Here is a 144,179-nt window from a genome sequence, read left to right on the forward strand (position 1 = left end):
CATATGTATTATACTAGCAGATGTACCCGGTGTTGCCCGGTATCAAACGTAATGTTAAATTTCTTTAAAAAAAATAAAGTAAAAGACAGAAAATACGTGCATGCGAGTATTATGTTTTTTGTAAAGAGTTCACTTCTTGTAAGTAAAAAAGAAAAAAAAATACTCGAGATGAGATCAAAACCAAAACCTAAGGACAGTGAGTTAAGTACGATAACCATTAGGCCAGCTTTACACGCTCTTTAAAAAGTGTTTTGAAACCTACTTATTCTTAACATAATGTGAATGATTCACGCATGTGAAACAGTTTAAAAACAGATTAAATAAAAATGTCATAAACCCCACATAGCAATTTTTCAATTTTGACCCATTAGCAACCTTTTTTCCGGATGTAAACAGATGAAAAAGTTACCGCATGTCTGAATACCCTATATATGAAATCTCAAGTCTGTAGATCAAAATTCCGTTGAGAAGTGTCCTCAAACACATTCTGGCTTTTATAGATGTGTAGATTGCATAATTAATCAAACTTGGATAATTTGGGAATAGAAGAAACTTAACGAGCAGTTAAACTATGCATGCTTGCCCTGTTTTTCATATGTTAAGAATGGTTTTCTAAATAGCAGCAACATTATTCAGAAACTCGTCCTTAAAATGAAAAGGAGGCTTTGTAAACTATTCTGTCCCCACGCCATTTTTTTAATTTTTTTTGTTTTTATCATTCATCAAATAATTTCAAATTATATTTCCTTAACAGACGGCTCTGTTATGAAAAGACAGTACTCTTTAGTTGTTTCTCTATTTTCACCAATTACAAGGAAAACATTTAATAAAAATTAGGGATGAGGCGATTTCAGTATTTTTACCGATTTTGTATTAAATTCCCGACTCCGTATTAAATTCCCGATTCCGATACAATTACCGATTCCGATTCTGATTCTTTCAAAATCTCTACATATTTGACTATAAAGTTGTTATTTTTCACGATTACCGTAAAAACACGTGTTAAATGTGCAGATATTTTCATAAAGTTTAAGGATACACTTGTGATGGATGATCTATCGATTTTAGTTTTACTAATAGATTAAATTCAACAGATATTAACTATTATAGTTTTACTATCAGCGGTAGAATATTTTCCTTTGAAGAAAATCAAATTAAAAAAAAAAAACAATTAAAAGAATCGTTGTTGGCATCGGAAAATACGCACACATTTTTCCGATACCCCCAAAATTTCCGATTTTTGGATTTCCGATTTTTGGATTTCCGATTCTAATTCTGATTTCGATTAATCGATCCAACACTAATAAAAATACAGGGTATGATTTTTGATATGAGATTTATCGTATAAAAATACATTAGAATAGCACTCTGTTATTGTTTTTTGTTTTCGTGTAATAAAAATAAATTAACTTGTTTGTATCGGATACTTATTGAAGCCACTGTATTTTGAATAATCTACTTATGTAATATACGCCCCCCCCATACGTGAATTATTTATGTTTGCGAAAACGTATGTAAACATTACACGAAGGTTTTACAATAACTCGAAAATTAAAAATAAATAAAAATAAAATAATTTTCTATTTAGAAAATTAAAAAAAAAAAAAAAAAAAAGAGAATCGGAATCGGTAATTGTATCGGAATCGGGAATTTAGAAAATAATCCGTAATTTTATCGGAATCGGGCAAAATTCTGTAATTGTCCATCACTAATATACGGGTTGGCCAATAGTATGTGGAAAATGTTGTAAACCTTCCTACCTGTGGAAGTAACACTCTTGTCATGAGAGAGGCCAACAGGGGGTCAGTTATCCGGCCTCAATAAACATGGTCCTGGCAACCTATCTCCATCGTATTCAGCAACTAAAACAAATATAATTTAACTTGATCTGTTTTTGTTTTAAGAGTATACAGATTTGTATTCGAATCTTTGGGATCTTTAATGATGATGTTTCTTCCGCAAGAGTGCCACTTCCACGGGTTTGCAACGGATTACAACATTGGCTAACCCTGTATATATAGTCTTATAAAGACAGTTTCGCTGTATCAAAACACTTCAGATGAGCACCCATACGAGGTCAAGAGTTGAACCTTCAACCATCTAGTTGATAGTCGGCAGTTCAATCGGGATCAGGGCTCGTAAATCCTCTTTCCAATGACTTTATATATAAACATTAACCGCCATAATAAAGAATTGTTAAGATATCAGGCCGTCATCGAGGTTGTTATCATATTAAAGTAAACTCTGATTAATATAATCGATTGTATTATGCTATCCCATATTCGAACGCAGGTATGCCTGCTAAAGGGAGTTTATCTATCGAGTTGATAAGAAGGTTCTGGTGGTTTTAAACTTTTAAATTCAGATGAACATATCTCGGCTCAAACAAATATTTATTGATCGAAATAAACGCCATCAGAATCAACACATTTATGCCAACGCAAAACAAGTGTATTTATGCTAATAACATAAAAATCTTGTGTTCTGGTGGCGATGAAGTCGCTGAAGGCGTTTTTGATATCGCTTAGTGTTTTGAAGCACTTCTTACGCAGAAAGTTATCGAGATGCTTGAAAAAGTGGTAATCGGTAGGTGAGAGGTCTGGAGAGTATGGTGGATGAGGCAGAGTTTCGTAACCCAATTTGTTCAACTTCTGCAGAGTAGTTTTAGCAACGATCGGTCGGGTATTGTCGTGAAGGTGAATTAGGCCTTTTCTCTTGACTAATGCTGGATGTTGTTGTCGAAGTTTCTGATGCAGTTCATCCATTTATTGACAGTATTTCTTCGTCGTAATGATTTCGCCTGTATTCAAAAAACTATAATGGATGAGACCGGTCGCAGACAATAAAACGATCGGCATGACTTTCTTTTAGTGCAACTCTGATAAGTGTCGTGGAGCTTCGTCGATGTCTAACCACTGAGCTAAGCGTCGCCGGTTATCGTAAAGAACCCATTTTTCATTACAAGTTCCAACCCGGTCGAGAAATAGGTCATTCTCGCTGCGTAAAAGAAGGGAAAGTGTTACTTCATAACGGCGTTTCTTTTCGTTGTCGTTCAATTCGTTAGACACCGATTTATCAAAATGTTGTCTTTCCATTCTCTCTTAAGTGGTTGGAAATCGTCGTATACGTTACGTCTAGTTTAGAAGCAAGTTCTCGAACAGTTGTGCGTTGATTGGCTTCGACTAAGGCTCTTAATTGATCACTGTCAACATCCGATTCCGACCATTCTTCTCGCCGCTATGAAATTTCTTAAACCATCGTTGTACTGTGCGTTCAGTGGCGGTTCCTGGACCAAACGCTTCGTTGATATCGCGAGTTGTTTCAGCAGCTTTTCAACCTAGCTTGAATTGAAATAATAAAATGTGAAAATTTGCTTTTTCCAATGTTCTAAAAAGAAAACATGATTGTTTTAAAACGATTGTAATTTAAATGATTAGAAAGAACGAAAAACATTTTAAAATGCTTAATAAAGTAAAGGTATTATAACGAAAACAATCTGAAAATACATCATCTTCTATAATATAAATCTCACCTGTCTGTTTAAATGTATGTATGTATGTATGTATGTATGTATGTATGCCTAAAACTTTCGACAGAAGCGACGGATTTTCATGAGATCGATATCATTTTGAAGCTCGACTGTTTGGACGACAAATATCGAAAAATGGCTCAAAACATTAATTCCTTCGCCGTCAACATAGCACTTTTCTACAAGGAGATGTTGCTTTGTTCGCCGATATTTTCGAAAGGCATCCCCTCTTTTCGATGGACTAACCTTAATTTGAACCTCCGCCACTTCCGGTTTTGCGATGGACGCAACAGCAAAGACGTCACGTTTTTTTGTTTTTTTTACGTTTTTTTCCTCCTTCGCAGTACAAGTTCGACCTGCCTGCCTACTACCACTTTTTTTTTCTTCTTAACAGACACAGGCTAGTTTAAAATCAAAAGTAAAAATTTCAAAAGAACTCTCTCTTCAACCTAATATATATATATATATATATATATATATATATATATATATATATATTGGGGTGTGGTACCTGTGAATGACTGTGTACGTTCTAAAGTATATATGTGTGTGTGCATATACACACGCGCACACACACATGCATACACGCACACATATATTTATACGTATGCGTGTGTCTGTGAATATATACGTGTGTGTGTTTGCGTGCGTATGTGTATATAAATGTATACACCCAAAAATATATATGTAGAAAGAGACAAACAGACCGACAGACAGACAGCGCACTATATATACATATCACTTGAAAATTTATTTTTTTAATTAATTTCTCAAAATCGGAATATAGCCCAATCTAGTTCATAAAATTGACAAACAAAAATAAATATGACCCGTTCCCAACCACACTGCAGCTTCATGGTTCATCTGATTTTTTAAATACACCATTGCTAGATATTGAAATACTTTAGTTAAAAAAAGAAATATCAGCGAAATTTTCCTTTGATCTGGACATCCCAAAATCATGCTTATGTGCCTGCGCCTGCCATGTTTTTGCTTTTAGGAATCTTTGACAAATGTATAATGTTATTTTCATGAAGCAAGGGAAGTAACCCCTATATAATAATATGAAGATTACTTCCCTTCGTAAGATATCAGATCTTAATCGATTTCCTACTTGCTGACAACCCTTGCATTTGGTTCGGAGTATAGTGTAGTATCTGTTCAGATGCTACACTACATCTGTTCTGTCATCATTGGGTTGAGGAGGATTTTTTCTAGACTGGAACAAATTTTCTTTTTGCCTAAATCCAGAATTCTTATTCCGTATCTTTGTATAGAGGTTCGTTTTTTAATTTAAAAAAAAAAAAAGAGTCAGAAATATAGTATAAATTAAGCATTAGAAGTTCCCACACAAATAACTGCCAGTGACCGCTCTTTGGTAAAATCACAAGTGGTGTTCCCTGGAGTCCGGGAGACACCAATTCTATTCCTCTCCGTTTCATTCGATCACTTGGTGTTTCAATCACCTCTACAAATCACATTGCGTTATTGTACCAGCCGTTTACCGTTGAGTTCTCTCTGATAACGACTTTGTCTTTCTTAGTAATTTAAGTGATAAAATAGTTTCCTCGAAATTCTAGTATTCTCACTTTCCTTCTAGTCGAGGTCTGGATGGTACTCTTCGATCTTTCCATCAATGTCTATAGGTGCCATCGCGTTTTCTTTTTCGTTTTCTTTTGTTTTTCTTTTTGTATTCTTTTTTCTTTGTTTTTAGAGTGATAATATATATATATATATATATATTAGCAAGGGACACCCAATCTGTCCAGTCGTAAAACACGCTTAAATATATTTTAATTCATGCAAATTTCGATTTTATTATTACAGAGCCAATTCTCTATCGAATATTATATATACATATATATATATATGTGTGTGTGTGTGTGTGTGTGTGTGTGTGTTTAACCCTTGTTAAAGTGTTTTTTAACATCAAAAAAAAGTTTTAACAAATGAATTGAGTGATATAAGCTAGAATCGAAACCAAAACAATTGGCGTTCCAGTCACGGTCCCTACCCTTTGAGCTAACCCGACAGATATATAAGAATGTGTTTAAATAAAACGACTTCTAGCTATGATTGAATTTGCGCATGCGTAAAACTAATAAAAAAAATGTGCTGGCAAGTTGAAACGATAGTGATAAGCAAGATTTGGTCCGTTCTGACTAACAATTACTTTCCTCTCAGATTACGTGAAAGCCCTCTCTTTTCCCCCATTTTGCATTTCAACTTATGTGTGTGTGTGTGTGTGTGTGTGTGTGTGTGTGTGTGCGTGTGTGTGTGTGTGTGTGTGTGTGTGATCTGAGGTTATTGTTTTCCAGAGGTTAAGCAACCAATGAAGCTTAACAAGGTTAATACAAGTGTTCAATACCAAAGTAGAGCAGAGTATACTATTTATTTGTTTTTACATACGCCTTAATATGCTGCCACACAATTATGAGCATGTTTCGGTCAGCTAGTTACCAGTAACTAGATAGATAAACATGCAGTATTCAAGTTTTTTAGACTACTGTCCTTATTTTAGGTGCTATTCTCGTAACATTCTGACCGCGGTAGCTTCCTCCTTTAAGTGTATCTTGACAATGGCTCTTATTGGTGAATTGTGGAAAGAATGCTTTTTGTCCTTTATTCCGACACACCATAGCCATTAAAATTCAAAATATGCGATGCGATACTGGCACAGAAAGAGCGTCGTGTCGTTTCCATTTTTGTATTAATTCGGAGTCATACTGATTTAATGCAATGTTTTCGATTTTTTTTTTTTTGGTTTGGGGGGGGGTATTACAGTAGTCCGAACAATTCAAATAACACATACAAGAGTCGTTCCAAACGTAAGGCTTCCTATTTTTTTAAAACACAAAACCTAATACTTCGAAGAGGTACTAAGACGGGAGTGGTACCATTACAACGTGCAGTCTTTTATGCTCTAAAATGTATTTTTCTACATAGTCACCACTATTCTCAATGCACTTTTGCCAGCATCTTTTCATTCCTCGGTTGTAAAAGTCCGGAGAGTGCTTTGTCACTTATGTCTTTGTCGCCATCTTGAAATCGATGAACTCATCTCCTAACTGTGCTGACATCAACTGCATCAACAGGTACTAGTGAATATTGGTCGGTTCAATTTTTTCTACATAAATGAATTCAATGACGCATTTCTGCTTCTGAGGCACGTCCATGATGGGGGTTGCTTTCTTAGAGTCTCGAACCGTCAATATCTTCAACAGAGAGATAAAACTTCCATGTCATTACTTGTGCGTTATTCTCACGATGTTTTTGCCGATATAATCTCCGACCTTCTTCAGGTGTACCATAACAATGTCTATTATTGGTGAATGCTGGAAAAAATCTCTCTTGTTCTTTCTTCCGACACACCATAGCCATTAAAATTCAAAATATGCGATGCGATCATGACACAGAAAGAGGATCGAGTCGTTTCTATTTTAGTATCAATTCGGGTTCATACCGATTTAACATCATGTTTCTGAGTTTTTCGAGATGATCATCGATAATATATATTATTTGGATTGTACAGGACGCTGCTAGTTTGTACTTAACGCCTTTATCCGCTGTACCATACGTAAATAAAAATTATGTTATATTATGTTTCGCTATGTCTAGTTAGACCTCATTGCGCACTGATATGACAGTTTTCCGAGCCTTACAACTTCCATGCTGGCTTATGACAAATTGGAAGGCGGTGTTTTGTTAGTGACAAAATTGCCATGCAAGGCCACCAGGTGCCCCTTATCCGGTTATGTTTTTCAACAGAGCCCTCGTCACACTACCTTTACTATATAAACCACCTCCACCCTTGCTGAGGTCCTTCATCTATCCTTTGTATGATAACCCTCCAGGATATCCGATCATAATATAATACTTCCAGCTGACAACAATTTGGTCGTCTTCAAGTCCAACGTAAACAAATTCTTAAATAATCCAATTTACTACATTTTCACTACTAACGAGTACTACGATATTGCCCCATTGACTACTGTACGCTAATTAACACTTATCCTCGAGTAGCCTCTGGCCCTTGATAAGTGGTGACCCCTAAGGACGCTAACATATGGCCAATAGTGACCTGGAACTGTGCAAGACAATAGGGCGTTCATCTTCTTAAAGTATAATATATTCCCGATTAACTGAATACATACATCGCCTGGTGCTTGTTAAGATAGATCGAGTTTTTTTTTTTTAATATATTGTTTTAAGCAAAAACAACAGCACTTACTTAATTGTCATATCGAAAATAGTAATGTATGCAAAAATTATGAAAATTCATCGTGTAGAACAATTGCTAGTCTGTTTTTAGTAAAAAAAAAAAAAAAAAAAAAAAAAAAGTCTATCGCTATGGTCTTAAAAAATGCCCGCTATTAAAGTGTCTATATCCCCTGTATTTGCAATCTTCAAAGTGTTTACATCTAGGGAAAATGTAATTTCTCCCAATTTTCCGTAAAAATTACTTTTAACTATAAATAATTTTCTACTCGATGAATTTTCATAATTTTTGGAGATATTACTATTTTCGACATGACTATTGAATAAGTACTGCTGCTTTTGCTTAAAACGATATATTACAAAAACTCGATCTGTCGACCTAACGTTAACAAGCACCCAGTGCCGAGTATTCTCAAATGGTTATTTATTTTTGAACTTCGATTAATTTCAGTGATCAACGAGAATTGATATGTTAACGTGATTATGCCAGACGATTCATATCACTGACCAAAAATAAGCGCACGAAAAACACATGGGCCTGGCTATGAAAAGGTCACCTAAACAGAGAAACTAAACACCTGCACAAAACAACGGGCGACTAAAAGCCAAGTTGGTCATTTTTATTCTTATTTAGTTTTGCGTGTAATGTAGCAGAAACAAATAGAACTTTTTTTCTTTTAACGAATCAATGCCTCTCCCTTGTGTTATTTGGCCACATACTGACCAATCAGGGCTACGGCACATTGATCCTTCCTATCCCCTAAGGAATTCGGCCAGTATCCGGTTTGAGGAATAAGAACTCGTCCTTACGAAGAGAGACACCAAACGGAACGGACCTCTTTTCTTCTCTCTCTCCACCCCAGTGTTATTTCTAACGGTATCAACGATTCCACTGGAATAACTACCGCGATAGCACCAGGTGGCCGGAGTCCAGCTTTTTACAAGGAACATATCACATTCTCCTTAATAAACCTTTTCTTTGTTACCTTTTATGAAGTTGTTGCGTTCGTCATTTCAGAAGTTTATATTGAATTATTTATTTTATTAGGTTGTGTCCAAAAAGCATTCTAAACCTTAAAGTAGTAAGTATTGAATTTCTATCAGAAGAACACTGTCACTTTATTACTTACTTAGCATCATTATTCCTTGCACCAGATGTCCATACAAAAAAATATACTTTTATCCGGTCATGTCTGACCGAACAAGAATAATTTACCCCTGTGGATTAAATGTAATGTTTAGTTCCAATTTCTGTATAGATTCCCGTGTACAATATGAAAATTTCTAAGTTTGGCGAGATGCACATAAAAAGGATTGGAGATTACATCGGCTATAACGTTGTGAGAATACAAATTATAGTTATGTTAGTCCTCAGGTGTTTTTTTTTTTGTTGTTTTTTCTTCAAATTTACATCTAATAGCCAAGTTCTTCAGGTACACCTGAAGAAGGTCGGAGTTGTTCCCGCTTTCAGAGTTCTCTCCCTTGTTCAAGCTACTGTTATGATAATTGTTGTCGTTTAAATTACTTCCCTTTGTAAGCCAGATTACATATCTGAATTATCTTCTCTATAGCGCTAAACCTACATTAACTTTAATTTGCATACAGTTATCTTTTTGTATTTTTAGATTTCCCCCACTCTCCCTTTTTTATTTTGGCTCTCGACAACTAAACTTTGATCCTTCTATCGACAGTCTGCCCTCTTCAGCTCCGCCTATTTTTAATTAAACAAAATTTTTTTAACCTTCATATGCTTTTCCGACAAAGGGCATTCGTTTTAGTTCTAGATCGCCTGTTCATTTAACTTCCGGTTTCTGCTTCGCAGACGAGATAAACGGTGATAAGAAAGATATGGTCCTTTCTGACTAAGCATTATCTTTCTCTCAGATAATGTCATACCCTCCTTTTCCTATGTTAATAATGGCTTTCTTGTTCGCTTAACCACGTCTAATTATTCAGCCAATTGGACAGCAAAACCGAAAGTTCAAAAAAAAACGGCAATCTTGGCTATAATTTTAAATAGTAAGTAATTACTTGTGAAAGCCAAAATCTGAACAAGGATAAGGATTCTTATTTTGGTGATTATTTATGTCGAGCATCAAGTGAAAGATGACCATTCAAAATAAAATAACACGGAAACTTTTGAAGGTGGTTGCATATCAGTGGAAAATATGTGTATACACAAAAATTGCGGAAAATTATCGAGCAGAAGATTAATAGAAAAAAATAAAATCGATCTAGTATTCGGAGTCCATGAACTCCAAACGACAAGACAGTGTGGCCTTTATATCAGAAGAAGGGAAATAATCGTCTGTGCGACGTTGGCTTGACGCAAATATATAAATTAAACCTGCCATTTAGTCTGGTAACGTCTCCCGTACTCTCTCTCTCTCTCTCTCTCTCTCTCTCTCTCTCTCTCTCTCTCTCTCTCTCTGGCATTTGCAGGAATTGGATCGGTGGTAGAGTTTCAGACTCTGGAGTCCAGCTACATTGACATGTCATAAACGATGAAACACGTATCTATATAAACACACACACACACACACACAAACACACACACACACACACACACAAATATATATTAATTAATCCAACTGTTAAATAAAAAGTAGAACTCTAACTCTCATAGTCTGTTCGAATATTGATATATATATATATATATATATATATATATATATATATATATATATATATATATATATATATATACATATATTAAAACTAGCAGGCAGCTGGGCATTGCCCAGTCGTAAAATACGCTTGAATATGATATTTTGATGGATGCAGATTTCGTATTTACTGGACCCAATAATATTAATATTGGATCCAATATATATAAAAGTTTTTTTTTAAGTAAATATATATATATATATATATATATATATATATATATATATATATATATATATATATATTGGCAGCAAGTCGTTATTTTGACACGTTTGATTCAACGCGACAGAGTTATTCCTTTTTCGATCTTGTTTGATATCTTTTCTATTTGCCGAGCGGTCTTTTCAATTTCGGCAGGCATATTATATAGATTGGCGCTCCAAAGTTGTTGGTCGGCCATATTTTTCTCAAGCGCTCTCTATCGGGCATTCGATTGTCGTCAAGAGCGATTGTTGTTGTTTTCTTGTCCTTTTCTTTTCCTTTGAGACTTGGTGCATTTATAATCTGTGCTTGTTTTACAACTATTTTAATGGAATGTGCTCTGATGAACTAAAACTCTAGTACTCCCACAGCATAGATGCCACCTAACAAACCTGACGAGCAGCAAACTCCCACTGGTACACTGTAGAGATTCTTAGATTGTCGGTAAGCCTTCTACTTAAATAGCTTCTTCCCTTGAACTGTTAGACTTTGGAATTCCCTCCCAGGGCCCTGTTTCCCTGATTGTACTGAGACACAGAAGTCCAAGCGTAATGTAAACAACATTTTTGCGATCGACTCGTACGGCCTGCCAGCTTCACCTGATTATCTCTTTCTCTCGTGACAACGAAAACAAGAGAGAACAAGAGAAAGAGGGTGGAAGGAGCTGGGGGACAGATAAAAGAGGCAATAACAGTTGGCCTTTTATCAAGATCAAAGTGTAGTATCTGTTCTTCAGATGCTGCACTTCCATTTCTTGTTCTCTTTCAGTGAATGAGCAGTCCTTCATGACTGAGACAATTTTTTTTATTTTTGTGCCTTTTCTCCACGTTAAAAAACGACCCTGGTATCTAACTCTGTCCCGTGGGGAGGCATTGTAAATAGCTACTGCAAGAATTTAGATACCAGGGTCAGAAAGTGGGATTGAGAAGTACGCGCCCGCGAGGAGGGACACTCTGACCTGCAAAAGTGCCTGAGCAGCCCTGTCGACATTACCCTATGTTATGTAATTGAGAACACAATAAATTAATTGTTATTTATCTATCTGTCGATCTATCTATATATCTATGTGTATTTATCGATATATCTATCGATCTAATTATCTATCTATCTATCTATTTATCTATCGATCTATCTGACTGGCGTGGTGAACGGGGAGGGGTGAGCTGTATTTTGATATTAATATTTAAAACATGTCAATCACATCAAACTTGTTGACCGATCAATTGCACCGGAAGAATGTCTGACAGCTAACCCGGAAGTACCTCATGTGATCACGTGTTCTAGTTAGCTGAGAAAATAGTCGGAGTTGGATTTAGGACGTCAACAGAAGGTAATCTGAAAAGGGTCTGCTCTCAAAGAGGGGGGGGGCGTCTCAAACGTGGGACGTGTAAGAACTAGCCACCCAAGTAAAGATCGTCGATCGTTCCTTTGCTAGAAGTCGTGTCTGGGAATGAACAAAAAAATACACCGCGTCTTGGTATCTCTGTTGGAATGTCTTCATTTACACAGAATCCTTCTCCCCAAGAATTGCTGAAAATCTTCCAGAGGCTGACAGCGAGCCAGGTATGTCTTTGAATAAATGTGTCTATGTTATATGTTGACACACGCACACACACACACACACACACACACACACACACACACACTAAAAGAGTTAATTACACACTAAGAAAATTTTAAGAACACACACCTCGACGATCACGGAACATAAATAGGCTGCAACAAAATAACTTGGGTATCAGATAGCGAAGAACCTCCATAGACATTTAGTGCCACATACACACATTCAGATGAACCCTTCGTCACATACATACGCAGTATGCCCATGCAGTGTATATACAACATATGCCATGTTATTACCCGATTATATAATACCGGTAAGGTCGCCTCAGGCAATTAGCAATAATCTAACCCTTTTTACAATTTGGATATCTTCAAGTCCAAGATAAACAAATTCCTGATAAACTGCCCCCTTAATAATCCATTTATCAAATCTCCGTCACTAACGATTACTACGATATTATCCCATTGATTACTGTACATGCAATAACACTTATCCTCGAGTGACCTCCGGACCTTGACAAGTGGTGACTCCCATGTAAAAAAAAAAACATATATATATATATATATATATATATATATATATATATATATGTATGTATATATATATATATGTGTGTGTGTGTGTGTGTGTGTGTGTGTGTGTGTGTGCGTGTGTGTGTGTAAGGTCGCCTCAGGCAATTAGCAATTATCTAACCCATTCTCAAAGAGAGGAGGCAAAGCCTGGGAGTGTAGACATCCTAGAACTACACAAAACTAAACTCCCATTACAAGATCAACAGGGACCGGATCATTACAGGAATGATTTAATCTCTGTTGATTTGGGGAGGGGACAAGATAAAAATAACCTGCTGGAAGGGAGAGACGCAGAAAAAGGCGCGCATATATGTGGCTGAGAAACAATGATATATTTGTTATTAAATCCCAACAGAATTTTCTAAAGGTTTAGCGAAGCCGATGTCAGTCGAATTGACCTGACCTTTTCACCTCTCAACCTCGACTGCATAAACGACGTGGTTCGCTGGTGTGTGTGTTGACATTTTGAGACAATAATGCCACTGGCTTTATTTTACTTGCATTCTATCGAGGACAAGGAAATACGGGTAGGATTTAAATGTGGAGACCTCAAGTGCTACCGCAGAATGTGCTTTATCATTCTGCTATAGTTCTATCCTTCGTCACATGAAGCGAGAACCTCCGTTGTGGCGTTCAGTAATGGTCGCACACTACATTAAGCTGGACCTTGCGTCAGGTGCAGACAAACGTACATCAGTAAGGTGCAGGTAAACAAATGCAAGTATACAGTGAGAAAGTAATGTAACATGGCCGTTACCTTTTTAATCTTGTCATTACAGTTCCAACCTCTCGGATTCACACACTGTCCGGCATGCTTTTTAACAGGCATGAGGAGAAAACGAATGAACACATATCCAAGGCAATGGCGGAACCCATAGAGGAAGACTCCAGTGGATCAAAAATGGATGGTAACGTTCAATGCTGCTAAGACTAAGCTCGTTTCCTTTAATAATTACAAGAAACCTCCTCAGCCAAGAATATCTATAGCTAAAGATACATTATCCGAGATACTTCGTTCAAACTCCTCGGCTTAAGAAATACATCGAGAGCATTGCCAAGGCTGCTGCGAGGAAAGTGTACTTCCGTACTAGAAAGTTACTTACGCCCGAAAATATCCTGTACCTCTAAAAGACCACCATTCGCCCATGCATGGAGTATTGTTCTCACATTTTGGCTGGTGTATCTGCTGCTAATCTCTCACTCCTGGACAGGATTCAAAAGAGAGTCGCCAACTGGATAGGTCCTGAACTGTCATCTAAGCTTCAGCCTCTGTCCCATCGACGAACTGTTGCATCCCTCTGCCTGTTTTACAAGTATTTTAATGGTAGATTCTCTGACGAACTACAGGTCATTGTACCCCCCTCGACGTAGATACTCCCGACAAACCCAATAAGCAGCAAAATCCCACCCCTACACAGTAGAGATCTCTAGATGTAAGAAGGCCTTCTACTCTAATAGTTTCTTTCCTAGAACTGCTAGACTTTGGAATTCCCTTCCGGGTTCCTGCTTCTCCAACTATATTGACATGCAGAAGTTCAAGTGTTATGTGAACAGACATATTGCTGCTCAACTCCCTATATAGTACCCCTGCAACTTATGTCCCTGATAGTAGCCCTCTACATCAAAGTGGCACTGTGTCTTGTTTGGAAAAAAAAAAGTGACAAACAAATAATAATAAAAAGTCTGACTCTGCTTTTTTTTCTGTTCTAACACCGTTACTTTCTAAACAATGCCTGCTCCTTGTTTTTTACTGTTCATTTTGTTCGCCGTGAGATTAACAAAACCCTGCCATCTCGACACCAGCTTAAAAGTCTCGCCGCCACCATCATCTTCCCAGTGCTTACTTTGTTTTCTCTCGACCTGGGGTATTTTTCTCTCCATTTCGTGTGAGCCAAGCTCGCGCACACTTGCTAATTAGCATTCGGGATTTAACGACTGCTTCTGCTAATACTTTCGCTAGTCAGCTATCCTTCGGCTGCTGCTGCTGCTGATCTTCTCACAAGCGCCCTGTTACAGAAGTATATGGGGATCAAATGGAGTCGGAACTAACCAGCAGCTGGTATCGTCAATAATCTGTAAACGGTTCGGTCATGGCCTAGAGTGCCAAGCAAGTGCTTCGATGGATCCCTAATTATAAAAAAACAAGGAGAGGAAGACCAAACATGAAGTGGGAGCAAGTACAGAAGCTGAAGGGATCCTGCACGCCGGAGTTCTTGAGTCTAATTAGGAGAAAGAAGGTTTATCCGAAAGGTCGAATGTCAATTCAGATAACTGAAAAAGGCAAAGAAGAGGGCGTGGCATCACGCCTTTATGAAATGACGAAAAATAAGGCCTGTAATCTGGTGTCGCTAGTCGGCGAATGCCAGTGCAGCGATATATTTATCAGTATAGAGAGGTAGATAGGTCGAGCTGTCTTACCAAGCTGTGGGTGTACGTGAGTGGAGTGGGCAGATATCTCAGCAGATGCTTGTCATGCTGAAGCGGGAGGCGGAGATTTCGGCCAGACAGCTGCAACCAATCAAAATTGTCAACAGCAATAAAAATATATAACTCACACACACACACACACTCTCTCTCTCTCTCTCTCTCTCTCTCTCTCTCTCTCTCTCTCTCTCTCTCTCTCGATAAGTCTAAAATGTTTCCAACCTCTTCTCCCTTTCTCTCAAGCATATTATGAAAATCGATGTACATTTAAAGCTGGGCGTCTGTTTATCGTAAAGAGATCTAGACACTAACAATTAAAACATTTAAATATGTCAACAAGAGTTAAATTCGCAGAATCTTCGATTATATCATGCGTCGATGGGTCAATTATCGTTTTAATCGATAAAATAACTGAAATATAAAAGAACGTAAAGAAAATAACTTCATTTTTCTCGGATATTTTCTGGCGTAGTAAACATTTAAAAAAAAAGGCGGGGAGGGGGGGCACAAAATAAATATGCAACAACTGCCCGCCTTGGAACACTGCTCAGCTGACGTTGCTTCCCGGTCTGCTACAGTATGGCAGCCTTCAAGTCCGATGTAAACAAGTTGAACCGTCCCCTTAAGCAATCAAATTCTGCCCAACTTACACCATTAACAACTACTACACTACCGTGTTACATTCATTAACCCTTATCCTTCAGTGGCCTTCGAGCCTTGATAGTTACTCCTTGTAAAATAAAGGCCAAGATAGTTACACTCTCTCTACTTAGATAAGTTTTGTGCGTGTGTGTATGTTTTAATTTATTTTAAAGCGTTTTTAATTCAATAAAAAAAACTGATGTCGAAGACTTCCTGTTAGAATGAAAAAAGATAATGACAGGCGAACATGGGATTCTTCCAGAATCGCCGAAAAATCAAAAATTAAGCAGAAACGCCGCGTATAAAATACGGTTGAATATAGAATTTTCGTCCGATTAGTGACAGTTATTTAAAACTTATGCAGGTAGGTAAAAAAAAAAAAAAAAAAAAGGAATAGATGTATTTTGGTGCTAATGCAGAGAGTGATCCGCGCTATTTTTTTAAATCGTATTTCCACGTTTAATTAAAGTTTTATGATGTTTTTTTTTTTTATTCAATTGTAAGGTTACAGAATAGGTACAAAACACCCTCCCCTCCCCTCCCCTCCCCGTGTTAAGAATGGCTTTTTAAATAATAACGTTATTATTTCAGCACTGATCACTCTCTGCATGAGTACCTGTATTTTATAAGCTGTATTGCCGATATTTTATTCCGCACAGTCTGAATAAAGAAAAAAAGGAAGGGTTTTCCCATAATGCAACAGTTTATATCTAGCCGCGAATTCCAACAATATTTCTGTTTAATTTCCCGTGTTTTAGCGCTTTTCGAGGTTTCATTGGGTCACATGTCGCTATCTTTTTTTTTTTTTTTTTATTCTAATACTGTCTGTGACACCACTTTAATTATTGAATAAAAAATGCTTTTAAATAAGTTAACACACAAAAGAAACGTATCCAGTAAGGTATAAAGATAAAATACCTTTGGTAAAAATTATTTCTTCCATCTTTGTTGTTTTTTTTTTATTTATTATTATTTTGTTGTTGTTGTTGTTGTTGTTTTTATTTTTTTTTTTTCGCCCTTCTCTTCTTGCTCTGTTAACTACACCACAAAATACCCCAAGTTAAAAAACGACCCTGGTGTCTAACTCTGCCCCGTGGGGAGGCATAGTAAATAGGTACACCACAAAATACCCCATTTTTTTTTTTTTTTTTTTCAATATGAATTAAAACTTTTCACAGAATTTAAAGACACCGTTGAAATTTTCCTTTGATTGTATCTGGAGTCACTAGGAGCAATTCTCTTTTAGGTTCATAAAATAACTGAAATATACTAAAACGTAAAGAAACGAAATTCATTGAAAATAGAGATTTGGTGTATATGTGTCGGAAATAGGAAACCACACAATTACTTCTATTAATAATAGAGATTTAATAAATATGTGTCTGAAACCGGAAGTATACTATTGCTATTAATAATGGAGATTTGGTGTGGGTGAAATAAGAAACTCAACAATTACTTCTATTAGCTTGGTGCAAAAATAATGCCGTTTTGGGGCTTTCAATTTCAAAAGATCATCGCTCTTTTCATAAAAAGTGTGTCTGTAACCGGAACCGGAATTACTTTTCTTAATAATATAGATTTGGTATACGTGTCTTTTACATAAACAAAACTACACTAATACTTTTTTTTAATAATGGAGATTTGATATATGTGCGTCTGAAATAAGAAACTACACAATTGGTTCTACTAATATATATTATTTTAATTGGAATTCATTATTGAGACGAGTATGATTTATATTAATTTATTGCAGACTATTATTCTCATCTTTATTAATTGTTGTTTCACGACGTTTCGGGCAACTATTCCTCTGGCCTTTATCAGGTGGTAACCGCGATGGATAGGAATTTTGAATCTCTTAACTGCATTCTCAGCAATCACTGCCATCCGTAGTTGTTGTCGTCTCACCACGTTTTGGCCAAGCAAGCCTCTGGCCGGCTTTGGGTAGGATTGAAACCGCTATCTTCAGACAATGCTCATCTGGAACCATAGAGATTCAACGTCTCTATCAACTGCGCCACGAGATTTGGTATATGTATGTGTGAACCGGAACTATAATATTACTTTTATTATTAATGGAGTGTTAGTATATGTGTGTTTGAAACCAGAACTATAATATTACTTTGTTTAATAATAGAGATTTGGTATATGAGTGTCTGAAACCAGAATTATAATATCAGTTACTAATAGTAATATAGTACATTTGTTTGAAACCAGAACTATAATATTACTTTTATTAAAAGTGACGATTTGGTATATGCATGTCTAAAAAAAGTAACTACACAATTATTTGTTATTATTATCTGAAACCGAAATTATACAATTACTTTTATTAATAACTAGCAGGAGTACCTAGCATTGCCTGAATGTGTGTGGGTGGTGTAGCAGGGAATCTAAAAAAAAAAATGTGGTAATAGCGGAGAGGGGGGGGGTCAAAACAACAGTAGGTAGTTTGGGTTGAGAGAGAGGTGTTAAAAAAAAAGTGGTAGTAGGCAGGCAGGCTAGAATCCATAATGCGGAGGAAAAAAAGAAGGTTCAAATGAAATATAACGTCTTAGACAATGCCTCTATGGCAACACCGGAAATCGGGGATACTGAAATTAAGGCTAGCTAATTGAAAGGAAACGATGAACTGCGAAAACATTGGCGAAAAAAAGCGACTGCACCTTGTGGAAAATTGCCCAGTTGAAGGTGAAGCAATTCATGTTTTTGGCTAATTTTTTTATACTAGTCGTCTGAAAGATTGAAATTGAAAACTATCTTAGTTTTGTTACATTTCGATGCATATGTTGGAGGCCTTTGCGAGACATACAAACACACACACATTTATATATAGATGGAGATTTAGTATGTGTGTGTCTACCACCAAAACTATACAATTACTTCTATTAATAATAGAGATTATGTATATGTTTGTCTTAAACCAGAACTATATTTTTACTTATTAATAACTAGCGGGGGGTACCCGGCGTTGCTCGGGTGTTTGGAGGTAAATCAAAACTCCGGGGGGAGTGGGGGGGTAAAATATAAAAAAAGTTTTGGTAGGTGAGTATGAGGATCGAACCCGAACCCTTGAGACGAAGTTGGAAATTAAAGTGTGAAAAAAAGAAAAAAATGTGTGACGTTAACCATTGGGCCACCATGAGATACTAACGGAAACACGTCTGAACTTATTTAATTACTTACATTTGTCAGGTGCACGTTTTAATGACTTAATGAGGTCAACTTTGACTGCGGGGTATTTCATTTACTGTGAGAACGCTTTTTTTTATTTTTCCAAATTGTTGGGGGGGGGAGACCAGCTCCCCTTGTCCAAATTGAATAGCAATTGTCTGATGTAAGGAAAATATTTCCACATTGATCAAAGCTGATTGCTTTCGGACATTTCCGGCGATAGCCGGAAAATACCGCTAGAATGAGTGACGCTTTTATTATACAGCAAAGCCTAATCCACATGCGGCGAGCAACAAATGTTGAATATTTATCTTCCCGAAGTTGAGCAAATTAAATAGACAGGCGAGCTCCGTTGTTAACTCTTAAGTTTTAAGAAGTTGCGAGCGGACCGAGCGCTTCTCTGAAAAAAGCCTTTCTTGGACATACACAAAAAGCGAACATACATACACACATTTTGGCTTTTATATATATATATATATATATATATATATATGAAAATTAAATCTATATGGTGTCTGAAACTGGAACTGTACAATTACTTCTATTAAGAATGGAGATTTGGTATATGTGTGTTTGAAACAGGAACCATAAAATTACTTCTATTAATAATGTGGATTTGGTGTATGTGTGTCTGAAACGGGAACTATACTATTACTAACTTGTAATGGTTTGTTAATTGACTAATCCTATTTTATACTAATGCAGCATCATCAATGCTTAATTCCTGAAAGTGCAGCATAGTGTAGTATATGTTCTGTTGTCATGATAGCATTTTCCTAGGCATTACTTCCTTTTTTATTTTAGGAGGAGGGAATATTTTGATATGTTCTGTTGTCATTAAAATTTTTATTAAGCATTTAACTTTTTTTTATTTATAACATTGTAGTATGAACTGTTGTTGTGTAGTAATCTCCCCAGGCATCACATTTTTTTAAAAGGAGGCAGTGTAGTATCTGTTTTAGAGAAATAAAAGACAAACAAAGTTTAAGAAATAAAAAAAAAAATGTCATGTTGTATTTATTTTGGAATATTTACATTAATGCATTAAATTTGAGTAAATTGGTAAAATCCGACGGAGACACTTTCTCGCCGTGCATTCTTTTTTGGTTTGACCTATACTGCATTTCAAGATCGTCCACCCAGTCGTTATCTTCATCTTGTCTCCGAAGGAGAGACTTGCGTTTTTTTAGCGTATCGTCCTGAATAATTCCACAAGCCAGCTCCAAACAGCTCAGTGCGTCGTCATTATTCACAGATGGTTTATTGATGCTGTTGTCTTCCTTGCTATGATGCGCCGGAGGTGATACTCGAACATTAATGGGGCTATTTTTCATAGGTAATTTTCTAACAGGGGTGGAAGGCGTGGAGTTGGGAGAGTATTGTTTAAGTACAGTGTTATGATTGACTTTCATTATCATGTATTTTTTATTAGAATGGGGAGATGATTTTATCATAACTGGAGTTGTATACGACACACGCACTCTGTGAATACAGTCATCTTCGCATGCCAAAGACTTTATGGTTTCAGCAGGCAATCTTGATATCTTAACTGATTTCATTCTTGCCGGTATATACAACTGAGGCAGCATGACACGCGGCTGGAGAAATGCATATTTTTTTTGTTTCACTCTACTAACGTGGACCCGTCCTTTTATCTTGTATGCCTGTGGTTTTTTGGCTTCTTTTATGACCGAAACCCACCTCCCCATTTTAAAAGGACGGCAAATCTCCACGATCTGTTTCCGCTGCGCTGTCGGAAAATGGTTACTTAAGTCATGTGTCCTATAAGATTTCTTCTGAGACGGGGAAGAGTTCATGTGCGTCTTCGGCTTGTTTAGCCGGGCATAAACAATTGGCTTCGACTGCGGTGAGATTACCGGTTTTGTATTGACTGTTTCCGTTTCAATTGCAACGTCCTTATTTGAAACCACTTTGTGCTGAACTGGCGTGCTTACGTCTTTCTCGCATTTGCAAGACGACTTTGGTGTCGTCAAGTTTGCTATATTGCTGCCCCTTGTCTCAGCCTGATCGTCTTTGCCTGATTTGTCCTTGTGTGGGCTTCCCCAATAATCTAAAGCCTGGGTTTTGTCGTCCTTCAAGGAGAATATAGAGTCAATTTTTAATGTCATAGGCAAATCTTCATCTACATTAATTTCGTTTTTTTGCAATGGCAATGCACTACTTGAGGAAATTTTCTGTTCTTTCTGTTTTGCTAGCAATAAGCTATGCATTGGTAAATTACTGACTGATGTCGTAGTTGTGGTGCTAGTTTGCGTCGAGTTACACAATGGCGTCTTAGCATTTACAACTGTGCGTGATTCTCCTGACTGGAGTTTCCGCAACAGTTCTGCCTTTATAATGGGAAGAACACCTTTGCCGTTGGACATATTTGTTGATGTTTGTCCGTTACTGTTCGGGGGCACTGACTTGCAAATTATTTTAGTAGGCTGGCCGAGCTGCGTACTTGCTGAGTTATTGATCGGCATCAATTTAAAATACGGCGCTGTACTACTGTTGACCAGGTTTAGCTTCACAAACTGTGTACCCGACAAATTCTGTCCTTCTCCTTTAGTTCCAGAATTGTTTGAGTTTGGTACTTTTATAAGATGTGTCCCACTTATCGCTGGGTTCGACAACTTGACTAGCTGAGCACTTGGCAAATTTGATAGCTTGACAAATTGTGAATTTGTCGCTCCCTGATTCACCAAAGTAGCAATTCCTGTAGTTTCTGTAGCTTGGTTAGTCAAAGAGACAATTGGTGAAGAGTTTTGGGTAGTTAATGGTACTAATTGTGGCCTGGTTGTAGCTTGATTAGGCAAAGGAACAATATGTGTACCTGGAGATACTTGACTACCAGACGTTACAACTTTCGCATTAATTAGTGCCTGGCTAGTGAAAGTCAGATTTTGTGAACATTTTTGAGCCGGGCTTGTGACTGTGATAAACTGAGTACCTGATAATGGTGTGCCTGAACTCAGTTTAATGAATTGAGTTCCTTTTGGAATTTGTGCAGCCAGTGAGGATAACTGTGTGCCAGGTGGGAACGGAGTAGTCAACTTGAACAGTTGTGAACCTTTCGGAATTTGAGTGGATAGTGTAGTTAGTTGGGTGTCAAATGATGGCGAACTTGTCAATTTGACAACGTTCGTAGTTGTTGACGTCGTACTCAGGAGCGACACAAGTTGTGGGACACTCTGCATTTTACTGGCTAATGTGACATGTTGAGTAGTTGTTAGTGTTTGATTCGATACTGTGACAAGTTGTGTGACATTCTGAGTGTTTCTGGCTACTGAAATAAGTGGAGCGACTGCTGGTGTTTGACTTACTAGTGTGATAACATTCTGAGTTTTATTGGCTAGTGTAACGAGTTTCGTAGTTGTTGGTAACTGACTATCAGGAACTTGAGTTGTTGACTTACTTGTCGGCGACACCAGCTGCATATTAGAGGAAGATACTACATTAGATAAAGCAATACCTGGAACACTAGATGAAGCCGGTGTCTGTGACGGTAAGGTGATAACATGTCTGCCATTAATTAACGACACTGGTACCTTAATTAGATTGGTATTTTTGATTGCGGCGTTTAAGTTCAAAACTGCAGACGTTGGATTAACCTTAGCAGCATCAGCCGTGTTGTTAGCGTCATTAAATTCTTGTTTCACTTTATGGACATTCGAGATGAGATTCAGTTTAACTGCGTCGGAATTAATATCCTTCATCAAATTGATTGGTAGCTTCAGAAGAGAAGAATTATCGGTTGTGTCTGAATCGTTCTCTTTCCCTTCTCCCAGACCATTAACTAATTTGGAGTCATTATTTGCTGCATCCATTTTCGCACTATTGGACTCGTTATTAGCCAAACTGCCCAACTTTAGAAATTGTACAGTGTCATCGACTTTCACAAAGTTGGTTTTCTCTTGACTTTTCTGGGGAGACTTCAGATCTACACCAGCAGAGGTGGTTGTCAGTGGGCTGGCAGTGTCAGAAGTCGATGAAACGATTCCAGAATCTTCTTGTGTATCATTGTTGTCTGATATTTTTGTCACCGGGTCATCTTTCTGGAGATTGGCATTCATGGCTTCGTTTGCAGAGTTCATACTTGAAATTGTTGTTATTGAATGAGACGAGGTTACGGTAGGTGAAAAATGACTGCATGCTCCTGACGGCATCATGAGTTGTATTGTTTTTATATTGTTAACAGGAGGAGATTTATTTATTGAGAAGTCTGTTTTCGATTCCTGAAGATCATTTGTGGAAACTCTTGCAGCAGATGGTGAAATGTTCATTGGTATGTTATGATAAACCTGATTTGGATTTAATTTCTTTGCAGTGTCTGCCGACAGAGTAGCATGTTGATCTGAATTCCCTGCCAACAACGACGAGCAAACAGTGGAGTTCATCGTCCCAGCCACTGAACTAATGCCAGCCGACAGGGTAAAAGTATTTTCTGAAGTAGCTGAAGAGGTTGATATTGGTATAATCTTAACCAATAATGAACCTGGCATATTCGGATCAGGGATGGAGACAAAAGTACATGGAGAAGGCGATGAGTCTGAAATGGATGTGGATGTTAAAGAAAAAGGAGTTCCGCTAGTGTTTGAATCTGTTTTCTTTATATAGACTAACGGACTATCTATTGATGACGTGAGAGTTGGTGTTGGCTGCCAAATTTTATGAACAGCAGCAGTATTGTTTGAGGGAGTGAAAACTGGGGTCGACGTAGGCCTCGTTAAAGCTGATGTAGAAGAGGTCACATTACTCATTAAGGACATCTGATCTGTTTCCTTTTTGATACCAGATACTGGGTTTTGTGGCAGTAAACCGGTATGTATAATCGGAACCTTTGTCGTAGAAAGAGTAGTGGAAGAGGTGCCGGTTTCAGTCGTGGAGAACAGTACACAAGGGGCCATTTGCGGAGAATTAGAGTTGTTAGCCAAACCAATGTTCACGAGCTGACTGATATGACCGCTGGAAAGCACGTTAGACTGGACATTTGCAGTTAATCCTTGTGATGTATCTGATGTGATTACTGGACCAAGCAAATTGGGGTTTGAAATTTGGACCTTGGGAATGGACTGGCCTGTATCAAGCACTGGTTTTATCACATTGGTGGAAGCCGGAAGGAAAGACTGAACTGATGGAGCAGCAACATCTTGGACCAGTTTTGTGTCCAAGTAAGTAGATGGAGTGATCACAGTGCTGTTCGTATTTAATGATGTTGAAGGCTTCTGAACCAAAATTCTATCTGACAATGAAGAGTTGTGGCTTTTATTCACACATGAAATGGGAGACGTAATGGAGTTCGTCGTAGCTGTGAGTGGCTTCTGACAGGCCAGATTAATTGATGGAGTTGATAAAGAAAGTACTGGAGTTGTATGATGAGAAGAAAAAGGAGGATAAACTGTTGTGATGGTTTGTGAAGGGGTCACTGTGACAGCTCCCGGAAGATTGAAAGGTTTCCCAGTTGGGTTATTGGAGACCAAACCTGAAAGAGAACCCGAATGGATCAGAGATTTCAAATTCAACGATGACAGAGGCAAGGATGTCCTTATTATATACGTGTTACGGGGAGCTGAAGGGAAAGGGTTTTCCTTGTAACTTGTCACAGGTAACCACTTCAAACCCTCCGGAGGTTTTGGCATACTGGGCACAGCAATTGAAGAAATTTTCCCCAAGTTGCCTGACACAACTTCGGATTTGATAATTCGTTTCTTCCACAATGCGTCAAACGATCCTTTGGAGCAAGGTTGGTGACCTTTTACGAATATCTCTTTGACTTCTCGACCATTTTCATCAAGCAGACCAAGTGTGAGATTTTCATTCGGATCGAACGGTTCGCAATCAATTTCTATATCACTCTCAGGTTCAGTGTCCGTAGAGCTATCGTCCGATTTGGCAGATTCCACTCCTGGAGCGAGATCCAAGAACATCTGACCATGGACATTCTTGGTGTATAATTTAGAGTGATCTCCCTTTGCTAAGGCAGCTGCTTTTAAGGAGTCAGCCTTGGAACTCATTTTCACGGATTCAGTTTTTCTGAAAAGAGAAAAGAAAGAAAAAAAATGTTTATTAATATTTTAGATGACAATTAATTATCATATTATTTGGATTCTTCAATGTGACTTCCACATTCTTCAAAAAACACCTGAAGAACGTTTTCGATTTTTTGAGATGAAGATTGATTATTCAGAATCTTCAGATTGCTGCCCTTATTTTGAGTGTCGTTTGCACATTTCCATCTATGTAACCTTCTTTAGGTATATTTTGTCGAACTCGGGAATTTTGATGGACCCATGGTTAGAGTATTTGGAAAAAGTCAATCGTAAAATGTTTGGAACAACTGTTCCCTTTATTTTATGAAGAAAAGGTCTGGCATAATTTACTTTATACTAGAGAAGAACATTGTTAATAGCATTACAAGTTGATTTTTTCTTTTTAGATAATTGTTATTTTATCAACTTTCATGAAAAGAGCTATGTAAAAGATACTTAAAACCGTTTGAATTATGCGAATACCATCAATAGTTTAAAAGTTATGAGAATTTTAAGTGCCAAAATTTATGCTTTTCTGTGGACATTTTTCTGTAGAAAAAGTGGGCTAAATTACGGACCTCAACATTTCAAGAAATTCGGTAATTTCGCCATCATTTATTTATTTTTCAAGCTATTCTCATGAAATTTGGCAGTCTTATGTAAAATTGTGTGCTCTTTCTGATTATGCAGTCAAATCCAATGTATCTCTTTACCATAAGCCATGAATTATAAACTCAGATGTACAAATTTCAAATTTTTTTTTAAACTGGTGCATGGTATCATACAGTGGGTGTCTATTTATGAACAAAACTAAGTATTATAGTGGTATTTAAATATAGCTTTATTGTGAATAAGCATTTTCCTGCCTCCTCACCACAGGAGAGCTTAATCTGGGGTGTAGCCATTGAATGCCTAAAGAGCATTCATGGCCGGTATTTACTACTCCCCTCAAAGAAAAAAATGGAGTAGATATGAATTAATCTCAGAAATAAATCAAAGAAAATTTTCATATAGATTTTGGATTTCTGTAAAAAATGGAAATTCCCATAGTCGACCAGAATTTATGCATTTCGGGACCAGTTCAATTGTTAATTTTGTTAATCCTCTCTATCTGGCACAAAATATACCCCTATTTTCTGCGATGAAACCCTAAATCATACTTTACATAAATCCTCGATGTAACTTTGACAGTGCCAGGAATCCTGATAAGCAACAACTATATATTCACCAGTTGATGGTAATTTTTGTCATTTCTATTCTGTTTTACTGAAAATTCAATTATGTAAACAAAGAAATAAAACGGTAATTTTTTTACCTTGTTTCTACCTTAACATTTAAAATTACTTCTATAGGTTTTAAGGTATGCTGAAAACGAATATCGCATTTAAATTTCTGCAAATAAATAAGGATATTAAGCAATGTCATTTCTTATGTTATCGCTGGTGGTCATCTTGATACACGCAGGCGCAACCCCGAGAAACTATGCACAAACGCGCATACCAAGATGGCCACCAGCAACAACGTAAGAAATGACATTGCTTAATATCCGGAAAGCTACTTATTTGCGGAAAATTTAAATGTGATATTCGTTTTCAGTATACTCGAAAACCTGTAAAGGTAGTCATTTTAAAGAAAACTGTTAAGGTGGAAACAAGATAAAAATTTACAAAATGCATCACAATGAAATTCTTTATCGAACCGCCTAATTATTCGTGTTATTATTATTATTTAGATATCCTCAGTTAAAAAAAAAAACGGGTTTGTTTTACAGATTCGAAAAAATAGTCTTGACAATGAATTAAAAATAAATTCAAGTTTCACAATATCTTTTTTTATTTAATTGTTAAGTAAAAGTACAGAATAGTTAACAAAAAATACCCTTCCTTCCCCATGTTAAGAATGGGTTTCTAAATAATAACGTTATTATTTCAGCATGGTAGTATAAGTGCACAAGTACCTTTTATTTGTTATGCTTTTTTGTTTTTTTGACCGCTAAAAAACACAATTCTACCTTAAGTACAAATAAGTAGTTAAACGCATGTACTTAGTACATTTTGTTGTTTTTAACGCTTTTAGTGCACGTGTACTGAAAGCGTTAAAAACAACAAAATAGTATTGTTTGGAAATCAAATTTGAAAAACCTGAAAATAATTTTTTTAAATTGATGAACTCAGAATAAAAAATGACTAGTCTAGTAAGACGAAAGCAGAAACGGTTTTCTATTTTTAAGAGAATGCTTTAGTCAGCTCAGTGCATGACGCGCTTAGCGATCGTTTTTCCGTAAACGAATTTGATTTCTATAAAAGATAACATTTGAAATAAAATTCTGCGCAATTAATAATTATCAAATATTTACATATTATACATGAAAATAATTCTGAAACTATTATTTATATGAAAATGGATGATATATGCAGATTTATCTCATCAATTTTGAAATATTCTTCGTCAACTTTGCTTGGTCGTAACTTTGCTTCCTATCGTCGTAAAAATAAAAATCAAACACCAGTAGAGATAGACTTCTTTGTTTATATAGCCTGTAAAATTTCAGTCATATCCAATCAAATTTAACCCTGCGCATGTGTCCCCAAACGTAACGTATAAAATGAAAACATTGAAAAAAGTGTTTCCGTTTTTGTCGTCATTTTTTTACCAATTTTTCATTTTTAACCAGTAGCATAAAAACATTGAATGCATAAAAGAAAAATAAATTAACATCATTGGAATGCTTATTTTATTCTCTTTCCATCAATATAATTCTTTTAATATCTGACCAACAAATAAAAAAGATATGACTTATTGAAGCACATTAGGTATGTAATATTGCCGATGTCCACGAAAATACAGCATATGCTTGTAATGCTATTGTTAAATCCAATTATTTTTCATATTATTTGGATTTTTCGAACTATTGTTCTAATCTTGAACGTTATTTTCACAATGTTTTGATTAATTTAACTTCCCACCTTCTCCAGGTGTACTGTGTCAAACTCGAGATCTTTCTGCCTAATTCGAGGGAATCTGCATGAAATTTCGCAAGAACCCATGACAAAGTGAATTAAATACTTGGTAAAATTCAGTTGCTAGTTACATTCTTCTGGAGGCTGAACGTTCAACCCTCAGTGCGGGCGACACTAAAAAATACAATTGTGAATTACTTAGGACTTCTACCCATTCATGGCTGATGGAACAAGAGCATGCTACCCTTGTGGATTAAAATAAAAGGCACCGCTTGTAATTCCGTGCAGATTCCCCACGTTTAACAAGATCTGCGTTTACGATTATGCGTGTGCCTGCATGATCTCTATTAACACATCATGATGATTATGATCACAGTCGAAACTATATATTTATTACCTTAAGTAATATGCGTATATCAAAAATATATGCAAATAAGCCATTTTATGTCTTGATAGACCATAGATATAATTGGTAATGGTGTCTGTGTAATGATTCTATAATTACTCTATCCTAATTAAAGCACTGTTCGACAGAAAGTCCTCTCACCATCCCTGGTCAAGACCAGGAAGATATATACACATTATAACTATATTGCTCTGACTCTCTTCTTAAGTGGGCCATACACTCATAGGCATACAATTACCTTTCCACTTCCCAATTCAAAAAATAATTTCTCCCTACAAATATCCCAGTTATTCTCATTGGCTGAAAACAATTATTTCAGAATAAACACCTTCTTACAAAAAAACGAACATGTCAGACCTTTACAAATATGGCTGCTCTCTATACATGAAACAATAGTGTGCAGTGGCAAGTAAGAGCCAAAGGAAACCTAGTAACTTGGAAAAAAATAAATTGTTAATTTAAAAAACCTTTTAGATTTATTTACATATATATATATATATATATATATATATATATATATATATATATATATATATATATATATATATATGCATTGTACTAATATGAATGAAAAGCCTCTATAACGTTTCTGAATTCTTTAAATGGATATTATTTGGAATCTTAGAATTACAGTTCTCATCTTGAGCGTCTATTTTCACAATGTTTTGGTCAATGTGAGCTATGACCTTCTTCAGGTGTATCTTGTCAAACTCGGGAATATTTCGGTTAAACTTAGAAATCTGAGTGGACCCATAGCACAGTGGTTTAAGTAGATAGAAAAAATCAATTGAAAAATGATATTCTTCTGAAGGTTTAAGGTTCAATTTTAAGTGTGAAAAGATGGAGATCTTAAGATTCCAGTTTCTTTTCATATCGTACATAAGGCCTTTGTATTTTGTTATCTTTTCCCCCAAAGCTCTGTTAAACCAGCATTGTTAGGGACATTTACTTCAACTAGGGTTGCTACTTTCTCTTTTCTGTCCCATATTACTAAATCAGATTTAACAGCTCTGTTTTCTAGATACGTAGCTGTAGGAATTTCATAGTCATAATGGTTGGTGTATGACTTATTTCCAACTGTTCTTCCTGGTAAACATGTTTCCACAACTTGCTGCTACACTGGATAATCTCTCCATATGGAAACCGAAATGCAAAAGAAGACAAAACCATCTTCGTTTCAGCCTAACACGAACGATTACAGGGAAAATCGAATTTCGCAAAGTGTCGTTCTGGTATTTTATAAATTGCTTTCTAGTTCCCGTTAATTAAAAGTTGTTTGATTCATTCTGGTGTCAAAATAAACATAAAATCATTATCTTCTCTCTCTCTCTCTCCCTCTCTCTCTCTTTCTCTCTCTCTCCTCCTCTCTTTACCTATCTTTCTATCTCTTTATCTATCTTATTCTCTCTCCAGCTATCTACCTCTTATTCTGTCTCTCACGCGCAATGCCAGATGTTCATCCACTATTTCACTCACTCCAACCGAGAGATCTTTTTTAAAATTTTAACTGTTTCTTTGAGAGCAATTGTTTGTATTTCTCTAGCACTAGTTTCACAGGGTATATTCGACACATAGTTTTTGAAACTCTTTTTCATATCCAGTTGCTCCTATAATCATTGAAATGATGGAGACCTTTTTAAGATTCCAGTTTCTTTTCATATCGTTTAACAGCTCCGTTTCCTAGGTACGTAGCTGTAGGAATTTCATAGTCATAATGGATAGTGTATGATTTATTTACGGTAAATTAAAAGTTGTTCGATTCATTCTGTGGTCAAAATAAACATAAAATCATTATCTTCTCTCTCTCTCTCTCTATCTCTTATTTTCTCTCTATTTATCTATCTATCTCTTATTCTCTCTCTATTTATCTCTTATTCTCTCTCTTGCGTGTGCTGGCTCTCTCTTCCTCTGACTCACATATTTGCTTTCTTTGCTTTCAACAGGTAGTTTTTAAAATTCTTTTTCATAAATCCAGTTGCTCCTATAATTATTGGAAAGATGGAGATCTTCTTCAGATTCCAGTTTCTTTTCATATCGTACATTAGGCACAGAGATGTAACATTGCGGTGATGGGACAGAGGTTAGAGCTTAGTTGACAATGTGGGACCTATTAGATTGAAACGATGGAGATACTTTTCATATCATGCATAATACCTTGGTATTTCGTTATCTTTTTGCCTCTTAGCTCCGTTAAAGCCAGCATCGTTAGGCACATTTACTTCAACTAGGGTTGCTACTTTCTCCCTCTTGTTCCATATAACTATATCAGGCTTAACAGTTCTGTTTTCTAGGCATATAGTTATAGGAATTTCATAGTCATAATGGTTGCTGTATGACTTATTTCCAACTGTTCTTCCTGGTAAACATGTTCCCACAACTTGTTGTTACACTGGATATCCAGTTCTTTACATATTTTCCAGTGGAGAAATTTGCACAATCCATTGTGTTGCATAGTATAATAGCCATCCCCCAATAGAACCTTATTACTGGATATCAAGTGGCTCACACTTAGAACCTGCACTTGCTGTCACTGAGACCACCCATCTTTTCAAAAGTATTAGTCATCAAACCTTGATCTTTGGCAGCCATTATCATTCTCTCCTGATTATAATGGAGCGATCCTCTTTTTAGCGAGTCTACAGAGCCTTCTTTATATATTCCTGAGATAATTCATCCAGGAAATACTTGACATGCTGTTGGTTGGCCCGTTTTTCCAGTTATCTGTAGTGGAAGGTCTTCATGTATTTTTGTCGACTCTCCTGGTCTATTTTCGTTGCAGGCTTGTTTTCTTTTTCTGACTCATTAGTAAGTCCAAAATGTTCAACCAGTTTTATGATGGAGGTAGTTCTACTGGCCCTTGTATCTTGGTGTTTATACACCATTTTAACCCAACCAGACTGAGTTACCGATATACCGGAAGTTTCTGAAAATGCTATATACCGAGTTACCACTAAACCGGTATTTTTCCGACCACATGTTTTTGTGTTGTCAGGGAGCTAAAAATAGCTACCCAATCGCTGTTTAGCCTCGATTTACTGCAAGCCTTACGTTCTGCAAGAGTTGTGAATTGTTTTGTAGACTAAAGTAGCCATGAAGCGAGCTCGTTCGACAGGTAAAAGAGTGAGACCACAAGTGTTGGATAAAATGACAAATTCTGATTCAGACGAAAATGAAATTGATCAGGAGTATGTTTCGGAATCAAGTAACGCTAGTGATAATGAATATATCAATGAATGAGAAAGTGAGGATAATTCTGATGGTAAAAGTGGGTTGGTTCAGTAGCTCAAGTCTGATAGGGTTATGGTTTGGATTATGGGAGCTCATCATGTAATGTGCGGTGCTCACAATAGTACATTATACAATTTTACTAAGATATTATATGATCTGATCACCAAAATAAATTTTTAGTGAATTTTTGAATAGGAAAAACTTCATCTTATTTTAAAATTTAATTGCTTACAATTATTTTAAATATAATTGTATTTTTGCATACAATTGATTACAATTTGTCAGATTTTTTATTGAAATATTTTAGAAATATAAATATTTTAATTTCAAATTTTATCCTTGGATGTGACATTTTAAGAAGTTTCTTAATTTTTTTAACATTACCAAAAGTAATATTTTATCCTATAATTTAGCATATATAATAATTTATCCTATAATTTGGCATGTATAATAATTTATCCTATAATTTGGCATGTATAATAATTTATCCTATAATTTGGCATGTATAATAATTTATCCTATAATTTGGCATGTATAATATTTTATCCTATAATTTTGCATGTATAATAATTTATCCTATAATGTTGCATATATAATAATTTATCCTATAATTTTGCATGTATAATAATTTGTCCTATAATTTTGCATGTATAATAATTTATCCTATAATTTTGCATGTATAATATTTTATCCTATAATTTTGCATGTATAATAATTTATCCTATAATTTTGCATAATAATTTATCCTATAATTTTGCATATATAATATTTTATCCTATAATTTTGCATATATAATAATTTATCCTATAATTTGGCATGTATAATAATTTATCCTATAATTTTGCATGTATAATAATTTATTCTATAATTTTGCTAGTCTGTCTTTTCATGTTTATTCTATTATTTGTCATGCTTGCATTTTTCAATATAATCCATGATTTTTCCAGGCATGGCTGTTAAGCTAATTAATGATTAATTAATTAATTAATCTATAACCATTTTTGACGAGTTCATAGTTTTGGAAGGATTTTTAATTTTTTTTTTTCAACATGAAATTTCTAATTCATAATTGACCAAAATATGTTTGTTTACTCATTTATAAATTCTAAATAATTTATGTGATCAAAAAATAAAACACTCCAAAATTTCCTAGGGATAATAACTATACAGTATCATAATTAAATTTAACTTAAAAATTTCCTGGGGATAATAACTATACAGTATCATAATTAAATTTAACTTAAAAATCTTATTAAAAATAAATCAATAATCCTAAAAAGAAAAAAACAATTTGATAAAAGACTAAATTTGTACATGTACCACGTACACCACATGCTAATCTCCTCTCTCAAAAAACTTAGATTCTACTTTTTATAAGTGATTACTAGAGCTATGACAACAGTATACTCTTTTCCTTGTTTTGATTCTCAGGTATATATCTATTGAAATCTTATGTGTTTTTATGTAGAGTTATGCGATCCTCAGTTGATTAACTGTGTCGGGTATACACTCGAGAGCCAAAACAATGAAAAGAATATGCTGTTGTCATAGCCCTAGCGATTACATATAAAAAAAAACATCCTGAAAATTTGGTACTAAAAAAAAAATCTATTATTTTAGAATATATGGTGAGGATTAGTTTTGCCTATAAATTTAACAGAAAATTTCATGACCAGATGTTTCTGATTGGATAATATTTAAAATCATATATGACCAAACTTTTTTTTATGAGGGAGTCACCACTTATCAAGGCCCAAAGGCCACTTGAGCAGAAGGACTAATGAGTGTATGGTAGTCACTGAGAAAATAGCGTAATGATTGTTAGTGGGTGAAATTAGATAAAATTTTATTATTTAAGGGGCCATCTCAACAAGAACTTGTTTATATTAAACTTGAAGATGGCCATGTTGTACATGAGAAAGCATCTCCTGAATATAAGTGTTCTATAAGTCGTTGGTTTTAGGAAAGCTTTGTTCATGAAATTTGGCTCTATAATAATAAATACGAAATCTGTATAAATTAAAATATATTTAAGCGTATTTCATGACTGGGCAAAGCCGAGAGAAGTGCTAGTTTTTTCTTCTATTTTTAGTTTTCAATTATATTCTATCCTTTGTAATATAAATTGCATTTTTAATTATAAATTTAATAGTTAAAAAGTCGATTTAAAATATTTACGTGCGGTTTAGGAGCATCAGTTTGTTGGGTTGCTTCATCTTTCTTTTTGTTAATCAAGGAATGTTTAATTGAAGGGAAAATATGAGATACCTTCAATAAGTCTCCAGACTTTTTCGTATGGGCACTTTTATTGATAGTACACATACAAAACTCTAGTCCCCTTTGAAGTAATCTCCTCCGGCTGCAATGCACTTGTACCGTTCTAACAATTTCTGAAAGGCCCCTTGTGTGAGCGTCTCAATGACCCTCGTCACAGCCTCTTTCATCGCCTCAATTATTTCATAATGACAGCCTCTAAAGTTTTCCTCTAGCTTAAGGAATATCCAAAAGTCACAGGGAGCAAGGTTTGGACTATAGGGAGGGTGCGGAACTGTCTTGATGCCTATTTTGATCAAATATGGATGGAGTTGTGGATTGCACCCTAGGGATAAACATTGTGCAAATCTTCCGCATTTTCAGTTCCTCGCAAATATTTGTGTCTACAATTCCAACTGACATAAAACTGTGCACTTATCGTCTCTATAGATACACAACATGCTGTACCCATGATTTTTTTTTATTTGACTAATCAACTCTGGCATTCTAACTTCCTCACTCCTGCCACACCTCTCATCATCCCTCACAGACTCCCTGCCTTCCTTGAATCTCTTATGCCACTTAAAAATTAATGCTCGATTCATACAAGATGGTCCAAAAGCAGTCTGAAGCATTCCATACATTTCTGTGGCATTTTTTATCACATTTAAAACAGAATTTTATTGCATATTGTTTTTCTAAAGTGTCCTCACGTCCAGATTGCATTTTTGAAATTCAATAACTGCGACAATCAGGCCTTAGTAGCGTGTATTCTAATTTCTGCTCTAGCTGTTCACTTGAACTTGAAATCATAAAAATTGGTCAGTCATCTCATAATATGTATAGCAATAATATACTGAATTTTCAAGCGTCTACAACAATTTTGAATGCGTGTACAATAAAGTCTGGAAACTTATTGACGGTACCTCATATCTGTTTAATCCTAATTTGTCTGAATGTCTATCAATTGACCATAACCATGTGCATTGAAGAAATTTGCGTGTTTATATTTTAGCGTTAAACATTGATAAGAACAAATACTAAAATTTGTAGCGACAGATAATAAACATTTTATTATTTGTTTGGATTTAAAGGCATTTTTCTTTCTTCTAATTTTTTTAGGGATTTTTATCTTCAGCCCCAAAAATCAACAGGTCCTGGATATAACCTAAAACTATATCCGATGGTGAGGCCTTGCAGGCCTTGAGGAGTGTGGAGCCACCCTTTAATTGCCATTGCTCCCAGGTTCACTCTGACCTGGAGTGGTAGTACCTGTTAGGGTCCCAACTATGGGTTAAATAGAATCCAACTTAAAAAACAAATATACTCTATTAAAAATCATTCCTCAAAATAACTAGATTCGGCATTAAATAACCTGAAAAATGTTGATATGCCGTAAAACAAAAACAACCAACCAATCAAAAATCAACAGAAATTAGCACATTCCTGTAATGATCTGGTCCCTATTGATTGCAGTAGGATGTTAGTTCTGTGCAGTTCTAGGAGGTCCACCCTCCCAGTTTTTGCCTTCTCTCTTTAAAAGGAAGTTAGTTTATTGCTCATCGCTCGACTCGCCCTTACCAGGGAATGCTGATGGGTTTACTCGTGCACTTTTTGCAGATCAGAGTGCCCTTCCTTGGGGGTGCTAACTTTTCAATCCTCCTTTTGACCTAATGTCACAGTTCCGGGAGATAGAGAGAACTAAGTACCCTTAAGTTTAACTCATCATTTTACATTTTTCCTTTTTAAATACAATATATGATTGTCATTTCAAAAGAAAAGCCTCCTATTTGGTTTTAACTCAAAAAGATTGAAGAGCTACAAAGACAGTAGTGGTACCATTAAAACAGGTGACCTTTTGTGCTCCATAATTTATTTTTCTACATTCTGCAAGGAATTCAATGAGGTATCTTTGCTTTTGATGCACATCCATAACAGGGGTTAAGTTTTTTAGAGTCTTATACCATCAGTATCATGTGTCTAAGACCCACCCAACCGCTGACATAACATAAATCTGATTATTTGTTTATTCACCAAAATCAGAAAATGCTTATTTTTCTAATCATAATAATCGATCCAGCGACCCGCCATCGCTCGAATCAATTTATAATTATAATAATGTTTTGACCCTTGGCCCTGCCTGCCATAGTTAATACAGATACTACGCTATGATCACAGACAAAGGGTCACAACATTACATATATAGAACATTGTCTAAGCCAAAAAATTGATTTATTCACTTTATACCATACTAGCATGGTGCCCGGCGCTGCCCAGTGGTGACATTTAATTTATACGGTTTCTGAATTTTTGAGATGAGGATTGGTTATTCGTATTATTTGGATTCATCGGACTACTGTTCTCATCTTGAGTGTCATTTTCAAAACGTTTCAGCTGATGTAACCTTCGATCTTATTCAAGTGTATCTTGTTGATCTCGGAAATGATTGTCGAACTTGGGAATTTGGATCGAATTTCAAGCGGAACCCTTTATTTACTTTACGGGGGTGACATGCCCTTGTTCCGTCAGCCATGACTGGATATCCTCAGAGTGGGCGACCGAAAAATATAATTGCGAATTACTTAGGACCTCTATCGTGGCTGACAGAACAAGAGCACGTCATCCCCGTGAAGTAAATAAAGGGTTCCGCTCGAAATTCCGTCCAAATTCCCCGAGTTTAACAGAAACATTCCCGAGTTCGACAAGATACACCTGAAGAAGGTCGGAGGTTACATTGACTGACACGTCGTAAAAATCACGCTCAAGATGAGAACAGTAGTCCGACGAATCTAAATAATATGAATCATTTATGCGGCTTTGTATTTATCATTATGGAGTCAAATTGTTTTTTTATTATTATACTGTAGCCAATATATAGTAGTGAGTTCAAAAATTTTTTTAAAAAATCAAAAATATAACTTCAGTGCCATCAACTATAATCAAACCCAAAACATTTAACACTCCAGCCGTAGTCATTACCATTTGAGCTTTCATAAAACGGATAAGAAATAATTAAAGATGAACCGACCTTAATGTATAAATGTATATTTGCACTTGCACACAAGAGCACTTTTAGTCAACTTATGCTTGCCAAGTTCCAATTTTTTTTTCAATTTTGACCTCTTAGCAGCTATTTTTACCGGCTTTTATATTTATAAAACAATGGTCCACAAAAATGAAATCATCTGACCTGCCTTGTACTACTTGCATCTCAGAGGAGATGTACTTTGAAAAAAAATGGAGACAGACACACAGATATAGCGAGTTTTATATATATACAGATTTCTGTTAGTGTTCTGGGTCGAAAGAAAGAGGCTAATTATTGTGTGGGGGTTAATCCCTCCTAAATCCATGCTCCGATTAATAAGCAAAGAGAAAATGGTAGACGGAATGAAATATAAAAACCATTAAATTCAAATGAAACAAATCTTTAATTTCTGAAACCATGCATCAGTAATCAAACGTAAGTATAGACAAAGTAGACCATTGTGTTTACCAGTTAGAGAAATATGAAGGAAAATCCGCTTTACTTTATGCAACAGTTGTTCCAAAAGAAAAACCTCCTATTTTTCAACACACAAAACCAAAACATTGAAGAGCTATAAAGATGGGAGTGGGACCATTAAAACGAGCAACCTTCTGCGCTCCAGAATTTATTTTTCTACATAATCAATACCATTCCTAATGCATTTTTACCAGCCTCTTTTGATGCCTCTGTTGTAAAAGCCTGGAGCGTGCTTTGTCACTCAAATCTTTGCGCCACTTTGAAATCAACGAACCCATCTTCTAGCTGTGCTGACATCAACTGCATCGGCTTCGATGAATGTTGATCGGTTAAATTTTTTCTGTATGGATGAATCTAATGCCGCATCTCTGCTTCTGACAAACGTCAATGAGAAGGGTTGCTTTCTTAGAGTCTCACACTATCAGTATCTGCAACAGAGAGAGGAAACTTTCAGGTTATGAATGCAAAAGTTCAGTCATCATAACAATGCAATTTTCAATCCCATTCGGGCAGAATAAAAAATAGAAGGTATTATTTTTGGAATGTCCCTCATATATAAGACTAGCCTGGGTGCCTGGCATTGCTCGGGTGTTTGAAGGTGTGCGTTGAGAAAAAAAAAAAGTGGTAGTAGGTCAGCAGGTTCGAACCTGTACCACGAAGGAGGAAAAGAACATGAAAAAGAACGTGACATCTTTGCCGTTGCGTCCATCGCCAAACCAGAAGTGATGAAGGTTTAAATTAAGGCTAGTCAATCAAAAAGAGGACATGACTTTCAAAAATATCGTCGAAAAAAAAGACCCCTCCCTGTATAAAAGTGCCCAGCTGAGGGTGAAGGAATTAATGTCTTTAGTGAATTTTTCGATATTTGTTGTCCAAAGGCTCGAGCTTTAAAACGATACCGATCTCGTGAAAAACCCATCACCTCTGTTGAAACTCTTAGACAGATATACAAACATACATCCATACATTTAAGCAGACAGGTGAGATTTATACAGGGTGTCCCAAAAGAAGCTGACGCATTTTAAATTTGATTACCTTCCTCAATATTTAAGTTATGCTTACCAATTTTCATACGTAGGTAGATGAGCTATCATAGCCTAGTTATTCTAATTTTATTTACACAACTTAATCTAGGGTATGTTTTTCACAAGGTCTAATTTTAGTTCTGAAAAATGATGTCACTCAAGTGTCCACCATTTTAATATTCACACTCTTGTGCTCTCTGCAGGGCATTGTCCAGCACATCACTTAATGTTTCAGAGCTTATGGACCTAATTTCCTTCTCTATATTGTTTTTAAGGGCATTTATTGTGGTTTGTTTGCGTATAGCCGCTCTTTGAGGTAACCTCAAAGGAAGAAATCTGCACATGTGAGATCTGGCGAGCGGGGTGGCCAATTTATCTCACAGCCACAAGAAATTTGCCAAATATGTCCTGAAGCAGATTTAATGTTTCTCATGCCATATGCGCCGTTGCACCATCCATCTGGAACCACATTGATCAAGAGATCCCAATTTGACTTGATCTCCTTCTTACTGATCCTCGGCCACACTCTCTGCTAATCTCTGACTATTCTCATCACTTCTTACCGTACGGGGTCTACCAGATTTAGGGAGGTCACATACAGATCCTTGCTCATGAAATCGAGCCACCATAGCTTTTACTGCACTAGGAGTAGGGGAATTTCTTGTGTTGAAGTTTCGTTAAAATTCTTTCTGAGTTTCTGATATTGACTCATTCAACCTAAAATACAACTCTACGATAAATATCCGCTCTTCGGTCGTGTAACGACTCATGATGACCTTGAAAGGGTTACTCTAGATGATCTGAAAAAATAAAAGAAAAAGAGAAATTAAGAAAGTTATGAATTTTTTTTTAACCATCAGCTTCTTTTGGGACACCGTGTATAATAGATTATATATAGAGATATATAGTTAGTTGTATACTAATACTAGAAGCTGCCTGATGTTGCCCAATCGTAAGATACACTTAAATATGGTATTTTAATTCATGCAGATTACCTATTTATTATTATAGAGACAATTCTCTATCGCTTATTATATAGAACCTAATACATAGTAGTGAGATCAAATAAAACAATATATATATATATATATATATATATATATATATATATATATCTCCACTGCTAGCAATCCTAATGACCTTCGCTCAAACACCAACTACTATATAAACCTACCATCAATTCCCCGCACAGCCTAACACGAACTTTCCTGACAATGCCTAGATTCCCACATGAAAAGTAAAACTGCAGACACTTTAAAAATGCTTGGACTAGACATCCATACCTTCGATGTATATACAAAAAAGATAATACGAAAAAGTGAAAAAATAAAAAAAGTTATTACTAAACAGAAGCTTTTTTGTTTTTAACAATGTCTATATATATATATTAGATTCAGATAGCTAGATTAGCCACTCTGATGAGTTGTAGACAATGAAACACGTGTCAGTGGATAATTTTATTTTTAAAACAATATATATATATATATATATATATATATGCATAAAAATAAAATAAAAATACCAGCAATGGTTGACGTTATGTCATTTTGAAAAAAGAAAAACCAAATGAATTTATGAAATGATCAACGTTTCATTCCCATTTAATATCCTGAAGATGTCCTCTGCAATAGGGGCAAAACGTTGATCATTTCATAAATTCATTCGGTTTTTCTTTTTTAAAACATTATATATATATATATATATATATATATATATATATATATACCTTGGGTGCTATCAGCGAGAATCAAAACCAAAACATACAACTCTTAACCCTCATTCCTTAGCCTCTGAGCCACGCCCATACGCACATATAAATTCACCTGTCATCACTTTTTTAAGGAACTAAATCGACCGATCATCAAAGACAAGATTCAAGCAAGGGTGCACACTCCACAGAGCTTTATAATTATATAGGTACTTAGTTTTATGTACAGGCAATGTATCACTGGTGCTATATTTATCCTGAGACAAATGCAACCAAAGTACCTTAAGTAGAGAAACCTGTATTTTGTTTCTGTGAATCTAAAGAAAGCATTTAACAGAGTGCCAAGTTGTCTTGTGGATTTTGCATAAATTAGAAGCAAATGACGAAGATTGTTCAAGAAATTTAAAGCAATGCTTAAAATTGTGCCACAATTAACAGCACATTTAGTGACGGATTTAATATTAAAATACAAGTACATCAGGATGGTGTTGCTTTTCGTGCGTGTCGTAGAAACATTGTCCAGGGAGTTTTCATATGAGATGTCCTTAAGTGATGCTATACACTGATGATTTAGCACTTTTTTTAAATGGAAATGAAGCCATTTGATGTAAGGAGCTAACAAGAATGAAAGCGGATTATTGCAAAAACAGAAGATGCCTATTGACTTTAGTCTGGAAAAACACCAAGGCTGTAGATAGGAGGAAAACAGTCAGCAGGAAGAGAGTTCCACAATCTTGGAAAGAAGCTACTGGAATAGGAAGTTGTATTATAAAGAGGTATTAAAACAATGAATTGATGGAGACCACTAGACCAATGAGTCAACGAGCTGAAACAAAAGAAGCAGAGAATAAAGGAGACAATTCTAAGGAGAAGACGTGCCATATTAGTGTTTGTAGAAATAACTGAGACTAGCAGCATTATGTCTGTGAGAGAGAGAGGTTGCAGTGAAGAAGAAAGTGTTGGGCTAATCAAATTACAGATATGTTTCTGAAATTAATCAAGAACTTTCAAATGGGACATAGATTCGCCAGCACAAACATGACAACAGTACTCTCTACATAGTCTAATAATAGATTTGTAGAGAGAGAGAATATGTTTAGAGAGATAGAGAGAACTGATTTTATGAGAAGCAGAACGAGCAACGGATTTAATATATTGACTCCAAGAAAGATTTGATGAGAAAGAAAGACCAAGTTTTAGGGTTGTTTTCTCATCAAGAATCAAATCAGAACCAGAAGCCTTAGATTGCTCAAGATCAGTAAGAATTCTAGCAACCATCTGAGGAGTGATATTTACAGAATCAAGAGTCTGATCAGTTTCTGAAGGGTAATCTGGAAGAACAGCACCAGAATCATCGATAGAAGAATTGTCAGCAAAAAAAAATGAGCAAAAGGTTAGCTCTGTTGGAACACAGAAGACAAATGCTCAAAAGATGTCTAGAGTGGACAATGTTAGAAAGCTTTACAAAAAGAGACTAGAGTTTAGCGATGGCTGATTCAGACGAGTCACAATTTGCTATTAATTGGTGCACTGGATTGGAGATGAGGTTGGTAAGAAAGTCCAATTCGCTAGTTGGTGGACAGCTGATTGACCTTAGGAAGTTGTTGAACGTATACACCCAATGTGTCCAATGGTCTGCGGAATCAGACGCTGAAGGGTTACCATCAAAACACTGTGACTTCAGAAATTGATCCATTTAGGATTAGAGTCATGGCTAAGTAAGATGTCTGAGCAAAGAGAAATGCAGTGAGCATTTATTGCTGGATTGCCGAGCATATGCAAGAGCTTTTATGAGTGCCATCTCAAATGGAGGACCGTGATTTGTCATACGTGCTGGCACAAGTTGTGCTGTCTTGAAGAACTGAGTTGGTGTTACAGAACATGCTGCAATAGCTATATGGGCATCACAATGATGAATAAGTTGTAATGATTCGGAACATGGAAGGCGAATGGAAACCAGTTAATAAGGCTTAATTCATCTTGAATCACAGGAATCGCACTCTGAAATAGAAGAATGGGGAATTGCTACGATTTTACACAAAGTAACAATGTTAATTTGACATTCACCCAGAGTGGAAAGAGTTCAGAGAGGGTTATGAAATGATATACAAAGATTCCAGTTCAAGCATGTATTTCAATTAACAATATTAATATGACACTTCTACGGAAGATAAAAGGACTTTGAGACCATTAAAAAGAGGAGGAATATCAGACTTACTACTATTAATAATACTACTATAGATTCTTGAAAAATCACGAGTGCCGGCCTTTTGAGATGAAATAGTCATAAATTCTTTGGGAGTCGCTAGACTTAGCTTCAAAAATTGCTTTCTTACAGGTATTGCTAGCTCTCCTGTAGGATTGTCTTCTAGAAACCTCAGAACCATCCCAACGATATTGGTTGAAGGAATAATTACAAGGGTAATTTACAGAAGCACAAACAGATGAAAATCAGGGAAGAGAATTCGATTTGGTTTGAAACTGATGACAAGGAATGACAGTGTCAATTCCAACAAGAAGAAGTCAGTAACTTCCTTAACGATGCCTCCGTTCAGTCTCGAAAGACAAAGGATACCCCTTTGTGGTGGCTGCTGCGCGTCTAATTGTGAGGCAAGGGTTGCGCAATCCTCCACCACACCTCTCCTGAGTCGGCAGTGTTTGAGTCTAGTGGCAAGGAAAAGTTCAGGACGACTGGAAACAATACCGAGATAAACAGAGATCGCATACAGCACCTGGCAGTCTCAAATGGTTACCCATTCAGTACTGACGAGGTTCAATGTTGCTTAACTTCGGTGATCAAGCGGGAACCGGTGTGTCAGTGTGATTATGCCATACAAAACAGCGAACAAACTTTACTTAGCAACAGCATTTGGAGACATACCAAAAGTAAGACCCATGAAACGTCATATAGGAAGCGGCAAATCTCATCCCAATCAATCCTTCTGTTGGTTGGTTGGTTTTTTTTTGTTTTACGGCATATCAACCCTTTTCGGGTTATTTAATGCCGAATCCAAAGATTTTGAAGAAAAAAATTTTTTTTTTATAGAGTATATTTGTTGTTTTCTGGTCGGTTTCTATTTAACCCATAGTTGGGACCCTAACAGGTACTACCACTCCGGGTCAGAGTGGACCTGGGAGCAATGGTAATTAAAGGGTGGCTCCACACTCCCCAAAGCCCACAAGCTAGGCCTCACCACTGGATATAGTTTAAGGTCATATCCAGGACCCCCATTGAGGGACTTTTACCCTCTGCAGGGGGGCAGTCGGCGTATTCTAATGCCCCACCGACAGGGCCTGGACCAGTGGAAGGTGACTGGTGTATCAGTGGACAAGAGGTAACAGTGTGGGTAGACGCAAGTTTCTTAGCCACTGATGTGCTTGTGGAGAACAATGATTCTGTGACAGAATACGCAATACGGCTCTAATTGGTACAGAAAGGGAAACACATCAACTTGGCTGAGCTTGATGCTGCTCTGTGAGGTGTAAACCTTGAATCGTAATGGAAGGCAAAAACAATTCATTTACAGACTGGGTAGCTGAGATATATATATAGATATGGTCAATTTGCAGTTTATTTCTAACCTAATACTTGCCTTTAAAATGACGACTTTTACAGGTTTTGAAGTCTGCTGAAAACGAATATCACATTTAATACTAACACTGACAAATAGTTTTCCTGATAATAAGATAGTTTTTTACAAACTCATACGATGTTGTCATGATTTTCTTAAACTTTGGATGAAAAAATAACAATGCGCATGCAAAACTTTCCTTCAACTTTAATAAATCAAAATAGCATCTAATGAAATTCATTAAATAAGACGTTGGAGAAACCAACTGTCTCGATATCAGGAAAACCTACAAAAGTCGTCAATTTAAAAGTAAGTGTCGAGTTGGAAATAAACTGCAAATTGACAATATATGATACGATTGCTTCCCCGGAGAAAGTTACTTGGTTGGGGAAAGTCTTGTGAAAGCAACCAGCTCCCCGGGTGTTAGACACGATATTCAACGATATCTAATGATAGGCACGTGTTGAAAACATCAACAAAAATGGGTTGATATGTCGTCGGCTATAACTGTCTGGCATGGGTCGCTTCTTGTGTGGTGATTGTGTCGTTACAGGCAACTTTCCGTTGTCGCATTAATGGGAGGAACTGCAGGCTGAAATCGAACACTTGTACAAAAATAGCGAACAAATGCATTTTTATAAAAAATATATAATCTATTTAACAGTTAACAAGTAGGAAGCATATTTAGTCGACCCATTGCGTGCACACCAAACTACTATATCCTCCACATATGGGGTGCAAGCTTCAACTGTTTAAAAACAATGAAATTATATTTAATTCCCTCTATCTTCATTGAAAGAGAGAGAAGGGAAGTGAAAGAGAGAAATAGAAATAGAGAAAAAGAGAGAGAGAGAAAGAGAGAAGGACATAAAAAAAGAGAAAAGATATATTCATACAGGTTAAACATTGTTTTGTTTTCGAATGCCTCGATGACGAGTTCTCCAACTTAGACCTTTCAAATTCTAAGACCTTATATTGTTTTGCCTTGGTTCAATATTATAAACAAACTGTCATTCTTCCTACTTTTGATTGCAAAAATTTTGTTCTAGAATTATTTAGAGTCATTTGTTTGTCTTGTGGGAAGCGACACCACTAATATCATTCTTCCCAAATGAATACAGCCCGCTTCGTCCGAATCAAGCCAGCTCGACTGGGGAGTAGGAGGAGGCTCCCAAAGTGTGACTGACGCTACCAGTCATGTCGACAGAATCCACCACCCGAAGGATTCCCAGCAGTAGTTCAACCAGCCCTTATCAGGGCTAATGTTTTTCTACTAATGCGATTCACTACTGCTTGCTTCCTGAAACCCACCAGCAGCGAACCACTTCCAGTCTCCAGTGCTTCCTGCTCACTCCTGCAACCTTCCAGCCCTTGGTGCCTCCAGCTCACTCCAACGACTTCCTGCACCTTGCTCCTTCAGCCTGCAACCTCACCTGCACTTTACTCCTCCGGTCTGCAACCTCGTCTGCACCTTGCTCCTCCAGCCTACAACCTCACCTACACCTCGCTCCTCCAGCCTGCAACCTTGCCTGCACTTTGCTCCTACAGCCTGCAACCTCGCTTGCACGTTGCTCCTCCAGCCTACAACCTCGCCTGCACCTCGCTCCTCCAGCCTGCAACCTTGGCTGCACTTTGCTCCTCCGGCCTGAAACCTCGCATGCACGTTACTCCTCCTGCCTACAACCTCGCATGCGCCTTGCTCCTTCAGTTTGCAACCTCGCCTGACCTGGTTTCCTACCGACCATACGTTCCTTAACATTGACCCCGCATTCTCAGTCCGACCATTCCGGATTACCCTGACGTCCAGACGATCATTCCAGACCCAGAGAGCAACCTTAAAACCACGCTACATCTAGAGTACCTGTTCCAGATCTCCAGATCTTAGCCTCCCATGACGAGCGACCTTCCAGACAACCAGCGTCCAGATCATACGATTTTTCACTTCCTTTCCAAATAAAAGGTGAACCCTCGTCTTTAACCAAACAACGTGTGTCTGTGATTCTTCTTTGCCATTTTGCTGTTTACTTTTGCCCGTGTCTACCTTGTTAGTTGTTGGGTTGATTGTCCCCGGACAGCCAGCCCCGCAACATATATATATATATGTGGCTGTGTGTAATATGACTTAAAATAAACGTTGACTTGAAACAGCAGTAAACTACCATAATACCATGTTCTTTATTTGGAACTTTATTTGGAAATGTTTTGAATGGTCAATAGGTAATTCTCTTAAGTTTGGCAGAATTCTGACTATACGATTACCAAAAGCAATACTACACTAGAAAGAATCGAATGCGTCAACAATGAAAAGTTCAGAGATAAGAGATTCTGCTGAAAATTTAGGATGAAGATCAAATACGACACCAAAATTCCATATACGTAAATAATAATAATAATAATAATAATAATAATAATAATAATAATAATAATAATAATAATAACAATAACAATAATGATAATAATAATAATAATAATAATAATAATAGAACTTACTTGAAACCATAAAAAAACAAAGTCAATGGAGTTTTGCCAATGAGTCCGCTTTGTCACATGGTCGGCTGATAATTTTCGACGGAAAGCTAAACAAAAGTGTGTCAAATTTCGAACGACATTTTTGTTTTTGTTTAGAACCGAAAATAAAATCATGAGAATATATATAAACAAAAAAATATATATTGGTGTGAAAATATTTATAGAGATCAAATACACCAACTAGCATGGCATGAAAAAAATAATAAAAATAAAGACCTCAAACTTCCGTTTCCGGTGCGCTAATTATACATCGACGCATGCGCATAAGGAGTTGAGCCTCGTTGTGCTTGTGAAACGCGGATGAGAGGAAGAGCGAAGCGAACTAAGAGGAGGTATAAAGTCCTTGTTAGCTGAACTTCTTAAAAACGTGTTAAACGAATGGCAACGTAGATTGTTTACAAAAGCAAAGAAAACTTTATAAATAGATTACACAAGATACGTAGTCTTTAAAAGTCTTAAATAGGATCTTTAAACGTTTTGTTTTATTTTTATTTATTTTTGCTTATCACTGGCAATTAGAAGTCGATAAAGTTTTACTTTTGCCCCCCCCCCCACACACACACGCTGTGAGAAAATAAAAATGAGATTCGATTGTTTTGTAGATACTTTTAGGGCTAATTCGAATTGGCACTCGTGGCGGCAATTGAAAGGGATGAAAATACAGAAAACTGTATATGTACATACTCGTTACAGAACGAAGATGCCACCGTGTTTGTTATAATAGAGTCGGCAGATTGATTTTTAAAAATATGTTTTGGTACTTATGAACTTTTGTTACCGTGCTGAAATAATAACGTTATTTAGAAAGCCATTCTTAACAAGGGAGGGAAGGGTGTTTTATAATTATTCTGTGTTTTCACCTAACAGTTTAATAATAATAATAATAAGATATAAAAGTTGAATTTAAATTGAAAATGCGGTAACAAAGATGCATAAGCACCATTGTATTTGCTTAAAACAACAGTAATTATTTGATTACCATGTCGAAAATAGTAATATATTAATTAATTAGGAAAATTCATTGAGTACGAAATTAGTAATTTTTACGGAAAATAGAGGGAAAACCGCATTCTCACAGATGTAAACGCCGGTTCATGTGAACTCCCCCCCCCCACACACACTATTCCTTTTCGTCTTTTTTTTTTTTTTTTTTTCAACTATTTCTTTGAATTATTATCGATTAGACACTAAGCTATCAAATTATAAACAAAAAACCGAAAAGAAAAACGGTAAATGTTACCTTACGCTACAACAGAATACCGACCACTCTAAGTTGTTTTTGTAGAGATATTTGAGGTCGCTGACAACGAATTTAATCAAACCTGTCGCAAATTTACTGTTTGCGTGGTATAAACTCCTTGACCCTAGGACTATTTTGTGCCATTTCACTGCCTTCAGTATGTTTTCTTATAGTGAAGTGACTTATCACATCGCGGAGGAATCTTTAGTAGATATTTGTAATAACAAAGTTTGTTTTTTTTAAATGTGATTCAGTGTGTGTGGGTGTGGGTGTGTGTGTATGTGAGACGTTGTTTTTAATACTTTTTAATTGATCTAAAATAATTAAGTTTTCACGAATGGCTTACACAAACATTTTTATGTTTTTCGTTTTTTTTTTTTTGTTTTTTTTTTTTGTGGGGAGAGGGGTATTCAATGATAGAACTTGCGTAGTTTAACAGATGCTTCTGCAGTTTAATTAACAGTTTTTCCGTAAGTAAGGTGCCGGCATTTACCAAGGAGAATAGCGTTTAACATTTCACAAAAATTATTATTATTATTATTATTATTATTATTATTATTATTATTATTAATAATAACTTGCTATTTTTTTACTTTGGGAAAAGTTCGATCTGCCCCCCCCCCTCCGTCATTAGTTTTTTTCAAATTTATTTACGACTTTTAGCCCCCACCGCCATTATTATTATTATGGTATTGATATTTATAAAAAAAAAAAAAAACTTTTTCAAGGATTCAGCTGTCCAATATTGTCAAGACAAAAAATTAATTGCACAAAACAAGTTTTGTTAATGTGGGTATCTTATGTCCATGCAGGCTTATTCAAAAACCAAATTAGTTAAAGTTTGCTATAGATTTTGTAAGTTTAAAAAACAACTTTCAATAAGAAGTGGGTCCTTCTTTGAAGTGTCACACCTTAGTTTATCAGTGTTATTATCGTTAATTTTTTATTTTGTCCGTCAACTACAGTGACATGATCAGCAACTTTGAATGGAATTTCATGTAAATCTGTAATTCAGTTGTACGAATATTGCAGAGATTATGAGAAATTCTACGATTATAAGCAGGCTCCTCATTGGCTGATTGGCCACCCACTGTATTTCTTTAGAACAGTCATTCCCAACGTGGGGCATGACAATATTTTGGTGGGTCATGGGCAGGACGTGCACCCTTGGGCTTACTATACCAAAGACTATAGGGCAATTTGAGAAGGAGTTATTTTTTCCATTATTATTATTATTATATTAACAGTGAATTGTTTCATGGTGAATCTTTGTATTAAGGGGAGCGTCCGGCCGTGTATGTGTGTGCGATATATATATATATATATATATATATGCAAGAAGTAGTAGTAGTAGTTCTGCTATTACTACTACTACTACTACTACTACTACTTGTGTACGCATGTGTGTACATATATATATATATATATATATATATATATATATATATATATATATGATGAAAGTAATGGAAATAGTATTCCGACAAAATAGAGAAAATAAAAAGGAACAAACCGTATTATGTGTTCATCAACGTTTCGTCTTTATTTCGAGACTTCCTCAGAGGAAGTCTCGGTTTGTTCCTTTTTATTTTCTCTCTCTCTATATATATATATATATGCACTTAGTAGTAGTAGTAGTACTACTACTACTACAAAAATTAAATATCACAAAGGGGAGGCATCAGGATTTTAGAAATGCCTAGGTGGGGCATGGCCCAAAATAGGTTGGGAACCACCGCTTTAGACTAATCATATTGGTCGAGATTTTAACCATTGAGTGATGGGCTTGGTGGACTTTTGAACGCATTTTCTTTTTTCAAGCAGTTTCAGACAAGCAGCCGGAGAAGAAACATGGAACTCAACTCTCTCTGGATATGAATCATTTGGGCACCTCTACTCTTCATCTCCTTGAGACTTTATTTTAAAGCTTAAATGATTAGGCTAAGTTGTTATGTATGTGTACCAGAGACTTTTTAAGGTCAGAATTATTGACCTGTCATTAATGTTTTTTTCTTCTAGTGAACATTCCTTATGAACTTCTGTGATGTCGAGAATGGAATTTTTCATCAGAAGGCATCATACCAACCCCTTCAAACGGCTGTAATTAATCCACTCTTCGAACAGTGCTGAACCCGAATTCCAGTTCCAATATAAACAGACAAAATTTATAGGTTAGAATTAATTGCAAGAAAGAAATAGCGACAGCTAAGAGAGAATACACCAAAACCACTAGAAAAGTCATCGAACCACAGAAATAAGGAACTCATGATTTCTGGAAATTCTACAATAGTGTAGTAAATAATGGCCATTCAACAATTCCCCCACTATCCAACAATCATGAGGTTGCTTGTACAGCAATCAAGAAGGCTAACATGCTTGCCAATTGGTTTCCCTCAAACTCTACATTGGACCCAGCAAACCACTGCCTCCCTGATTTTCCTATGCAGACAGAAAACACATTAGATGATCGGAAAATCATTCCTTCTCAAGTGCATGAAAAATAAAAAACCTAGACACCTCAAAAGCATGTTGACCTGATCTCATCCCGGCTGTACCATTAAAAAATACTCCACTGAGGTTGCTCCAGTTCTTTCCAAACAATTCAACATGCCATAACAAATCCTGTTTTCAACACAACTGGAAAACTGCTTCTGTGGTACCAGTTTACAAGAATTCTGTTGAAAGAACTAACCCATTAAATTATCGCCCCATTAGCATCCTCCCTCTTTTCACCAAAACATTTGAGTCCATAATTAATCAAGCTCTAGTTCACCACCTTACAGCTGCTAAACTTCTGTCCGACCAACAATATGGATTTAGACAAGCTCGTTTTACTGCAGATATCCTAACTGTAATCTCTGAACATATTTACTATGCACTGGTTAAAGTAGGGTAAGGTAACGCAGTAGACTTAGATATATCTAAGGCTTTTTACAGGGTATGGCATGAGGGTCTTCTCAGGAAAATCAGATCATATGATATTACTGGACGAATACTTAACATAATTAAATCCTTTTAAAGTTAAAGAAGAATCCAGGTTGTCCTCGATGGATGTATGCCAAAACAATATGATATAAATGTAGGTGTGCCTCAAGGGTCGATCCTTGAACCTTTATTGTTCCTGATATACATAATCATTTATTTTATTTATTCCCTGATAAAATTGTCTCTGAGATGGGTATATTTGCAGATGAGACCATGCTCTATAGTAGGCACGAGGGGAAAACAAATGAACCCATATCTAAGGCAAAAGTGAAACCCTTAGAGGAAGACCTCCAACTTGTAGTGAAATAGGGACAAAAATGGATGGTAACGTTCAATGCTGCCAAGACTAAGCTTCTTTCCTTTAATGATTACAAGAAACCTTCTCAACCATTAATAGCTATGGCTAATAATACATTACCTGAAAGTACTTCTTTCAAACTCTTCGGCTTAACATCCACATGGAACATGAGCTGGAACAGATATATTGGGGGCATTGCTGCGGCTGCTGCGAAGAAGGTGGGCTCTCTCTATTGTGCTAGAAAGTTATTTCTGCTTGAAAGTATCCTGTACCTCTACAAGGCCACCATTCATCCATGTATGGAGTATTGTTGTCACACTTGGGCTGGTGCATCTGCTACTAGTCTCTCACTCCTTGACAGGGTTCAGAAGAGAGTCACCAACCTAATAGGGCACAAACTGTCAACTAGGCTTCAGCCTCTGTCACACCAACAGGTTGCATCCCACAAAAGGTTGCATCCCTCTGCCTGTTCTACAAGTATTTTAATGGTATATGCTCCGACGAACTACAAGCCCTTGTACCCCCTCGACGTAAATACCCCCGACAAACCAGACAAGCAGAAAAATCCCATCTCTACATAGTAGAGATTCCCAGATGCTAGAAAGCCTTCTACTCCAATAGTTTCTTCCCAAAAACTACTAGACTTTGGAATTCCCTTCGGGTTCCTGCTTCCCCAACTGTACTGAAATGCAGAAGTTCAAGTGTAATGTAAACAGACATCTTACTGCTCAACTCCCTACATAGTATCCCAGCAATTTATGTCCCAGATAGTAGCCCTTTAGATCAAAGTAGCACCGTGCCTTGTTTGGGGTGAAAATGTAATTAAAAAAAAAAGACATGAGAGAAAGAGGTGAGGAAAAAGAAGAGAAATAGAAAAAGACAGAAAGAGAGAGAGGGGGAATGAAGGAAAAGAAGAAAAAAAGAAACCATTAGGCATTAATTATTAAATTAAGAAATAAAAAATAAAAAAGATATAGACCTGAAGGGAGGAAGGGGAAGGAAGAGAAATGAGGAAAGGAAAGAAGGAAAAAAAGAAGAAAGAAAAGCATATATTTGCACCATGTAAATTTCTGGTTATGAGTTATGATAAGGGTTAAAAATTAATTGTTTAAAAACTTGTGGAGAGGGAAAAGGCAGATAGTTCAGATGAGCAGGGATTGCAAGTTATCATGATTGCCATAATCTGAATAGTTCGGTTGGTGGGGGGGGGGTTGAAACGTGTCAGAAATCAACATAATGGAAGATACCTCCAGATAAAAGCTTTTAAGCATACACGGCACACGGAGAAACTGAGATGTCAAAATCAACATTATTGAAGAGACGTGCTAGTTAAAAGCTCATAAGCATACGGCCTATGTTAATAGTAATATTTTACACATATGAGCAGCATAGAATTACCAATTAACAGTTATAATAGGGAATAAAGATTATAGCTAAATAGTTAAAGGGTTGAGGAATAGGAGTGTACCTGAAGAGTCCATATGAGATCAGGGGATAAAAATTTAAAAAAATAAGCATAAGTGGGGAAAAAAAAAGATAAAAGTAAGATGATGGAGTATCAAAATTTTATTAAAAAGTTATTTTAAATTTTTCTTTTTTCTTCCTTTCCTCTTTTTTTTAATGGGAATAGGGTGATATATGGGGAATAGGGTGATATATGGGGTGATTAGAGTAATGCCAGGTTTTATCAAAATGGTTCATGCTTGTAAATATTATGAAAATAATAGATTATTAGGGTAAATAAACTAAGCATAAGGTAAGTAAGCTAACCATAGAGTTAAGAGGTTTGGGGGATATGTCTGATGATCTACTGTAGGATGTAAAGTTGCTAAGGAGATGAGATTTGTAGTCACGACAGTTAATTGAAATTTCACATTTTTTGTTTAATGATTATGCTTTCAAAGTTATCACTAGAGCTATAGCTAAGTTTTTTTAGTGTATTATTAAATATTTTATGTAGGATATTATTTGGTGGGAAGTGGGTATTAATAAGAAACATTTTTTCCTACTATAGTTTTAAGCATAATATTGCAGAGGGGTTTAAACCAAATTATTTTTTTAGATCAGTTTTTTTATCAATTGATCTGAAGAGGTTTAGTTCTGAGTAAATAATATAGGTGTTAATATATCCACTTTCTTTTAAGGTTGTTTCATGGAAGTGTTTATGTTTATTGAAGATTTCATGTTTTGAAGTTAGAACTAATTCGCTTTTCTATTGATTTTGGGATGTGGTTAATGATATGTTTAGGGTGGTTTGATAAGTAAGGAGTGTATATATATATATATATATATATATATATATATATATATATATATATATATATACACATTTTGTCTTTTATATAGGGTTCGTAGGTGTTATTCACTAGGTTTCGAGTAATATCTAAAAAATTAACAATTTTAATATTTGATTTCATTTCTATTTTAGGTTTATTAATTCCCCTAATTAAAGCTTTTTAAATTTTTTCACACTTGGGGCCGATGGAATTTTCCACAACGAGTAATCCATTATCCCTATATAGACCTATATTTTTGTTATTAATTATCTTAGTTAAATTATATAGGATAAAAAGGCCAATAAAGTTCATGGCCTCTGCTGAGTCTAAAGAGCCCATTGAGATGTTAAATGAAGTAAACTGGTTCTCTTTAGTCCATTGTTCGTTCTGACAAATGAAGACAGTTTTACTTCGTTTTCTAATTGTCTATTTCTATATATTTATAGGAAAATGAGCACTGAACAGATACTATAATACTTAAAGTTAAATTCAAATTTTTATATATTTTTTAATTTAAGGAGCCATGGTATGGATGAGATTGTTAGAAGCAGCAGCTGTAGTGAATGTTGTTTTATATATTGACTGTTCATCTGACAACCCCAATCAGCAGTTGCTTTCTGACAATAAACAGCAAGAACATTTACTTCCAAATCTATATAAAAAAACGGGAAAAAATAGTCTTTTTCTACTTTCCATGTTTATTTTCATCCAGACAATACTGATGCGTATGTCAATCTAGCCCACACATGACGAGAGACATTCACAAACTACTTTACATGCAATGACAGTATACATATACTGCTACCCAAATACACACATTTCTCTCTGAACACACACATTTAATCTACCTGCACATTCTCCTACAAATTCATAGATAATGTTAATGCCCAGTCATAAAATACATTTAAATATGATATTTTAATTTGTCCAGATTTCATATATATTATTATAGTCATGATTTCAAAAGTAAAAAAAAAGTATTTGGGTGCCGTCAGCTAGAATCAAAAGCAAAACTGTAGCAGTCAAAGCAGTTGATGTTATCACTGTACAAACGTGACATGCATATGAACTGATTAAAAGTAAACAAAGATGAATGTACAAAATTTATAACGATTTTTTCAATGTTGATCCCTTTTTGACCCCTTAAGAACGATCCATAAAAAATCCAATCATTTGAGGCCCCTAGCGCCACTCTGCAATTTTTAGTGCGAGTAGAGATAGAGTTTGAAAATATTTAGAAAAATAGACAGAAAAACAGACTAAATTAATCGACCTAGAACCTTACCCAAGAAAAAATACACGATTAAACCCGGTTCTCCAACTTCCAACGTAGACCCCTACTACCATGTCTCCTTCTCCAACATCAGGGGTCTACGTTCTAACCTTCCAGAGGTTGAAACCCAATTACAGGAGACTAAACCAGACCTTTTATTTTTAAGTGAAACTGGCATTGGACAGGCTATTTCCCTTGATGAGTTTGCAATTACAGGATACTCTAACTTAACTTCTAAATCTGACCCCCAAGATCGCCATGGGCATGGAATATGTGCCTATATTAAAGATAGCTTTCCATGTGGGAGGGACATCTCCAGGGAAGATCCTAACTTACCTTATATGTGCTTCCGGGTTGCTTTAGCTCACACTACTGCATTTATATTTACTCTCTATCGCCCCCACAACAGCGGAGTTACTATCTTTCAAAGCATATCTGAGAAAATTGACCAAGTCCTTTCTACTTATCCTTCAGCTAACATTCACGTATGTGGAGACTTCAATGTTCACAACGTCGAATGGTTGACCCACTCAAACAAGACCGATGATGAGGGGAGGTTCTGTCATGATTTCTCCATTGCCTATGACCTCACTCAGATTGTTCAGGAACCTACCCGTGTGCCCGATAATGACGGCCAGTATGCGAGCCTACTAGACCTTTTTCTCACAACTTGCCCTGAACTATGTTCAGTTTCTGTTCTGTCGCCTCTTGGATCTTCCGACCACTCTGTTGTATCAATTAAGATAAAAATGAAATGTAATAAGTCCCCAGACGTACCTCTTCATCGTACAGTATATCGATACACTAAGGCTGACTGGGATAGCTTCCGTACATTTATATCTGATCTACCTCTGCATTCCATGTTTAAAAAGGATGTGTCCTCTATAGTATTAGACCTAACTGAATGGTTAATTGTAGGTATTGACCATTTCATACCCTCTAAAAAATTTCAGCAAAAACCTAACAGCCAGCCATGGTTCTCTCCAGAATGTGCTGCTGCCATTGCGCACAGAAATCACTTTTTCCACTGCTTCAAACGTAATAGATGTATGGAAACTAAAGCCGTTTTCAGGACTGCCAGCAACCATTGTAAGAAAGTAATAAGGAACGCAAGAGAGTTGTATGCTCAATCTGTTAAGTCCAAAGTAGCTGAGCAGCGGCTTGGTTCCCACCAGTTTTGGCAAATAGCAAACAGAATCCTGAACAGAAGCGTGTGCTCCATCCCAACTATTATCAATGGATCTGAGGTAATCTCGTCAGCATCAGACAAAGCCAAACTCTTTGTCAAGAACTTTGCAGCTAATTCTACCCTTTGCGACCAAGACCGCCAACCCCCAATATTTCCTCTTGTATCAGAAAACACGCTATGTGATATACGTATATCTGTACGTGATGTTGCCAAGCTAATCAAAAACCTTGATTCCAGTAAAGCAACTGGCCCTGATGGTATTCCAATTATAGTACTCAAAAAACTTCAACCTGAACTAGCGCCCATACTTACAAAACTGTTTAAACGTTGTCTTAAGGAGAATAGTTTCCCATCTCCCTGGAAAATCTCATCAGTATGCCCTGTATTTAAGAATTCAGGTGATCGCTCATCCCCCTCTCAGTACAGGCCAATAAGTCTCCTGTGCGTCATGAGTAAGTTGCTAGAATCTGTATTAAATACAGAAGTAATCAAACATCTCAACAAAAATAACCTTCTTAGTGACACTCAATATGGTTTCCGTTCTGCTAGATCTACAGCAGATGTCCTTACAGTTATATCGCATAGGATTAGCAAATCTCTCGACGGTGGCAATCTTTCTAGGGCAATTGCTCTTGACATATCTAAAGCCTTTGATAGGGTATGGCATAAAGGTTTACTTCATAAGATCGCTAGCTATGGTATAGCTGGAAAAGTCTTCTCAATTATTAAATCATTTCTTTCTGATAGATTCATAAGAGTAGTAGTTGAGGGGCAAAAATCAGAAGCTCACAATATTAATGCCGGTGTCCCTCAGGGATCCATCCTGGGCCCAACTCTTTTCCTGATCTACATTAATGATCTTCCAAATCATATCCTTACATCATTTGTAGACATTTATGCTGACGACACTACCATTTATGGTACCACATCTAAGACAGTAAACGAGCAAGTTCTCTCCAATTCTCTCTCCTCTGATCTTGAGCACGTAGTACAATGGGGAAAGGAGTGGCTGGTTACTTTTAATGCATCTAAAACCAAGCTTCTCTCTTTACATCATCAACATTCTAATCCACATTTGTCATCAATTGAAATGAATGGCTCTCGTCTTCAGGAGGCCTCAAGTTTTGACAAGCTTCTGGGCTTGACCATTACTCCTGATCTTAAATGGAACACGTATATCAAATCTGTTGCCAAGGCCGCTGGAAAAATGGTGGGATCTTTCTATCGATCCAGTAGATATCTCACTGCTGATGCTATTCTCTATCTATATAAGAGCCAGGTACGTCCAAGGATGGAATACTGTTGCCACATCTGGGCAGGAGCTGCTAGAAAGAACTTGTCCTGCCTTGATAGAGTTCAAAATAGACTTCGTAGCCTCGTAGGAGATGTCCTTTTCTCTTCCTTGCAACCTCTATCTCACAGAAGAGATGTTGCGAGTTTGTCTCTGATGTATCGTTATTTTCATGGAAAGTGTTCAACTGAGCTTCAATCTATGGTCCCCCCTCGCCAAACTTTCACAAGAAACACTCGTCTAGCTGTAAACACTATCAATAATTTCCCCCACTCTTTATCTGTGCCTAAACCTAAACGTAGATTCCATGAACAAAGCTTCTTTCTTAGAACTGCACGCCTGTGGAATTGTCTTCCGTTTTCTTGCTTTCCGGCTGACTACAATATGGTTTTGTTCAAGTCTAAAGTAAATAAGTTCTTGATGAGCCGTTCCATATAAGTTATTAAATTTACCAAATTTTCATTACTAATGATTACTATATTGACCAACTTCTACTGTACACTCTTTAACCCTTATCCTTGAGTGGCCTCTGGGCCTTGATAATGTGGTGATGCCTTTGTAAAAAAAAAAAAAAAAAAAAAAAAAAAAAAGAACAGGAGACCAATTTATGTACAATTTGGCTGACATGGCATCTATTCAAAGGCTAGAATCGAACCTAGTATTCAAGAGTTGAAAAGAGTACATATTGCAATCTAGATAGGATTATAGGAATGTGGAGCATTGTCCGTTGTGTTAGAAATAACGATACAACTAGAGGTCAGAGTTAGGACAAAGGAAATCAATTTAAGGAATGTCTTTGTGGTGCCAAAAATGTTTTGGAGACATATGCCAAAAATGTTTTGGAGACATATCCATGTGAGAAACATTTGTGTGTTTGAGCATGATTCTGACTTCACAAAGAAAGATAGTTACAATATATTCAGTTAAGTTAGAGTCAGACATAGACAGAGAAGTCAAAGGGAAGTGGAGTTGATAGTTCGAGTTAGAAGAATGAGTTAGTCGAACCTCCTTTCAGAAGCGAACCAAAAAGGGAGGCAAGACAATGAAATTCTGCAAGGCAATCGAATAACTGGTCATCTCATCTAGCTGGAATAATAAATATCATCATGTAATTTGTAAGCCATTCTCTTCATCATCATTTTGACCAAAAGGTAATGTGTTTTTGTAATTCGTCTTGTAAAAGAACTTTGTAGGAAACCTCCCCTTTCCAAAGTGTTAACAGTATCCCCTCATAAATACTGTATCTCTCCCTTCTCCGTGTTAACAAAAACTGTCCATTTCAAATCCCTTCACATTTCTCTCAGCCTCCTATTATAAACGTCATCATCATCATCACTGTGTACTCCGTTATAGGTCTTGTTTCCATCATGTACCCTGCTACACAACATGTGGTTATAAGGGTTTACTTGGTCTGTTCTGCATCTGCTTTGTGCTAAGTTGCCTGTATATGACCAGAGCTTCATCTCGCAATCTCAATAGCAGGACGCGCTCGACATTTTTCATAATGCAAAGCTCACACACACAAGTTCCACATTTTCAATCCACTCGATAATGGGCATATCAGCTGTAGCATCACTAAACTGCGGAATCAACTGGACATAACAAATTTGGCCCTCCATCGCTGAAATAGTTGTTAGTTTGAAAACTGATTTCAGTGGAGTTGTAAAGTTGTGTTCTGTCCCGTCTATAATCTTTGGAGTTGGCTTTGATAATCCTGATAATAAACACATCCGTTCACATAGCATGCCATCTTTTAACTTGTGAGCTGTTCCTTTTACTGCTTTTATTTATGCATCTTGCATAAACTAATTTGCATAGAGTTTGCATTACTCATATGTGAGCGTCAAATACAAAAGCATTTAGCTTTTTTTTTTTTTTTTCTGAAGCGAATGAACATGACACCCACGCGAGTCAGATAAGCTACGATTTTCCCTACAGAATGAAAAGGCAGCAGAGGCAGAAAAGAAGAGAAAGGAAAAAGTAGAAAGCAAGAGAAAAAGAAGATTAAGAGGGAGAAAAGCAAGAGAGATAGAGAGAAAAGAGAGAGAGAGAAATTAAGAGAGAAGTAAGAGAGAGAGAGAAAGAAAGAAGCAAGAGAGAGAGAGAGAAGCGAGAGAGAGAGAAGCAAGAGAGATAGAGAGAAGCAAGAAAGAGAGAAGCAAGAAAGATAGAGAGAAGCAAGAGAGAGAGATAGAGAGAAGCAAGAGAGAAAGATAAAGAGAAAGAGAGAAACAAGAGAAAGAAGCAAGAGAGATAGATAGAGAGAAGCAAGAAAGATAGAGAGAAGCAAGAGAGGGATAGAGAGAAGCAAGAGAGAAATAGAGAGAAGCAAGAGAGAAAAATAAAGAAGAGAAAGAGAGAAGAAAGAGAGAGATTGAGAGGAGCAAGAGAGAGAGAAGCAAGAGAGAGAGAGCGACACAAGAGAGGGAGATAGAGAAGCAAGAGAGAGAAGAGATAGAGAGAAGCAAGAGATAGAAAGAGAGAAACAAGAGAGAGGAAGGGATAACAAGAGAGAGAGAGAGAGAGAGAGAGAGAGAGGGAGGGAGGGAGGGAGATGTTATTGCACTTTTTCACTTACAGAAAAATCTAAAACTGAAAAATTACAAAACAATATAGGAAAAAAGAATAGCATCAGTAACATAATTAAAACCCATAATTGACGATTACATGTAAAAACGTAAAAAGGTTTAAAAAGTAAAGCATGACTATGAAGTTATAAAGAAAAAGCAAAAATCTGATTCATTAAAATAATTTATTTAACTGCCGATATAAACAAAAATAATAATAATAATAATATAAACAAAATAAATCATAAAATTATCTTAATTTAAGAGTTCAATACTGGAATAATATGACAAGGAGAGGGGAGTCGCAGATTGGAAATCTGGACAAAGTCAGCACGACGACGATGAAGAAGAAGAAGAAGAAGAAGAAGAAGAAGAAGAAGAAGAAGAAGAAGAAGAAGAAGAAGAAGAAGAAAAAGAAGAAGAAGAAGAAGAAGAAAAAGAAGAAGAAGAAGAAGAAGAAGAAGAAGAAGAAGAAATAATAATACAAGGAAATAAAAAAAGAGAGAGACAGGAAATCAGACTATTCCTTTGCTGGTAATGTTAATAGGTCAAAACAAAGAGGAAAAAGAAAACCATAAATATATATATCTACTAGCATTTCAGCCCAGCGTTGCCCGGGTGTTTGGATGTGTATGTTGAGCAAAAGAAAAGAAGTGGTAGTAGGACGGCAGGTTCGAACCCATACCGCGAAGGAAGAAAAGAATGGGAAAAAAACGTGACGTCTTTTCTGTTAGGACCACCGCCAAACCGGAAGTGACGTAGGTTTTAATTAAGGCTAAACAATTGAAAGGAGAGGATGACTTTCAAAAATATCGGTGAAATAACGACCCCCCCCCCACGTAGAAAAGTACCCAGTGGAAAGTGAAGCTATTAATGTTTTTAGCCAATTTTTTGACATTTATCGTCTAAAAGGTCGACCTTCAAAACGATACTGATCTTGCTATAATCTGTCGCCTCTGTCAAAAGTTTTAGGCAGACATGCAAACATACATAAATACATTTATATATTGGTAACTAAAAATTTTCGACCCAAACTAATTAAATAGCTTGCCCTATCTTTGAATACACTTTATGTAAAATTTCAAATGTTTAGACCAGAAATTGTCGGAGTAGTTTGGTAGAGACCGCAGAGGTCAAATTTTTTTTAAGCTTTGACCCCTATTATGACCCCTTAACATTTATTGTTTTGGGGCTCAAATCAAGTTATTAAGTTAGATCCATGTCCAAGGAATCTATATCTAAAATTTCAAGTGTTTAGACCCAAAATTAGCGGAGGAGTTCGGTAGAGTTTTCAAAGATCAAATCGTTGAACTTTGACCCCTTAACAGACAAATTTCTGGCCGAAAACGGATCACGTAGATTTTCCCAAATCTCAGTACCCTGTATATCAAATTTTAAGTCTGTAGACTTAAAATTGAGAGAGTTATTGCACAGGGAAAAAATTGATCGCTTTTTTTTGCTCAACATACACCTCCAAACACCCGGGCAACGCCGGGCCGAAATGCTAGTTTTTTTTAAAAGAATGTGGTTTGGAATTCTGAAGAAAGAGTGGACAAAAATTGACAATTACTGGCAGGTGGAAAAAAAATATCCCTCAGCAGAGCTGATATAAATTTGCATAAGTATAAGAGAAGAGACAGTGGGTCTAAGCATGACTTTTGTAAAGTAAATACAAGGCCTGTTTATCAAGTAGGCTTTATCTGCTGACGTCATAGACTGTGGTATGAGCAGATAAACAATTCTGTTTGGAGCACAATTGAAGCATGATACTTGATATTTTAAACTTTGATGCAGCCATTATATGGTAAAATTATTTTATAAAATCAACAGTAGGTTCTCTACAGTGCAATGTAGACTACAATATATTGTGAACTTAGTCACTGTGAGAGGCATGTGAAGCTTCCTCTAGGTGCATCGCAATGGTTCTCCAAATTAGAGCAGGTAATCAATTGATTTCATAAATTTTTAAAACATATCTTAATAAAAATTAAAAAATACTAATCTAATTTACAGTTTAAAGTAAAATTTTAAAATGAGATAAAAATCATAACACAAATATTAATATAATATTAATAATAAAATGAAATAAAAGAATGATAAAAAATAATAACACAAATAATATTAATGAGAAAGAAATAAAAATACTTTTTAAATATATAAAATAATAATATAATTTTCATAATAGTTAAATAAGATATAAATTTTTTTAAAATATATAAAATAATATTATAATTTTTATAATAGTTAAATAAACTTTTTTTAAATATATAAATATTATAATTTTCATAATAGTTAAATAAAATATAAAATTTTTAAAAATATATAAAATAATATTATAATTTTTATAATAGTTAAATTAAATGTAAAATTTTTAAAATATATAAAATAATATAATTTTTATAATAGTTAAATAAAATGTAAATTTTTTAAAAATATATAAAACAATAATATAATTTTTATAATAGTTAAATAAAATATAATTTTTTAAAAAATAAATAAAACAATAATATAATGATTATAATAGTTAAATAAAATGTAAAATTTTTAAAAATATATAAAACAATAATATAATTTTTATAATAATTAAATAAAATATAAAATTTTTAAATATATATAAAATTATATTATGATTTTTATAATAGTTAAATAAAATATAAATTTTTTTAAAATATATAAAATAATAATATAATTTTTATAATAGTTAAATAAAATATAAAATTTTTAAAAATATATAAAATAATAATATAATTTTTATAATAGTTGAATAAAATATAAAATTTTTACAAATATATAAAATAATAACATAATTTTTATAATAGTTGAATAAAATATAAAAATTTTTAAAAATATATAAAATAATAATATAATTTTTATAATAGTTAAATAAAATATAAAATTTTTTAAAATATATAAAACAATAATATAATTTTCATAATAGTTAAATAAAATATAAATGTTTTAAAAATATATGAAATGATAACAAATATTAATAATAGAATGAAATGAAAATATTTTTTAAAATATATAAAATAATAATATAAATAATAATATATTAGTAAGAATGAAATTTGATATATAAAACTCACTATGTCTGTCTGTCTGTTTCCCTATTTTCAAATTCTATCTCTCTGAAACTAAAAGCTGCAGAGGTGTGCTAGGGGCCTCAAATGATTGGACTTTTTATGGACTGTTCTTTTACGGGTCTTTAGCTGGTTAAAATAGCTTTTAATTGGTAAAAATTGAAAAATCTGTTAAACATTCGTACATTCATCTTAGATTATTTTTAATCAGTTGATATGCGTGTCATGTTGGTACAGTGGTAAAGCCACCAGCTTTGAATGCTATAGTTTTGCTTTTGGTTTCGATTCTAGCTGATGGCACCTAAATACATTTTCTTTTTTTTTTACTTTTGAAATCATGAATATAATACGAAATCTGGACAAATCAAAATATCATATTTAAGCTAGTATATATATATATATATATATATATATATATATATATATATATATATATATATATATAAAGGGAGACAGATGTGAGAAAACATTTGGTTAGCATATACTTTATATTTTTATTAACCCACCTTTTCATAGTGAATTCTTGATAATTGTTAACATATAACAACAGAGTATGTATATATATATATTTTAAATATTAGGCTACATTTCAGTGACCAAGATTTTATTAATTTTTCTAAACATTTTTTAAAATAAAAACTTCAAAACATTTTCACAAACAGTTTCATTCACAGAACATCCAACATTATTTGGTTTAATCCTCCCTACAGTATGCCCATTTTTAGTAGCATAGCTAAAAAATGTACTGAATTGTAGATAAGAACTTCAGCTTCTAATAATACTCAAATAAACAACATAATTAAGAATGGTGTAACGAATGTTCTTCAAAGTCCTGATGCAGAATGTAATTGTAGAAACAATGATGGGAAATGTTTAATTCCAGATGTATCGTTTAAGTGTAGTGTTTTTTGGGTTTTTTGTTTTACTCATGTTCACCCCTTACAAAGCAAATCACCACTTGGACATAAGGGGCTACCATTTGGGGCCATGTCTAGGAAAGATTAACAAGATATTTGTTTATCTTACATTTAAACTTTGGCATATAACTACAGTCAGGGAAGTAGGCAGCAGGAAGGGAATTCCAAAGTCTAGCAGTTCAAGGAAAGAAACTAATAGAATAGAAAGCTTTCTGGCATTTAGAGACAACAACAGTGAAGGGGTGAGATCTTATTACTAAGCAGGTTTGTCGGGGATATGTACGTCGAGGGGGTACAAGTGAAACGAGTTCATCAGAACATATTCCATTAAAATATTTGTAAAACAGGCACAGTGATGCAACATTGTGGCGATGAGACCGAGGCTGAAGCTTAGTTGATAAAGTGGGACCGATTAGATTGACAACTCTTTTTTGGACTAAGAAGGAGAGACTAGTGGTAGATGCACTAGTCCAGATGTGGCAACAATACTCCATGCATGGGTGAATGGTGGCCTTGTAAAGGTACAAGATAAACAGAAAGAAATAGAAGTATGATATATTTGTTCCACTGAATGCACTTTCAAAGATAGACTCAGAAACCATATATCCTCTTTCAGGATGTCTAAGTGATTAGCAATAAACTAACCCCTTCTGAGTCTGAGAATTGACCAGCCTGAAAATAACAAACTTGGAGTGAGTCTATGATAATTCTAATATATCTTTATATATATATATATATATATATATATATATATATATATATATATATATATATTGGGTACAGAAAGTTGTTAGTTGAGACAGATCATTGGTACCATCGGTTTCAAGCCCGATAATAAGGCCTGTTTAAGGTATCCTTATCAAGCTCTCTTCAGCCAATATTCGTCTCTTCTGTACAGAAAATATAAATACGCTCTTACAATTTGGATTTTCCTTTTAATTGAGCACTCTGCTGGAATTCTTTTTCCAAAAAAAAACTAATCATATATATATATATATATATATATATATATATATATATATAAAGAATTAATAAAACATGTTAAAAACACTTTAAGAAGAGTTAAAAACATATTTCATTTTCAAAATGGAGACAAAAATAAAATGGATTGCCCTTCATCCAAAGAGTTTTGAAAGAAATACTTTTCTTCTAATCAGAGAGTAGGAATTAGCAAAATGCGCAATTGGATTTTACCTGCAAAGTGTTTAATGAAACTACAAGTAAGCCATAGCTAAGTTAAAAAATAGTGAAGCAAAAGGAATGGAGAAAAAAAAAGAAAAAGAATTTCACGTAAATGGAGTGAAGAGTAGAATATCCAATAATGGTAAAATCCAAGAAAAGTTGGTAAAAGTCTGGTATCCAGAAGTAAAAATCTAAAGGAATCGCGTTACTGGAGGATATTCCAATGTCATTCAAATAGCAGAATTCCGTAAAATAATTCACAAATGGGCGCAAGGAAAAAAGAGTGAGTTCAGTATATTATAATAAAAAGAAAAATTGTGGGTAGAATGAAGAAATGGAGAGATTTCAAGGTGCTTCTGCCGAGGCCGAATTTCTAAATACAAATAAAGAAACAGAAACTGTGAGCGGTGATTGAGTTCTTTTTAGAATACAAAATGCAATGTCACAATGACCCAGACAAAAAACGTTGAAGTGGTGCAAGAATTAATGGCAGAAAAAGGGGTCAAATGACTTTAAAATGAAATTATTATATGAAGTAAATCAATTGTGTGGAATGAGTAGTCATAAATTATAGATTGTTTCTAAGTTAGGGGCTATGAGTTTAATGAGGGAAACCGTCTTTATCTAATAGATTGAAAAGGGGGGGACCCGACGTTGCCCGGGTTTTTAGAGGCGTGTGTGGTTGGGTGGGGGTGGTCAAATGAAAACAAAGCGAAGTCATAACCCTGTTTAAAACAAACAATGTTAAAACTATTAAAAAATCGTGTAAAAAAAAACAATTAAAAAAATGAACGTGATGCAATATGAACGGTTCGGCGGTGGCCGTGTGTTTGTAAAATCCCAAAAAAGTTTGAAGGCGGGGGGGGGGGCTCGAACTCGAATCATTGAGGCAGAAGCGCCAAAAAAAAAAAAAAATGATGAATTAACTAAAAAGCGAATTAAATCAAATATCAATTCCGCAGTGGAGTTTGTTACATCACACTCAAATTCTAAATGAATTTAATTGTTTTAATTTTAATTTAAGTGTAATGCAAGTGAATTCACAATATCGTTGCATTGTAATCTTTGTGTAAAAATAAATGTTGAGTTGCAAGTACTAATAAACCTAAACTGCTTAAGGAGTAGATAGGCTCTGTCTATCACCCGGCTTCCATACTCCTACTTTGCCTATTAGTCAGGCGCAGAGATGCTATCACAGTGATTCGACAGACACTCAGTGGTAGATTTTGTTTCTTGTCTAGGGCAACAAACGCCGTTTTCCCCACTCCCGACACACCCCACCCATAAAACTGGGCACTTGAGAGTGCTTGAGTACCATATATGCCTGAGCAATTAGATTGGGTTGACCTTCCTCTGATGGGTTGAGGGTACCGGATTGACAGTTCCTGGCTGCTGTTTCCGACTGGTGGTACAGAAGCCATAACTCTTTGGTAGCACTTAGAGCGGCTGCTCCATCAACAGTTGTAAAATATCGGGATGTTTGTAGTGCCATGTCGCACATGGAAAGGGACCCTACACTCATCCCTGGTGGGATTTCCTGGGGTCACAATCCTAATTGAAGAAAGGTAGCGGATGGTCTAGTTGTGATGCATGTCTGATGCCCTGCATAACCTCTTGTTCAGCTCCCCCTAACCTAAACTAAAACTCTTTAAAAAATATGACGACAGTACAATCTAAAAATAAGCTTAAACCAGGCTTAGGGTCAAACAAATCCAACTTGCCTCCTCCCTTGAGGCTTGCATTCACAAATATCCGTGGGCTTAGAACTAATTTAGCTGATGTTGACGCATTTCTCCTATCTAATACCCTGGATATCTTCTCAGTAAGTGAGACTTACCTACACTCCTCCATCCCCTCTAACTACTTTAACATGCCTGGATATCTCCCACTCTGCCGTAAGGACTCTGACAGACACATGCATGGACTTGGAGTTTACATTCGTAATACCCTTCCCTTGACTAGAGAAACAAACCTAGAATCGGATGATCAAGCCTTTATGTGCTTTAGACTTAACTTGCAGCACAACATTAGCTACTTTTACTTTCTCTACCGCTCTCCCTCGATCCAGGACTGCACCATAATAAACAAAGTCTCTGACAGCATAGACACAGCACTCTCCCTCGACACTAGCACACAAGTACATGTATTTCATGACTTTAATGTCCACCACAAAAACTGGCTTGGATTCTCTACTTACACAGATGCAGCAGGCAGAACAACTCATAGCTCCTCTATATCTCACTCTCTATCACAAATTGTTACGTTTCCAACCCATTTCCCTGACCAGCAAGAACAATATGCATCACTTCTAGATCTGTTTTTGACCACAGTTCCCGATGAATGTATAACAAATGCTAACTGCCCACTTGGGAACGCTGACCATGCAGTGATAATGGTTGAAATTGCCCTAAACTCTAGAGCCAAAACTGAAAAGGCAGTGCTCAAAACAACAAGACTGTAATCTCTGAATGTATACACCATTCACTGGACAAAGCGGGGGAAGGGCAGAGCGGTAGCTCTAGATATATCTAAGGCTTTTGACAGGGTATGGCATGAGGGTCTTCTCAGGAAAAATTAGATCATACGGTATCACTGATAGAATACTTAACATAATTAAATCCTTCTTAGATAAGAGAAAACTCCAGGTTGTCCTCGATAGTCATACATCTTAACAATATGATATAAATGCAGGTGTGCCCCAGGGGTCTATCCTTGGGCCTTTACTGTTCCTGATATTCATAAATGACCTCCCCGACAAAATTGCCTCTGAGATGGGTATATATGCTGATGACACTCTATAACAGGCACGACAGGAAAACAAATGAACACATATCTAAAGAAATGGCAAAAACACTAGAGGATGACCTTGAATCTGTAGTGGAATGGAGACAAAAATGGATGGTCACGTTCAATGCCACCAAGACTAAACTAGTTTCATTCAATAATTACAAGAAACCTTCTCTACCAACTATAGCAATGGCCAACGACTCTTTATCTGAGAGTACATCTTTCAAACTCCTTGGCGTTACGTTCACAGGAAACATGAGTTGGAACAATTATATTGAAGGCATTGCCAGGGCCATTGCAAGGAAGGTGGGCTCTCTCTACCTTGCTAGAAAACTACAAATACCCGAAAGTATCCTGTACCTCTATAAGGCCACCATTCGCCCATGTATGGAGTATTGCTGTCATATTTGGGCTGGTGCATCTGCTACTAGTCTCTTGCTCCTTGACAAGGTTCAAAAGAGAGTCGCAAACCTGATAGGCCCTGAACTGGCATCTAAGCTTCAGCCTCTGTCCCATTGACGAAACGTTGCATCCCTCTGCCCGTTGTATTTTAATGGTAAATGCTCAGACGAACTGCAAGCACTTGTGCCCCCACGACGTGAACACCCTCGACAAACCCAACAGGCTGCTAAATCCCACCCCCACACTGTAGAGATCCCCAGATGTAAAAGATCTTTCTACTCCAGTAGTTTCTTCTCCAGAACCGCTAGACTTTGCAATTCCATTCCAGGTCCCTGCTTCTCCAACTGTACTGATGTGCAGAAGTTTAAGTGCAATGTGAACCGACATCTTGCTGCCCAAATCCCTACATAGTACCCCAGTAGTTGTTGCCCCTGACAGTAGCCCCCTACACCAAAGTGGCAATGTGCCTTGTTTGGGGTGAAAATGTAATAAAAAAAAAATTAAAAAATAAACAAATAAATAAATAAAGGTCATAGTAAGATTTAGAGTCGTTAAAACCGGAAGTAAAATCCGGTTAGTCTCGCAGATTGCGCCCTACATTGATGAAAAAAATAAAAGTAAAAAGAAAACAATAATAGTAATAATAATAGTAATCGCATTTTCTCGTTTTTTTTTGTAAATTTTTTTTATTTCTATTTTATTATGGAAAAAAACAATGCATAATTCAGGGAAAAAAGATTTTAAAAAATGGCAAAAGTAACCTTGTACAATTCCAAACCAGTGTGTTTCCTTGTACTGTTCCTTGTGAATGCATCTGTTGTGGTGTAAATGAGGAGAGGGGAAAGGAGGAATCTAATAGAGAGAAAAGATGTTGCAACTTCCATTGAATCTAAGCGATTTTGGCAGTGGACTCTCACCGGAAAAAATATAAGAATGTACCATTGTTGAGAAACTGTAGAGGTAATAGACCTATAGCAAACCTCAGATAATGTGCTATAGTCTGTACGCATTACATTTACATGTAATGTCTTGATTTTTTATCCTATTAAGGTCAAAGTTGGAGGGGAAAAAATGAGTTCATTTTATTTATATAGATAGATAGATATAGATAGAAGAAGAATATATATCTATAAATGTAAAAGCGAAAATGTATGTATGTTTGTATGTTTTCTATATGTCTACAAAAGGCTTTTTTTTAGAGAAGCGGTCGGTCGCCTAACAACTTTTTAAAACTTTTTATATCGCATATTAATCGAAATATCCCAGAGTTAACAACGAAGCTCGCCTGTCTATTTAATTTGCTCGACTTTGGGAAGATAAATATTCAACATTTGTCGCTCGCCGCATGTGGGTTAGTCTTTTTCCTATAACATCTTAGGAAGCATTCCCGCAGTAAATGAAATACTATCCCACAGTCAAACTTGACCTCATTAAGTCATTAAAATGGGCACCTGCCAAATCCAAGTAATTAAATAAATTCAAATGTGTTTCCGTTAGAATCTTGCGGTGGGGCAATCGTTAACGTCGCACTTTTTTTTTTTCACACTTTAATTTACAACTTTGTCTCAAGGGTTCGGGTTCGATCCTCATACTTACCTACCAAAACATTTTTTTTTTTACCTGCCCACCCTCGGAGTTTTCACACACACCTCCAAACACCTAAGCAACGCCGGGTACCCCTCGCTAGTATATTATAAAGAACAATTATCTATATGTGTATGTTTGTAAGAAAAATACAAAACAAACACCAACAAAATCAGTATATTCTTGATCGGATTTACCCTGGATGAATAATTCTTTGAGGGTCAACCAAGCTGGGTTGCGCCAAGGATGGAAAAGGGCTTATGTGTGTGTGTCTATATTCATATCATGTGTGTGTCTATATTCATATCATGTGTGTGTGTCTATATTCATATCATGTGTGTGTCTATATTCATATCATGTGTGCGTCTATAGTCACATTATGTGTGTGTCTATATTCACATTATGTGTGTGTCTATATTCACATTATCTCTGTGTCTATATTCATATTATCTCTGTGTCTATATTCATATTATGTGTGTGTCTATATTCATATCATGTGTGTGTCTATATTCATATCATGTGTGTCTATATTCATATCATGTGTGTGTCTATATTAATATCATGTGTGTGTCTATATTAATATCATGTGTGTGTCTATATTCATATCATTTGTATGTCTATATTCATATTATCTGTGTGTCTATATTCATATTATCTGTGTGTCTATATTAATATTATTTGTGTTTCTATATTCATATCATGTGTGTGTCTACATTCACATTATGTGTGTGTCTATATTCACATTATGTGTGTGTCTATATTCACATTATGTGTGTGTCTATATTCACATCATGTGTGTGTCTATATTCACATTATGTGTGTGTCTATATTCATATCATGTGTGTGTCTATATTCACATTATGTGTGTGTCAATATTCACATTATGTGTGTGTCAATATTCACATTATGTGTGTGTCAATATTCACATTATGTGTGTGTGTCTATATTCATATTATGTGTGTGTCTATATTCACATTATGTGTGTGTCTATATTCACATTATGTCTGTGTCTATATTCACATTATGTGTGTGTCAATATTCACATTATGTGTGTGTCAATATTCACATTATGTGTGTGTCTATATTCACATTATGTGTGTGTCAATATTCATATTATGTGTGTGTCTATAGTCATATTATGTGTGTGTCTATATTCATATCATGTGTGTGTCTATATTCATATCATGTGTGTGTCTATATTCATATCATGTGTGTGTCTATATTCACATTATCTCTGTGTCTATATTCATATTATCTCTGTGTCTATATTCATATTATCTCTGTGTCTATATTCATATTATCTCTGTGTCTATATTCATATTATCTCTGTGTCTATATTCATATTATCTCTGTGTCTATATTCATATTATGTGTGTGTCCATATTCACATTATGTGTGTGTCCATATTCACATTATGTGTGTGTCTATATTCATATCATGTGTGTGTCTATATTCATATCATGTGTGTGTCTATATTCATATCATGTGTGTGTCTATATCCATATCATGTGTGTGTTTATATTCATATCATGTGTGTGTCTATATTAATATCATGTGTGTGTCTATATTCATATCATGTGTGTGTCTATATTACCATTATGTGTGTCTATATTCATATCATGTGTGTGTCTATATTCATATTGTGTGTGTCTATATTCACATTATGTGTGTGTCTATATTCATATCATGTGTGTGTCTATATTCATATCATGCGTGTGTCTATATTCATATCATGCGTGTGTCTATATTCATATCATGCGTGTGTCTATATTCATATCATGCGTGTGTCTATATTCATATCATGCGTGTGTCTATATTCATATCATGTGTGTGTCTATATTCATATCATGTGTGTGTCTATATTCATATCATGTGTGTGTCTATATTCATATTATCTGTGTGTCTATATTCATATTATCTGTGTGTCTATATTCATATTATCTGTGTGTCTATATTCATATTATCTGTGTGTCTATATTCATATTATCTGTGTGTCTATATTCATATCATGTGTGTGTCTATATTCATATTATATGTGTCTAAATTCACATCATGTGTGTGTCTATATTCACATTATGTGTGTGTCTATATTCACATTATGTGTGTGTCTATATTCACATTATGTGTGTGTCTATATTCATATTGTGTGTGTCTATATTCACATTATGTGTGTGTCTATATTCACATTATGTGTGTGTCTATATTCACATTATGTGTGTGTCTGTATTCACATTATGTGTGTGTCTATATTCACATTATGTGTGTGTCTATATTCACATTATGTGTGTGTCTATATTCACATTATGTGTGTGTCTATATTCACATTATGTGTGTGTCTATATTCACATTGTATGTGTCTATATTCATATTATGTGTGTGTCTATATTCACATTATGTGTGTGTCTATATTCATATCATGTGTGTGTCTATATTCACATTATGTGTGTGTCTATATTCACATTATGTGTGTGTCTATATTCACATTATGTGTGTGTCTATATTCACATTATGTGTGTGTCTATATTCACATTATGTGTGTGTCTATATTCACATTGTGTGTGTCTATATTCATATTATGTGTGTGTCTATATTCACATTATGTGTGTGTCTATATTCATATCATGTGTGTGTCTATATTCACATTATGTGTGTGTCTATATTCACATTATGTGTGTGTCTATATTCACATTATGTGTGTGTCTATATTCAGCTAATAAGAAATAAGTTGGGTAGAAGAGTAAGAGAGGAAGGAGAGAAAGGAAGAGGCAAATGGAAGAGGAAAAGACGTTGAGATAGAAGTTTTATATATTACACTTTTGCCGCAAACCTTGCTCTCTCTCTCACTCTTTCTCTCTCTCTCTCTCTCTATATATATATATATATTATTATTATTATTATTATTAAATGAAAGATGAGGAATAAAAGTTATATACTACTATTATCTCATTAGAACAATAAGGCAAAGTTAATGGGGAAATTTAAGAAAAAAAAACTCTTTAAGCCATGGAATTTCGAAGCTAGATGCTTCTCATCCCAAGAGGAGAAGGGCCAGAATCATAAAAAATGTAAATATAAAAGAAAAACTGGCTTAATTACATTCAGGAATGAAATAAGAATGAAGGAATAGGATAATATGGTAAATAGGTACTATATTCTTCGCATAGGAATCTTTCATCATTTATTTTATTTTATTTTGCATTATTCTATTTTATTTAATTTTTTTAACTGATTTTAAACACGTTTTGAACATTTTTTATAATAGCATTTTCTTCAATTTCAGATCATTTTATTTCTATTGTTTTATCTATTTAAATATGTATTGCCGTGTCCCCTATCTCCTTCCCTTCTTTTTCAGCTTTCTCTTCTATCTTCCCTACTTTTTCCTTTTTTCTTTTATGATTGGCTCTTTTTTAATGATCCCAATTATTTCATAGTGGCCTACATTTTTAAAAATATTACCTACATATATACTACCCTTCTGATTTACCCTCATATGTTATACCTACTTTTAGTTACTATTTATTTTATTATCCTATTCCTTCGTTCTCATCTCATATCTAAATGTTATGAAGCCATTTTTTTCTATGTTTGCATTTTGTATAATTCTGACCCTTCTTCTTTTCTGGTGAGAAGCATTTAATTTCGAAATGCCATGGCTTAAAGAAGTTTTTTTTTTTATATATAAGCTTCCCCTTTAACTTTGCCTTATTGTTCTGATGATATAATAAAGTTATGTATAACTTTTATTCCTCACCTTTCATTTATTATTGCTTTTTGATGGTGTTGAGCTTTTCTTATCTTGATAAGTTTTGCTTTGTTAAAGATTTACTCTTTGATAACAATTATTAGAGACAGACAGACAGACAGATAGATAGATAGATAGATTTGTAGATAGAGAAAGCGAGAGAGATTAAAAATTACAAAGGAAAAATTACTAACCTGAAAATTCAACGTTTTGCCCAACTAGTGCATGGGTTTTTTCAAGAGAGAAATGCTAAAAGTGGAAATTTACTGTTTATCAGAAATGTACCTGACTATTTTCGATCATCTGATACTAATCAATTAAAGTAAGGTATACTTCTGATATCGATTTTTGTTTAAAATCAATAGATTTTCATTATTACTACCAATAAGTTGATATATTCTTTAAACAAGATCAAATATAAAAGCTAATTACAAGAATCGTTTTTGGCATTGGAAACTTGACACAAATATTTCTGATTCTGATACCACCAAAAGTTCCGATTTTTTAAATTCTGATAAATCCTCCCAACACACACACATATATATTTCTTCTTCTATTATATAACAAGCAGTTGTTTGTGTGTATGTATGTTTGTATGTCCAGCTAAAAGTAAAAAAAAACTACAAAACAAAGAAACACAAAGTATATTCTTGATCCGCATTGCACTGGATGAATAATATCTAAAATTATAAAGAAAAATATTTTTTCACTGAAGGTTAACTGAGCCGGATTTTCTCAAGTGGGTCATTTTTTTAGTGATATTATGTACTAATTTGCAAAGAAAATGCTGACTTTTTACACCAGGAATCTATTATATAATGGAGAGATTTTACGAATTTAAGCTCAATAGATGTCATTTTTTTTACTCCAGAGCACATATAAATAAATCATAGAAAATTAGATTCCAGTAACTATATATTCATTAACTTTTAGCAGTATATAAAAGTTAATTTGATATCGGAGATTTTTGTAATCGTACCCTATTTCCAACAGAGAGAAGATATAACATGAGAATTATTTGGAGTCAAGTCTCCCCTCACTGTTATTTCAGATCATTTGAAACCATAGCAGCAAGTAACTAACATTATTGTTTACATGTGTGCATACGTTTCAGTGGAATCTCAATTTAAACAGACCCACCTCATCAGACCAGTATTGTTTTTGGCCTGATGAGGGGGAGTCTCTAAAATCAGTATACACTGAAACATGTATGCATATATGTAGCAAATAATATTTGTATAATAAACATTATATATATATATAGCACGATCATGTTTACACACCGGTTCTTGCCCGATCACCAAAGTTAAGCAACATGGAGCCTGGTCAGTTCCAGATGGGTGACCATTTGAGATAGTTAGATGCTGTATGTAGCATGCTGAGTCATAAAAATTTCCAGGTTGGTATCAGAGGTCGTATTAATACACTGGGAGAGATGCACGCCTAGCCTTCATTAAGACACGCATCTAGGAGAAGGAAACTATGATTGAAAAACATGCGGTATACTGTATACTCTGTCCTGTGGCAGTCATCTCCACCAACGAATGGTAGCAGAAATACCAAAAAGTGTGGTTGGTTCTTCCCAAAGTCTTCACCACCATAAAAAAATCATCTGTGTGGATTTCTGAGCAACTTCGTTGTTGCGGCGGAACCTCATATATCAAAATTGACAGGAGAGTCCATCATATATATATATATATATATATATATATATATACACATACTAGCATTTCAGCCTGGCGTTGCCCGGGTGTTTGTGTATGTTGAGCAAAAAAAAAAAAAAAAAAAAAGCGGTGAATTTTTTTTAACTTTGACCTCTATTATGACCCCTTAACATTTATTGTTTTGTGGCTCAAATCGACTTAAGTTAGATCCATGTCGAAGAAACCTATATCTAAAATTTCAAGTGTTTAGACCCAAAATTGGCGGAGGAGTTTGGTAGAGTTCTCAAAGGTCAAATCGTTGAATTTGGACCTCTTAACAGCCAAATTTCTGGCCGAAAACGGATTACAAATATTTTCCCAAATCTCAGTACCCTGTATATCAAAGTTCGAGTCTGTAGACTTAAAATTGACAGAGATATTGTGTAGGGAAATGTATACACACAGACACGTTCACTTATATATATATATATATATATAGTCATCCACATACAGTACTGTTTCGCTGTTTCACAGCTCATCAGTGCGGTTAGACAAGCAACTACCTCAAGCCAGGATTGGAACCCGATTGCCCAAACGACAGTTGGAGCTTCTAACCATTGCGATATACAGCTGCTGCTATGTGGGCAGTGAATTAACAATGTTTTGACATTGTCCAAAGTATCTAAGCTCAATTTGTTTACACAAAGAGCATCGCTTCATAGGCTAATGGTAATTTATATATCACTTCTCAAATGCTCAAACTAAGATAGAGAGCATTATAGTCATCCACATACATACATACATATATCTTTAAGATATACATCTACAAAAAGGAAAACTCTGATATAAAACCCGAGGTTTTCTGGCTGCTCTGTCCGCAGCATTCAATTACACCAACTGAGATTAGCAGTTGTTTTAAAACGTATGGATAGTTCCACATAAGCCTTCACTACAGGATGGAATGATAAATTTGTCACCCTAACGAAAACAATATTACAGTTTTATTTTAAAAACTTTTATTGAAAAAAATCGTTATGTAATAGAGCTGACATTCATTCAATGTAGCTGCCTTCGGCATCAATCACCACCTCAATATGGGTAAGGAACTGGAAGCATGCCTTTTGCACAATCGCCGGCTGGAGCTTGGCGAATACTCGGTGGATGGCGATCATGCAGGCTTTGGTGTTGTAGGAAGCCATGTTGGTGATGATCTCAACATATGACCAAAGGACGTAGTCCAGCAGGTTCAGGTCGAGAGGGAGACGAGAGGGGTCCAATGAGAGAAGAGTACAAAGTTATAGCACTCCTTTTTGAGGCCAAGTCTGGATGTCTTTGAACTTGTGGGTCAATGCAGAGTCTGCTGCCACACCCAGAGTCTGCCAGTGGCCACCTGATTGAACCACGGTGTCAGCACACTTTGGTATTGACCAGGTATTTATTTCTCTCTTGCCATAAGAAATAAAACATAAGGGTGGAAAAGTTAGCACTTCACTGGAAGCGTACGCTGATCCTAGAAAAAAGATGCCCGTGTCCGCCCCGTCAGCATTCCCCGACAAAGGTGCCTCAGGCGATTAGCAATAAACTAAGCCTTTCTCAAAGAGAGAAGGCAAGACTGGGACAGTGAACCTCCTAGAACTGCACAGAACCAGCATAGCACCGAAATCAACAAGGAACAAGTTATTATAGGAATGGTTTAATCTCTCCCCTCAGCTGATACTTATATCCATTGATAAACTATCAATTTTAAACAAAAAGGAATATCTTATCAATTGCCCCCAGGCTGTCAATGGAAATTATAATAACGAGATCAAAGGACCATAATTACCTGGAAATATTTTTTAATTTGCATTTTACATTCAAAAGAGTATAGTTTAATATAGAATTATCATCGAGTTCTTGATCAGAAAGCGTTTACTGACCACAAAAACAGAACGGGTAACCATTTCTTTTTTTCTGTTAATATTTTGAAATCGGTGGCCATTTTGGAAATATACATTTATTCTTTCAGGAATTTTTTGTGTATTGATGTACAATTAATTAGAAAACATAAAATCGCACTTTTATTTATTTTTTGTTGGCAGCATGAGGGCAAAGGGTAAGATTTTATCAAATATATTTACGTGTTTTGCAATGTTTAAAAACACTTTATAATTCAAAGTTCTTCATAAAATCCCAGTGAATAACCTGATGAAAATATGTACTGGAAAACTGAAAAAAGATCTAGGAATACAAAAACAATTTTTATATATAAAATTCATTTTTTTTTTATTTTAGGCTGGCAAGGGAAAGGAGATAACTTATCACATTTTTAGATTTTTCTTTTCTTTTTTTTTTTTAACAATGTATTTTAACAAATATATTTTTTCAACGATTATTTTTTATTTATAAAATATTTAATATGTTATCCATTGAAATTTAATGTTTATTTAAATAAATTAATGTGTTATCTCCCTTGCTTTGTTGGCCTAAAGTACAAAAGAGCCAAACTGAAGGCATGACCAGGAGGAACATTTGTTCGTACATCGTGGGTAGAATCTGGATTGAAAAAAATAAAAATAAAAAACTTCCGGAGATCGAGAAACTTGTTTGTTTTGGTTTTTTAAATAGAATAGCAAAACGTAAACAATGTGATACGATAGTGAAGGAATAGACGCTTTTGAACACGAAGATCTGAAGAGAAAAGAACCAAAACGGCAAGAAACAGAAAAAGATACTTACTTCCTGTCAAGGGTTTCTGATGATTGACATTATTGGTGGCTGAAAGACCTTTGTTTACGGCCTTTCACGAATATTACCGGCGATCGTATCCGATATATACCTAATACCAACTAGCACGTTGCCCTTTTCTTTCCAGCGAGACGAAAATTCTTGAAAATCTTTTTAAAAAATACAATTTGTTGTTCAAGCTAAAAAAATCTCGATCCGGAACTGAGAACTGGCGCATGCGCCGCACGGCATTCTGGGATAGACAGCCGGAAACTAGCCTCGCTTTCATCGTCAGCCACACGCACTCGCACAAAGACACACAGCGTTGAATGCTGGGAAATTGAAACCAGAAGCGACAGAAAAGAAGAAAAGTAAAACGGAGTCAAAGATAAATGAATGAAAAATATTTTTCTTTTCAAAAATGTCAACAACAAATGAAAGAAAGAAAAAAGAAAATCTTCTTAATGTATTTAACGAAGATCGGTAAAATCCGACAGCGCAGAACGCGTGTTCGGCAAATGACCTAATTTCCGCCTTTTCAACCAGTACTTTGCCTGATCGACCAGTGTGGGGCGAGGAGCCGTCTTTCACGAGTCGGCAATTCTCGGTAATGTCCGTGCGTTTCAAGTGAAATGTCGTTACTTTCCGTAACTTTTCGCTCGTTGGCAGGAGGCGTGGCTTTGTACTATTGTAACTCATACTACAGCATTCCTTTTCTGAATAGCACAAAGGCACAAAGACCTGGTTTCATCTGGCACATGTCGTCAAGCTTATATCAGAGTGAATCGTGATTTCTGTTCAGTAATCACATTAGGCAATACCCCCCTTTCTTCTGGAGAGGGTATTGCTGGTCGACTGAGGCGGCCCTACCAGGGAATACAATGGGAAACTTTGCAACTATCTAGAGTAGCCTTCCTCTTTTGAGAGTAGCTGGTTTTCTTACTATGAATTGACCTTATACCTCACCTTGCTACAATTGCGAGCAGTAAACTCATTTGAAAACCAGCTTTTCATAAATAGCACGTTTTATGTTTACTTAAGGAGCAATTAAAAGATTTTAAAAAATACAGTTTACCTTTGGCACGGGAGCACAGGAGCACAAAAGAACCTTCATAGGAACTAATCCTGTCATAAACCATGAGACTATCCTTATAACAATCAACCACAACAGAAAAAGTATTGCAAGAGAAAGGAAAAACAAGAGCCTTCTGTAAACTACACTGTTGGGTGTAGCTTGCCAAAAAGTTCAGAAGTGACGAAAGGAATTAAAAATTAATAAACGTCGGCTACCGAAAGATTTTAGGGGAGAAGAGGCGGTGTATCGTCAAGTGAACATAGCCTTACTCAGTGCCAAGGCGACTGGATCAGGAGAGAGTGTCAATGTCTTTCTTAAAACCCCAAAGATCTCCGGATGGAATTTTTTTAAGTCTGTTCAAATTAATATGCCAAGACTTCTGATTGTCCATACTGTGCCCTAATAACTTTGCTAGGTCTTCTGCACGAAAAAGGAAAGAAATTTGTTTGCGACATCATAATATTCCCTTTTTACTTTGTAATTTAATCCAAGCAAGAATTTACCATCGAATTTGCTGTTTAAATGCACTTAAATAACCTTGCAATTTTTAACAGCCACAATGTAATAATCAAGTTTGTTATTTTTGTTCTTGAATATTCTGTTATCGTATTGAAACTTCATTTTATCTGGGGGTTTTTTCTTTTAATATTTTCTATGTATATAATCAATTTTTAATTTTCAATAACCATTGCATTTTCTTTAGCGTTGGTCTATGTTGTTAAGAAGAAAAATATATAATTTGATTGAATTTCATTGCAAACAGAATTGTTCCGATTCGGAATATTTTATCAATCATAATGCTCATTATCAATAGCATGATACGGCTTAAATCACTTTTCAATTTCGACCAGTCTCTACGTAATTTAGTTTGCTACTTTTAATGCATACAAAATGGCAACTATCGGTCGAATTCAGGACTAATAGAAATTCAAAACGGTCACTTAGAAAGTAATTAGTAACTTTAATTTAAAGGTAAAGATAAATGTCAAGTATCATGGTTCAGTCGCGCCATTAAATCAAAAGAAAACATGAATTATCAGATGCGTGCCTCTTATCATTTAAACTTCTTTATGTCTATATTTCTTTCTTACAATATTTTTATCGCCCTGATATACAAAAGCTGGATTTCTAGTCTTTAGATGTAAATAGCTTCCATCTTAACAGATCGATATTTTATTCTGAATAGCCATTTCCTTTACTTTAGCGTTGGTACATGTTGGTAAACGGAAAAAATGTGATTTGATTTAATTTATTGGCAAATTAAATTATTCCTCTGGGAATTATTTTTTTTTTTTTTCATAATGTTCCATGTTTACATGTTTCTGTTTATTGTGTTTCTCGTTTATTTTAGCTATTCTATTAATGTAATATTCTTTGAAAATACCCCCCACCCACAAAAAAAAACTATACAAACCAAAATTTTATTTCGTTTTGTGTTTAACTTTGAAAATGTGCAAGCTCCTCCAAAAATTATTAACCAAAATAACATTATTGTATCCTGGGCAACGCCGGGTAGAGACAGCTACCATATACAAGCTTAAATGTGCCATTGCATCTCTATAAGGATTTCTGTCCATCAAAAGTCTGCCAGGATTAAAATTCAAATAGAATTTTCATTGGGATTTCTCACTGAGGAAGAAAAAAATCCCTATAGAAGCTTTAGGGTTCACACTGTCTGCCAAACTTCAGCCCCGGTCTCATCACTGCAATGCTGTACTTCTTTTATAATCATATCGACGTAATATGCTCTGGCGAACTTACTACACTTGTATTTCCTTAACGTAAATGTAATCTTAACATGAATATTCTCGACCAACCGGAATAGCAACAAAATCCCACCCTTTCGCTGTAAAAATCCCCAGATGTGAGAAAATGCTCTACTCTAATCGTTTTCTTTCCTCGGGTTGATTGTCATTGGAATTTCCTCGCTGCTCCTTGTTTCACCGACTGTACAAGCATGCAGAAATATAAATATAATCTAAAAAATACGTCTTGCTGCACAACTCCCCACTAATTCACTGCCCGCATAGCAGCAGCCATATAGCGCAAGTTCCACCTATAAATCTGACCCTAATCATAGTAACTCATTACGATGTGCTTTATTTCTATATGAATAAAGGTAGATAAATAAACGTTCATCGATAATCGAACAAATTGAATAAAGCTAAAAGCTAAGCTAAATGGCCGACTATAGTTAAAGGCGACCCAAAAGTTATTTTTCCATTAGCTGCTACACCGAGGTGTAAAGGAAGGCGCCACTCCATTTTCAGGATTACTCCACTTGCTCTTGACCTTTCTCTTATAATGCTGAATATTTAACAAGTGGATATTATCAAGTACGACTTTTTATGTCTAGTATGACGTGTCTGAGGATTGAACGCCGTTCTCCCAGTTCATTAGCAAATATTTGTACCATTAATGCAAATGACATTATAGACGAATTGAATAGGTGTGCCTTAATAATATGTGTTCTTTATTTTATTTGTATTGGTCGGACTATTGTTCTCTTCTTGAGTGTTATTTGTGCACCGTTACGGTCGGATTGTACTTCGGCCGTCCTCTAGCATGGCGGTTCTTGTTTGGAAAAGAAAAGAGAAAAGTTACTGGCTCCGTAGATAAATTCGTAATCGGTGAGTTAGTCTCTATTTCATGGTTATTGTTTCGAATTTGTGAAAAAATCGGTTAACAATAATCCGATCAATACAAATAAAATAAACAATCAACCCTAATCTAAAAAAAAAGTCAGAATTTTAATAGGTTTACACAATAATATAAGAATAGGTATTCTTGTTTACAAATCAATTATGGCTAATGTTTTTTTTTTCTTTTTTATTTAGATTAGACTAGCCTGGGTGCCCGATGTTGGCCGGGTGTTTGAAGGTGTGTGTTGAGCAAAAAAAAAAAAATGGTAGTAGACAGGCTCGGACTTATACCACGAAGGAGGGAAATAACGTGAAAAAATAAAGTGACGTCTTTGCTGTCGGGTCCATCGCAAAACCGGAAGTGACAAACGTCAAAATTAAGGTTAGACAATCGAAAAGAGCGGTAACTTTCGAAAATATCTGCGAAAAAAGCGACCCCTCCTTGTAGAAAACTGCCCCGTTGAGGGTGAAGGAATTAATGTTTGGGGCCAATTTTTCGATATTTGTCGTCCGGTAGTTCGAGGTTTAAAACCGTACTGGTTTCATCACGTTCGCGACGCGTCTGTCAAAATGTTTATACATACATACATACATACATTTAATCAGACAGGTGAGATTTATATTATAGATTAGATTAGAGTGGATTAGATTAGATAACTTGACTCATTTTCCCCCTTTGGAGCAACAGATGTTTCACATATCCATTTATCGTGATCCTTGGTCGGCGCGCTCGTCCTTCTTTTTATAATCGTTTTACATTCGTAGATATTCGTAGAACTAATTATTCTTATAATTATAGGCTCCAAATAATAGAGTGAATTAGAATTGATGTTAATATCGAATACTCGTTAGAGAATTTCGTACGAATTAAAGTTAGTTACTCACATTGATGTATTATTGTAGATTTAATAACACTTAAGATAGACACAACCGACACGAACCATAAAATACAGTATATTATGTTACATTTCTGAATTTTGGAGACGAGGATTGGTTATTCGGGTTTGTATTACTATACACATAGATTCGAAACAATTGTTAAAAAAACAAATATGTAATAAATACATATTATCAAAGACAAGTTAAGTTACTTTTCTACCTAATTGGATACTTTTTTGTGTTTTTATTTAATGTAACATGTTTATTAAGCTTGAAAAACATACATATGCATATGAAAATTTAAAATGGCGCCGAACTCTCTGCTGAACATGGTAAGTTTGGGAAATGGGTTAAAAATAAAAAAATATACAAAATACTGTTAGAAACTCACTCAATATATGTTACCGTGACATAGGCTAATATATATTCGGTGGGTTCCTAATAGTATTTTGTATATTTTTTTATTTTTAACCCATTTTCCCAAACTTACCGTGTTCAACAGATAGTTCAGCGCCATTATAAACTTTCCAATAACTCGCTAAACATTGTATGTTTTTTTTTAGCCAAATAAACATGTTACATTAAATAAAAACACAAAAAATTATCCAGTTAGGTAGAAAAGTAACTTATCTTGCCTTTGATAACATTCATTTGTTATATATTTGTCTTTTGACAACTTTTTCGAATCTATGTGTACATTAATAAAACCCCGGTTATCCGTATTATTTGTATTCGTCTATATTCTCATCTATATTGGCATTTTTACAACGTTTGGGTCGATGTAAACTGCGACCTTCTTCAGGTGTAGTATTTGGAAAAATTATTTGTAAAGATGATATTCTCTTGAAGGTTAAAGGTCAATGCTCAGTGTGGGCGACCAAAAAATACAACTGAAGATCTCTATCCAATCATAGCTGACGGAACGAGAACATACTACCCCCGTGAAGTAAATGAAGTGTTCCGTTTGAAATTCCGTCCAAATTCCCGAGTTCGATACAAGCATGCCGGAGTTCGACAAGATACACATGAAAAAGATCGGAGATTACATCAACCGAAACGTTATGAAAAATGATACCCAAGATGAGAACAGTAGTCTGATGAATCCAAATAATACAGTATATGATGAGAGTAACCTTATTAAAACGTACAATTGGCACTGTTTTCTTATAAAAGTATTAATGCATTTACTAATACAATAAAATAAACTCTGCTCTTTAGACTCCAGGTCTAATTCCCTCTAATACAGGGTGTTCGTAAAGTTACTATACAGTCTTACAACGTGACACCACACTCTGACAAACTTTGGTGCAGAAGTCACGATCAAGAAAAAAAATAAATATTAACTATTAATACAAATATAATACAATAAAACAATAAGACTGTATAGTAACTTTACGGACACCCTGTGTATATATATATGTATATATACACACATATATATATATATATATATATATATATATATATATATATATATACATGTAATGCCTACGTTATATATATATATATATATATATATATATAACGTAGACATCACACGTATGTATTATATATATATATATATTTATATATATATATATATATATATATATATATATATATATATATAGAGAGAGAGAGAGAGAGAGAGAGAGATAGAGAGATAGATAGATATATGTGTAACGTAGGCATTGCATGTCCACACTCGGGACCCGCATGTTATATGCAGAGTACTTCACGAAGTAACAAAAGACAAGAAATAACTCGACCCCCTTTTTCCAGTTGAACAACAGAAGATTTATTTACAGGTACTTTCCTGAATAACGCATCTTTTTTCCTATCGCTTTCGGGCCACCTGTGTAACACGTCTCTTTTTTGTCCTCTCTCTCTAACGTTATCATCAGTCTACGCCCACGTTCTTCTTTTCTTCCTTGTCCTGACGTCACCTCGCTCACGTACTTGTCATTTACATACAACTGCCAAATATTTTTTAATTTTATGACGTATGCAACATAGTCCCATTCTTTCTTAAACTGGGCTATACAACGAACGCATATATGTGAGCTGTACTTAATGAGTCTTTTTATTTTGTTAACATGTCCTCTATTTGTGTTCATGTATTTCGTGTCTATTAAACGTGTATGACGTCTTCCAATCATCTGGTGTATGTTTTTTTTTTTACAAAGGAGTCACCACTTATCAAGGCCTGGATGCTACTCGAGGATAAGGGTTAATGAGTGTACAGTGGTCAAAGGGGGACATGTCAGTCATCATTAGTAGTGGAAATTTGGTAGATTGGATTATTTAAGAGGATGGCTCATCAAGAATTTGTTCACATTGGACTTGAAGACAACCATTTTGTGGTCAGCTGGAAAGCGGGCAAACGGAAGAGAGTTCTACATATGTGCATTCTAAGAAAGAAGCTTTGTTCATGGAATATACGTTTAGGTTTAGCACAGATAAAGAGTGGGGAAATTATTGATAGTGGTTTCAGGTAGACGAGTATTTTTCGTGAAAGTCAGGCCGGGGGGACCATAGATTGGAGCTCAGACGAGTAATTGCCATGAAAATAACGGTAAAGCAGAAACAGGCTGGAGACGTCTCTTATGTGAGAAAGAGGCTCCAGGGAAGAGAATAGGGCATTCCCCACTAGGCTACGAAGTCTATTTTGAACTCTGTCAGGGCAGGATAAGCTGCTTTTAGGAGCTCCTACCCAGATGTGGAAACTGTACTCAATCCTTGGACGCACTTGGCTTTTTTATGAAGGTTTCTACTGTTATGCAGATTAGCTATCCATCGGAAACTCTTCTAAAATTAAACATGGCTTTCAATTCAAAAGTTTATTGAACCGGCGGAATATTTTACTTCAGTGGATCGGAATCGAAATAGGACACGTGGCAGGTGAAATTTGTGCCTTATTTACAAATTCAAAAACTACACAAAGTCATTCAGCCTGAAAATCGAAACGACCCTGAATTTATTAAGAAAGAGAATAACGTTTTTGGCGGAACTGATACAGAGCTTAGATGACCGAAATTTATTTCTGATGATGGAAGAAGTCTTGGATGATGGCTGAAAAGCATTAAACTTATTAAAAGAGCATTATTTATCGAAAGGAAAACCCAAAATTATTTCTTATATACAGAACTGACGTCTTTAAAATGTATGAAAGGCGAGACGATTATAGATTACTAGCATGGGTGCCCGGCGTTGCCCGGGTGTTTGGTGGTGTACGCTGAGAGAGAAAAAAAAACCCAAAAACAAAATTGACCCCTATTATGACCCCTTAAAATTTATTGTTTTGGGCTCAAATCGAGTTATTAAGTTAGATCCATGTCCAAGGAACATATATCTAAAATTTCAAGTGTTTAGACCCAAAATTGGCGGAGGAGTTTGGTAGAGTTCTAAAAGATCAAATCGTTGAACTTTGACCTTTTAACAGCAAAATTTCTGGCCGAAAAACCGATCACAATTTTCCCAAATCTCAGTACCCTGTATATCAAATTTCGAGTCTGTAGACTGAAAATTAACAGAGTTATAAGGAAAATGTACACAGACACACAGACAGACAGACAGACATACAGACAGACAGAAATGTTTACTTTTATAGATATATAGATTATAAGGGCTGAAACAATGGTAAATTCATTAAAAATAAATGGCGAAGTTATTAGCGACAGTCTGTTGATCTCCATGGTCCTTAAAGGGTGACCAAAGATTTTTAGCTGTTTACAACCGTGATAACACAGGAAAAAAATGACTTAATCAGTTCAAGGTAGCACTAAGCTACGATGAAACGGAGAAAATAATCACAGAAAAAAAACGATTCTGCAAGTATCATGAAATTCAAAAATGCCCACCAAAAACCAACAAAATCTAATTACACTTTTACCCCAAATAAAAACCGCAACCTTTCAAAATACAATTTTTCTCCTAACGTAATTTGCTATAATTGTGGGCGATCCAACCACAAAAGATTTCTATGTAGATGAAAAGATTTCAAAGGGACTCTATCAAAAATGTGGAGAGTTCTGTTAGTGAATAAACATTCTTACTTTCACGCACATGTACACTTCAACAAACAAGTAATAACTTTCCTGTCGATTGTGGGGCAACAGCGCATGTAATTACGAAGGAATCAGATTTGATCAATTTTGATCCAAACTTTAATCCACAGAGTTACATTGTGAAGCTTGCCGATGGCAGCCGAGTAAACGATATTGTTTCGAAGATAGGCGATGCTGAAATTTCTATAAGGAACAATAATGGTGAACTTTGTTTTTGTATCCTGGAAAACGCTTTTTCTACTCCCGAAATTGAAACAAAATATATTTCTCTAAAAGCCGTCACTAAACAAGGCGCAACTATAAACTTTAGTCCCAATAAATCAAAACAGGGGTACTTATAAATTCGATATCAAAGAAAATGGATATTCGATATCAAAGAAAATGGATATTCTATATTAAAGAAAATGGATATTCGATATTAAAGAAAATGGATATTCGATAAGAAAATGGATATTCGATATTAAAAAAAATGGATATTCGATATTAAAGAAAATGGATATTTGATATTAAAGAAAATGGATATTCGATATCAAAGAAAATGGATATTCGATATCAAAGAAAATGGATATTCGATATCAAAGAAAATGGATATTCGATATTAAAAAAAATGGATATTCGATATTAAAGAAAATGGATATTCGATATCAAAGAAAATGGATATTCGATATCAAAGAAAATGGATATTCGATATCAAAGAAAATGGAAGACTATATTATTTTAAAAAAATGTGTAGTCCCACGCCTGACATAATTTGCAAACATGGCATAGAATTTTTGTTACTGCAATATTCCAGATATCAAAAAGTTGTCGAATGTGTTTGATGGAATGTAAATAAAAACTTCTAAAAACTTGACAAACTACGACGTCCGCACAAAAACAAAAATGGCGAAGTACCAAAGCAAGATGTCGGACAAAAATGACATCAAAATCCTATTAAGGGCGTGACTTGAACGGTCTTGTGGAACCGATGGACAGAGAAAACTTTAGGAATGCATAAGGCATGTATCATTGTTTAGCTGTGCTTTAACCGGAAGCATTCATTTTCGACGCGCCTCTGTCTTATCAAAGAATCGACTGTTGAGTTTATAGGCTACGCCTCTGTGCCCGTGCGGTAATAAAACTTATCAAATTCATTGTTATCAAAACCGAACTTCCTTCTTTTATCGGATTTTTTTTTTCGATTATCGATTTTTGATACTTTCCGGAGGCATACCGAAACAAAATCTACGTAAACATACTCTCAGACACATTAACTACACTCATGTGAAAATTTTAAAACTCGACCCAGCGGCTTTGGAGTCCATAGGAAACAAACTCTTTTTCACACACAGCGAGACAGTTCCTTATATATATATATATATATATATATATATATATATATATATATATATATATATATATATATATATATATATACACACTAACAGGCCGCCTGACATTGCCCGATCGTAAAATATGCTTAAATGTGATACTTAGATTAATGCAGATTTCGTATTTATTATTATATTATATTGGACCCAATATATAGTAATAATTTACTAAGTTAAAAAAAAAATGACCCGTGCGCCACCACTGAGAATCAAAACCAAGATATTTACCTTACGATTTACTTTTTTTCCTTTGACGTTAATGCCTAAGCTATGAAGACATTTTTGCTTCAAGGTTAAAAATTAAAACATGAACTAATACCTATTACGTTACGCATACATATTCGTAATGCCTCGTTCTACATTCATCTGGCAAATTCCATTTTCTAATTTTCACACTTTTGTACCGATTTCCCCCACATTAAACCCAAATATAAGGTTTCATATGGGTTCGAATACCATATATATTTAGCTTCATGTATGTAGACCAAAAATGGTAGAGGAGTTTGGTAGGCAAAATTTTTCAAACAAATATATATACGCATATATAAATATATATAAAAAGTTTGTGTTTACTATAAACTTTTTACGCAAATATTACGCAAGTATAAATCCTGTAGTATATCTGAATGAATATAATTATAAGTAATAGTTAACTAAAGATGATCATTCCATAAGAAAATCGAAAAGCATAATAGGGAATTAATTGAAATGAATGTTTAAAAGAATGCAATTCTACGAATAATATATAACAAAGTTGTATATTACTTTTAAATAAATAGAAAAAAGGGGGTTTCATATGAATATCATTACACAAAAAATTATAGGATTATATATATATATATATATATATATATATATATATATATATATATATATATATATATATATATTATTTACTATGATAATATTGATATCGAGAATGTTTCTGTCAAATTCGGGAATCTGCGCAAAATTTCACACGGAACACTTTATTTACTTCACGGATGTAGTATGTTCTCGTTCAGTCAGCCATGACTGGATAGAGGCCTTAAGTAATTCGCAATTGTATTTTTCGGTCGGCTACACTGAGGATTGAACCTTCAACCTTCTCTTTGATTGCAATATTTGGAGTTTGCAGATTTTCTTTATTGCAATGCTAATTATATATATATATATATATATATATATATATATATATATATATATATATATATATATATATATATATACTAGCATGGGTGCCCGGCGTTGCCCGGGTTTTTGGAGGTGTATGCTGAGCAAAAAAAAAGGGGGTAATTTTTTAAACTTTGACCCCTATTATGACCCCTCGAAATTTATTGTTTTGGGCTCAAATCAAGTTATTAAGTTAGATCTATGTCCACGGAAGCTATATCTAAAATTTCAAGTGTGTAGACCCAAAATTGTCGGAGAAGTTTGGTAGAGTTCTCAAAGCTCAAATCGTTGAACTTTGACCCCTTAATCGCCAAATTTCTGGCTAAAAACCGGTCACATAGATTTTTCCAAATCTCAGTACCCTGTATATCAAATTTCGAGTCTGCAGACTAAAAATTGACAGAGTTATTTCGTAGGGAAATGTACACACACACACACACACTTTCACTTTTATAGATATATAGATTTAAAATTTGAGTCTGACAGAATGACAAAATTATATTGCAAACCGATATATATTATACAAACGAACTTCAAAGAGACAAATGAACACATAAGTAAAAACAATTTGTATTAGAAAACATTTATTATTCCACGTCTTTTTTTACAGACCTGACGACTGAGGTTCGCTCTTAATATAAATTGTTTTTATAGTCTTAATTTTGACTTCCTTTTTCATAAAAAACTAAAAAAAAATCAAGAAAGAAAAGAAATTTAATTTTATTTTTTCATTAATTTCTTTCTGTGCAAAGCAATTCTTTCAAACTTACTGTTTCCAAAATGTTTTTATTTTATTCCCCTCCCCCTTCATTCATTTTCCTCCGCATCCTGGCAAGTATTAAAATAAACCATTTATAATATTTATTTATGGATTTATTTACTTATCATTTCTTTTGTATCGGTAAATGAATTCCATTTAAAAAAACTGTAAAAGTCACGTTAAAGGTGATTAAGTTGGAAAGTAAGTAAAAATTTACCCTTTTTACTTTTATACGATTTCTGATCACTTTGAAAAAGGTGTGTGTGTGTGTTTTAAAAATGTTTTTTAACTGCTATAATCTCATTTATATATATATATATATATATATATATATATATATATATATATATATATATATATATATATATATATAACAACGTGAGTATTCATATCGTGGGTTTGTATTACTGTACACATAGATTCGAAAAAATAGTCAAAGCAAATATATAAATAAATGTTATCAAAGGCAAGATAAGTTACTTTTCTACCTAACTGGATATATTTTTTGTGTTTTTATTGAATGTAATATATTTATTCAGCTCGAAAAACATACAGTGTTTACCGATGTGTTGGAAAATTCAAGATGGTGTCTCACACCCTCTTTAACACCGTAAGTTTGGGAAAAGGTGTTATAAATAAAAAACTATACAAAATACTATTAAAAACCCACCGAATATATGTCAACCTATGTCACGGTAACATATATTGAGCGAGTTTTTAACAGTATTTTAACAGGGCACATCGTAAAAACTGACCCATTAATTTTTCTGAAGTAAAAACTATATAGTTTTTAAACTTTTACAACTGCACATTATAAAAAGAAAACTGTTCGAGTGATTTTTTTTTTACATGGGTGTCACCACTTATCAAGGCCCAGAGGCCACTCAAGGATAAGGGTTAATAGGTATACATTAGTCATTGTGATTTTAGCATAGTAAACAGTGGGAATTTTGTAACTTGGATTACTTGAAAAAGAAAACTGTTCGAATGATTGAAAATGAAAACAAAATAACAATGTAAATATATTGATAAGAAAAAAACAAAAACAAACGAAGTTTCCGTTTCAGGAACCCGAGTTTAATTTTATGTCGTAATCATTCAACTCATTAGCGGTTTTATTCAGCGATTAGGGATAACCATACGACATATCTAATTACCAAAGCGATTAAAAAAAATTTTTTTTTTTATTAAAACTAAACCTGTTTAGTTTTAATGAACCAATTTTTTTAAAGCCAACACTTTAGTTATTTTGAGAGCGTGCAACTGCACCCGAAAGTTTGATTAGGAAACTCCAAATCCTTTTATGACTCGAAAAAAAAAGGGCTTTTTATCGGCTTAAATGATAAACTAATGTTAAATATTAGTATTTAATATAATGAGATATCAATCTACACAATTTGCCATCGATTCTGAAATGAAATGAAATCCTGACATTGTGATCATTTTTGCAGGTATTATGTGCCAAATATTGAAATAAGAATGTTTAAATTCAATTATTGTAATTTAAGTCTTTAATTTTAAAGTCGATTTTATTTATAAAATATCTTTTTAGAAATCAATCTCAAAAACAATCTGAACAATAAATCTCTTTTGTTATGGCTAAGTTTTTGTCAAGGGTAGAAATTATAATAGACAAGTATTCATCCATGATGACATTTTACCGATTTCCTGGTTTACAGGTATTCTTGCTAAATTTCTTCGAAAGAATTGACATAAACAATACTTCAACTAAATACGTATATTTCATGCAATAATGACTTTTGTTTCTTCTGACTTTTCCTAAACTAAACATAAAACATCGGTTAGGGTTAGTTTAACATTCTGTAAAAGTACCTTCCGTTTTTGTTTTTTTTGTACTTCTGCAGAGAAGGTAAAAAACCGATAAAAACTGGATATATTTTTCGTGTTTTTATTCAATTAAACATGTTTATTCAGCTCGAAAAGAATACAGTGTTTACCGATGTGTTGGAAAATTCAAGATGGCGTCTCACACATTCTTTAACACCGTAAGTTTGGGAAAAGGTGTTATAAATAAAAAAAACTATACAAAATACTATTAAAAACCCGCCGAATATATGTCAAACTATGTCACGGTAACATATATTGAGCGAGTTTTTAACAGTATTTTAACCGGTTTTTTATTTATTACACCTTTTTCCAAACTTACCGTGTTAAAGAGAGAATCGGCCGCCATCTTGAATTTTCCAATACATCGGTAAACACTATATGCTTTTCGAGCTGAATAAACATGTTAAATTGAATAAAAACACGAAAAATATATCCAGTTTGGTAGAAAAGTAATTTATCTTGCCTTTGATAACATTTATTTGTTACATATTTGTTTTTTGGCAACTTATTCGAATCTATGTGTACAGTAATACAAACCCGAAATGAATTTAAGACCACGAGTGAAATGAGAAAATGAAGAAAATCATATTTACTGTGTGTGTTTACTGTTTATGTAAATCAGCGGTTTTGGTTGCCATAACAACGTGACGGTAGTGAACGTGTGTGTGTGCGTGTGTGCGCGTATTTCGTGTAGTTTAGTTTCGTATAATAGTTTCGTATTTTTTTAATTTGTAAATAACAAGTTATTAAAAAATTAAACCCTTCCAAGATGGACAATAAATAAAGCCATAATATTTTATGGTAACGGTAAGAGCGTAGAAACGATTGTTTTTTAGGAGATGTGATTATTGGATTAACCAATCAGAAATCGTCTGTGACACACACATCTCTGTTTTTATAGATATATAGATAGATAGATAGATAGATAGATAGATATAGATATAGATATAGATATAGATATAGATATAGATAGATATAGATAGATAGATATATATATAAATATATATATATATATATATATATATATATAAATATATATATATATATATATATATATATTAAAAAATGAAGTGTCATCTTCTCTTCTTTTACGCAACAAGAACGGCCCGTTTCTCGATCGAATTGTGACTTGCGATGAAAAGTAGGTTCTTTACGACAACCAGCGACGCTCAGCTCAGTGGTTAGTCACCGACGAATCTCCACGACACTTCCTGATACCAAAGTTGCACCAAAAGAAGGTAATGCTCACTGTTTGGTGGTCTGCAACTAGTCTCACTTATTACAGTTTTTGAACGCAGACGAAACCATTACGGTAGAGAAGTGCTGTCAACAAACTGATGAAATGCATCAGAGAATTTAACAGCAACACCTAACATTAGTTAACAGAAAAAGCCCAATTCTCCTCCGCGACAATTCCCGACCGCACGACCCTGTAGAAGTTTAACGAATTGGTCTACGAAACTCTGCTTCGTTCGCCATACTTTCTAGACTGCTCACCTACCGGCTACCACTTTTTTAAGTATCTCGACAACTTCAAAAAACCTAAACGATATCAAAAACGCCTTCAACGACTTCATCGCCACCAGTACACACAGTTTTTACGTTACTAGCATAAAAAGACTTGCTTTGCGTTACTAGGCCAAAAAGACTTGTTTCGCGTTGGCAAAAGTGTGTTGATTCTAATGGTGCTTGTTTCAATCAACCAATTTTTGTTTGAGCCGAGATATGTTAATCTGAATTTAAAAGTTAAAATCCGCAAAAACTTTTTTGTCAATCTTACAGTTGTCCATTCTTCACTGCTTTGTTAAAAGCTTTGACCAAGATGATTGCAACTTCACCTTGAAGCACTTTCGATCTGAAAATAGTATAATCTTATTCCCGTGAACAAACTTCCCGGAATCAATCTATTTGACCCCGCTTAGACCAAGTATATAAGATGGAGGTGGTGGGCTGTATTGACTACTAGTATGGCCCATGTTCCCGGCGTAGCCCAAAGGAAATATAAAAAATGTTTTAACTACAAAAAGTAAACATTACAGTATATCACTTATGAAAAAAAAAAAAAATCAGTAATTAAATCTGCGATATGCCTAAAACATTTATATCGACATTTGAACGCGTAAATTACAAACGGTGGAATATATATATATATATATATATATATATATATATATATATATATATATATATATATATATATATATATATATAAATAAAAATCAATACGAAAAATATATAAATGTTTATATCTTTTCTGTATTTATTTTCTGTGTGTTGACGTGTAGGAATACAAAAAGTCTTTTGAAAAAAAAAACAAAAAAAAACGAGAATGTTTCTTTCAAAAGCACATATTTTCGACCGATCCTTCCGTGTTCCTCAGCGTAAATGATGGAAACATGAGTGTAGGGCGGTCAGGGTTAGCAGCAGGAGGAGCACGGGTATAGCCAATAAGGTTTAGATCTATTTGAATATGACCCTTCTAACATTTTTGACTTGGAATGGTCAGCAACTTGTGTGGCCTCTATTCCCTATTCTCCCCTCTCTCTCTCTCTCTCTCTCTCTCTCTCTCTATATATATATATATATATATATATATATATATATATATATATATATATATATATATATATATATATATAACGTCAGGGGTGTAAGTTTCGTTATAGAAGCGTTGATTTAATTTGAATAAAATACGCATTAAGTGTGCTTGAAAGCCAAATTACAACGCAATTTTACGAAAATAAAGAAATAGTTTACTTGCTTGAAATGCATAATTTAAATATATTTCGGAGTCAAACTCCATCCTCAGTATCTTGTTTCTTTCTTTTTTCTTCTTCTTCTTCTTCTTCTTCTTCTTCTTCTTCTTCTTCTTCCTCTTTCTGGCCATGTTATAAAATTGGAGAAAGAAAATTATAAATTTCAAGCAAGGAAAATATTTGTATATTTTCGTAATATTACGTTGTAATTTGCCTTTCAAGCGCACTTGATGCGTATTTTATTTTTATTCAAATTAAATCAACGCTTCTATAACGGAACTCACACGCCTGATATTAATCTCGCGTCGCCAACGCGCCGTTCCTGACATTTCAAAATGCAACCGCTGTTGAGATACAGCGTGCGGGTCTTTATTACTGATTTTTCTTTCTTCCAAATTTACAATATGGCAAGAAAGAAGAAGAAGAAAAAAAAAGAAACAAGGTACTGGGGATGGAGTTTGACTTCGAAATATATTTAAATTATAAATTTCAAGCGAGTAAATGTTTGTTTATTTGAATAAAATTGCGTTGTAATTTGGCTTTCAAGCGCACTTGATGCATATTTTATTTTATATATATATATATATATATATATATATATATATATATATATATATATATATATATATATATATATATATATATATATCTTTGTTTGTTCGGTTAAATACAGTTAAAATTTTCAACACAGAGATATTTGGGGTATGTAGCTGTGTTAGTAGAAAAATAGCGAGTTAAGGTTAGTTATTGATTTAATCACTACAAAGTTAACGTGACTCATTCAGTTATAGGACTCATTCAGTTATAGGAACTTCTACCTCCCTGGTTTTACCCTTTCTCTAAGAAGGGTACATTTTATTACTAATAGGACACCCCTATCAAAGAATTCATACGGGGCTGCTCAAGCATTTTTGTGCATCACAGTACGCTTTTTCTTGTGCCCTATCTTTTCGACACTATATCTAACCGTGTCTCTATTCTTCTGAAAAGGAGGTAAATAAAATCTAATATATAAAAGGCTGTATGTCTGTCTGTCTGTCCCTATATTTTCAAACTTTATCTCTTCCGAAACTAAAAGTCTCAGAGCGGCGCTAGGGGCTTCAAAGGACCGTTCTATTATGGGTCTTTAGCCGGTTAAAATAGCTTTTAATGGGTCAAGAATGTGTACGTTGATGTTGGTTTATTTTTAATTAGCCCATGTAAGTGTCATGTTAGTACAGTGGTAACGTCATCAGTGTTGCATGCAACAGTTTCGGTTTCTATTCTTGCTGATGGCACTCAGAGACTTCCTTTTTTTTAGTTTTTAAATCACGACTCTATAATAATAGATCGCTTTCGTGCAGGTTTGGTAAAGAATTTCTTTCTAAAGCGTTTTATATAAATTATGTGTTCTTGTTCTTTAGGGAGATGTTACGAGTTTTTAGTGAACTATTCTCGATTTTCTTTCGAATTATTTATTTTTATATGCAATAGAATGTATCAAATTAGATGTCCCCCTCCAACCCCCACCCGTCTTAAATCACACCCGGGATTTATAGAGAGAGACGCGCTTTATTTATCTCTGTCTTGCACCAGAAGATGTAATACGAGGGTCAGAAAGTAGGATTTGAAGGCCAGCCAGCCAGCACCCTAAAAGAAGAGCACTCTGACCTGCAAAATAATAATAATAAAAAAAAAAAATTGGCCTGGGTAGCTCCGTTGGCATTTCTTGGTAGGAGTGCCTCAGGCGATCAGCAATAAACTAATCTCTTCATAAAGGGAGAAAGCAAAGCCTGGGAATAAAGCAGGGGAGGATTAGCAATTAAGCAATATGATAAGGGGCTCTGTAAGGTGGGGTGAAAACCTGTTCTGTGTTTCGAAACGGTATATGTCGGGAGCAGCCTTCTAAGCGATTAGGGTCTCTATCTACAGGACTTACCCGGCTTAACTCTCACGTTTTCTCTTCGCTAAGTGGGGTCTATACGGTTATCAAAAGGGCTCTCATTATTGTGCTTTGTGTTGAAAATAGGAAAATATTCGCAAAGCACGTGACACATAACTATGCATAACAAGCGCGGCAGCAGCTGTAGTTGTACTTCATATTACATCTGGATTTTTGTAAAGGCGAGAATAGTAGTAGTAGTAGTAGTAATAGTTTTGTTGTTGTTGTTGTTGTTGTATTCAAAGTTGATAATATCGACCACCGAATTCGCTGTCCTTACGATCAGGTGGCTCTATGTCGTTTGGTGGGGATGTTTTCGGGGATCACCTTAGTTTGCTTATCTTGAAGACGTTAGCTTCGAAAGACGCGGCCATTCTTTAACGGTTAGTTTTGTCTGCTTTTTCGTAGCGGTGACAAGTCAAACCACCGTTACAAATTAATCTTGTGTGTATCTTTGATGTGTTTTCTTTCGGGACTAGTACGATTTAACAAATCATCAAATTATTATTTTTTTTTTAAGTGCCATTTTCTGGTTTATTGAATGTTCAAGATAAATTGTTAATTTGACTTTTGAATTTTTTATTTATTTATTTTTTTTTTTTTTTGCTTATTTCTTCTTTTTGGTGTAATATCCTGAAATATGATTGAAAAGTAGCGGTTTTTTTTTTTTCAGCAATTTAACAACAGCAGCAGCAGCAACAACAACAACAACAAAAACTTCACCGTATCCCTAACTTCAAGTCCAGGTGACAACTATCCCATATTCTCGATTCGTTAGGTGATTTTTTTCTTTGTTTATTTTCTTTTTTTTGGGGGGGGGTGTTCTCACTATGGCTTTGAGTTATACTTTTTATATCTTTTCACCATCAAATTAACCGAATGCAAGCAATTACAGGGACAATATTTTGATTTTTTTCATGTCTGTACGAACATCAAAACAAAAACTATATAAATAACAAAACTTTTTAGTCTGTTAGAAACGGGCAAAAGTTATGGCCTATTGACTTAGAATGAGTGCTTTATGCCGAATTAATGGTTGAATATGGTTAGATTTGTGTTCATTTTTACATAAAATTATTATACCTATTAATCCCCCAACTGTGCAGCGAATGGATACCATAATAATTAGTTCGCTGCACCTTGTTATGACAACAGTTCATACAAAATTTTAACCAGATCGAACCAGTAGTTTTCGAGAAAAACATGATCAGACAGATAGAAAGACAAAGAGAAATGTAAACACGTATTTAGTTGAGTTTTCTTTCGCGTCAACGTTGATATTAAAAGCTATTTTTCCTATATAAAATTCTTAAAGCGAACTGCATAATATATTCAGTCATGGATATGCGAGCGACTTCATGAAGGCAAAATAATTTACATATTTCTGTGAAAAACGAACGTTTATAAATTAATTATTGAATTGTTATGGTTTCCTAAGAGACGATTGGTTTCAGACAACTATTATGCTTAATTCTATTTATGCATAGTTCCTATATAATGCATAATTGCGTAGAATTTTAGATGAATACGTTCTAGCACACTGACATGTTTTTATATTTACAAAGTGACCTTGTGTCTCTGTGTGTGCGGAACGTCTCTACCAAATTCCTCTTTGAATTTTAGACCTACAGATTTGAAACTTGATATATAGGATATTTAGACATGTGGAACACTTTCGATTTAGTTTTTAATCAGTAAATATAAATGCTAAGAGGTCAAAATTGAAAAAAAAAAAGAAAAAAAAACGTTGACCATGCCAGGATAAGTCGACTAAATGGTTACTTTACACATGCGCAAATATACATTTATACATTCAACTCGCTTAATTTAGAACGTTTTCTTATCCATCTCTTGATAGATCAAGCGGTAACAACTTAGGCTTGAGCGCTGAATGTTTTGCTTTCGATTCTTGCTGATGGCACCTAAGTCTTTTTTTAATTCTTTTAAGTCGTTACTCTATATTGGGCACAATATAATAACCAATAAAGGATTGGCTCTATAATGATAAACAGGAAATCTCCATAAATTAAATTATCATATTTTAGCATATCTTACAACCGGGCAACGCCGGGCGGCTTGATGGTATATTATAAATTTTCTGACATCAAAAGTTTAGAGAAGTTAATTCTGCTGCGTTTTCTAGAAATTATTTGCTGTATTTATTTATTTATTTATTTATTTGTTTATTTATTTATTTGTTCATTTATTTATTTATTTATTTATTTGTTCATTTATTTATTTATTTATTTGTTTATTTATTTGTTTATTTATTTATTTATTTATTTGTTCACGAGTTCCCGATTGTTAACTATCCTAGACTTTTACAATGGAAGGCTTTAATCCTTTCATAGTGTTTATCGCTACTTAACTATCAATCTATTTATCGCATTGTTCATTATCTTCGAGTGGTTTTTAGCCTTGATAGGTGGCTACTCATTAGTAGGAAAAACCACTGGTCACTAAGATCATTGTGATGACTAACCAATCTCCTAGTAGTAGCAGTAGTCGTAATAGTAGTAGTAGTGATCGATGTAGTAGTAGTAGTAGTAGTAGTAGCAGATATTGATGTGGTGGTAGTGGTAATAGTAGTAGTAATACTAGAAGTGATGTGTGTGCTAGTAACACTAGTAGTAGTAGTAGTAGTAGTAGTAATATAAAATAGCAACATGCATTAATTATCTAGTTACAGTATGTTCTGTTTCGTGTTCGCGTTGCAAGTTGCAATATGGCGCCGAGAGTATTCGAACACGGCATGGAGAGTAATCAGGCTGCGCCACTATGCACTTTAACGAAGTTAACATAGTAGTAAGAGTAGTAGTAATAGCAGACGCAGCAGCAGTAGTAGTAGTTGTAACAGTAGTAGCAGTATAAGTAACAGTAGTAACAGTAGTAGTGATAATATTGTATGTATAGAGAGGTTGGTTGGTTGTTTTGTTTTACGGCATATCAACTCTTTTCAGGTTATTTAATGCCGAATCTGGTGATTTTGAAGAAAATGTTTTTTAATATAGTATATTTGTTTTTTTAAGTCGTATTCTATTTAAACCATAGTTGGGACCCTAACAGGTGCTACCACTCCGGGTCAGAGTGGACCTGGGAGCAATGGCAATTTAAGGGTGGCTCCACATTCCCTAAGGCCTGCAAGCTGGGGCCTCACCATCGGATATAGTTTAAGGTCATATCCAGGACCTGTATAGAGAGGAAGGAGATAACATGAATATACTTTACAATCTCAATTTCATGTGACATACGTAAAAAAAAAATAACATATTGGAAGATACATAAAAAAAATGTCATATTGAAAAAGAAAACGTTTCCACGATTACACTATGCCAGCTTAACTTAATTTTTTTTTTTTTACTTTAAGGTGGCAAAGCAAGGGCGATACTTTGTTTTACATGTTATTTTTCAACATTTGATTAATATTCGTTCCAAAATGTGACGTAGGACAGTACATTTTCGAACGATTGGTGACATTTAGTGGGTATGTTTCTACTAGTGTTTTGTTTAACTTTCGATTTTTGAACAATTATCCATGGTTCTTGTACAATGCTTTTGGCAGCCATGTTTTTGCTATAAATAGAACAGAGTGGGTATTCGTTTTTTTTTTAACGCTTTAAAATAATTTAAAACGCAAACTTATCCATGTAGGTAGATAAGTAAGTTATCTTGCCTTTGGTAACATTTATTTGTTTCATATTTGCTTTGGACACTTTTTTTTTTGTTCTGTTAACCCCACTTTTTTTGTTGTTGTTCTGTAACAGAAGATTTTAAGGGAAATTAATCCCAAAAAATTTATTCTGACCTGTTTCCTGTTGCCTAAAACTAAACGAAAATTTCGCGTAGCAAAGTTTATTTCAAAGAACTATGCGTCTGTGGAACACAATACCGTGGGGCTGCTTCCCAGCTGAATATAACGTGGCCATATTCAAGTCTAATGTAAATAAGTTCTCCACCTATATAAAAGCCAGATACAGCGTCTTTTTCTGCCTTGACAGAGTTCAAAATAGACTTCGTAGCTTAGTGGGAGGTGCCCTTTTATCTTCCCTGCAACCGCTTTCCCACAAAAGAGTCATTGCGAGCCTGTCTCTGTTTTATCGTTATTTTCATGGCAAGTGCTCGCCTGAGCTTCAATCTATGCCCCCCCCCTCGCGAAACTTTCACGAAAAACACTCGTCTAGCCAAAACCACTATCAATAATTTTCCACACTCTTTATCTGTGCCTAAACCTAAATGTAGATTCCATGAACAAAGATTCTTTCTTAGAACTGCACGCCTGTGGAACTCTCTTCCGTTTGCCTGCTTTCCAGTTGACTACAATCTTACTGTCTTCAAGTCCAGCGTAAACAAATACTTGATGAACCATCCCCCTAAGTAATTCAATTGACAAAATTTCCAGTACTTATGTTTACTACGCTATAATCACATTGACTAATGTATACCCATTAACCCTTATCCTCGAGTGGCATCCGAGCCTTGATAAGTGGTGATTCCTATGTAAAAAAAGTTCCTGTTGAGCGATCTCGTTGAATGCCGTGTAATGCTGGTTTTCTGCAGTTCTAGAAGGTTCACCCTCATACCTCTTTCTTTAATCTCTATCTTTACTATTACGTAAAAGTCACTTTGTGTGTGTGTGAGTTCCTTCCTTATGGGTTCCGAAACGGCTGAGCCTATCTTTTGCAAATTTCATCCAAAGCTAATTTATATGTCTGGCAGTGTTCTTAGATATGTTTTGTACATCCGATAAGTATCAAAAAATCGAAAAAAAAAACCCGATCCTAAAAACAATTTTCGTCTTATAGATAAAAAAGAAGAAATTTTACAAGGGAATTTATATTTATACGTTACTCTGGCAAGGGAGACAATAAAATATTAGCAAAGTAAAAAAACAGGATTATTGACATCTAGAGGTATAGCTCAGTGGTAGAGCTTTCGACACCGAATCTAATGGCCCCCTGTTCAAGCCCGGATGTACCTCACCATTTTATTTTAATTTTTTTTTTTTCCTATTAATGAGTTCAATTTATGATAACAGAAGAGATACCATTTAAACTTGCTGCAAATCATTTCTTGGTTTGCATATTTTACAAACTAAACATTAATCAGAAGTGACTTTTTCAGAGCATTCATCGTCAAGCCCAAATGTCAGCTGAGGCGATATTGTAAACAAACACAGGCGGATTTTGATGAACGATGTTATCATTCTTATCTTTTTTATGTTATTTATTTGTTTATTTATTTATTTTATTTTATTTATTTATTTTATTTTATTTATTTATTTATTCATTTTTTTTAGAATTAGTCTACTGGGCGAATTATTTCTCGATATATATAATAATCAATAGAGGATTTATTTTATAATAATACATACGCAATCTGCATAAATTAAAATATCATGTTTAAGCGTATTGTACGACCGGGCAACACCGGGCGTCCAGCTAGTTTATTGTTAATCGCATGAGACATCTCTGACGGGGAATGCTGACGAGGCTGCACCGGCATCTTTTTCAGGGTCAGAGTTCTTTACCTTCGGGGCGTTGATTTTTCCATCCCACTGTTTGACTCCTAGTTTTTACATTTCTCGTGATAAAAGAGAAATAAATACAACTACTTCGACAAAGCTATTAGTTTTTTAGTTTTTTATTTTATTGGATGAATATTTAACAACCGCAAGTGACCGATGAGGCTCATCGGTCAAAAAAAAAAAAAATACGAAAAAGAAAAAAGACTACGAAAAAGAGAAAGAGAACGATCACGTTAGAGACACGAAGAACGTCCGAGATCACGTTAGAGGAATGAATGAATCACGAGAAGTCGATCACGTGCGGGAGGACCCAGCGGTAACGAGAGAATGAGGAAATAAATGTCGTTGTATAAAAAAATAAACAAAAATAAACAAAAAAAAAAACAAACAAAAAACAAAAACAAAACAAACAAACAAACAAAAGTAAAACAGTTGAAGTTCTTTTCTATTCTTGGCCTTCTTTGAGATGTCTACTACATATAGCGTATTGGTTTCTTGTTAACATTACAGATAGACAAGACGCCATTTAATTCTTTCTTTCTTTTTGTCTCTCTTTTCGTTTATTATACTGTTACGCCGGCCTTTCTAACACAAGGGAAATTACACCGGTTCTCACTATATATAGTGCCGGTAATACCTACACCGATAGAAGAAACGATAATATTACCAGTGACTAGCTGCGTACAAGCCAGTTATACCCGTTTCTACTTTTGGTACCTGTGGTGTTAAATACACTTGTTCCTTAAACCAACCTCGGCTTGATTTTCTTCTTTTTAATATTGTGCCACGACACTACACATACCTCTTGTCATCTTTTTATCTTTCTTTTTTCATCCTTTCTCTATTTCTCTGTTTCTTTTTGGACTAGGGGGATCATCGCTTATCAAAGTCTAAAAGCCACTCGAGGATAAGAGTTAATGAGTGTCGGTAGACTGGGAGACAACACTGTGGATGATCAGTTATGGTGGAAATTGAGTAGTGCTTGATTTTTAAGAAGACGGCTCAACAAGAACTTATTTACTTTAGACTTGAAAACAACAATGTTATAGTCAGCTGGGAAGCATCCCCACGGTATTGTGTTCCACAAATGTACAGTTCTAGAAAAAAAAATTGTTCACAGAATTTTCGTTTAGTTTTAGGTACAGAAAGGAAAATTGTTGACAGTGGTTATAGCTAGACGAGTGGGTTTTTTTTTTTTGCTAATGTTTTACAAGGGGGGGGGCTTTTCTTTTCTTTTTTTTACACAGTGATCACCACTTATCAAGGCCCGGAAGCCACTCAGGGATAAGGGTTATTGCAAGTACATTACATTAGTGTGGAGATTTGATGAAGTGTTTACTTCAGGGGGCGGTTCATTAGGAATTTGTTAACGTTGGACTTGAACACATCCAAGTTGTAGTCCGGTGGGAAGCAGGCAGACGGAACAGAGTTCCACAGGCGTGCAGTTCTAATAAAGAAGCTTTGTTCATGGAATCCGCGTTTTGATTTAGGCACAGATATAGAGTGGGGGAAATTTTTCACAGTGGATTCAGCTAGACGGGTGTTTTTCGTGAAAGATTTTTTCTATTTCTCTCTTTACTTCCTTTCTTTCCTTCTTTTCTTCCTCTCTCCCTTTCTCTTTGGACTTTTCTTCTCCCTTTACATTATTTTTTCTATCAGGTCGACAAGAAAGTTCTTGCTTTTTTTTTTACTTTTAAATTAAGATGAACAAATTTGAGCTCACACAAAAATGTTATTGATCAAAATAAGCACCATCACAATCAATACACTTTTGCAAACACGAAAAAGTGTATTTATGCTTGTAACGTAAAAATCTTGCACTCTGGTGGCGATGAAGCCGTTGAAGGTGTTTTAGATATCACTTAGGTTTGTAAAGCCTTTCTCACGTAGAAAGTTGTCGAGATATTGAAAAAGAGGTAGTATGGCGGATGAGGAAGTGTTTCATAGACCAATTCGTTTAACTTTTGTATGGTCGGTTTAGCAACGTGCGGTCGGGCATTGTTGTGGAGGAGAATTGAGCCTTTTCTATTAACTAATGTTGGGTGTTATTGTCGAAGTTTCTGATGCATACCATCCGTTTGTTGACGGTATCTCGCCATAATGGTTTCAAAACTGTAATGGACGAGACCGGTCACAGACCATCAAACAGTAAGCATTAGTTTCTTTTAGTGGAACTCTGGCTATGGGGAGTGTCGTGGAGCTTCGTTGGTGTCTAACCACTGAGCTGAGCGTCGCCGGTTGTCGTAAAGAACCAACTTTTTATCGCAAATCGAAACCCGGTCGAGAAACAGGTCATTCTTGTTGCATAAAAGAAGGGAAAACGACATTTCATAACGGCGTTTCTTTTGATTGTCGTTCAATTCGTGAGGCACCCATTTATCAAGTTATTTTGTCTTTCCAATCTCTCTCAAGTGGTTGGAAATCGTCGTATACGTTACGTCTAATTTAAAAGCAAGTTCTCGAACAGTTGTGGGTGGATTGTCTTCGACTAAGGCTCTTAATTGATCGTTGTTAACATCCGATGGCCGACTACTGCGCTAATCATCTTCAAGACTGTTAATTGCCGCTACAAAATTAACTAAACTATCATTGTGCTGTGCGTTCAGTAGTGGTTCCTGTGCCAAACGTTTCGTTGATATTGCAAGCTATTTCAGCAGCTTTTCGGCCTAGCTTGAATTGAAATAAGAAAAATGTTCGAATTTGCATTTTCCATCTTGTATCAATGTTCAAAAAGAAAACAATTGATTTAAAACGATTGTAATTTAAACGATTAGATAGAGCGAAAAACGATCTTTAAAATTATATATATATATATATATATATATATATATATATATATATATATATATATACAGTGATGATCATATTTATTGGCACGGTAAAATAAAAGTTAAATTTTGTCTAATAAATTCTAAAAAAGGGATTAAATTAAAGAAAATAACAAAGTATATTATGTATTTTTAACTGGCCTTTCCGATGCAGCAATCGGATTTTAGAAAAAATAAATAACAAAGGAACAACAAACATAATTGCAAAAAACCCTTGTTCAAAATTATTGGCACGGCTTTGTTTTTCTTTTAGTATCAGTATAATATCAATCAATTTCCGGTTTACGTGCTTTCTGAACTTTTTTATAGCCATATTATGCTTGTTTAACGCTAATTCAGTGAATAATTTTTTTCAGATAATTTTTAGATAGCGATTTATTTAAACTATTATAAGTGACTAAATTATAATTTTCAATCGCCATGGTTAAAACTAAGGAACACAGCGAAGACGTCAGGAAGCTTGTTGTAGCATGCCATACCAATGGGGAGGGCTATGATAAGATTTCAAAGAAGCTAAACCTTCCCAAATCCACTGTTAGAGCCATAATAAACAAGTTCAAATCGCAAGGCCACGTTATGAGTTTAGAGGGTAGAGGGAGAAAAAGGATTCTTTCCCCAAGAGATGAACGGAAAATTGTTCGACAAGTAAAACAAAACCCAAGGATCTCTGTTGGGGAGATTGTTGATGAACAGAGCACCTCTGGAGTGAATGTATCTCGACATACAGTTGGTAGAGTTTTGAAGAGAGCTGGTTTAAAAGCATGTCGTCCGAGAAAGACTCCCTTATTGAAGCCTATGCACCTGAAAGCAAGGCTAGCCTTTGCAAAACGTCATATTGATAAAGATGTTGCATTCTGGAAACGTGTTCTATGGACTGACGAAACGAAAATAGAGTTATTTGGCCATAATAAAGTGTCTTATATTTACAGAAAATCTGGCGAAGCTTTCCTGCCTAAGAACACCATACCCACAGTGAAGCACGGTGGAGGCAGTTTGATGTTTTGGGGATCCTTTGCTGCCTCTGGACCAGGGCGACTTGTTAAGGTCACAGGTAGCATGAAAAAGGAAGATTATGTTAAAATATTGGATTAAAACCTGAAAGACTCTGCTAAAGAGCTCTCACTTGGTCGTCGTTGGTGGTTCATGCAAGATAATGACCCAAAGCATTCGGCTAAACTGACTAAGAAATGGCTTGAGGACAATCATATTAATGTTTTGGAGTGGCCATCACAAAGCCCAGACCTTAATCCAATTGAAAATTTATGGAGAACATTAAAATTGAGGGTAATGCAAAGGAAGCCTAAGAATCTTATTCAATTGGAGGATTATAGTCAGGAAGAGTGGGCTAAAATTACTACTGAAGAGTGCAATAACTTGGTTGTAAACTATGAAAAGCGACTGAGGAAGGTAATCAAGGCCAAAGGCTATACAATTGATTATTAAATAAATCGTGCCAATAATTTTGAACAAGGGTTTTTTGCAATTATGTTTGTTGTTCCTTTGTTATTTATTTTTTCTAAAATCCGATTGCTGCATCGGAAAGGCCAGTTAAAAATACATAATATACTTTGTTATTTTTTTTAATTTAATCCCTTTTTTAGAATTTATTAGACAAAATTTAACTTTTATTTTACCGTGCCAATAAATATGATCATCACTGTATATATATATATATATATATATATATATATATATATATATATATATATATATATATATATATATATATATAGTAAGTTATAAAATGTATATAGCGATTAAGCTACACTGAATATTCCACGTTTCATCCACTAAGAATCCTAGAGTGGATGAAACGCGGAATATTCAGTGTAGCTTAATCGCCATATACATTTTATAACTTACTAACTAGCTTTACCTACGTATTGAGCACTTTTGAAGTAAATACTTAAAGTTTACGCATAAATTTATACTTTCGTATATTAATTTTATGTGAGTAAATTTAGTAGTTATATATATATATATATATATATATATATATATATATATATATATATATATAAAATAAAGGTATTATAAGGAAAACTTGTGAATCATTTGAAATCCAAATTAAAAATTCTGCAAGAATGTCTTCTCAACTTAATATCTTCTTTCTTTCTAAATTTCTTTATTCCGTTATTTATTCCTTTCTTTCTTTTTTTCTTTTTTCTTTTATCTCTTTATTCTTTTTTCTCTTACGCTTGATCTTCCCTTCTTTTTTTCTTTTCTTCTTTCTTTCTTTCTTTTATATCTTTTTTTTTCTTTTTACACATTTCTTTCTATGATCCTTAATTTTCCATTTTCTTTTCTTTTTTCTCTTCCTTTGTCTTTTGTCATTTCTATCTTTCTTTTTATCTACCCTGTTAGGCTCCCCCCCCCATGATCTCTCTCATTCGGTCTCCCCCCTTTCTTTCTTACTTTTTTTTTCTCTATTTTGACCGTCATTCATTTATTTTGATTTCGTTTCTTTTATTTCCTTATTTCTCTCCTCCTATTTTTTACGTTGATTATTTGTATGTTTGTTTGTATGTTTGTTTGTTTCTTACATTATTATTTCCATGTTTTTTCTTTGTCCTTCTTTTTTTCTTTTCTTTCTCTATTTCTCCCCCTCCCTTTATATATATATATATATATATATATATATATATATATATATACATATACTAGCATTTCAGCCCGGCGTTGCCCGGGTGTTTGGAGGTGTATGCTGAGCAAAAAAAAAAAAGAGAGTAAATTTATTTTTTAATTTGACCCCTATTATGACCCCTTAAAATTTATAGTTTCGGGCTCAAATCACTTTATTAAGTTAGATCCAGGTTCAAGGAACCTATATCTAAAATTTCAAGTGTCTAGACCCAAAATTGTCGGAGGAGTTTGGTAGAGTTCTTAAAGGTCAAATCGTTGAAATTTGACCCCTTAACAGCCAAATTTCTGGCTGACACCCGTCACATCGATTTTCCCAAATCTCAGTACCCGGTATTTCAAATTTCGAGTCTATAGACTAAAAATTGACAGAGTTATTGCGTAGGTAAATGTACAGAGACAGACAGACAGACACACAGACAGACAGACAGACAGACAGACACGTTCACTTTTATAGATATATAGATATATATATATATAAGTTTCGTGGTTAAATTTTAAATTCTGAAAAAACAAATATTGAGCGTTTCCTTTTTGGCTAGGATCACCTTGAAAATATTACTTCAAGTAATATCCATCAGGATTTTTCATCTGAATTCTATTAGTGTCTTATCTCGCTTTAAAAAAAAAAAAAAAAAAAAAGCCTTCTTTTGCTGAGAATTAATTTTCGCCCTTCATTTTGAATTCCGTTTTCGGAAATAAGGGTTGTTGCCTGATGAGGTCTCTAGTTGGTAAATACTAGTAGACAGAAACATGCTCATAACTGTGTAGCAACAAACTACTGCTTATGTAAAGACAAATGTAACTTGCTTTACTTCTGTATTGAGCACTCTCGTATGAACCTCGTTATATTTCACTGGTTAACCTACCTTTGGAAAATAGCAACCTCAAATAAATATATATATATATATATATATATATATATATATATATATATATATATATATATATATATATATATATATAAAGATAAATAAAATAAAGAGAGAAATATATATATATATATATATATATATATATATATATATATATATATATATCTCTTTATTTTCCCACCTCTCTCCTTTCTTTTCTCTCCTCTCTTTCTCTCTCTCTCTCTCTCTCACGTTTTGATCTTTAGTTATTTCTTCTCTCTCTCTCTCTCTGTCTTTTTTATTAATTTCTCTCATTTCATATTCTAATTCTTTGTCGCTTCCCGTTTCTTTCAAAACAAAATCGTAAATTCCCTTTGCAACAACAACAACAACAACAACAACAAAAAACGTGCATGATTCGCGCTCATGCTGAGTAAGGATTTGGTGTCGCTAAACGGATGTAAATATACTTTCTCCTGTTCTGTCGACATCTTCCCTCGTTTTCCTGCAATGCACGCACTCTTTAACTCCATCGGCCCACAAACGAGTCGTCAGCAAACAAAGAATGTCTATAAGATTTACAACTGATTTGTCGCTGAACTTGTACTAATTCAACTGCCTCCCCGCGTGTAAACTTGTATCGATTGACCTGCCTCCCCACGAGGGACAAAGTTTTGAAGTGTACAAACACTAACACTTATCAAACAAGTTCTTCGAAAGAGGACAAAAATAAAAATTGCCGGTAAATTTTTACGACGTGCTCCAGCGTATTTTAAACATTTCCAAATACTCCATATTAAGACCGGTTTTCGGAATAAACACCCCCCAAGCTCTCCATGTTAAAGAACGGCTTTCGGAATAAACACCTCCCAACATCGAAAGCCGTTCTTAATATGGGGTGGTTGGGGTGTTTATACTACGCCTGGGGCAGATCGTAAAAAAATATTAAATTGCCTTTGATGCGAAAAATTTCTCTTGTTCTAGCGGAGAACAAATCAGATTCCTTACATTGGTACTAATCCAGTTACATCATGGGGGATTTCTGTTTTTCCTTTTTAACAAATGAGTCGCCACTTATCAAGGCTCGGAACCATTCGAGGATAAGAGTTAATGAGTCAATGGGAAAATATTGTAGTAATTGTAAGTAGTGGAAATTTGGTAAATTGGATTACTTAAGGGGATGGCTCATCAAGAATTTGTTTACATTGGACTTGAAGACGACCATATTGTAGTCAGTTAAAAAGCAGGTGGACGGAAGAGTGCTCAACAGACATGCAGTTTTAAGAAAGAAACTTTGTTCATGGAATCTACATTTAGGTTTAGGCACAGATAAAGAGTAGTGGAAATTAATGATGGTGGTTGCAGATAAACGAGTGTTTTTCGTGAAAGTCAGGCAAGAATGGGTACCATAGATTGAAGCTCAGACGAGCATTTTCCATGAAAATAACGATAAAGCAGAGAAAGGCTCGCAACACCTCATCTGTGAGAAAGGGGTTACTAGAAAGAGAAAAGTGCATCCCCATTAGGCTACGAAGTCTATTTTGAACTTTATCAAGGAAGGATAAGCTGCTTCTAGCAGTTCCTGCCCAAATGTGGCAATTGTACTCCATCCTTAGAGTACTTGCTTTTTATACAGGTAGAGAATTCCATCAGAAGATAGCTATCTACTGGAGCTATAGAATGCTTCCACCATTTTTCCAGTAGCCTTGGCACGAATTTGATGTACGTTTTCCATTTAAGATTATGGGTAAAGATCAGATCTAGAAGCTTTTCAAAACATGGAGTCTTTACAAGACGAGAGCTATTCATTTCGATGGTGTCAGATGGGGACAGAGCGTTTATGTAAATATAGAAGCTTGGTTTTAGATGCATGAGAATTAACCAACCATCTCTTTCTCCATTGTACCACGTGCTTAAGATTAGGGGAGAGAGAATTAGAGAGAATTTGGTCGTTTGCGGCTTTTGATGTGTTGCGATAGATGGTAGTGCCCTCAGCATAAATGTCTACGAATGATTTTAGGATGTGATTTTGGAGATCATCGATGTAGATCAGAAAGAGAGTTGGGCCCAGGATGGACCTTGAGGGACTCCAGCATTAATATTGTCAGCTTCTGATTTCTGCTACTACTCTTATGAACCTATCAGAGAGAAATGATTTAACTTGTTTGATTGCAAACACATTTCAAGCTATGCCGTAGCTAGAGGTTTTGTGGAGTAGATCTTATGCACTACCCTATCAAAGGCTTTTGATATGGCAAGGCCAATCGCCCTAGAAAGGAAGCCTCCGTCGAGAGATTCACTAATCCTGTGAGATATAACTGTTAGCACATCTGCTGTAGATCTAACAGAGCGGAAACCATATTGCATGTCACTGAGGAGATTATTTTTGCTAAGGTAGTTGATTACTTCTCTATTAAACACAAATTCCAGCAATTTACTTATGACGAACAGGAGACTTACTGGTTTGTACTCAGAGGAAGATGACTGATCACATGAATTTTGAAATAAGGTTTTCCAGGGTGTTGTGAAGCACTTCTCCTTAAGACAACGCATAAACAGCTTTGTAAGTATGGAAGCTAGTTCTGGTTGAAGCTTTTTCAGCACTATAATTGGAATGCCGTCAGGGCCAGTTGCTTTAATGGAATCAAGATTTTTTATTAGCTTGGCAACAACACGCACATATATTTGTATGTCGCATAACGTGTTTTCAGACACCGGAGGAAATACGGGGGTTGGTGCTTCTTGTTGTACAGGGTAGCATTAACTTCAAAGTTCTTGACAAAGAGTTTGGCTTTGTCCAATGCTGACAAAATTACCTCAGGTCAGTTGATGATGGTTGGGATAGAGCACACGCTTCTAGTCAGGGCCCTGTTTGCTTTTGCCAAAACTGGCAAGCACCAAGTCGCTGTTCAGTTACTTGAACATGGACTTGACGGGCTGATCATACAACTCTCTCGCGTTCTTTATTACTCTTTTATAGTGGTTGCTGCCAGTCCTGAAGGCGGCTTTAGTCTCAGTACATCTATTACGTTTAAAGCAATGGACAACGTGATTTCTGTGCCCAATGGCAGCAGTACATTGTGGAGAGAACCATACCTGGTTGTTAGGTTTTTGCTGGAACTTTTTGGAGTGTATGAAGCGGTCTATACCTATGATTAATAATTCCGTCATATCTTAGACACAATAGAAGACACGTTCTTTTTTTAACGTGGAACGCGGAAGTAGATCTGATATAAAGGTACGGAAGCTACCCCAGTCAATCATAGAGTATCACTATGCTGTACGATGGAGAGGTACGTCGGTTGCCCCCGTTAAGATAAAATGTAACTTTATCTTAACGGAGGCAATCGAATCGTTAGAAGATCCCAGTGGAGACAGAACGGAGGATGGACATAGCTTAAGGCAAGTTGTGAGGACAAAGGTCTAGGAGACTTGCGTACTGATCGTAAGACTTGGGCACACGGGTGGATTCGTGAACAAAGTGAGTTAGGTCATAAGCAATGCAGAAATCGTAACAGAACCTTCCCTCATTATCTGTTTTGTTTGAGTGGGCTAACTATTCCACGTGATTTCTTTCTTCGACAACGAACCGCTACACATCAAAATTAATGCGAGTTCCTGTCTCGCTCCAATTACAACAATGATCATAAATTATTATTATTATTATGATAATGAGAGAGAGAGAGAGAGAGAGAGAGAGAGAGAGAGAGGGGGGGGGGATTGATTTTTTTTAATACGTCATTTTAAGCAAAAACAATATAACACGAAACTGTCATGTCGAAAATACCAATATATCCAACAATTACGAAAATTCATCGAGTAGAGCACATGCTATTGTGTTTTTAGTAAAAAAAAAAAAAGAAAGTCTATCGATATAGGCTCTGGCTACACGTGTTGGACGCCATTACGATGTAATCGATAAAAAAATCTGAATTATGTCACGTGGTTCTGCACTCTTCACTGCCTACTTTTAAACAGCTACGAAAAATGCAATTTTCCCTAATTTTCGGTAAAAATTAGTTTTAATTATAGTAACTTACTACTCGACGAATTTTCGTAATTTTTTATATATATTTTAAATATGACCATTAAATAATATTGATTTTGCTTAAAATGACATTATTAAAAAAAAAGCACCTCTATTTCTAGCACTCTCGCCTCCTTGACTCTCTCCATCTCCTCCCCTTCTATCTCTCCCCTTCTCTCTCTCCCTTCCTTTAACAAAAGATCAAAATACATATATAAAACAGTAGATGTATGTTTGTGTGTCTGTGTGTAAATATTTAACTGATAAACTCTTAAACTACTATTAAAAGAGGATAATGCGCCAGGAAAATCACTAGGTTGTCAGAATGATGTCATGGCGAACCTCATTTTTTTTTTTAATTTGGAATTCTTTGAAAAAGTATTTTTAATGACTTATGAAAAAATAAAGGGAGATAATTTATGATCACGAAAACAGAATTAGTTCCCTTACATTAAAATATAATTATAAAACGCGAGGATATGAAAGCAATAGAACTGGATGGAAATAGATGGCAGTCGCAGATAGAGAGCGTCAGAATTTGCTATGCTGGAAATTCTTGTGGATCCAATGTAGACTATCTTTAATTGTCCGCTCGCCTATCGCATCTATGTGGCAAAAGTTAGACACAATGTTGTTTTCTCAAGTGTAAAGAATATAGACCCTCCCCACTAATAAAAGACATAGGAGTAAGGCAAGAAAAAATTTGCCTCAGTTAAGAATGATTTGTTTCCAATAACCGAGGACAGAAAAGATGAAGTGCGATATCGCAGTCATTTACGCACTGATTACATTATGTAAGCTGGTGATACCATACCAGGCTGTCTGAAGATAATGACTCCCTGAGATAAAATGCGCCCAAAATTGATGTCATTGTTTCCCTTCCCCTTTGCAAATCTCAATCATGTTCAGCAAAGTAAAAAACAAAACCATTTTTTTTTGTCTAAAAAACAACTAAATCCAACAGCATGAATACATATTTGAAAATATAAAGAACTTGAAATATTCAAAACGTTTTTCCAAGCATTTAATAACCCGAAAAGCGTTGATGTGTCGTAATAATAATAATAATAATAATAATAATAATAATAATAATAATAATAATAAGGAGAACCCTTGAATGCGGGGAATAATACAAGACAATATAACGAATAAGCGTTACAGGGAATGAAGAACACCGAAACTGCATATTTACAAGTTCTACACTCCCCATCACCCCCCCCATTGTTTTATCACCATTCCCCCAAATAAAAAAGTGATACCAAAGGGCCGAGAAGGGTCAATAAGGATTAAAAGATCGAGGAGCGAGCGCCAACCAGGCCTCGGCTGGACAAAAGCAAAGAGAACTGGGACCTTGGGGAAGCTGAGTGCCACTCAAATTCCAGTATAAACCAATGGCCACTACCAGCTAGTAATCAATGGTAAGCGGCTGTTGCGATGATGCAAATTCATTTGCAAATGCTATCGAAGGAGGTGGAGAGAGCTGGACGTCTGGTGAGACTTGTTGTCACTCAGCTTCCAGAGAACACCACAGGTTTCCAATCAGATCGTTTGTTGACTTGTGTGAAATTTCTATGTGAGCCAATAATAATATATGCTGACGGCACCACGCTCTATGACAGACACGACAGGAAAACACATGTCTAAAGAAATGGTAGAAACACTAGAGGATGACCTCCAATCTGTAGTGGAATGGGGACAAAAATGGATGGTCACATTCAATGCTGCCAAGACTAAACTTGTTTCATTCAATAATTACAAGAAGCCTTCTCTGTCACCAATACCAATGGCCAAAGACTCTTCATCTGAAAGTATATCTTTTAAATTCCTCGGCCTAACGTTCACAGGAAACATGAGTTGGAACAATTACATAGAGCGCATTGCCAGGACCGCTGCGAAGAAGGCAGGTTCTCTCTTCCGTGCTAGAAAGCTACTAACGCCCGAAAGTATCCTGTACATCTATAAGGTCACCATTCGCCCATGTATCGAGTATTTTTGTCATATTTGGTCTGGAGCATCTGCTACTAGTCTCTCGCTCCTAGACAAGGTTCAAAAGAGAGTCGCCAACCTGATAGGGCCTGAACTGTCATCTAAGCTTCAGCCTCTGTCTCATCGACGAAATGTTGCATCCCTCTGCCTGTTCTACAAGTACTTTAACGGTGAATGCTCCGACGAACAGCAAGATGTAAGAGAGCCTTCTACTCCAGTAGTTTCTTCCCAGAACCGCTAGACTTTGGAATTCCCTTCCGGGTTCCTGCTTCCCCAACTGTACTGACATGCAGAAGTTTAAGTATAATGTAAACGGACATCTTGCTGATCAACTCCCTACATAGTACCCCTGTAGCTTATGTCCCTGATAGTAGCCCTCTACATCAAAGTGGCAATGTGCCTTATTTGGGGTGAAAATGTAATAAAAAACATTAAATAAATGAAAATAAAGTGCAACCAAACCGTTGAGTAAGTTTTGGATTTGTAGTAGCCTAGAAGGACTGAAAAGAAATAACACGAACATGAGGTAATTAGTAACACGTAAGAGCAGTTTTGGATTGTCACCTGCCAAACAGATGGATAGGAAGAAGAGGAAGTATCGAGTATGGGCCACGCCCACTGGACCCCCCCCCACGGATTTTTCTCTTTTTTTGCATGTTAAATACAAAACGGGCTACAGTGAATGAACTGAAAGCAACCATCGAAAGAAGATGTGTCAACATACCAACTGAACTGATTAGGAACGTTTTCGATTCAATCAGTGAACGTAGTCAGCTGTTCATGGGCCACAATGACCAATAATTTGAACACTTCCGATAATTAACTGGTTTCTATATTTATTCACGGTATTTTGATATATGAATGTTTTCTTTCTTATAATAAATTTTTACCTAAAGTATCTTTCTCTTTTATTGCGTCTATTTGTTGCAGTTTGTAATGATATCAGATTGTCTCTGATGAGTTGTATAATGGCACAAAATACTATAAAAAAATCACATTTAACTACGCCTAGGTTTAAAATAGGTCAGATTAATAGATATCTACACTTCTCGCTAAAACACACACACACAAAAGAAGGGCTGCACCTAAGGTCAACTGGGCGTTTGTCCTGTAAGTGGCTGCCCATTGGCTGATTAGGAGGGGCGCAGTGGAAATTAGGAAGTTGATTGGCTAACTAACAACTAATAGAATGTGCGTATATAAAAACGAGAGACAACCACAACTCTTTGCATAAGCCTGATGAATCCTAGCGTGGATGAAATGCGGAGTATTCTGTGTAGCTTAATTGCCATATATAATATATATTTTTATAACTTACTATATATATATATATATATATATATATATATATATATATATATATATATATAGCGAGAGAGAGAGAGAAAGAGAGAGCATATCTGGAGAGGGTGTGTGTGATGATTGCTTCTTCTTGACAAATGTTTGCCATCTCTTCAGCCAACTGTTGTGCGGCTGTATGTACATTGGTGGCTTTTTAGCCCAACTTCAGTCCTGCATGAACGTTCACATACGTGACAAAAATTTGCTTCTCATAAGTGTGCTTAATGTTAATATTATACTCGAATGACGTGCCAGGTCAGTTTTTAATTTTCAGATTAGACTACAAAGATAACGAAAATTGTGACATGCATTTGTAGCGTTGCATATTAATTGAAAATTAATTACGTAATTCTTATTTTCAATTAATATGCAACGCTGCAAATGCAGGTTAAATTTTTATGAATTCAATTTGCGCGGTTAACGCGATATCCTGCTGATGACTGCTTTATTTTATTTTATTTTTTTAAAATCAAACCGTTATCAAGACCCACGGACAAGCATTGTCTCTCGCAGAATTACACCATGCGGGTCAGAAAAAGAAAAAGGATGTATAGCATTGAAATATATATTTTTAAAACAAATTGTGTTATTTTTAGCCTTCTAAACGCATTCATTTATATACGTAAATCTTATTTTAACAAGTTAGTATTGTAGGTTGTGCTGTTATAGCTTCCTCATAAGACTTTCCTTCCTGCCTTTGAAGGTATGATTATAATAAAGATCGCTTTTGACAAAAGGGATGTATAACATTCACTGCACTTCAGTTCCAGTTGAATAATCTCTTGCATTGTTATATGTTCATCTTGCCTTCTCAGAGCACGCTTTAAGAGACCAAGATTCACCCGTCGCTTTTCAAAATCCTTGCATCTTTCTTTGATGTTTATTATCCATACAGATCGATCTTTCAGTTGGGCTTATTAATCCTTAGTAATTCTAAGTTGTATCTTGTTGAGAGCATCCTTAAACCTTTTTCTTTTCTTATGTCGTGGTCTCGCTATAAAACAGCTGTTTAGGGAGTATTTTGTCTTCCATCCATTGACAATTTATTCTATGTTTATATACAGGATGTCCCACTTAAAAGTAGCCTAGAAAATGTAGTAGAGAGGAGGAACCTCTTTTATTGTTGAAATTACTTGTAGTTTCATAAAAGATGCTGGAAGTGCTCCCCGTTGACATCTATGGATTTCTGGCCGCGTTTAACAAAATTTGCAGATACTGCTTGTAGATCTTTGCTAGTGATTATCCTGATAGCGTTGGTCTAGATTGTGAGGATTATTTGCATAAAACAAAAGATAAAAATCACATTATGACAAGTCCGGGGAACATGGTGACCATAACCCTTTGCTTATTGTTCTCTCTTCCACAAACATGTTATGAACTTGTGTCAGTGATCTGTGAGCCGTGTGACACGTAGCGCCATCTTGTTAGAAAAAGAATTGCATTTTATCATGTGGTGTCAGTTGGTCATTAAGAGAAAGATTAGCCAAGTCGGGCTACTTTTAAGTTAAAGTATATAATTTTTGAAGTTCAATGAGGACAGTTATGTTACAAAACCAGACAATTGCTCTGGGGTGGGGTCGTTATTTTTGTGAAAATGATGGTGATACTTGGCGATACTAACATAATTTGAACATTGGTTTTTGTTTTGAGTGTCCTATTACTAACATAATGTTCAAATTATGTTAGTATCGCCAAGTATCACCATCATTTTCACAAAAATAACGACCCAGATTGTTTTTGGTGGTCACTACCGTCTATTAAAAATAACGGACACTGGTGGTCCAAATGAAATAATCTGGCTTTCACTGTCAAGCATTGTTTTCCAGTTGCAGCTAGTGGAAGCCACTGTCAGTGACTGTAAGCACTGTTAGTTACTGGCGATTAGTGCTGGTTTGGAATAAATAACCTGTAGGTACTGGCGGATTCTAAAAGAAAGAAAAATAGCATTTAAGAGAAAATCATTATTACGTACATGCGTAAATCAGTATAACTTAAATGAAATAACCAAAAATAGTCCATTAGAAAAATAATAATAAGTAAAAAAAAAAAAGAGTTTTTAAAGTTAGGGTCCTCACTGTATATTAACGCTTTGGAGTGATCGAAATCAGCGGTACATAACTGCTTTCTACCGATGACAGTATATTTCAAGTCGGCCATCGTTTTTCTTCTCTGTATACTGTAAGCATTTATTTTCCTACTGGTCAATTTTTTAGAGCATTCCTCGCCAACACTAAAAAGAAGGAAAAAGTAATCCTCGCTGTTTCGGTTTGTTGTTCCAGTCTTTCTCTTCTATTTTTCAAATTGTATTAACTTAAATTCCAGTTTTACGTTATCTTTTTTTTTTAACTTGTTAGGTGAAAGTACAGTATAAATGCAAAACACCTTCCCTTCTGCATGCGAAGGATTGGTTTTCGAAATAATACCGTAATAATTTCAGCATGGTAACATACATGTATGCCCCCCCCCCCTACGATAACGTCTTTGAAGTTTCAATAATTCCACAGAAAAAGAAAATTAAATATTAAAAAAAACTCCACAGAAAGTAAAAGTGGTAACAAAAACAAACATATAACAAATAAGTGTTTCCGTAGCCAATGAAATTTACTTTGAAACCTATTTGTATACTATTTTTATTTAAACTTATTTGTAACTGTCTATTCAGTTCGAAAGGGATAAAAGTAAGAAATAAGTTTCTTTGTTTTTTGTTTGCTTTAAATCATGAAATATAAAATTTTATTAAAAACTAGCAGGACCCGTGTACCGGCGTTGCCTGGTGGAAGTATGCCTCCCAACCCACCCGTAAAAAATCAATTAAACTACAGTTGGTAGTGGGAGCCACTGTCGGTCAAGTAAAATGAATAGACCGTGCCGAAGTAACAACGTGAGTATCTATAAATCCATTTTTAATATGGGGATTTGAGTATGTGCTGTGATTATTCTATGCTTTCATAAGCTCAATAATCGGTCAGAAAATAAAATTAAATAAAATACTCCACAGAACGTAAAAGTCGTAAAAACAAACAAACAAACACATATATAACAAATAAGTGTTTCCATAGCCAATAAAATGTATTTTAAAATCAACCTGCATACTATTTTGGTGTTTTAACTTATTTGGAAGTGTTTATTCAGTTCTAAAAAGAAAATATCGACATGACAAGTCACAGCTTTGAAAGTAATCGGTCAAGAATATAAAATGAAATCAAATCATCACCAGGAATTAAATATATATATATATATATATATATATATATATATATATATATATATATATATATATATATATATATACTAGCATTTTAGCCCGGCTTTGCCCGGGTGTTTTGAGGTGTACGCTTAGCAAAACAAAAAAAGTCAATTTTTTTTTAATTTGACCCCTATTATGACCCCTTAAAATTTATAGTTTCGGGCTCAAATCACTTTATTAAGTTAGATCCAGGTTCAAGGAACCTATATCTAAAATTTCAAGTGTCTAGACCCAAAATTGTCGGAGGAGTTTGGTAGAGTTCTTAAAGGTCAAATCGTTGAAATTTGACCCCTTAACAGCCAAATTTCTGGCTGACACCCGTCACATCGATTTTCCCAAATCTCAGTACCCGGTATTTCAAATTTCGAGTCTATAGACTAAAAATTGACAGAGTTATTGCGTAGGGAAATGTACACAGACAGACAGACAGACAGACAGACACGTTCACTTTTATATATATATATATATATATATATATATATATATATATATATATATATATATATATATATATATATCCGAAACAGTGTTTCATGGTAAACAACTGATGATCCCTTGAAAAATAAAATATTGGTATTATAGTAAATTCGAGAGCGAGTTGATGCAGTGATTGCAGGTAACTAAATGACTTACTGACTAGATGGTTTTCTAACGAATGATAAAAAATAATTTTTTGTATAGTTTTAATGGTTAAAAACTTCAAAGACTATATATATATATATATATATATATATATATATATATATATATATATATATATATATATATTAATTTATTTATTTCGATCAGTTTCCAAACTTTTTTTTTTGTACAGGCATTTAAAACTGTCGTAAACTCTTGAAAATTCAGTATGTTATTGCTATACATCTTATGAGATAAATAGTCAATTTTTATGATTTCAGGTTCAAATAAACAGCTACAGCAGGAATTGGAATACACCTTACTAAAGCCTGATTGTCACATCTGGTGAATTTCAAAAATGCAATCTGGATGTGAAGACATTTTAGAAGAACGATATGCAATACAATTCTGTTTTTAACCTGAAAAAAAAATGCCACAGAAACATTTGAAATGGTTCAGACTGCTTTTGAACCATCTTGCATGAGTCAAACATCAGTTTTTAAGTGACTTAAGAGATTCAAGGAAGGCAGAGAGTCTGTGAGGGATGATGAGAAGTGTTGGAGGAGTAAGCATGTCAGAACACTAGAGCTGATTGGCATTATAAAGCATTTCATCAATCACGACTTTCGTGTATCTATAGAGACAATAGGTGCACAGTTTGATGTCAGTGTGGGAACTGCACACATAATTATTTGCAAGGAACTGAAGATGCGGAAGATTTGCGCGAAGTTTTTCTCAAGGATACTCCATCCTTGTTACAGGTTATTTGACCAAGATTGGTATCAAGGCAGTTCCTCATCCTCCCTATAGTCCAGACCTTGTTCCCTGTGACTTTTGGTTCTTCCCTTAGCTCAAGGAAAGCCTTAGTGGCTGTCGTTATGACACAATTGGGGATGAGGAGATGTGACGAGTCATTGACACGCTTACACAAGAGAATTTCCACGGGGACGTCCAGAAGTTGTTGGAAAGGCACAATAAGTGCATTGCAACCGTAGGAGATTACTTCGAAGGGGAATAGAGTTTTATGTGTATACTGCAGTATATATAAAGATTTGAAATGTGCTCAAGACTGCTGAAACATTCCCTATTTTGACTTTTTTTTGTTGACTCTCATAAAACGAAAAAAGCATTCTTTGATATCAATTATTCAAGCTTGCAAATTTTATCCATATCCGGATCAATCTGACAGTGGCTAAATGGTTAACGTCACGGACTAAAAACCTCGATAGGCCAGGTTTGAATGCAGGTCGTGCCATAAAAACATTTTCATCAAACCCACTTGACTTTTTTATACAAGAAAGTCACCACTTATCAAGGTCCAAAGGTCACTCGAGGATAAGGGTTAACGAATCTAAGGTGATAGTGTAGTAGTCGTTAATGGTGTAAGTTGCGTATAATTTAGTTGCTTAAGGCGGACGGTTCGACAAGAACTTGTTTACATTAGACTTGAAGGCTACTATACTGTCGACCAGGAAGCAGGTCAATGGAACAATGTTCCAAAGGCGGTCAGTTTTAGGAAAGAAGCTCTGCTCGTGGAATATCTACGTTTAGGTGTAGTCACAGATAAAGAGTGGGGAAATTGTTGATAGTGGTTATAGCTAATCGAGTGTTTTCTGTGAAAGTTCGGCAAAGGGGGGCATAGATTGGAGCTCAGACGAGTATTTGCCCTCTTGTGTCTAAAGCAAGTAGATGATGCCCTTTTCTCCTCCTTTCAACCTCTTTCTCACAGAAAAGACGTTACGAGTCTATCTCTGCTCTATCGTTATTTCTATGGCAGGTGCTCAACTGATCTTAAATGTATGGTTCTCTCTGCGAAACATTCAGAACAAACACTCGTCTACCTACAACCACTGTCAACAATTTGTCCTACTCTATCTGTGCCTAAAACTAAAAGCAAATTTCATTAATTTTTTTTCTAGAATTCTATACCGCAAGACTGCTTTCTAACTGACTACAACAATTAATTTCTTCCAAAATTCCGAAACTCCTTTCGAGCTGACTACAACACTTAATTTCTCCCAAAATTCCACCATCGATGATATCATCACGGTATTGTCTCACCTGATTTTCATGAATCCTCATCCTTGAGTGGCCTCTGGGTCTTGATAAACGTTGACTCTATGGTAAAAGAACAAGAAATGAAACAATTTCATCAAAACCCACGCTTAACCTTATGTCTCATCTTCTTGAGAGGAGGTAAATAATATATTTTTCTATCACATCTAATTTTAACGCTTGATACACTTTGATCTCATCTCGAAGGTCGAGGCGTTCACAAGAATCAGTCTCAGCAGAAGACATGCAGCATTGCAGCAATAATCCGTACACCCAACAGCTCTGCTATTTCTACTTCTGCAGCTATTGTGGTCGGGGTAGAGGCTTATAGTGATAATAAAGCTGCCAATACACACTATCCTACGCTGATAATCAGTCATCAGGCGCGTGTTGGCGCCACAGCGACACCAGTTGGTTGAAAGCGTCTGCTGCGTTTGCGTCCGTGCCGAGTCTCTTTTTTTCTGAACTGGACACGCAGAGCCAGACCCCGATCTTCAAGATCTGAACAGCGTAACTTTCGGAGCGACCTAGTTTTCTTTCGATGGCTTTTACGGCGCATCGACCCATTTATTGTATACAATATGTTTATTACATTATATACGATAATTTCTTTGCTATTAAGCCTAAAATAGACTATAGGCAGACTTCTACTTTACCTATAGCTGCATAAAATTGTGAGTTCATACATTTTATACGGTATTAAATCCGAAAGGTAAACGCGCTTACTAACCTAATAGAGCGTGGCCTACGTAAATTGAAGACCGTTCCATCAAAATTATATAAGATGCTGATGTCGCAGTTAAATAATATAATAGCAACGGTTAGGCGATAGACGCTTATTTCAAGGATTATTTTAAAACAGGTGAATTATTAAAGTAACAATTAAATACATAAAAAAAAAAACATAATAATTAAATAAATAAAATAAAACTTCACTACAGAATTTTCCCGGCAAAAAAATACTCCACTTAAATTGCAGGTACCCAAATATAAAATAATTCTCTATCTTTTGGGAAATAAATGCAGTTACATTTTGGACCAGTTTTATAAATTTCTTCGAGAATTCAAATAGAAAATGACTATCCACGTAACAGTCAGTCGTGTCTTGCCTTACCGCGGCCTGCCATTGTACAACGTCACTCATCAGGTCTCGTGACTTTAGTGGAATGGCCCTCTATGTACGTAGGTTACGCTCGAGTAGGTTAATATAAGAATTGAAACAGAAAATAACTATCTTCGTAATAGCCGTCTATCGCCTAACCATGTCCATGTTATTTTATTCTGCTACGTCAACTGGCCACGCGACTAGTGGAACGGCATCCTATTTTACGTAGGCCACACTCGAGTAGGTTAATACACGTGTTTACCATACGAAAACGTAATTACAATGGATTCGATAGGATTTGAACTTGGCATAGTCCATTCCAGGCCAGACACACCAAGAAAATTTAGCAAAGGAACGGACTTCAAATAAAATAAAATTACTTCCTGAAAAATTAAAAAAAAAAAAAAGCTACTAATAAAAGGATTAACACGTATTAATTAATGTGTATTCCTATCTATATCTACAAATTATATTTCAGTTGCTTAAATGGACAGAGCCCTTAAAATAATGAGATTTACCTCCCTTTGAACCAAAGTTAGCAAAGGTTATTTCCCTTTATATGAGTAGGCTTTTGAACACTAATATGGCGAATTTTCGTGAATTCTAAATCTCACTTTTTGATTTTTGATTTGTTTTTTCAATTTTCTCATCAGTTTTTTCCAGCTGGGGATTGGACATCCTACTGGATGCCAGACATTTACCCGCTATCTCATATTTTCCAACCGAAAGATCTTTTAGGATTCTAACCATCGCTTTAAGTGCAATTGTTTGAATCTCTCTTGCACTTGGCTCACCGGGTATATTTGCCAGATAGTTTTTGAAATTCTTTTTTGCGGGTCCAGTTGCTCCTATAATTACTGGAATGATATATATATATTCCTAAGGATTCAATTTCTTTTAATGTCGTGCATAAGGTCTTATGCACGACATTAAAGGAAATTGGAATCTTAGGAAGATATCTATCATTCCAATAATTATAGGAGCAACTGGACCCACGAAAAAGAATTTCAAAAATATATTTTGTTACATTTTCTCTCTCAACTCTGTTTTACCCGGCATCATTGGGGACTTCTACTAAGGTTGCTCCTTTCTCCTTCTTTTCCCAGATCACTATATCAGATTTGATAAGTAGTTCGACGTGGAGTTAATTTTAATCTAATATAGAAACGGCTATATATCTGTCTGTCCGTCTGTCTGTCTATCTGTCTGTCTGTCTATTTGTCTCCATATTTTCAAAGTCTATCTCTTCCGAATCTAAAAGTCGCAGAACGACGCTAAGGTTCTCAAATGATGGGCCGTTCTTTTATGGGTCTTTTTAGCAGGTTAAAATAATTTTTAAATGGCCAAAAATGGGTTAAAATTGAAAATATCGTTATATATTTTGTACGTTCATTTTAGTTTATTTTTAATTTTTAATTTTTAATCATTTACTATGCGTGTCACGTGGGTACAATGGTAACGTCACCAGCTTTGAATGCTACCGTTTTGCTTTCGGGTTCGATTTTAACTGATGGAACCACAATACTTTTTTTTTACTTTATTGAAATCACGACTCTATAATATTATATACGAAATCTGGACAAATTAAAATATCATATTTAAGCGTATTTTACAACCGGGCAAAGCCCGCAAGTAATTAATAATTTTTTTACTGAGATATTTGACAATGCATACTTTCTTGCTATTTTCGTTTTATTTCTATTGTATTTGTAACTACTTGTTGATATTGCTGTTGAGTTGCTGTTTTGGCGAGCACACGCACAAATAGTGTTCTGACGATGGTCTTGCATTTAATTAATATAGTGGAGTTAAAAAAACATGTGCCTAATTCGACGTACTGCTAAGAACTTGCTACTCCAAATCTCGACGCTCTACCTTAACTCAACTCTAGAACACGACTCACTGCTGACAACACTTACTTGCTACTCTGATATTCAAATCCAAAATCAACCCTGTCTCTGAAAAAGCAGTTTTTTTAATACCCAACCGGACGTACCTCATTTGCATTTCAGGTTACAATATTGTAAACCTATAAAGAGGAAAAGCTGCTATTTCTTTTCTTTATTCTGTTCGTCGAAACTCTACAGACATCACACAATGAAGGTTGGACTGATTTTTTAAGAATTTCATTACAGAGAAGCAACTTATTTTGCCTTTGCTAGAATTGCAAACCACATATATAGAGAGTTAAATCTGCAAATGAAAAAGATATATAAAACATGAATGTTACGAATGGGTCACCAGGTGTCAAGTGCAAACTAAAATTATAAACAGTGTTTTGTAATTAAGGATTGAGAAAAACGAATTTTTATGACAAAATATTTTTATATCTACAAGTTTATACGCATATAAAACCTGTTTCACCATTAATAAATTGTTTATATATGAAATTGGTGTTAAGTGAAGAAAGTTGTGTTAATAATAACAACACTGAGAAATATTTAGGCCAATATGTTAATAATATACGTATATAAGTAATATACGTATATGAGTATTTGGCAGCGTGGCACTATGTATGTATGTGTGTTTACCTTGTTCTTGTTAGTGTAGCAATGCGCAAGATGCTGAAGGCAAAAATATGAGCGTTTTAAGATTTGTTAGTGCATGTGTGGGTAGCTATTAGTTTATGTGAGTATGTGAGTATGTGAGTATTTAGAAGTATTTAGGTGCGTGTACTTTGTTCTTGTTAGTGCGTGTATAGCTTTTAATAAAAAGGGGTTTCTATTTTTCTGATACTTATTTGAGTGAGAATGTGTGCGCGAGATAAATAAGGCTTGTATGTGAGTCATTGAATCTATTGCGACTCACCTTCTCTGGTCAAAGGCACGGGGATGGATGCGTGTTGTTAAACATACGTTCTGCGGTTCTGTTCGGCTAAAGAGTTATTTCTTAAGCTTTTCACTTTATATATATATATATATATATATATATATATATATATATATATATATATATATATATATATATATATATATAAGAGTTTCGAAGTTTGTGTCGGCTTTTTAATTTGACATTTGAGTTTTGAAATGATTTTCATTGGTTGAAAATAATTTAAGTTAACACGTTCATGTGAAAACTAACTTGCCTTTTCTCCATTCTCGTAATTTCCTTGTTTTTGTTCCGGCAAGATTCTCCCTACCAAACAATTAACATTTAGAGATACTTCCTCCCTCATTGTTCTGTCTTCCTCCTACGTCAGTTTACACCGTTATTAGATATTTAATAAAATTCTATTATTACACGCGTCTGGTATTATTTCATTTCACTGTTGCATTTTGTTTACAGTCAACTTATGCGGATTTGTACGTAAAAGTTCCGGGCGATTTGATTGCACTGTCCGCATACGTTTACCAGAACATCAGCTTATCTGTTTCGTGTAATTTCAAACACTTAACCAAAATAACGGGCTTGTGTACCCAGTAACATAAAAAGAATCAATTTGCTGCAACAGTATTACACATGTCTTAGAGGTTTTGTGTAAAAAACGTCTCCCACACGTCAGTTCATTTGAATTTTCTTCTTTTTTTAAATCTAATCTGCTTTTTTCTCCGTCAAATGTCACAGAATACACTTTTGGATCATGTGCCGTTATGTAACGTTATTTTTTTTAACTGTGTCGGTACAGTTCAAACTTCTGTCGAACCCCCACGCAATCTAGTACCGTCGCAAAGGAATAACAAACAAAAATAAATAAATCCGACTCGGCATAAAATGTAATTAAAATGCATTTATTCGTGGTTCTTCCAAAACAATGAATTCCATTATTTTTCCAAAGTCATTTCGCGCACATATGTGCTTTTCTTAAAAGCCTCTGTCGACCCCACGCCGGCACTCGCCAGTACTTTCGACTTTCAGACGTCTATATTTCCCAGGTAACACTTTGCTTCTCTTTAGACCACGTGGAGTATTTTTCTCTTCTTTTCTTGTGACGTAAGCTCGCGCACACTTGCTAATTTGCATACGTTCTTTAACGGCGGCTGCTGCTTATATTTTTACTAGCCAGCGATCCTTCGGTTTGTGCTGATATTTTCACACGCGTTTTGTTCTAGTTATATTAACAAAAATAAAATAAAATATGCGGTGCTTTGAATTCGGGGTTTCTACGAAGGGGGCGCAATTAATTTACCCAATACATTAAGATTTGTTAATAATAACCTACATATACATTAATAAGACAAAAGAAAAAACCAAAAACAATCGCAACTAGTGTGCATTAAATTTCAGTTTTACGGTATCTTCGATTTGCTAGATTGTTATGTGAAACTCCAGATTAGTTACAAAACATCGTACACTGCCATTGTTTCGAATGGGTTTTAAAAAATATTGTTTATTATTTCGTTTTGTTATTAATGACTTAAATGACAATAACAAATACGATGATTTGAATTCAGATTTTCGTGTATCATTTTTATTTACATTTTTTTTTGTGGTGGTGGTCGGGGGGGGGCTTCGATTAATTTACCTAATACATTAATATTTCTTAATGATTACTCAATGATTTCTTAATGATTACTTCAATATATATATATTATTTGAGGGTAAACAGTTACATATAGTCACTACAAATAGCCATCTGTTTCAGTCAAAGAGACTTCCTCAGGCGACCTAGAACCTCTCGACACCAAAAAAAAGAAAAATGGGAAAGATTAGAAAGAAATTGAAAAGGAAAAATGGAGCTCTCCAAAAAAAAAAAAAAAAAAGTATAAAAAGATCATAAAAAGTTGCGAGCTCTCTAAAAAAGAGGATAGAAAGCGGATAAATAAAAACGGGGATAAAAAGGGAAAGATCGCATTAGAACCTATTTGAAGATTATTCAAAACTATTTTAACAGGATATAAATCAGAAATAATTATAATAGGTCATAATTTTACTGGAACTGTAAATTGTATAGGAAAGTGGATGAGGGGGGGGTCTGTTTATACATTGATTTTGAACGTATCAGGGAAAAAGATTTTGCACGTGTATTATTTGACATCAGGAGTTACGTGTCGTTATACGTTAAGTTAGGGGTGGGGGATTATATATATATATATATATATATATATATATTTATATGTGTGTGTGTATATATATATATGTATATATACATATATATATATATATATAGTAATTTATAAAATATATATGACGATTAAGCTACACTGAATATTCTGCGTTTCATCCAACTATAGGATTCGTCAGGCTTATGCGCGAATTTTGTGGTTGCCTCTTTCTTTTATATATGGTGAGGATTTCTAGTTGGCCAATCAGCTTTCTAGTATCCACCGCGCCCCTTCCTATCAGCCAATGGGCATGCATTTTATCAAACAAAGGATCTGTTTTAGGACTACACTCTTTAAATTATCTCAACTTGCTACATGAATATGCCAGCCAACGTTTCCAAGAGATATTTAGGAATAAAGAATGGTACTTCCAGTAAAATGGACCACATCGCCGTTATCATCACGACGTAACAACCTATCTTTATAATCACCTGCCAAACAGATGGGTAGGGCAAAGAGTAAGTATCGAGTACAATCCACGATCAGCGGATTTAACCCCCACGGATTTTTTGCAGGGGTGATGAGGCATTTTATACACAAGATTAATACACACACAAAAAAAAAAAAAAAAAAAAAAAAAAACAGCTACCATGACTGAGTTGAAAGCAGCCATTAAAGGAGAATGTGCCAACATCCCAACTGAATTGTTAAGGAACGTTTTGGATTCGATCATTGAGCGTTTTCAGCTGTTCTTGGTCAACAATTTGAACACTTTCGCGAATAAGCTGGTTTCTACATTTGTTCACAGTATTTTGATGTACGAAACTTTTCTTTATCATAATAAATGTTGATTTTATAGACATTTAAAGAGTGTATACATTTTATTAGGACACCCTATATATATATATATATATATATATATATATATATATAAAGAACAACTGTGCTTTAAATTTTAAATTCAAGTTTTAAGGTAACTTCGGTTTTTAGATAGATTAAGCGAAAGTACAAAATAGTTGGAAAACACTTTACTTCTCTAAATATATATATATATATATCGATAATCGATAATCAAAATAAATCGCTGAAAGAAAGAAAAGTCGATTTAAACCAAAATTACCATCTTATACAGCCTAAAATCACAAGTGCAATTTTTTCATGTTTGAGATGGCGATTCGTTATTCCTATTATTTGGATTCATCGGACTACTGTTCTCATCTTAAGTGTGATTTTCGATGTAACCTTCTACCTTCTTTAGGTGTATCTTGTCGCACCTGTAGAACCCGTGGCGCAGTGGTTAGAGTACCTGGAAAAATCAATTGTAAAAAGTGATATTTTCCTGAAAGTTGTAGGTTCAAGCCTCAGTGTGGGCGACAAGAGAATACTACCCTCGTGAAGTAAATAAAATGTTCCGCTGGAAATTTCGTCCAAATTCTCGAGTTCGACAGAAACATTCCCGAGTTCGACAAGATACACGTAAAAAAGATCGGAGGTTACATCGACCAAAACGTGAAAATCGCACTCAAGATGAGAACGATAAATCCAAATAATACGCACGTCATAGTATATATATATATATATATATATATATATATATATATATATATATATATACACACATGTGTATATGTGTGTGTTATGACGCCATGCATGACGTCATAGCATATGATGTCATGGATGATGTCATGTATAACGTCATGTATGGGGGAAAATAAAATTAAATTCCCTGGGCAACGCCGGGAAACCTACTAGTACATAATATATGTGTGTATATGTGTATTTGCGTTCGAGTGTGTATACATATATATTCTCCCCCTGTGTGTGTATATCTATATATCTATAAAAGTGAAATTGTCTGTCTGTCTGTAAATTTCCCTATCAAAGTACTATGTCAATTTTCAGTCTACAGACTCGAGATTGTAGCTAAGGTATTGAGATTTGGGAAACTTTTTAAATCGGTTTTCGGCCAGAAATTTGGCTGTCAAGCGGCCAAAGTTCAACGATTTGACCTTTGAAACATCTACTACACTCCTCCGCCAATTTTGGGTCTAAATACTTGAAATTTCAGATATAGGTTACTTGGACATGGATACAACTTTTAAATTTGATTTGAACCCAAAACAATAAATGTTAAGGGGTAAAAATTTGGGCCAAAGTTTTTAAAAATTGACCTCTGTGACCTCTACCAAATAACTCAGCCAATTTTTGGTCTAAAGATTTGAACTTTTACAAAAAGTATATTCAAACATAGGCAAGCTTTTTGAATTGGTTTTTGGCCGAAAATTAGGCTGCCAAGGGGTCAAAGTGAAAAAGATTTAGGCTTTGCGGTCTCTAGCAAACTATTCCGCCAATTTTGGGTCTAAACATTTGAATATAAAGGGTATTCAGACACGCAGCAAGCTTTTTAATCAGTTTTTTGGGCGAATATTTGGCGGTCAAGAGGTTAAAGGTGAAAGAGTTGACCTTTGCAGACTAATTCCTTCACCAATTCTGGGCCTAAATACTTGAAACTTTAGATGTAGGTTACCTGGACATGAGTCAAACTTATATATATATATATATATATATATATATATATATATATATATATATATATATATAATATTTATAATTATTTTTAAACCTCCAAATATACGCCCTGTTGCATCTTGTCCCCGCTCTCATATCCAACTTTTTAAAAAGTCATGCCACAAAATATATTATACGCAAAGCAATTGAGACAAAATTGATCCCTATAACGAAATGGAAACAAAACAAAAGCAAAAACAAACAAAACAGACAATACTACGTGTGAAAAACGATATTGCTTCTGCCTTTTAAAATGTACTTTCTCGTCAAACACAGAAAAATCAAAAAAGAAAAAAGAAACTTGTTTCCGCCTTGCTAGCCTATTCTCCTTTTAAAAGCAGCATCAATATAAAAATGCAGAAAAAACAGAAAAGAATACAACAAATCCTTTTGTTCACCCAGATGTCCGACCGAAGGAAAACACGACGTGATTTTTCCGCCTGCTCTTCAGATTCTACTGTTGCTATTTTGCTCCATCTCTCTTTCTCATCTCGTACGAAGCTTCTTCCCCACACCCTCTCTCTCTTCTCTTTTCACTGTTGGTCGCAGCTACCTTTATTTACATGATGACACCTTCCCTCAAGGTGTTATCTCTTTCCTTTGCGCCTACTACTACTACTACTACTACTACTACTACTACTACTACTACTACTACTACAACACCGATGTCTATCCTTGCTCTCTATCCCTTCTTTATGTTTCTATTACATACGGGTGTATGCTTAGTCGAAACATTTCCGCTTCTCTTTTAATGTACACGTGACGGCACCAAAACACGCATGTTGTCTACTGTTAACAAATAAAATGACAAACATTGGTTCATTTTTGAACTCATTTTTGTGCTTATTAAAAAAAAAAACATTGGACAAGCACTCAATTTATTTTAACATGTCAGCGTGTTGTAGCTGGTTGTGAGAGAGAGAGAGGATTGCAGATCTTAGCTTTTCCGTTAGAATTTGGGCACCAGCTCTCTCCCCCCCTCTCTCTCTCTCTTTATATATATATATATATATATATATATATATATATATATATATATATATATATATATATATATATATCCCTCACCCCCCGAAATACCACTCTGTTGCATTTGTCAAAGTCCTTTGTTTTTTTGTTGTTTTTAAATTATTTCGCAGTGATCTTTTCGTCCAGTGATTTTCAATTCATGAAAATATTCTTCTTCATTTTACTGTTTTGACTCGCCACACGATATCCCATTCCGCAACCATTGTATCTCGCGAGTTCAATAACTAGGACCATTCTTTCATTGTTTGTTTGGCATACCTTCCATGCTATACAACATTTCGATTTCTGTTTTCCCTCCCTAAATTTTGCAGTGAATTGTATTTTTCTAAATTCAAATATCTTTGCGAAGCAAAAAAAAAAAAGATAAAAATAAAACAAAAGAAAATATTTAATCAAAACGAGAAAAATTGTCCTTTTTTTCTTCTTTCCGTTCTTTTTTTAGCTTCTTCACGTTCTTTTTTCCTTTCTTTCTCTTTTGATCGCCTTCTTTTTTTCTTTTATTTCTGTTTGTGGGAGATCGTAGTTTGTTCCCATTTTTCTTGCTTTTTATTTTTCTCTGTTTCCGATCGATTACTGTTTTCACTTTCTCATGCTTGTCATACTTTTCTCTCCATATTTATCCTCGGTTGTAAACTTGTCATCAATTCATTTGTTAAACAATTTTTAACATATTTTTTTTTATTTCTTTTCCTTATTTCCATGTCAAGTCATGTTTTGCGTTATATTTTTCTCTTTAGTTTTTCTTTACATTTTTTCTCCGCCTGTCGAGGTTTATCCATCAGTCGACGACACAAACTGTACTACATGTTTGAGTCTATTATTTTTCGTTCTTCCTTTTATTTTAGCTTTTAAGGGTCGAATCCTTGGTCACTTCTATGCCGTCGTCTCTCACGTAGGACGCAAGCACGATTTCAAGCACATATAAACAATGCAAAATAAAGCATAAAAAGCACAAACTCCAACAGATTGTATAGACACTAGCTGAGTTCTGGGATGTGTACTAGACCATCACTGGAAAAGCGTTAAATGTTCAACTCTTACTCTCGAAACAAGACATGAACCACCTATGCCAGACAGAAGTGGCAACTCAATACCTTCCATTTACAAGGCATCCACTATATCCCACGCATATCTTGGTGTTGTATATTAGTGCCCTGCAGGCTGGATTTTCAGTGTTTCCAGGTATCGATAGACGATCGAACTAAGGTGCAATGTTATTGAAACATAAAATATTTAAATAGCACAAAGAATGCAGAAGATATATATATACGAAAAAACACGTTCGGAATTTACTGATAATTCAAATATTTTAAAGTCGCAATAAAATATTTACAGAGGTTACGATGACAAAATACTTCGAATCTATAATATTGAATTAGTTTGGAAGTATTTTGTAGATAAGTAAATTCTATAATTCTTTTAGTTAATTATTTGGACTATTATCCTCATCCTCTAGTTGCTGTTTTCACAACGTTTCGGTGAATTATTCCTCTGGCCTTCATCAGGTAAACCGCGACGGGATAGGAATGTCGAATCATCGAACTACATCCACAGCAATTGCTGCCTTCAATAGTTGTTTTCATCTCACCACGATTTCATTGATTGAGATTGTCGGACTGACTTCCTCATCTTTATTGTTATAGTCACAACGTTTCGGCCGTGTTGCCCTCCGGCCTTCATCAGGTGTTTTGTATCGAACTGGGGAATCCTTTGTTAGGAATCTCGAATCCAACCCTTTATTATTATTACGGGGGTACCGTGTTCGGACTCCAGCTAGGTTCTGGGACATAGTTGCTGATTCTCTGTTTTGAATGTTACTTTTTCACTGACTTCGTTCAGGATTGAATTCAGCACCTTTGGGTAACTGTAAACTTTGATGCAACGTCTAGGACCACTCGGCCATATGTCACTAGGTCCTAGACGAGTCAATCTCAATCAATGAAAACACATCATCTCAAAAATACAGACAATTACTCACCACGGTTTGGTCAACTATTCTTCTGACTGGCTTTGGGTGGGATCGAAACCGCTACCTCTAGCTCAATGCTCACCTGGAATCATAGATATTCAGAATCTCTATCCACTGCACCACGGGCCCCAAAGGGAAATCAAGATAGGATAAATTGTTTTTCCAATTGTCAGGTCCGTACCGATTGTTATATTATTGAATTAGTTTGGAATGTCGAATCCTCCAACTACATCCATAGCAATTGCTGCCTTCAATAGCTGTTGTCAAAAAAAAAACTTCGAATTTAGTTTAGAACATTTTTACAATTTACAGTAAACAATAAGATTGACCTGTTTACGTGAAGTGCTTAACTAATAGAACAATATATAGCTCGTGTAATAATTGAACGTTTACATAAACGATCTTTTCGTCCAGTGATTTTCAATTCATGAAAATATTCTTCTTTATTCTACTGTTTAGACTCACCACACGATATCCCATTTTGCAACCATTGTATCTCGCAAGTTCAATAACTAGGACAATTCTTTCATTGTTTGTTTGGCATACCTTCCATGCTATGCAACATTTCGATTTCTGTTTTCCTTCCCTCATTTTTTGCAGTGAATTGTATTTTTCTAAATTCAAATATCTTTGCGAAGCAAAAAAAAAAAAGATAAAATTAAACAAAAGAAAATATTTAATCAAAACGAAAAAAAAATGTCCTTTTTTTCTTCTTTCCGTTCTTTTCTTAGTTTCTTCACGTTCTTTTTTTTTCTTTTTTTCTGTTTGTGGGAGATCGTAGTTTGTTCCCATTTTTCTTGCTTTTTATTTTTCTCTTTTTCCGATCGATTACTGTTTTCACTTTCTCATGCTTGTCATACTTTGCTCTCCATATTTATCCTCGGTTGTAAACTTGTCATCAATTCATTTGTTAAACAATTTTTAACATATTTTTTATTTCTTTTCCTTATTTCCATGTCAAGTCATGTTTTGCGTTATATTTTTCTCTTTAGTTTTTCTTTACATTTTTTCTCCACCTGTCGAGGTTTATCCATCAGTCGACGACACAAACTGTACTACATGTTTGAGTCTATTATTTTTCGTTCTTCCTTTTATTTTAGCTTTTAAGGGTCGAATCCTTGGTCACTTCTATGCCGTCGTCTCTCACGTAGGACGCAAGCACGATTTCAAGCACATATAAACAATGCAAACTAAAGCATAAAAAGCACAAACTCCAACAGATTGAGTTCTGGGATGTGTACTAGACCATCACTGGAAAAGCGTTAAATGTTCAACTCTTACTGTAGAAACAAGACATGAACCACCTATGCCAGACAGAAGTGGCAACAACTCAATTCCATTTACAAGGTATCCACTATATCTCACGCATATATTATTGAATTAGTTTGGAATGTCGAATCCTCCAACTACATCCACAGCAATTGCTGCCTTCAATAGCTGTTGTCAAAAAAAAAAAAACTTCGAATTTAGTTTAGAACATTTTTACAATTTACAATAAACAATAAGATTGACCTGTTTATGTGAAGTGCTTAACTAATAGAACAATATATAGCTCGTGTAATAATTGAACGTTTACATAAACGATATATTGCATATACTTTAAAGAGACATTGGGTATATATATATATATATATATATATATATATATATATATATATATATATATATATATATATATATAGGAATAAGCCTGCCGAATTCTCACGAAAATGAAACGCGGAATATTCTATGTAGCTTAATTACCATATATATTTTCATAACTTACTATATATATATATATATATATATTTATATTTATATATATATATATATATATGTGTGTGTGTGTGTGTGTGCGTGTGTGTGTGTGTGTATTCGCTTTAGATAGCCAATACACAGACCGCTATGCGACATATAGGTTTTATACACCCACACGCTATACGCGTATTCGTTATTTATACACGGTTACACACACACACACACACACACACACACACACACACACACACACACACACACACACACGGTATATAACTCAGGGATCTACGGACAAATTTATCTTTAGTTGACACTTGACAGTTAATACGTTTATTTACTAGCCAAATAAAAGAATGTTATAAGTTAAACCCATGTGATTATGTAATATAACATCTTTGTTCCATGATGATTTTAAAAAATAAGTGCAAGTCTGAATATGCACTGAATTTTATGCCTAGACCAAAAAGTAGAAACACCCACATTTTTCAGATTTAAGAAAACAAAAAAAAAACCTCGTTAAAATAGAAGATGTTGTTGTATTAAACCTTTATTGATCAAATGTTTTACCGTACTTGTTTTATTTAAACAGAAAAAGGGTTGAAAATACATTTTAACTCAGCAATGGAAGATTGTCCGTGTAATAAAACACAGTCGTCATTTTATTCTTTCTAGTCGCCAATTGAAAAAATCACTCGTAAATACAACAGTTTCACTCGCAATGTAAAGCCCTATAACTTATTTGTTATTTAGACATTGCTATACAACATATTCGTTAATTAGTAGTCAGTATGGACAATGTTATCAAAAGCAGGATAAGAGGCCCTATCCTTTATAAGCCTTCCCAGCATGTTTGCCCTTCTCATGTAACGCAGACGACGCTGCTTGAGTCATATCCACTGCATAGAGCGCATTCCAGATAACATCTGTACAGACATCTGGCATATTAGAAGACGTCCGCCGGTCACACCCAACTTCGCTACAAAGATAGTGTAAGGTGCGACATGAAAGCAATTGACATCGACATTGAGTTACAGATAACCGCTCGAGATGGAGAAGAATCTTAATACAGGAGAGAAGTCGATAAATGCTGCCGCGAAGAAATGCACGCAGAAAGGAGAGCACCGATGTTAACAATTCTAGTATCACACATATTTGTAAGCTTTTCGACAGAATCTGTCGCTCCTGTATTGGTTTCTTCAGTCACATGTGGCGTTGCCTTATTCAAACAGCCAGCCAGGAAAACTAGCCTAAAGATGCATCATCCATCGTTGAATCTAACCTACATGAATGCTGCATTAACATGCATTTAAATATTATACAATACTAGCATGGGTGCCCGGCGTTGCCCGGGTATGTTGAGCAAAAAAAAAAAAGCGGTCGATTTTTTTAAACTTTAACCCCTATTATGACCCCTTAACATTTATTGTTTTCGGCTCTAATAAAGTTATTAAGTTAGATCCATGTCCGAGGAACCTATATCTAAAATTTCAAGTGTTTAGATCCACAATTGTAGAAGGAATTTTGTAGAGTTCTCAAAGGTCAAATCGTTGAACTTTGACCTCTTAACAGCCAAATTTCAGGCCGAAAACCGATCACATAGATTTTCCCAAATCTCAGTACCCGGTATATCAAATTTTGAGTCTGTAGACTTAAAATTAAGAGTTATTACGAAGGAAAATAAACACAGACACACACACACACACACACACAGAAACTTTCACTTTTATAGATATATAGATTGTGAATATAAACAAAAAAAAAGATCTGCTCCAATTGTACTTCTAACAACTCCATCTCACTTTTCTAAAGATTCTAAGCGGAAAGAAGTGAAATAATAAAAATAAGAAGTCATGTGACTTGTCTACAATTACATCCGCAATTTAAAACTTTTTTATGTTAAAATGGATACATTGTTATGCACGGGTTTTTTTTTTGTGATAGAAATAACCAACATGCACGACAACGTCATGAATGTAATGCAATTTTTCTAATTTGAAATTAATATTTTTTAATTTGATGTTTATCTTTTTAAACGTGAAGTTGATTTTTGTTGATTTGTTAACGATATTCTTTAATTCCGGATTTGGTATTTTTAATTTAGCGCATGTATTTTAAACTTGAAATTGATCTATATAAATTTGATTTTGATCGTTTTTAATTTGAGATTAGTATTTTCAATTTAATATTAGTACGTTTTAATTTGGAGTTATTCTTTTTTAATTTGATGCTGATCATTAATTTCAGGTGGATACATTTTATTTGGTGGTGATTATTCTTTAACTTGGAATAATTCTTTATTAATTTGATGTTGGCCTTTTTTAATTTGAAATTGATATTTTTTTAATTTGATATTGATTTTTTGTTTTTAATTTTAAGTTGATCTTTATTAATTTATTGTTTTCTGATTTATTTAGAATTGAAAACAAGCAGTCCGATCTCTAAGACCTTTGTAGAAGCAAATAAAACCGAGACAGATACTATTCCTTCATTCTAGTCGGTACGTCGGACAGATCCAAAAGCAAAAAATATTTTAATCTAGCATATAAAGTTATCTTGTCGAATTTTCAAAGTTAGACACAAATAGCCTTTAACTTATATTCGAACTTTGCTTTTAAGAAGTCAATTTCTATTTGTTATTGTTATACCATGTTATTTATACTAGTGATGGGACAATTCAAATATTTTCCCGATTCCAATACAATTACCGATTCCCGACTAAATTCCAAATTCCAATACAATTATCGATTCCGATTCTTTATAAATCTAAATATTTAACTATCAAGTTGTTGTTTTGTCTTGATCATCGTAAAAACACATGTTAGATGTGCATATATTTTCTCAAACGTAAAAGAAAACACGGAGGCGATCTATGGAATTTATTGGTAGTTTAAAACCAATAAATATTTATTATTTTATCATTACTACCAGTAGCTGAATATTTCGTTTTAAACAAAATCAAATAAAAATCGATAATTAATGGAATCGCTTTTGACATAGAAAAATAGACACACATTTTTCCAATTCCGATACCGATTCCGATGCTCTCAAAAGTTCCGATTTTTCCGATTCCCGATTCCGAATCTGATTAATCGTCCCAACACTAATTTATACTATGAAAACGTATTTCGCTATCATTTTTTTAATTACTTAGTCCGTCTCAAATAATCTGATTTGAAAGTGTTAACTTATAGCCGAAAAATAAAATTCAACAAGGGGAATAACTTATAATTTTCGTTAAAGAAAATAACATAAGCAACTAAATTTTAAATAAAATAAATACGTATTAAACACGTTTGAAGACAAAACAACATATTATTACAAAATAAACAGATATTGAAATTTATATTGAAATTTATAAATATATTTCCAAGGTAAACTTTATCATGTTGTTGTTTATCATGGCAAAAAAAAAAGAAAGAAAGACATACTAATGATGAAATGTATCTTCGAAATATATCTATAAATTTCAATATAAATTTCAAACAAAATAAATATCTATTTATTTTGTAATAATGCGTTCTTTTGGCTTCAAACGTATCTAATACCTATTTATTTTATTAAAACTCAACCAGCACTTTTACCAAGGAACACAAATCCTAACTAAATTTTATTTCTTTTTCTCTATGAGTTTAAAAATATAGGGATAGAAAATAATTGACTCGACTACATCCCGAGCAGGACCGGGCTGGAAGAGCTAGTATTGCTATTACAGGCAGGATTATTTAAGAAACAAACAAAAAAAAAAACTTTTTCCCGGTTGTTCCTTCAAATAATATTTACCTGAGTAGCATCGTTAGAAACTGAACATTGCACATTTGCATTATTATCTTTAAATAGTATCTACTTTCAACCGTACTATTTTACAGCAAATCGGACGCGTATCGACGCCCAGCGACACCAGTTAGTTGAAAACGTCTGTGGCGTTTTGTGCAGAGTCTTTCTTTTTTCTGAGACAGACAAGCAGAGCCAGCCATCGATTTTAAAGACACGATTAGCAAAAGTTTCGTAACAACCACGTTTTTGTTTTGTAGCTTTCTTTTACGACAAATCACCTCGTTTTTTTTTAATCTCTCAGATAGACAGGCAGAGCCAGTTTCCGACTGTGAAAGTTTCGTGACGACCACGTTATTTGTTTTTGTGTAGTTTTTTTTTACAGCTAATTATCACCCCGTTTTCTAAGATAAAAGGCAAAGCCAGCTCTCGATCTTCGAGATACGAACTGTAAAAGTTTCGTAGGAAGCAAGTTTTTGTTTTTGTGTGTCGTTTTTACGGTAAATATTCTTTTTTTTTTTTTTATGAAACAGATAAGTAGAGCCAAATTACGATCTTTTTAATACACGGATAGCGAAAGTTTTGCAGCGGCCATGTTTTTGCTTTCGTGTGTCCCTTGTACGACAAATCACCCCTTTTTTTCTTAGACAAACCGATAGAATCAGCTCCCGAAGATACAACAATGAAAATTTCGTAGCATTAAAAGATTTTCTTCGTGTCTCCACAACGGCAAATCACTCCTTTGCAATACTAAAAGACAAATCTGTTTTTATCACATTAGAAGTACATTGTCGGAATAAGAACGAACATCGAAAATCGAAAAATTGAATTTTTTTTATGCAAAGGGGTCATCACATATCAAGGCCGGGAAGCCACACGAGGATAAGGGTTAATGTTAATGGCGGAAGTCATTGGGACAGTAGTGTAGTAACCGTTTATGGAAATTTGATATAATTAAATTTTTTATGAGGACGGTGCGATAATAACTTGTTTACGTTAGACTTGAAAAGGACAATATTGTAGTTGGCTGGAAAGCAGACCAGCGGAACAGTGTTCCACAGGCGGTTATTCTAAAAAACAGAAGCATTGTTCATGAAATCCACGTTTGGGTTTAGGCACGGATAGTGAGTGGGGAAATTATTGATAGTGATTTTGGCTAGACGAGTGTTTTTTGTGAAAGATTGTGGAGGGGGCACTATAGATTGGAGCCCAGTCGAAAACTTGCCATGAAAATAATGATAGAGGAAAGACAGGTTCGCAACGCCTCCTCTGTCGGAAAGAGGTTGTAGAGAGAGAAAAGGGCATATCCTACTAGATAACAAAATCGGTTTTGAACTCTGTCAAGGCAGGATAGGCTCCGAATAGCTCCTGCCCAGGTGTGGCAACAGTACTCGATCCTAGGACGTACTTGGCTGCAGATAAAGGAGTGCATCGGCAGTGAGATATTTCACTGGAACGATAGAATAATCCAACCATTTTTCTAGCAACTTTGGCAACAGATTTAATGTTTGCGCAATATTTCAGATCAGGAGTGAAAGTCAGACCAAGAAGCTTGTCTAAATATGGAGTATCCTCAAGGCGAGAGCTGTTCATTTCAATTGGGACCAGAATGGGGCCAGAGCGTTGGTGATGTAAAGAGAGGAGCTTGGTTTTAGATGAATTAAAATTAACCAGTTACCTTTTCCACCATTGCACCACGTGCTCAATATCAGAGGAAAGAGAGTCAGAGAGATCTTGACCATTTCCGGCCTTTGAAGTGTCGCCTACATAAATGTCTACGAATTATCAAAGAATTTGATTTAGGAGATCGTTGATTAAGATCAGGAAGAGAGTTCGGCCCAGGATGGAACCCTGAGGGACGCGAGCATTAATACTATGAGCTTCTGATTTCTGCCCATCAACCACTACTCTTATAAATCTATCAGAGAGGAATGATTTAATAATTGAGAAGACATTTCCAGTTATACCGTAGCTAGAGATCTTGTATAGTAGACCGTTATATCATACTCTATCAAAAGCCTTTGTTATGTCAATAGCAGTTGCCTTAGAAACGAAACCCGCGTCGAGAAATTAACTAATTCTGTGAGATATTACTGTTAGCATATCAGCTGTACATCTGGCAGAACGGAAACCATATTGCATGTTACTGAATAGATTGTTTCTTTTTCTGAGGTGGCTGACCACTTCTCTGTTTAACACAGATTCCAGTAATTTACTCATGACACACAGGAGATTGATTGGTCTGTACTGAGAGGGAGATGACCGATTGCCTGAATTTTTATATACGGGGCAGACTGATGAGGTTGGAAACATTTCTCCTTAAGTCAACGTTTAAACAGTTTTGTAAATATGAGGGGTAGTTCTGATTGAAGCTTTGTGAGCACTATAATTGGAATGCCAGCCGGGATAGTTGCTTTACTAGAATCGAGAATTTTGATAAGCTTTAGGCACCGATAGTGAGTGGGGAAATTATTGATAGTGATTTATTATTATTTTTATGCTAGTTTAAACTAAAAAGCAATGTTATCTACTTAACTATTACGTCGCAATTATTAGCATATTACTGCATTATTACAAAAACCATATGTACTTTCACAATTTCACGATTCATTGTTTTGCCATTGAATCTAAGTTAAACAAGGGACGTAACTCATGGTTTGAAATTCTATTCATTATTTAGGTATAACTTGCAATTTTCTATTTTCACGAATAATTAATTTTCTACTTTATCATGTTTCGTAATTATTGTGTCGTGGAACAACAGTGAAAATAAGAACAATCAAGTCGAGGTTCGGTTAAGGAACAAATGTATTAACGATAATGTACAAAGATAGGAAAGCGTGTATATCTGCTGGGCACTCGGCTAGCAGTTGAAGTGCAGTCGCATCTCTCTCACCGATGTTGGAATTACACCGATTAGCGCTATAAATATATAGCGCTAATCGGTGTAAATTCCTCTGTTCATGGAAGGCCGGTATAACAGTAATTTTGGGAATATTTTACTAACTTCGGCATGACAATCAGATAGATACCATTAAGTTTAATTGAAATTCAATATTTCAGTTTTTGTTCTTATTCCGAAAATTACATTAGTACATTATATCCCGTGGAAGTTGAAGTTTGTATAACTCTAACGTAGTCGTTACATATCCACACTCGGGACCCAAACGTTGTATGCAGACAATCGCAAGGAAACCAAGACAATGTATAAATTACTTTTATTCCGTTAAAACAACACGCATTTATTTTTAAGTACTTTTCAGCCTTGTCTCTTGTTCAAATCTGTTGCTCTTGGCCTATGTGTGTAACACGTCCATCTCTGTCCTCTTTCTATATAACATGGTTTTCTGGTCTGCGCACACGCTCATCTTTTTATAATGTTTTTCTTTTTTTCCTCGCCGTGACGTCACCTCACACACGGCTCGGTCACATGCATACAACTGTTGTTGCCAGACGCTCGTCCGCGCTCTGTTACATAACCAGTTCCATATTGTAACCCCCTGCATCAAAGTGACACTGTGCCTTGTTTGGGGTGAAAATGGAATAATAAAAACAAAATGCGAATATTTTTTTTTACACAGGAATCATCACTTACCAAGGCCCGGAGGCCACTCGAGGATAAGGGTTAATGAGTATAGATTAGTCAATGTGATTATAGCGTAGTATACATAAGTAGTGGTGATTTTGTAAATTGGATTACTTAGGGGGACGGTTTATCAAGAACTTGTTTACGTTGGACTTGAAGACGACCATATTGTAGTCAGCTGGAATGCAGGCAATAGGAAGAGAGTTCCACAGGCGTGCAGTTCTAATAAAGAAGTTTTTCTCATGGAATCTACATTTAGGTTTAGGCGCAGATAAAGAGTGTGGGAAATTATTGATAGTGGTTTTGGCTAGATGAGCGTTTTTCGTAACAGATTGGCGAGGGGGGACCATAGATTAAAGCCCAGCTGAGCATTTGCCATGAAAATAACGATATAGTAAATACAGGCTCGCAACGTCTCTCGTATTAAATGAAATTTTCCCAAACAAAAATTGGTTGCATCAATCCAGTCAGAAAAAAACTTTGAATAATTATGTGAAGAAAATTCCCAGAGGTGAAAGCCTCTTGAAGACACGAAATTTACAAAACTACAACATCTATCTTGAACGAATCCTTCGATTCAGTCAGTTTGCAAAAACCATGTGCCTCTGCGTGCTTCAGGGCTAGTAGTAGTAGCCTTCCATGTAGGCCACCCTTTTTGACTGATGTAAGTCAAGAATTTAGAAGAATAGCGTTTACACGTACCGTAGTATGATGGAAAAGTTCTTATACAGTTCTAGCATAAATTGATAGTATTTTCTTTTAAAAGATCCTACATAGGAATTAATTCAAGCTCCCCACATTTATCCGCAGAAATATGAGTTTCCTTGAATGCCACCTACGGAGATAAATGCGGGCAAATTTCCTTTGAATTAGAGACCATTATTACACGTCCTTTGACAACAAATCGCTGGAAACTGAAATTGCACGCTTTGGCGTGTCATGCGTATATAAAAAGGGACTTCCGCCCCAAAAGCAACTCCCAACAGGCAACAGCGGAAGTACACTAACCATCGAATTTCAACAGTAAAGGATTTAAACTAAAAACAGTAGTATTAATTCAGTCAGTTCCCTTCTCATGTAAAGACGGCGAACTATAATTATAATTAAAAAAAAACACTCAAAGACATTCAGTATAGTTTATACAGGAGTTTTGACACTTGATTGGACCGTTATTTTTATCCCTGGCCATAAAGATAATCTTCTAAATTTTTACGATCATTTTTACTGTTATTATGCCAAAAATATTGAAACTCTCTTTTTTGGCATAATGGGAAAGTGGTTTTAGTTTCATTTTGTTTCGCTTAAGATTTCAAATGTGTTTTTTTATATAAAAAAAAAAACGGATTAATCTTTAACTGGCGATTATTTATGCTATCTTATACTCGAGTGGCCTTTAAGCCTTGATGAGTGGTGACATCTTAGTAAAGAAAACGTCGTAGTGGTACAATTAGCCACTATTATACCACTAATTGTACCACTCCGACGTTTTCTTTGCTAAGATGTCACCACTCATCAAGGTTTAAAGGCCACTCGAGGATAACAGTTTAATAAGTGTCAGGTGGACGGTAAGACAACTCTGTAATAATTAGTAATGAGGATGATTGAGCAGAATCTGATTAGTTAAGAGAACGGCTCCACAGAACGACAAGACTGCAATTAGCTAAGATGCACCTCCACGGTATTGTGTTTGAAAATGGGCACTTTGCTCATGGTGTTCTCTCTTTTAGTTTTAAAGAAAGAGTGAGAAAGAAATAGAGAGAGAGAAAGAGGGAGTGTGTGTGTGCGTGTGTATAAGTGTGAAAGAGTGAGAGAGAGAGAGAAAAACAGAGAGAGAGAGAGAGAGAGAGAGAGAGAGAGATAAACTATTGATAATGGTTGTGACTAGACGATGTTTTGTTGTGTTACAGGATACTCCTCATATTGAAAAAAAAATGTTTCAAAATACGAGTGTAACATAGCGCAGATGTAAATGTAAATGACGTCACTGGGAAAGAAAAAAAGAGAAAAAACAAAACGATCGCGCGGGAGACGTGGATAAGGTTCGCGATCACGTGCAGGGCGTGAAAGATGCACGAGAAGACAATCACGTGAGGGGCGACACAAAGGCAAAAAGAAAATGAGGAAATAAGTCTCATTGCTACAAAGAACAAGCGAGTTGGAGTTATTTCCTATTCTGTGTTTTGGTTTCCTTTACGACTGAAACCGGACACAATGTGTGTTGGTTCCCGGACCACGTTGCATGAGGATTTTGTTTTTAAATACATTTACAACCCCAAATTTCCCGTTTTTCCAGCGACCACTCTGTATTATATTACAAAATATCTCCCCGATCTCCGTCTCTCCCCCCCTATCTCTTTCAATCGCTCTCTTTCCTCCCCCCTCTCTCTCTCCTTCGCAAAGTAGACACACAACAAATGATGATTTATTTTAAAACGACCCATATATTATGACGTTTAGATAAAGGACATTATTATACAGGGTGATCC

The 144,179-nt window shown here is 35.0% G+C and overlaps 1 protein-coding gene and 1 long non-coding RNA gene across 4 annotated transcripts; one reads left to right on the plus strand and one right to left on the minus strand.

The window, feature by feature from the left end:
• Positions 1-19,974: 19,974 nt before the first annotated feature.
• LOC145247294 (uncharacterized) lies at positions 19,975-77,677 on the minus strand. 3 transcript variants are annotated; one of them, XM_080108913.1, is made up of 2 exons: positions 77,387-77,677; positions 19,975-25,027 (listed from the first exon to the last, which is right to left on the minus strand). In XM_080108913.1, exon 2 carries the CDS (start codon positions 25,006-25,008, stop codon positions 20,023-20,025), a length of 4,986 nt encoding a protein of 1,661 aa, XP_079965039.1. In that variant the 5' UTR covers positions 25,009-25,027; positions 77,387-77,677; the 3' UTR covers positions 19,975-20,022. The 3 variants fall into 3 exon arrangements, with proteins under 3 accessions (XP_079965039.1, XP_079965041.1, XP_079965040.1); XM_080108915.1 differs by lacking the exon at positions 77,387-77,677 and adding an exon at positions 47,450-47,938; XM_080108914.1 differs by lacking the exon at positions 77,387-77,677 and adding an exon at positions 46,171-46,412.
• Positions 77,678-96,064: 18,387 nt separating this feature from the next.
• Positions 96,065-96,541, plus strand: LOC145247245 (uncharacterized). Its single transcript, XR_013863214.1, has 2 exons — positions 96,065-96,206; positions 96,497-96,541. It is a non-coding gene; the product is annotated as an uncharacterized LOC145247245 (long non-coding RNA).
• The last annotated feature ends 47,638 nt before the right edge of the window (positions 96,542-144,179 follow it).

This window comes from Euprymna scolopes, chromosome 25 (genome assembly GCF_053919585.1).
Source record: "Euprymna scolopes isolate OS-2025 chromosome 25, ASM5391958v1, whole genome shotgun sequence".
NCBI lineage: Eukaryota > Metazoa > Mollusca > Cephalopoda > Sepiida > Sepiolidae > Euprymna > Euprymna scolopes.

What these genes read in the sequence shown, in the direction of transcription:
- LOC145247294 (XM_080108913.1), bottom strand. Translation starts at nt 25,008, where the DNA reads ATGAGTTCCAAGGCTGACTCCTTAAAAGCAGCTGCCTTAGCAAAGGGA.